The sequence below is a fragment of the Puccinia triticina genome, chromosome 11A (genome assembly GCF_026914185.1).
Source record: "Puccinia triticina chromosome 11A, complete sequence".
In the NCBI taxonomy this organism is placed as follows: Eukaryota; Fungi; Basidiomycota; class Pucciniomycetes; order Pucciniales; family Pucciniaceae; genus Puccinia; species Puccinia triticina.
This window is the reverse complement of record NC_070568.1, coordinates 3,331,909-3,464,961: the sequence shown is the minus strand read 5'-3', so window position 1 is coordinate 3,464,961 and position 133,053 is coordinate 3,331,909. Positions and strand designations below refer to the sequence as shown.

The 133,053-nt window shown below is 45.2% G+C and overlaps 8 protein-coding genes across 8 annotated transcripts; all 8 read right to left on the bottom strand.

The window, feature by feature from the left end:
* Positions 1 to 12,599: 12,599 nt before the first annotated feature.
* PtA15_11A334 (uncharacterized protein) lies at positions 12,600 to 13,241 on the bottom strand (the record flags this gene model as incomplete). Its single annotated transcript, XM_053161232.1, has 2 exons — positions 12,600 to 12,646; positions 12,728 to 13,241. 2 exons carry the CDS (start codon positions 13,239 to 13,241, stop codon positions 12,600 to 12,602), a joined length of 561 nt encoding a protein of 186 aa, XP_053025199.1.
* A 438-nt stretch (positions 13,242 to 13,679) lies between these two features.
* Positions 13,680 to 25,950, bottom strand: PtA15_11A333 (uncharacterized protein; the record flags this gene model as incomplete). Its single annotated transcript, XM_053161231.1, has 9 exons — positions 13,680 to 14,079; positions 14,153 to 14,221; positions 21,490 to 24,106; positions 24,218 to 24,309; positions 24,379 to 24,511; positions 24,570 to 24,608; positions 24,777 to 25,005; positions 25,090 to 25,300; positions 25,391 to 25,950. The coding sequence occupies 9 exons, from the start codon at positions 25,948 to 25,950 to the stop codon at positions 13,680 to 13,682; spliced, it is 4,350 nt and encodes a 1,449-aa protein (XP_053025198.1).
* Positions 25,951 to 49,840: 23,890 nt separating this feature from the next.
* On the bottom strand, positions 49,841 to 50,880 carry PtA15_11A332 (uncharacterized protein; the record flags this gene model as incomplete). Its single annotated transcript, XM_053161230.1, has 3 exons — positions 49,841 to 50,152; positions 50,321 to 50,372; positions 50,468 to 50,880. The coding sequence occupies 3 exons, from the start codon at positions 50,878 to 50,880 to the stop codon at positions 49,841 to 49,843; spliced, it is 777 nt and encodes a 258-aa protein (XP_053025197.1).
* A 156-nt stretch (positions 50,881 to 51,036) lies between these two features.
* PtA15_11A331 (uncharacterized protein) lies at positions 51,037 to 78,568 on the bottom strand (the record flags this gene model as incomplete). Its single annotated transcript, XM_053161229.1, has 6 exons — positions 51,037 to 51,591; positions 51,685 to 51,709; positions 75,600 to 75,994; positions 77,963 to 78,168; positions 78,233 to 78,448; positions 78,517 to 78,568. 6 exons carry the CDS (start codon positions 78,566 to 78,568, stop codon positions 51,037 to 51,039), a joined length of 1,449 nt encoding a protein of 482 aa, XP_053025196.1.
* A 464-nt stretch (positions 78,569 to 79,032) lies between these two features.
* PtA15_11A330 (uncharacterized protein) lies at positions 79,033 to 80,694 on the bottom strand (the record flags this gene model as incomplete). Its single annotated transcript, XM_053161228.1, has 4 exons — positions 79,033 to 79,410; positions 79,488 to 79,569; positions 79,636 to 80,120; positions 80,188 to 80,694. The coding sequence occupies 4 exons, from the start codon at positions 80,692 to 80,694 to the stop codon at positions 79,033 to 79,035; spliced, it is 1,452 nt and encodes a 483-aa protein (XP_053025195.1).
* A 343-nt stretch (positions 80,695 to 81,037) lies between these two features.
* Positions 81,038 to 83,886, bottom strand: PtA15_11A329 (uncharacterized protein; the record flags this gene model as incomplete). Its single annotated transcript, XM_053161226.1, has 6 exons — positions 81,038 to 81,322; positions 82,208 to 83,330; positions 83,411 to 83,458; positions 83,500 to 83,677; positions 83,766 to 83,786; positions 83,877 to 83,886. The coding sequence occupies 6 exons, from the start codon at positions 83,884 to 83,886 to the stop codon at positions 81,038 to 81,040; spliced, it is 1,665 nt and encodes a 554-aa protein (XP_053025194.1).
* A 35,712-nt stretch (positions 83,887 to 119,598) lies between these two features.
* PtA15_11A328 (uncharacterized protein) lies at positions 119,599 to 120,533 on the bottom strand (the record flags this gene model as incomplete). The annotated part of the gene is made up of 4 exons (XM_053161225.1): positions 119,599 to 119,634; positions 119,702 to 119,851; positions 119,907 to 120,305; positions 120,360 to 120,533. 4 exons carry the CDS (start codon positions 120,531 to 120,533, stop codon positions 119,599 to 119,601), a joined length of 759 nt encoding a protein of 252 aa, XP_053025193.1.
* Positions 120,534 to 129,229: 8,696 nt separating this feature from the next.
* PtA15_11A327 (uncharacterized protein) lies at positions 129,230 to 129,632 on the bottom strand (the record flags this gene model as incomplete). The annotated part of the gene is made up of 2 exons (XM_053161224.1): positions 129,230 to 129,419; positions 129,568 to 129,632. 2 exons carry the CDS (start codon positions 129,630 to 129,632, stop codon positions 129,230 to 129,232), a joined length of 255 nt encoding a protein of 84 aa, XP_053025192.1.
* Between the last annotated feature and the right edge of the window lie 3,421 nt (positions 129,633 to 133,053).

Here is a 133,053-nt window from a genome sequence, read left to right as displayed (position 1 = left end):
CAGACAGTGTTACAAGACGGCACCATGATCCTCCTCTTCCTAGGGGAACTCTTGGCGTAAGTCCCGACGTTAAATCTACCCTTACATGATGTGACATTAGCTGCCAATTTTTTTTTTTTTTTTGTACGGATTATTTCCAACTCATATGCGAGGCATTAGAGATGAATAATTTGTAGGAGGAAAAATTTGCCAGTCCACCCTGGAGCAGAGGGTGGACGTCCAAAAGTGAGCGGCAGAAAAAAGAGTGTTGTAGTAACTCAAAAAACTGCCTGAGATTGTTTGAGTTAAGTAATCTCATCATTATGTTGTCATGGAGCTCAACATATACTCACCACACGGGTTTCTTACCCGGTAAATAACCCCCCAGCCTCCTCCGTCACCCCAGACCCCTAGATGGGGGGGGTTCTGGCATACCGTTAGGCTTGGCCGTATGTTGGTTCACACTAGTGGGGGTAGACAGGTCTACCCCCCCGGTGTGAACATTCCCTCTCATTGGAGACTCATCAATTATAGAGATACCTCTACTGGAGACATCTTTGGTAGTAACAATGTCATTTGATTCAGCAGTTTCAGTGTCAAGCTCTTTGTTGAGGCCGTTTCCTTCCTCATATAGGGCCTCCTTAAACATGGTTACCGCAGCCTGTAGGAACCGGGCTACTGGTACATATCCATGCTCATCAAAAAGTTTGGGATAGAGGTGTGGGATATGACCATACCCATTCACCCAGTTAGTGAGGTTTTTGCTGACATATTGGAGCTCCTCAGCTGCTTTGTGAGTAGGTGCGTGTGTCTCACGAAGAAGACCACCTAAGAGTAAAACATATATTTGTTCATCAGAGATGTCCATTTGTGAAGAGTTCAACTCTTCAATGAGGTAGAGAACCGTACCACCTATGGTTCTGGTCCTTAGCTTTTCAAGAGCTGGAAATGTTAGAAGCACATGGCTCCATTCCTCCGACCCAGAATCCATGATGTCTCCTTTGCAGAGCGGGCATGTTTGCTCATGGAGTTGGTGTGGGAGTTTCTGCGCGTTAAGCGCTGTTATCCGTCGTTGTAGGGTTGGTAACCCATTCATACGCAGCAGGCATAGATATATTACCCCTTGAGTGATCTCCGGTATAATTAGGGAGGTATGAACAAAGTTTGAGGAACGTCCTAGTTCATAGTGGTCATATCGCCAGACGGATTTACATCTCTTTGATTCTCTTCTAATCTCCTTCTCTAGCAGGATAATGTGGAAAGAGTTGGTTTGTTTAAGCTGCTCCCATTGTTTGGGTGTCACTTTTTCATTGGTCCCCAGGGGTGAAGTGAGTTGCGTAGCTTGCAAGCATTGGTTATCCAATTGAGGGAGCGTTTATGTATGGTGGAGGATGGGCGCTCCAGTTCTGCCTCTTGGTTTTCCAGTTTCTTTATTCCTGTTAAGGTATTGCTTGTCCATGACCCTCCCTTACCTCCTTTATGGCGGTTTAGGACAAGGTCCTTTAGAATGGTCCCTAAGTGTGGACTTTTGTTCCAAATCCGGATCCGTTGAAGTGTGCAATGGATTGATATTGGGGTAATACCCATTTCAAGACTTATAAGCAGGGTATTTAGTGATTTACTATTTTCAGATAACCCAAAGCTCAGTTTTCCGGCCCTATCTAGAACAGATTGTATTGTTCTGGTTCTCTTTTGGCACATCCCTATCCACTCTGCTCCATAGGTCCCGGTGGCCATTATGTATGTTTGAATGGTCCGTGCCTTGCATAGAATGTGAAGGTTTTTATCATATAGCAGTGGGATGGATAGATATAGGGCCTTTTCAGCCTTGTTGGCTAGTGTTTTAGCGTGAGCCACCTCGATGGGGTAAGGCTCATTGACATCGAGTATGTTGGGGCTCATGCACCCAAGATATTTGTATGTTGGCACTGTGCAGATGGTCCCCTCAGTTAAGTGGTATGGGATGGTGGTTGTGGGTTCCAAGATATCCCATTTGTATTCTACTACACCGTATTTATCATGGCCAAGTGCAAAGTGCCATTTGGCACAGTAATTCTCAAGATTCTTACATATCTGAGTAATTTCCTGGGAGTTGTCCGCAAACATGAGGGTGTCATCTGCAAAAAGGAGACCTTTCGCAGGCTCCCTCAGTCCTGGGACCGTTATTCCCTTGGTTACCTCTTTGATGTCATTGACAAAGATGATAAAGAGGAGTGGCGAGAGCGGGCAGCCCTGCCGTGTCCCGATTTGTCTGGTGAAGGGGTCAGAGAGTTTATCATCAACTCTACATTGAATGGCAGAGTTATTGTACCCTTTCTTGATAATGGCTACAAGATCAGGGTGAATACCAATATTCAGAAGTTTAGCCCACATTCTTTCGTGGGGAACCCGGTCAAATGCCTTTTTGAAGTCAATGTAGAGAACATATGTGTTTATTTTGGCGTTACGGCGTCTTCTTATGATCTCATTGAGACTGATCACGTGAGCCATAGCTTCCTGCCCATTCCGGAAGCCTGCTTGTGCTTTGGTGAAGAAACCTTGCCTTTCCAGTTTGTCTGAAATATCCCTAGCAATAATGGTAAGTAGTAGTTTCCCCTCTGTACAAGATAGGGTAATACCTTGAGTGTTCTTTAAATAGCGCAGATCCTGTCCTGGCTTAGGCAAAGTGATGAGGATTTTCTTGTTCCATAAGGCTGGTTGGGTTTTCAGTCTAATGCATCCTTGCATGATGTTCAGTAGGTGAACAAGGGGGGGTGTTATCAGAGTGGAGGGTGGGGACCATCTGTCTAGTGCGGTTGCAGAGTAGTCCAAGGGTTTGGGATACTTTTTATCCCCAAACTGGTTTGTCGGGCAGTTTTCCCATTCCTTGGTTATTTGAAGCTGGCATTCAATTTCAAGGAATTTTTTCAGATGTACGGCTAGTACCCCGCTTTTTCCTGGGGCTGCATTTTGCTTAATTTGGCGTATAGCCATGATAAATGCATCAGCGTCCAGTCCTGACTCTGAGTCCTGGATTGTAGAGGATTCAGAGCTGACGCTATCAGAGTCACTTGTAGGCTGGTTGTCTGTACGACTTATGTGAAGTTTGTCGAATTTGATATTGCTAGCTTTAATGTGACTCCATTTGGCAGGATCCCTAGAGATTCTTGAGGGGTCTGCTGCCAGTTTTTCAGAGTAAGCAGCTCTAGCCCGTAGGATACTTTCCGGATCAGTCATCAACTTTTCCTCATTGTTGAAGCAGGGGGCATTGTCCTGCTTGGTGATGGATTTCCCTTGGGCTTGGTGTAGGAGTTTATGGAAATCTGCTCCTTCATTAGCCATGAGTAGCATATTAGTTTCCCTACTCTTGACTAGCTTGATATGTTGTGCATATTTTTTGATTGCTTTCTTGGCTTCCGCTGAGCGGGTGATGAGGATAGCTTGCAACTGTTGAACCTTTTTGTGGTTATTGGCCTTTTGCGCTTGTTGAAGTGCTTTTCTGGTCTTTCTGGACCGCACTATTTTTGCTTTAGTTGCTTTATCAAAGTTCAGTTGTCTTTGCTCTTTGGGTATCTGTAGTAACCCCAGCTCCCGTCCTGCTGTGTTTAGGGTTTCTACCCATTCTGAAGCTACCTCATTAAGGTCTTCCTCATTGTTGATATGGTCTGTCCTGAGACAGTCACATTTTTTAGATAGGGCAAGTTCAATACCATGTCCTTTGATGAACTTTCTGTTCCACACCTCCTTGGAGCTGGTGTGATTGGTTACAGGCTCATGTTTAAGAAAGACTGGCCAGTGGTCACTGACATCAGTAGTCAGATTGTCCACTTTTGCATGTTTGGCAATAAGATATGCTGCCGGGGAATTGATGTAGTGGTCTAGTGATCTACCTTCCTTATTCTTGACTTCTCTCGTACTTGATGAGCTAGGATCATTGCAGAGTTGGAGGTTTAAGCATTTAAGGGAGCCACAATTTATGATTTTATGAACAGTGTCTTCATTTTGGTTGAAGTCCCCCATAATGGTTATGAGGGGTTTACCAGATTCCCTCGTTAGTGGTAACAAGAGGGAGGAGAGCTTTTTCCATTGTAGTGCTCTGTCTTTCCTCCTTAGATTACCTGACGGGAGGTAGACTGAGAGGATATGCCAGGTTTTTGCATTTGACAGTCCAAACACTTTGACATAGATGATATGCCGGTCATTTGTTTGGACTTCATTTGCAGCCAATGAGGTGTGTACATATAGGCAGTGACCTCTGAACCCTTCCTCTTTTGGTTGGTCAAAAAGATTGTATTCTTTGACAGCTGGAGTATACTGATATACATTGCGCAGGTGTTCCTGTACTCCAGCTATAGAGACATTATTTTTGTGCAGTATCTCTTTTAAGACAGGAAATTTGGAGCTGACACCATTAATGTTCCATGTCATAAAGTGCCCTAACTGAAGGGGAGTTTCAGGTGAGGGGTTCTTAGTATGCTGTATGACTCTATCTCTGTAGGCTTTCCATAGGGAGAGCCGATATCTTGGTAGCATACTAGAGGTTATGGTTTTTATCCAAATATCTTTACTGTTAGAGAGAGTCTCTGTTAGACGTAGTCTACCGTGATAGTCTAACTGCAGGGACTTTTGTAGTCCTGCTGCCACTTCATTTTTTACCCATAAGTCAAAATGTTGTCTCCAATTAGGTTGGTAGATCTGTTTGACTTTAACCAGTCCTCGCATTGTAGGAGGATGGTGTTTGAGCGCATTGGTTAGCGCACTATATAGCTGAGGGGTAGTGAGTGATCCAGTATTTGTGAGAATATATCTGGTAAGTCCTGAGTTGTCTAGGAGACTAGGAGGTGGCACCCACTTTTTCTCAAGCTTAGGACCAATAGGGTGTTTGAGAACAGAGGCTGGGATGCTCGGTTCCAACACAGGGGCATGTTTGCTAGGGGAGCAAGGGAGCACACTGGTAGCTTGTCTTGTCACCGACAAAGCCCGGGCTGCTACCTTGGTCGGATCCTGTCTAATCACATTTCGCAGGAGCCCCCAGGATAGGCTAGAGCCCTCCCCCCGGGGAGAAGAGCCCACCCCACCGCTCTCAGATGGGCTGGCAGAGTGGGCCACGGGGCCCTTCAAAAAAATTGGTTGTACTGTCATAGGGAGGAGGTTTCAGATCATTTAAGCCAGAGATCCTTAACTGGGAGCCTTAACCCCGGCTCAGGGGACTGCTCATGAGGCAGAGCCTGCATGAGGGTGAAGTAGGCAATGTCCACCTAGTTATTTGCAACAGAGGGGAGGGATTGTTACTTTTTAAGAACTACAGTTCTTATCTGGGAATCCCTTAAGTGACAATAGGGGTCTCAGAAGTTTTGATCTTATCTTTTTGATGACAAGAGAGTTTGGTGCCTCTTGGCAAGTTCAGGAGTTGGTGTTATGGCTCTTTTGCCGTGTTTTTGAGGTGTGGGACAGAGTCAACAGATAGAGGTGTTGCTTAGTCCTCCTCTTCATTGAGGCCTTCCTCAATGAGGTTTAGGAAGGCCGCTTCATCCGGTATGGAAGCCGGGAAGAGGGGTATCTCCTGGTTCAGCGTGTATTGCTGATTTTGACCCCGGAGAGTGTCTATATACACTAGATGTAGCCCTCGCAAGATGCAAGGGGTAAATACAACAGTCAGGTATTTTTCCCTAATGTAAACAAGATATGGACGGTCCCTTGTGGGGCCGATACGCCTCGCCAGCTGATCGTAAAACGATGCTGGCAGATGATGATTGTAGGGCCCCGCCAAGGCTAGAGCCTGGTGGAGATGATGCTCATGGTACGATATCTCCAAAGGAGAGTTGGTATAAGTATTGATTGAGTGCGTATATTGTAGCATCCTCTGATGGACAAGGGCTGCTATGATCTACAATCGTTAGAGCAACATATACGGTCAGTTAAGTGCCGTTTGGTTAGAGAAGATCGGTTGGGGTTTTACATTGAAATGGTGGGACCTCCGGTGGATTAATCTCGGGTTTGATTGATCTCGTGTTCCTCTCTATAGGCTGGAAGACAGAGGATGATCAGTGTGCTCAGTCGTTTTGTTCTTTTTTTTGAATGTCAGCAGATGGTGTTGTCTCACCTCTGACACAGGCTTGTGATCTATGGACGTTGACGTCGGCGACTTCTGTGAGTTGATCTAAGGCTGTAAAAAGAAACGATCCAAAGATTCAACACGTAGTAGGTTAGTGTTGAGTTATCCAATTCTCAGACCCGGACAGCTTACTTGGGTGGACGTTATGGGTGAACGCTTGGCTTCCGAGTTGGTTGGGTGAAGGATAATGGATCTTTAGACACGTTGGGAGTGTCAGACAACGAAACGATCATTGTTAATGCGTTGTGCGGTCATGTATTACTGGTGGTTTGTACAGACCAACTTACCGTTTGCCGTTCCTGTTAGGCCAGTGACGGATTTCCGTTTGGTAGTAGATGGGAATCGGCAGTGGGTAAGCAACTAGGATCCGTTTCTAGATAAAACTGTGATTGGTCCGAGTTAGTATGACCACGGGTACCAGTCATTGGATGACTTACTCGGTGCATCCTTGGACTTCCTCATAAGCAGGGGGGTGACCGTCGGTGGCAACGGTGGGCGTGCGGCAAGGTGGGGGTGGTGTGGTCGGGTCGAGTGGAATGCAGTGGGTTGCATTGGTTTCCACTTGGACACAAGACATGTACGGGGTTAGGGTTGGGTAGCCCTAACCCAGATCGCGCATTGTGACTATCATTGCGGCTACGGCTGCGGTCAAAGGAGGTAGAACATTCTCCTCGGGTTTGGCCGCTGTGGCGCAGTCAACATATCACAGATGAGATGTTACATGGGTGATGACGCATATCTGTCAGAGGTCGCGTGCGCAGCTCGCGCAGAGTCTGCGCGGCCCCCATCCGCTGGATAATTGATATCCGTCAGTGGGTATGGGTTATAGTTTAGTCCATAACTTCCCACCCAATATTGGCATTTCGCTACTCAATCGGCCAAATGACCTCGACTTCGGTACGCCACTCGGCGTAAAGCGGTAGGAATGACAGGTAATGTAGTCTTAGATTGTTCATTACCGCTTATCGTCTTAGGTGTAGCTGATAGTTCATTATCATTGTGTTACTCATAGACACAGATAAGCGTCTTGGCCTCTTGGTGCACTGGTTACGGCCAAGTCAATCACGCAGATTCATGGTAAGGAGGCATTAGGAGCTCGATTTCATCTTGCATGGCAGTCAGGCGTTTTTCAAACGAGTGTATTTGCAAATGTGAGTGAACTCAATAGTGTGGGTGGTATTCCATGTTCCACCTAACACTAACCATAATGATAAGAGAGAAAGACAAGACGCTAAGCATTGTTGGATATTTCACTAGGTCCGCCATTGCCCCGTTGGAGGGGGACCACGTCTCAGTCGATGGGGGACAATTCTAGTCGCGGCGAGGCCGGTGAGTGAACATAGATGCTTGCAAATTGGGTTTTAATGTCCGTTTTGTTGAAGGTGTAATCCCTGTAGAAGGGAACATGGCCAGCAGTGATCTAACTGCTGAGACCCATGCTGCCAAGTATGCTCAGCTCTCTGCTGCCAATTATGCTCAGCTTCCTGCTGCAGCTGCTTATCACAGTGCAGAAAGTAATAAGAAAAGAAATGCTCCAGAGGACTGGAGCATTCCTGCAAGGAGGAGAAAAGTATAGGTACTTTTCTCTCCCATACTTTTGACAATGACTTTTCATTGAGAAAGTACGCTGAGAATCAATCTCTCAGCAGCATTTGTTTACTATAAATACTGGGCTCTCTTTGCCCCTCTTTTTCACATTCATTCTCACTCATACTCTCATTCTCACTCACACTCTCACACTTGCTCTCACTCACACACATCCACTTTTATCTTGATCTCATCATATATACAACCATAGCCCTGTCTGGTAGCCTTTGCTCAAACAGATAGAAAATAGAATTATTATTGCAAATTTCATACCACAAACTCTACAAACTCAACACATTATCAGTACCAAATTCACCATCAACAACATGTCTAACTTGTTGGCTACCCCTTACCAGTCAACCCTGCGGATTCTGTTGAACAACAGTAATTATCATGTTTGGTCCACTCTCATGGAGAGTGAACTGGACAACATAGGTTGTCTAGAGGTTACGACCAATGAGGGAAGCAACCTCTCTCTAGAAAAAGAGAAGAAGGGATATCACCTCATTGTTCGATACCTAAGCGAGGAGGTTCTAGGTTACCTCGCAAATGTAATCAAGACCGACGAAAAAGGCAAAGGCTCCGTCGCTTGGAGCTTGCTGAAAAGCAAATTTGCGGGCAATACAACACACGCGAAAAGTGTTGCTTTTGGGAATTTGAACAAGATCAAATTCGGGGACACGCCCCAGTTCGTGAACAATGTTTGCGCTGCAATCTCGCGGCTTCGGGCAACAGGCCTCAGCATGGACTCCGAGTGCCTGTCACTCACAATACTGCAGAAGCTGCCAAGGGCGTACGAGTCTCTCGTCCGCATCATATCACAAATGGAACCAATCCCGAATGAGGAAGACGTCCTCAAGCGAATTGAAAAGGATCAACTGCAATTCAACTTTCGCGAGAAGAACGCTGAAGCTCTCTTCACAAAGAAGCCTTACAAAAAGAGCAACAACAGTATTGATAGAAAGAAGCAAACCAAGTGTTACAAATGTAACAAGCTTGGCCATATCGCTAAAGACTGCTGGTCAAATGGATCAGAGAGTCACAATACTGATAAGAAATACTTTAAAAAACAAAAGAAAACTTTCATAGCTGACGCCGACGACGACTATGAAGAAGAGGTTACCAGCCTCATGGCTGAAAAAGCCAATATCAATGATCACATGGAAATTGATAAAAATCAGGCCATCAATGAAGGTTTTGAATGGACCAATTTACCATATGGCGAGGAATCCATGTAACCCCAGGCTCCGGGAGCAGACTCAGGCTATGAAGCTGATGTGAGTCAAGTTTTCAACTCCAATTATGTGAACAAAAATGTACAAGTTGTTAATTATAGCCTTGTATTAAATAAAGACAGAGGACCTAGTGGAATCTTAGTGGATTCAGGTTGTACTGACCATATGTTTAACCAGAAGAAATTCTTTAGTAATTTTATTGAATGTAATGGCAATGTAAATATTGGAGAAAAAGGCAGATCAATAAAAATTGAAGGAAAAGGCAATGTTAAACTTATTGGTATAAACAACAAAATAATTGAGCTTAAAACAGTGTACTTTGTTCCAGAATTACCATACAATTTGTTATCTTTGAGTAACTTATGGAGCCATGGAATCCAAATTGAAAATGTTGGAAAGATGTTCCACATGAAAAAGAAAGACAAAATTATATTTGATGGAGAAGTTAAATCAAGGCTATTACATGCCAATTTAAAACCAATAGAAGCTAGTGTCTATTCCTCCATCATGCATAGAAGATCAGGTCACAAGATGACAGATGAAAGCTGTGAAAGCTGCAAATTTGGCAGAATGACTAGAAACAAATTTTCAAAGTCTAGAAAAAGAACAGTTAATGTAGGAGAAGAATACTCCATAGATTTGGCAGGCCCATTTAGTCCCGCATCACTAGGGGGAGCTAAATATTTTATCAATTTAGTTGATACTGCTAGTAATTTCATATGGGTCAAACCTATAAGAAATAAAAATGATACAGCAGAAGAAGTCATGTTCTTATTAAAAAAGTGGCACAGAATGGGAATTTTAAAGGACCTTAGAAGAATTATTACTGATGGAGGAGGTGAATTCATTGGAGAAGAATTCCAAGATGTTTTGAGAGATTTTGGTATTACTCACATAAAAACAACTCCTCATACTCCTCAGAATAATGGAATAGTAGAAAGAATGAACAGGACTCTTATGGAAAGAGTTAGGACTATCATGATTGAAGCTAGTCTCCCAAAGTTCTTGTGGGCAGAAATATTGTCTACAGTAAGCTACTTACATAATGTAATTGAAACAAAGAGAGGTTGTCCATTTGAAATGTTCATGAAAGAATTACCCAATAATAAGAGGTTAAGAACCATTGGATGTTTTGTTTACTACAATATTAGACACTATGGAAAAGTGGGAAAATTAGAATCCAGAAGCAGGAAAGGAATCATGATTGGTTATGACCAGTTAAGTACATGTTATAGGATATATGATCCTGAAAACAGAAAGGTCATAAGAACCAGAGATGTAAGATTCCAAGAAGATGTTTTCCCATTAAAGAAAGTTGTTGAAGATACATGGGAAAATCCAATCTTACCAGTCAAAGAAAATGATACTGAAGTGATAGAAACAAATGGAAAATCCCAAGTTGAAGAAGCTATGAAGCCTGTAGAACCAGTCAGAAGAAGTGAAAGAATTAGAAATATGGAGGATAAATATGGCAAATGGAGAGCAAACTGTGCTTACATTGAAGTCATAGAAGAACTCATAGAAGAAGAGCAAAATGCCATGTCATTTCAAGCTTCATTTGAAATGGAGAACAGAGTTATTCCAAATAGCTACAAACAAGCAATGAAGATGTCAGACAAGCAAAAATGGAAAACTGCTATATTTGAAGAATTAGATTCATTAGAAAACAACCAAGTATTTGAAATAATAGAAAGATCTGATGTTGAAAAAGAAAAGACTTTGGTTGGAAGTAGATGGGCATTAACCCAGAAATTCAATGAACTAGGAGAACTTAAAAGATACAAAGCAAGATGTGTTGCTCAAGGTTTTAAGCAGAAAGAAGGCATTGATTACCAAGAGACATTCTCACCAACAGGTAGATTATCAACTTTAAGATATTTAATTGCTCTTGCTGTAGAAACAGGAGAAGAAATCAGGCAAGCTGATTTTGTAACAGCATACCTCAATGCTCCTTTAGAAAAGGATGAAACTGTTTATATGCACATTCCAGAAGGATTTAAAGAATGGTTAATTGAAACCAAGCCAGAAACTCTTAGAAAACAAAATATAGATAACTTCTTGAGGGGGGGTAATAATGATTACATCATGAAGCTCAAGAAGTACTATATGGTTTGAAGCAATCAGCAAGATCATGGTATAATACCATGTCCAGCTGGTTAGAAAATAAGGGATTTCAGATAAGTGAAGCAGACCCATGCCTTTTTATGAAAAATGGCACAATATTATTTGTATGGGTAGATGACATAATTGTCATAGGACCAGAGAAAGAAGAACTGTTAAAAATGATTAAAAAAGACTTTAAAATTAAAGATCTGGGCAAAGCCCAACATGTTTTGGGAATGAAGATTTCTCACAAGCCAAATGGATCAATTAGAGTTGACCAAGAGCATTATGTCAAAGGATTATTGACTAAATATAATATGGAAGATGCAAAAACTTTGGAACTCCTATGCAATCTAATATCAAGTTGGAAAAAGCAACAGAAGAAGAGATAATAGAGTTCAGTAGATCTGGACATGATTATAGAGCAGCAATAGGATGTTTAAATTACCTATCACAATGCACCAGACCAGATATTACCTATACAGTAGGAATATTATCTCAGTTCTTAGAAAAACCAGGGATGAAGCATTGGCATGCCTTCAAGAGATGCCTGAGATATTTAAAAGGAACTCAAAGCTTAGGTCTTGAATATGTTAAGAGTGAAGATTTTAATCTTGTAGGATATACTGATGCCAGTTGGGCTGAAAATGATTTGAAACAATCCACGAGTGGTTTTACCTATTTTCTGGGAAAGAATCTTATCTCATGGAGATCCAAGAAGATATCAGCAATAAGTCTATCCTCTACAGAATCGGAATATAGAGCATACTTATCCGCTGCACAAGAATCAAAATGGATCAGAAAGATGTTGGAAGATACTTATAAAGTACAGACATATGGGGTACTATTCTCAGATAATCAAGGAGCCATCAAACTAGCCAGTAATCCAGTTTTTCATTCAAGAACAAAACATATAGATGTACATTACAACTATATTAGGGAAGCTGTAAAATACAAAGAAATAGTGTTGGAATATATTCCAACAGCTGAAATGACAGCTGACATAATGACTAAAGCTTTAGATAGAGTTAAACATATAAAGTTTAGTATTAGTCTCAGTCTATCACCTCCTACAGGATTAAGGGGGGGTGTTGAAGGTGTAATCCCTGTAGAAGGGAACATGGCCAGCAGTGATCTAACTGCTGAGACCCATGCTGCCAAGTATAATCAGCTCTCTGCTGCCAATTATGCTCAGCTTCCTGCTGCAGCTGCTTATCACAGTGCAGAAATTAATAAGAAAAGAAATGCTCCAGAGGACTGGAGCATTCCTGCAAGGAGGAGAAAAGTATAGGTACTTTTCTCTCCCATACTTTTGACAATGACTTTTCATTGAGAAAGTACGCTGAGAATCAATCTCTCAGCAGCATTTGTTTACTATAAATACTGGGCTCTCTTTGCCCCTCTTTTTCACATTCATTCTCTCTCATACTTTCATTCTCACTCACACTCTCACACTTGCTCTCACTCACACACATCCACTTTTATCTTGATCTCATCATATATACAACCATAGCCCTGTCTGGTAGCCTTTGCTCAAACAGATAGAAAATAGAATTATTATTGCAAATTTCATACCACAAACTCTACAAACTCAACACGTTTCAGACGCCCGCCGCTTTCTTGCCGCCGGGTGGGGCGGGTTTTCCTCCTGTGGAGATAGAGGTAGAGTACAAGGTTAGCTAACAACGTATTGATTAACTACTTCGTGAGGTAGTGGAGGGTACCTTACGGGATGCAGTCACACGGTGTGAGCCTCTACCACGGTTGGACCCGCCGGGATGGTTTGTGCCTCGGCCGCGATTGGACCCGGCATTTGGGTGAGTTTGAAAACTGACGGTTTTCTTTTGCGGTTTTGGCTTGCGGTCTGGTCGGGGCGGACTGACCTCCATGATATCGTTTTCAGGGGTTTCAGTATGTACAGGACAACCCTTAAGGAGGGGGAGGTAGAGGCACTCCTCGTCCCCGTGTTCCTCATTGCCGCAGATCAAACAGGCTGGGAGAACTTCGATCTCGACCGGTTTACCGCATACGGCGCCGAGTAGCGTATTGGCTCGATCCGTCCAGAAGAGCGTGGCAGGCTCTCCGGAGGGAAGCTCGGTGGTGAGGTAGGAGAGTTCCCCGTTGAAGGTAAGATTACCATTAATCCTCTTGCCTCCGTGCTTTACAGATGAGCAGGCCAAGTCAACCCATCTCGGCTTGGCCAAGATCCCCCAATCAATACGAAGCGGGTACTTCTCCGCCATGGTTTCAGGGGAGTCGTTTAGGTTGATTGGCCCGCAGGCTGGCAGGTGTACTCATAACTTGAGGTGCCAGCCTCAATACATCTTTCTCTCGGCGTCATCGATTGGCATCAAGTTCCACAGGTAAGCACAACGTGCCCCCTTGGTGCCGTAAAAGACTCCCTTTGTCTGACTATTTCTCCCTGGTAACTTCTTGGCGTCTCCAGGGGTCAGATGAATCAGATACTTGTTTGGCCAGTCAACATGGTTCTTCTGGCGGTTGACCGCTGCCGGGTTGAGTGCTAGGGAGGCTAGGGCCGAGTGGAGAGTGGTATCCGGCTTGGCCACAATGGTGCAACCCTTGGCGAGTGCTTGAACACAAAATATGAAGATTTTCTGTGCCTTCTGTGACTCAATACCGTCACAGGGATTGTTACCAAAGCCGTCCCAAAACAATTGGAATCAAATCTGGAGCGGGGTCTTGCGCCAGAGCGCTGCTCTGGCCTTCAACCACGAATCGGTCGACTCTTGGAGGTGAGTAACGTCAGGTTTGACGTCTTTGGTCTCCTTCTGGGGCGGAGAGCTCTCCCTCATGTTGGAGTTTTTGTCCCGGATGATACAAGACATGACCCTTTTGGCAGGACGGGCGGTGACGGTATCCGCGTCATCCTCCTCGCCCTCGTTGTTGTTGTCTTCCTCGCCGGTTGACTCCGCCGCAGTATCTCCCGCATTTTCTTCCGCTCCCGAGTTTTTGGCCACATGGGTTGCTGTGGGGGACGGGGCTCCGGCGGTGTGTTCAATCTTGGCCACCTTTCTTTTGGAGGAGGTGGTCTTGGCGTTGACAGGGGCAAGAGGGGCCATTCTGCAGTGTAAGAGAGTGACAGTTTGGTAAGCTCAAAAGTTGATCAGTCCGGCCTCTTTGTAGAACGGCTTACTGATATGTTTTGCTTTTGTTGATGTTAGCCGACAAGGACGTGACAAACAAGGCGATGCCGCGGGGTTTCCTGTGAGTAGGGAAGCACGAAGACATCATAAGCAACCTGTTGTATCATGTGGGGGTAATGAACTAACAATGGTACTTTTGGCTTTTGTAACGTTACCGATGCGCAGATTAGTCGTTCTGGTCTTGATAAAGCTCAAGATAGCTAAATTATTAGACTTTTGGGAAGCGGGTGTGATAGCAATCTGGGGTGCCTGGGTTTTCAGGTCAGAGCAATTGGTTCCCTTATAACTGCTTCTGCGACTTTCTTAGGATAAGCCGCGGCTCGATCCTGGTGAGATTGCATTTGATACTGTTCATTGCATGCTCTAGGAAGTGCAGCACTGCTGACTGATCCGGATAGATAGATCTGCATTGTAGAGGTCAACTGTTTACGATCTTGTGGATTCGATTGGCCGTTGTGATCCTTTGTGAGGTCATACTACAGAGACGTTTGTTGCTTCTATCTTTTGTACAGTTGAGTCAATGTTTGACTAACATGCACTGCTTGTGTTGGTGAGTGTCCTGCCATAGTTTATCTTTTGAGTCAAGATGTGCGTGGAGGATCGGCTGAGCATGGGAACAAGAGATGAGTCTCTTTCAGTTTGTATATGTGAGTTCAGTATTTGTTCCCTCGAACGGTAGTTCTACTACCGATCGTTATTTTATCTCACATCAATTGATTGATGTAGTAGATATTGAAGTTTTTGTTATCCCTTCGTTCACTAGCGGGGCTTTTCTCTAGGCCCAGACAACAGTGTGTGCGAGGGCGTTATCCTTGCGGATTGCGTGCACGGTTTGAACAATATTTTTGATTGTTTGTACGGTTGGTGTTCTTAGGGCCATCCGATAGACTCCCCACCCCTTCATGGGGGTCGTTGTCAGAGGTATCATTTTTGCAATATCTGGTTTTGGCTTTGACAACCTTTTCTCCCTGCCCGTTGTGTGACAGGGAGTGGTGATCACCTGGAGCATTTAGTTTTGGAACGTTTGATCGGCTGATCGAGCGTTTCTGCTCTTAGCTCAACAGTTTTAGTGCTTGGGTTAGTAGATACCCTGCGACTGATACAGCTGGTGTTGGCAATAGAGAGTTGACCGATACATTCTCTTTTTTGTTTGCAGGGTGTTTCAGCTGTTTTTTGAGAGGTTTAGGCATGGCTTGCGCGCCTGATTTCTGATAACACGTACGTTTGTTCGGTTATCAGGAGTTCATCTCTCCGGTAATTGTCAGAGCGATCAGGTTAAGAACATCTACTGTTATTATTTTGACGTTGTATTGTTACCGGTGCGTGGACTTGTGGTTTGTGTACCACTACTGTTTATTAGGCCAAAAAAGTGAAATTGAAGTGTATCATGAGTGATACATAGTTTAAGTTACTAGTATACCAGACTTGTTGGCCATCTGGGACAACAATTGATGTATCCCAGTTCTTTTACTTGCCAACAGTATTCAGATTTGTATTTCTGCACAAATAGCTGTGTTGATTGATGGTCAAGTTTGTGAGGGAAAGTTGAAGATGTGCATGGGGATGTACATAGGGATCCTTAGGTCCTTGTTTCTATTATATAGATTTTGTTGTACTGAAAAGATAGAGTATCTTTATTGTTGAGAAAGGTTTTTACGCTTGTCTCATCCACCAGGGTTTACTGCTCCTCAGGTTCAGTAATTTCCATTATTGGAGTATATTCTGGTGTTGTGGGTCTGCCAGTCTAGTATGGTTAGATGTGTACAACATTTTGGTATGTGAGCATCCCACATTTCTGTGCAGGTGTGGGTATTAGAGAGTCTGTGAGATAAGCTGCGGGATGGTAGCTAGGTATCAGGACTTTTTTATGTTTCTCTGCTATCATGTTGTGTTCTGGGATTGTATGTACACATGTAGTATATCTATGTTAGATGGGAGTTTTGTTACAATCTCAGGTGCCGGTGAGGCATTCTCATTGGGAAACATTGGTGTCTTAACCTATGTTCACTCCGTTCCTAAGTTACCAGGCTAAACCAGATACCTCATACTTGGGATACAGTCTGGATAGGATGTGAGTAGTATGAGAGAGTATATTCTAGGTTTGTAGACCGTAGAGAAGGGTGTACAGACTCTATTAACACTGTGTATGTTTCTGCTTACATAGATCAGTGAGGTGGAGAGTATACTCTGGGTGTAGATGATAGGAGAGAGGGGTTTTTATGGCCGTATCATGGAAGTACTCATTGGTATAATGGAGTTGGGGTATGGGGGCCCAGCATCCGGTACTCATGATATCCTCCCATTGGTAGGAGAGTTAAGGGCTCTTCTGCTTCCAATTTGGGAGAGTCGCTCAATCACCCGGTTTATCTTGATGTGTTGCGTAAGAGAATTTTTTACTTTTTGCATTGCAATTTCAGATAAAGGAGATACATACAGCTTTGATCATTATACTACATTAATGGATCAGTTGTAGTGGTTTGGGAGAAAGAGAATACATCTACAGTGAGGAGTAGTTGTATAAAACAAGGTAGAAAGTGTACAGAGTTGTAAATGTAAGTTATTTTCCTTCTATATAACGGGGGTTATAATAGGAGGACTACACAAACACTAAATCCATATGGGGTGGATATGTTGTGAAGGTGTAGTGTAAAAAGAGAATAAAATGTAAAGAAAACATAGTTATGAGCCGCAGCGCGGGCTTGCACGTCAGCACATTCATGGTTTGAGAGGCTTTAGATCCAAGCACTACAAGAAAAAATGAGCAATTGGTGTCAGTTGAAATGCAATTACTTTTTTCAATACTTTGATTAGAACCTGGGTCCTTCCAAGGTCATTCAATGCATAATGCCATACTAGCTCAGCATGGCCTAGTTCTGAGCCTCACAAACATCCCCTTGCAGCACAGTGCTCAACACTGAGCCCAGGAGTACGTGCCTGGGACAAAGCACTACACAGGCACTTCATGCCCTTGGTGGCTGGTGCCAAAACCTAAACCCTTTTCAAACAGGCGGAATCCCTCCATGTGTAAGGGTGATGCCTGAGCAACTTCTAGTACCAAACTAGATGGATTACAATTCTAGCCAGGAGAGAGAAGAACTCTCTCTTACCCTGCAGCTTATGAGTGAAAGAAAAGAAAACACGAAAACAGAAGAACAAACACAATAGGGCTTACCTACCTAGTCAGGAGAGAGGAGAACTCTCTGCCGGATTAGAGAAGCATGGTGAAAAGGCTAATGCCATGAACATTTCTGTGAAACCCCGGAGTGGAGTGGGGCTTCACACCATGTATGTCTAGACACCCAGACTGGGTCAAAAGTGTCTTACCTTACTGCGGATCAACAACATTATACAACAGTGTCAACCGGGATGAATCTCCTGGTCAACAACATACAACTGTGTCAATCTGGAGGAAACTCTCCTAGTTGAAAACTTTACACTACATTCCATAGCTGGTCAACACCTGCCATCAATTGGACCCACCAGTCATTCAACCCAGTCATTGAGTGGATAGACACCCTACTTGATGACCCAACCTGGTGATTGAGTGGATAACCAATTCACACTCCACTCAACAACCCAGTCACCTGGGCATTAAGTGGATGGTACACACTCGTTCTGACCATTGAACACTGTAGCTTTTATAATCAATTCTGCTCTTTTGCAGCCTGTCATCCAGAGACAACTGAGTTTGACCCTGGCACCATGTTAAGCAATAAACACATTTAAGATGTGATCCCCGGATATATTTCAAATGCAAAATTTGGCAGCCATACATTGAATTAGCCTGGTTCACGTTGGACTTTGACTAGCAAGACTTGAATAACAATCATGTGCGTTTAAAGTCAGCTCTTGCTGAAAGTCAGAATCCCACGGCCATTTTCAAGCTTTTTAAGCTCAATTTTTTATCAATCAGCAACACTAATTTTAGTCAGGGGCATAAATGCCCCAACATGAACCAGGCTATTGAGTAGGCACCGGTTATATGTGATAAATGGACAAATTTATCACGCGCAACCCAAAGTTTGCCCCCCATCTCCACCAAAATTTGGACCCACGGGTTGCCCGTGATAAATGAGCACATTTATCACATATAATGTAGTGTCCAAATGGGGCCGTAAATTCAAATACCATAGTGCACAACTTGTCTTATACCCCCGACAGGCTTTCTACTTTTTCAATGATTTAATCCTGGAAAACAAAATCAATGTCTCTTGGACCAGCACACACAGCCACTAGCCGGCGTCTAGACAAAGATATTGGGACCAACTAAAATGGTGGGCCCAGGGACTGGGGGGCTAGTTTTTCAATTTTGGGAGGGGGAGTGTTGAAGGACTACAGGTGCAAGCAGGAGTATCCAATATCACATGTACTAACTACAACATATTATGTAATTAGTAGCTAAACCTAACTGGTGATACTAGCCTGGTTCACATTGAATTTTTAAGGCCATTTTTATCCATCTTATCATTAAATTTATCATTCTTTTCAAGTTGGTCAGATTCCTCTGAAATCACTTTTTCTGATGAGTGAAAAATTTGTTGAAATTTTATGATAAAATCAGATAAAAATAGATTTGAAGTTGCCAACGTGAACCGGGCTACTTTGTTGATTTTCATCAGGTCAGGTTTATATCTTGTACTTAGCCTCTTGGTTCCAATCTCCTTTCACTACAAACATTTATTATCTAGCATTTAAGGTGTTCAAAGTTGAAATCATAAGATTTTTGAATCATAAAACTTTTGGGTGATAATTTTTTATGTACCATTTTCAAACTATTCTGCTTTGAGTGTTTGGGTGGTACAGATTTTTTCTGCTTAAAATCTTCTGATTTTATGATGCTATGATTTTATGCAAGTCAACTTTGAACACCTTAATTGTAATCAAGGGGATAAATATCCAACCCAGTCCTCAATTGGATACACACCCACTCAATGAACAACCTGGTCATCAAGTGGATACACACTTGCTTGACAACAAGCCCTGTCTAACAAGATGCCTCAGGCAAATGGGTACTGGTTAGCTTGGCACTGACAAATCTTGGTATGGTGATTGCATAGTGTAATGGTTTACTAACCTGGTCAGTACAGTCCTGTCACTGATGAATCTTAGCTTTAATCTTGGTGAGGAAACACTACAAACATTTATTATTTTGCCCCCCAAAAAAATAAAAGTCAACATGAAAAAAAAAAACCAAAATTTCACTCAGGGGAACAAACTGAGCATGCTGAGCCAAAAAAATAAAATGTCACAAACTGAGCAAAACTCATTGGACAATGTTTTGGGATGGTTTTTTTTCACGGGCCTGGCGGGCCTGGAGCGGGCTTGAGCAGGCCTTGAGCGGGCCTGAGACGGGCCTACCCCAAAAGCACATTGGGTCAGTATTAAAGGAGTTTTGCCTTGCCCTGGGAGCTTCTGGGGCTTTTGATGGGCCCAAAATCTCAACATGGGCTTTTGGTGGTCTAGAAGTATCAACTCGGGCCACTGAATAGCCCATGGGCCTTCAAATTCCCAGAAAGCCCATCATGAGCCCCCACATAGCTAATGGGCTCTTGGTTGCCCATGAAGATCCCTATGGGCCAACAGATACTTCCATCATGGGATCCCATGGGCTTTTTGCCTCCTTTCTGGGCCACAAAAAGCCCATGGGGAGCGTTTTGGACCACCAAAAGCCCATGAGGATATCTGTTGGCCCATGGAGATCTTCATGGGCCACCAAAAGCCCATGAGGGTATCTGTTGGCCCATGGAGATCTTCATGGGCTACCAAGAGCCGATTAGCTATGTGGGGGCTCATGGTGGGCTTTCTGGGAATTCAAAGGCTCATGGGCTATTCAGTGGCCCGAGTTGATACTTCTAGACCACCAAAAGCCCATGTTGAGATTTTGGGCCCATCAAAAGCCCCAGAAGCTCCCAGGGCAAGGCAAAACTCCTTTAATACTGACCCAATGTGCTTTTGGGGTAGGCCCGTCTCAGGCCCGCTCAAGGCCTGCTCAAGCCCGCTCCAGGCCCGCCAGGCCCGTGAAAAAAAACCATCCCAAAACATTGTCCAATGAGTTTTGCTCAGTTTGTGACATTTTATTTTTTTGGCTCAGCATGCTCAGTTTGTTCCCCTGAGTGAAATTTTGGTTTTTTTTTTTTTCATGTTGACTTTTATTTTTTTGGGGGGCAAAATAATAAATGTTTGTAGTGTTTCCTCACCAAGATTAAAGCTAAGATTCATCAGTGACAGGACTGTACTGACCAGGTTAGTAAACCATTACACTATGCAATCACCATACCAAGATTTGTCAGTGCCAAGCTAACCAGTACCCATTTGCCTGAGGCATCTTGTTAGACAGGGCTTGTTGTCAAGCAAGTGTGTATCCACTTGATGACCAGGTTGTTCATTGAGTGGGTGTGTATCCAATTGAGGACTGGGTTGGATATTTATCCCCTTGATTACAATTAAGGTGTTCAAAGTTGACTTGCATAAAATCATAGCATCATAAAATCAGAAGATTTTAAGCAGAAAAAATCTGTACCACCCAAACACTCAAAGCAGAATAGTTTGAAAATGGTACATAAAAAATTATCACCCAAAAGTTTTATGATTCAAAAATCTTATGATTTCAACTTTGAACACCTTAAATGCTAGGACATTGAGTGGAATGTTATATTGGATTGCTATCACTTTGCATTACATATGGGCTATAAATACAATGGTTTGAAAAATTACTCAAATTGTGCCCAAAGGAAGAATTTTGCAACTCATGCCCAAATTGGGTGTCAAAGGAGAAGGTATGCAAAATGAGTGGTGTGAATTACACTCCAGTTTCCTCAAAAAAGAACTTTGCAAGACATTTGCTGCACACTTTACACTTCAACCATTACAGGATTTCCCATGTGGGAAATCCTGTAAAGTTGTCTGGGAAATCCTGTAATGGAACATTTATTTGAGTTTTTTTTTCTCACATGAAAAGTCATTTCTGTTTTTTTCCTTTCACTCATGATGCAAAAAAATGGCACAGGTATGGAAACATCATGTATTTGTTTCTCATGTGCAAGTTAATGAAGAAGATAGGGGTTATTTCTACTGTACAACATGGAGAGGAAACGGTGAGGAGTAAACCTACTGTACAACATGGAGAGGAAATGGCGAGAGTATAACAAGAAAAATCATTCAAACAACTGGGAAAAACCACTACCAGCTTTGCAAAAAGAAGCCATTGGGGTCAGATCTTCCGCCAATCTTCATCATTATTGGCAACGATTTGTAAGCGGACAGATCGCTCGACGGACTCAAAGGCACTGGTCGGAAAGTGCGTTTCCTTGCATAGTTGGGGTCGTACCTGCCGTCAACGGTGCATCTGCCGTGCTTCATAAAGCGGTATTTGCTGGAGAGGGCGCTGGCGTAAGATTTTGGCTTCTTGGCGGGAAGCACTGTGGCCTCTGTGGCCGGCATGTCGAGGGCAGGGAGAGAGGGGCTGATGAGCTCCTCGGCGGGAGGCACCGTGGCCTCTTCGGCGGCCAAGTTGAGGGCAGGGAGAGAGGGGCTGATGGGCTCATCGGCGGGAGGCACCGTGGCCTCTTTGGCGGCCAAGTTGAGGGTAGGGAGAGAGGGGCTGGTGGGCGCCTCGGCGGGAGGCACCGTGGCCTGTTCGGCGGCTAAGTCAATCGTGGGTAGCAAGGGGGCGGTGGACTCTTCAGTAGCGTGTTCTGTCTCCTCTTTGGCGGCCAAGTCGAGGGTGGGGAGGGAAGAGCTGGTGGGCTCCTCGGCGGGAAGCACCGTGGCCTCTTCGGCGGCCATGTCGAGGGCAGGGAGAGAGGGGCTGGTGGGCGCCTCGGCCGGAGGCACCCTGGCCTCTTTAGCGGCTAAGTCAATCGTGGGTAGCAAGGAGGCAGTGGGCTCTTCAGCAGCAACTTCTGGGGCCTCTTCGGCGGCCAGGTCGAGAATAGGGAGGGAAGAGCTGGTGAGCTCCTCAGCGGGAAGCACCGTGGCCTCTTCGGCGGCCATGTCGAGGGCAGGGAGAGAGGAGCTGGTTGGCTCCTCAGCGGGAAGCACCGTAGCCTCTGCGGCGGCCAAGTCGAGGGTAGGGGGGGAAGAGCTGGTGGGCTCCTTGGCGGGAAGCACTCTGACCTCTTCGGCAGCCATGTCGAGGGCAGGGAGAGAGGGGCTGGTTGGCTCCTTGGCGGGAAGCACTGTAGCCTCTGCGGCGGCCAAGTCAAGGGTAGGGAGGGAAGAGCTGGTGGGCTCCTCGGCGGGAAGCAATTCGACATCTGCAGCCGGCATGTTGAGGGCAGGGAGAGAGGGGCTGGTGGGCGCCTCGGCGGGAGGCACCGTGGCCTCTTCAGCAGCTAAGTCGATCGTGGGTAGTAAGGGGGCGGTGAGCTCTTCAGCAGAAACCTCTGGGGCCTCTTCGGCGGCCATGTCGAGGGCAGGGAGAGAGGGGCTGGTTGGCTCCTCGGTGGGAAGCACTCTGACCTCTTTGGCGGCCATGTCGAGAGCAGGGAGAGAGGGGCTGGTTTGCTCCTCGGCGGGAAGCACCGTAGCCTCTGCGGCGGCCAAGTCGAGGGTAGGGGGGGAAGAGCTGGTGGCCTCCTCGGCGGGAAGCACTCTGACCTCTTCGGCAGCCATGTCGAGGGCAGGGAGAGAGGGGCTGGTTGGCTCCTTGGCGGGAAGCACTGTAGCCTCTGCGGCGGCCAAGTCAAGGGTAGGGAGGGAAGAGCTGGTGGGCTCCTCGGCGTGAAGCACTCTGACCTCTTCTGCGGCCATGTCGAGGGCAGGGAGAGAGGGGCTGGTTGGCTCCTCGGCGGGAAGCACCGTAGCCTCTGCGGCGGCCAAGTCGAGGGTAGGGAGGGAAGAGCTGGTGGGCTCCTCGGCAGGAAGCACTCTGACCTCTTCGGCGGCCATGTTGAGGGCAGGGAGAGAGGGGCTGGTTGGCTCCTCGGCGGGAAGCACCACAGCCTCTGCGGCGGCCAAGTCGAGGGTAGGGAGGGAAGAGCTGGTGGGCCCCTCGGCGGGAAGCACTCTGACCTCTTTGGCGGCCATGTCGAGGGCAGGGAGAGAGGGGCTGGTTGGCTCCTCGGCAGGAAGCACCGTAGCCTCTGCGGCGGCCAAGTCGAGGGTAGGGAGGGAAGAGCTGGTGGGCTCCTTGGCGGGAAGCAATTCAACATCTGCAGCCGGCATGTTGAGGGCAGGGAGAGAGGGGCTGGTGGGCGCCTCGGCGGGAGGCACCGTGGCCTCTTCGGCGGCTAAGTCGATTGTGGGTAGCAAGGGGGCGGTGGGCTCTTCAGCAGCAACCTCTGGGGCCTCTTTGGCGGCCAAGTCGAGGGTAGGGAGGGAAGAGCTGGTGTGCTCCTCGGCGGGAAGCACCGTGGCCTCTTCGGCGGCCATGTCGAGGGCAGGGAGAGAGGGGCTGGTGGGCTCCTCGGCGGGAGGCACCGTGGCCTCTTCGGCGGCTAAGTCGATTGTGAGTAGCAAGGGGGCGGTGGGCTCTTCAGCAGCAACTTCTGGGGCCTCTTCGGCCGCCAAGTCGAGGGTGGTGAGCTCCTCGGCCGGAACTTCTGTGGCATCTTGGGCCGCCAAGTCAAGGGCAGGGAGAGAGGGGCTGGTTGGCTCCTTGGCGGGAAGCACCGAAGCCTCTGCGGCGGCCAAGTTGAGGGTAGGGAGGGAAGACCTGGTTGGCTTCTTGGCGGGAAGCACTCTGGCCTCTGCGGCCGGCATGTCGGGGGCAGGGAGAGAGGGGCTGGTGGGCTCCTTGGCGGGATGCACCGTGGCCTCTTCGGCGGCCATGCCAATCGCGGGTAGCAAGGGGGTGGTGGTGGGCTCTTCAGCAGCATGTTTTGGGGCCTCTTCGGCAGCCAAGTCAAGGGTAGGGAGGGAAGAGCTGGTGGGCTCCTCGGCGGGAAGCACTGTGGCCTCTGCGGCCGGCATGTCGAGGGCAGGGAGAGAGGGGGCGGTGGGCTCTTCAGCATCAATCACAGGCGGCACGCGAGGTTGCTCGGAGGGAAAAGAAGGGTTATATCATCTTTTGCGGCCATGGCAAGGTTCATCGGGTCGGGAAAGCGAAGTGCTACCGGGCAAAAATTGAACTGGTGACTGGTAACCTGTGAGGCTGCTTGACCAAATGTTGGGGCTGATACCTTGAGCGGGATTCTGGTTGCGCGTTCTGCAGTAGTGGAGGCGTGAAACAATTATTAACTTTGGAACTGAGAAATGAGGGGGGAAAGTACTGAACTCACCGGCCAAGGTGCTGGCACCAAAGTTGATAGGCAAGATTGCTCGATGAACAGGTAAGGGATTGGCGTCTTGCGCAGAAAGCATGGGCGGCCTGCTGGTTGGGCGTTCTGCAATAGTGGTGACGTGAAACGCTAAAGTGGAACAACAGTTAATTTGGAACCAGAGAAGTGGGGAAAGAGCTGAACTTACCGGCCGAGGTGCTGGCACCAAAGTTGGTTGGCACAATCGCTCAATGACCAGGTAAAGGATCAGCGTCTTGCGCAGAACGCAGGTAATCTGTTGGAAAAAACGGATCCGCGCACGTCTGGAATGTAGGTTCTGGAAAAGGAATCGAAAGATGGGTTATTAAGTGGTTGAGAAGATGAGGCCATGGGAATTGGGCTACAATTTACTGACCCATATGTTGAGCACTCTGAGGCCATTCAAGGGTGCTCAGCAACTGGTAAATGGCACTCTGAATAAACGGGTCATCGTCGTCTCCTTCAATGTGACTATTGAAATTGATAAGAGGGGTGTGTGGTGCTGCTTCTGAAACTTGGGATGGCTTTATTGGTGTGGGGAGCCCACTAGGTGGCGTGGATTCCAGCGTGTTTTTAGGCTCTGTCTTGGAGGACGATTCGGGAATCTTCGTTTATTGGTTTAAAGGTAAGGCTTGGGGGCCTTTCCCAGCCTTCAGGGGGCCTAGGTCTGGGGCTGCGCAAATGCCAACCCAGTTCTTGATATTGTTGGGTGCAGGGGTCGATGACTGGCGGTTGAGATTGACACCCGCGTTGGTCAAGTCAATGGAGGAGGTAAGCGGGGTCGATGGGCCGGTGTCAAAATCGCCAGACGCAATTCTCATCAGAGTTTTGCCCTCGGATTCGTCGGAGGAGTCCTGGCGGGGACCTGGTTCTGCTTCTTCTGGGTGAGCTAGGGAGCTTCTAGCCATGTCACCATGGCAATGGCTGGGAGAGTGACGGGGACTGCGAACACGACGCGGGTGGTCTGGAGGGCTTCCCGGCGGGCGTTACCGGTGTTGCGAGGACGGCGCGGGTGGGCTGGAGGGCTTCCCGGCGGGCGTTACCGGTGTTGCGAGGACGGCGCGGGTGGGCTGGAGGGCTTCCCGGCGGGCTGGCAGGGCGGGCATTACCAGTGTTGCGAGGACAGCGCGGGTGGGCTGGAGGGCTTCCCGGCGGGCTGGCAGGGCGGGCGTTACCGGTGTTGCGAGGACGGAGCGGGTGGGCTGGAGGGCCTTCCGGCGGGCTGGTAGGGCGGGCATTATCGGTGTTGCGAGGACGACGAACCCCACGCGGCTGAGCAGGAGGACTTCCAGCCGGACTGACAGGGCGGGTATGACCGGTGTTGCAAGGAAGACGCAGGTGGGCTGGAGGGCTTCCAGGCGGGCTAGCAGGGGGTGGGCTGCGAGACTGGCAAGGACGACTCCGACGGGGGCGGGTGGAAGGAGGGAGCTGGATAGCTTCGTACAACGGGACCAGCGACCCCCTCGAGCGAGTGACAATTTGATAGTCTTGGGTCGGTTGCGGCGGCGCAGAAGTAGGTGCAACCTGCTCAGGTTGGGCTGAGAAGACATGTCAGAAAAATAATGAGCAAATTGTCGGAGTGAATTAGAGAACCCACATACCAGCTGCTGCACTGATGGTTGTTTGAGCTAAACTGACTCTTGAGCCGGAGCGGCCCGTCCTTGGATTACGGGTCTGTGGGGGCGCGGTTTCGGGGGCGGGGGGACGTCTTTGCTGTCGGTGTGGAACTACTCAAGGGGGAGAATAGAGCTTGGAAGGGAAATGGATAGCAACACTAGTACTAATGTAAGCTATGCAAGGGTGCTGATGAGGCTGCCTTCCTGACTAATGCTGAGGGGATGAGAGTAACACTAAGAAAAAGAAGAAAAAGGTGTGGCTGATTTCTGCTTGATCTTAGGAGCTAGTACTATGAGCTTTAACTACTGACTACTGAGGGTAAGAGAGTTGGAGGAGTGATGAGAGTGGGGAATGCAATGGCAAGGTTTAATGGCAAGGGGTTGATGAGAATGGGCACTTATAATTTCTGTATCTAAAATTATCTATAAATTCTGCATAAGGTACAAGTGAGGGGGGAAAGACAGTTCTTATATGAAGGAAGGATGAGCACAGACAATAAGGAGTTCTGGCTATGAGAATGAAGGTTGTACAAATGAGGAAGAGTGATGTGAACATAGTAACAGTATGTAATGATGAGCAATGCTGAAAGGGGAATGCTGGTTATGGGAATAAAAGAATGTACTAATGGGGAAGAGTGATGAGAACATAGTAACTACTTGTAATGATGAGCACTACTGAAAGAGGTAAGCACAGATCCAATGATGTAATGTGTACAATAGGCATAGTACATAATGAGAAATGTATGTAAAGGGTTTAGTATGTGAGAATAAATATGTAAAAAGAATGGGATGTAATGATTCAACTAAGTTACTAATGAAATGAGTATTGTAAGTAATGAAGACTGTAAGGTTTCTGTAAGTCTTATATCCTCTATAACTATTGATCCATTGAAGATAAGGGGGTACTATGTATGAGTGACTATAGGTGAAATTTGGCGTAGAATCTGAATATGCAATAATAATGAAGTATTTGTGAAGGGTTATGGGGGAAATGGGAAATGTAATGATGAATGTATGTAAAGAAAAGCAATAAAATACTACTTATGGTTTGGAATGGAGCACCACAACACATGTCTAATTTCAAACCTCCTGGGTGTGTGATATCGTAACGCCCTTCCGTTACGGTTAACGGTAACGCTAACAAGAGAAAAACCATTACGATATTGGCACGTTACCAATAACCATACTGTAACTACCCGCCGTTGCCGGTGTGTTGCCATCAGCCCAGAGCTTGATCTCCGCCAAGCGGGACTTGGCTGTGTGCCAAGCTCTGCCCCCCGCGCAAGCTGCCCGATCAATCCTGCTGGGCACATACCCAACCTCCAGAGGCATTCGGCCAAGCGGGAGTTGGATATGTGCCCAGACGCGCTTGCAACACCATATTCCCCATGCCTCCGGTCATATAGAAGACAGTTGATTTTTTTAAACTTGTACACATACATCAGCACATAAGCTGAAGTTTATTGCTTTCTGGCCTCCTCCCACTCAAACTGTTCTTCTCGTCTTTTATTCCTTTTGTGATTTGGGCCCCGTTTGGCTGCCGCGTTATACATCATAAATGGTTGAATTTATGACGCCGCAACCCAAAGTTTGCCCCCCGTTGCCACCAAAACGTTGAAACCCCCGGGGGTTGCGCGTCATAAATTTGACCATTTATGACGTATAACGCAGCAGCCAAACGGGGCCTTGGTCTTTTATATCTCAAATTCAGCTTCCCAGATACCAAGCCTGTACTCAACTGTTGTTCCTAGCCACAAATGTTTATAAGTAATTGATCTTACCCTGATGCCCTTAAGATTAAAAATTGACATCTTTCTGTTGATTTTTGAAATGAAGTCTCTCCAATGCTCTCCCTTACATCTGTTTGTGCGTTTTTTAAACCGTGGAATGTGTAACACATTCAAACACCAAGCATATTCTCACCTCACACAATGGGTATTCATCAACAAAACCTCAGTGACCATAGTAGTCTTCCTTGCGTGCATCACTTGCGGTTTCTAGTCATTGGCGCATGGAACATATTTTCATTTTAAAACAGTTTCAATTGATTTCTACTTTAGGACATAAGTTATATGTAAGGGTTGGGAGACCCTTCACTGTTCAAAGGCAGAGAGGTACTGGGGAACAAGGCTCAAAGGCCTGAGACGTCTAGAACCAGCGTCCTTGGGGGGCTTTATTGCAATGAATAGCATGGCAGAGAGATGTCAAAGGGGTCCAGAGGTCTCTGTGTTAGTCTACATACAAGAACTTGAGGATGAGGGAAGAAGGAGAAACAAGGAAGAAGGGAAACTTACCTAGCACGGCAGAGAGATGTCAAAGGGGTCTGGAGGTCTCTGCCAAGCTAGGAGGACAGGGGAGGAGCTGTACTTATGTAGAGGTCATGTGATAGATGGGATGTCACCTTGTGAAACCTGCAAGACATGCGGGGCTCCACATTCTCCCCCCCCCCCCCCCCCCTATAAGAAGAGAGAAGGGGCAGCAGCAAAACTGTTTACGAGGAACTTGTGGGGCGATGGTGGTGGATAGAAGTAAAAGGAGGGGAGGAGGTGCAGGGTTAGATTGGGTTGCACAGGGCTGGAGTCCAGTTGTGGCTTTGGGGATACCGGGGGTGTTGGAGGAGTGGTTGAGATAGAGGATTAGGGCACTGTCTTGACAATAGCACATTTCTTCTTTTTTTTCTTCCTTTTCTTCAGGGAGGTGGTGGTGTTGGTAGTTGGATGGGTGGGCAAGGCTGTGACACAAGGTGTAGGTGGGTCTTCATCCATTTGATCCAAATCAGCCTCATGCTCTAGAAGATGGTTGAGGTATTTGATGAATACATTGTCATGGTCTAGCCGGTTTGTTGCGGAAAATCCCGGATGCTGTTTTCCTCCATTACGGCCATGCTTCCTACATTCACTATGTCTATGTGAGCAGGGTTATCCGTTGGGTGAAGCGGGGTGGATGACAGGGCGGGGAGCAACAATGGCAAGGGAGGCAACAAGTGGGGCACTGGCCAGTCATCAATGTGGGGCGCGGTGCACAGGAGGGCCAGCAATGTTGTTCCAGAGCAGGAAGAGTGAGGCGGAGAGGAAGGTTTGAGCTGGATAGTTCCAGAGCTGGGGGACACGGTTGTATGAGAAAGGCAAGGCCGGGGTTGGCTGTGCATACTCGCTTTTGGAGGAGGTGGGCAGGCCAATTGTGGCGATAGAGATGATGACGGTGGAGGGGATGGTGAGTCGCCTGAGCTGGAATGGAGCGGGCTCAGTCAAAGGCTGCTGCGGGTGGGTGAGGTTTGCAAGTGCGGAGTTGACGCCTGCTGAGGCACAAGGGTTTGGGCGGAGGGCCCTGGGGCCGGAGGAGGGAAGGTCGGCAAGGGGTGCCGCGATCCTGTTGGTTTGAAGGAGGGATAGGGCGGAGGTGGTGGTGAAGGAGGGGCTGAGCTCAGCGGCTTGGGAAAGGGCTTGGATGCGCCGGCCGGGATAGGATTTGGGGAATCAGTGCGGCCTGCTGCTGGCTTGTCACTCAGAACCAGGATGTATGGACGCCGGCGGCCATTGGACAAGGTAAAGATGCTGGGACTTGTTTGCCAGCAACTGGTGTTACTGCTGGTGATGGCTGATGGGCATGATGGAGGAGAGGGCGGGAGTGGGGTGATTGGGCAAGTCTGAGACCCCCGTTTAAGCCCCCAGACCCAACAGTTGGATTCCAGGGACTCTGCCGTTGTTGCAGATAAAAGAGGCACAAGCCCTTTCTCAATAAAGTACTGGAATGTACCAGACAAGGCCAAGGGGAGCTGGCAAGAATCAATCCTAGCCAGCAGGAGTTGCACCTTCTCCTCTAGACAGTTGATGCGCACCTCATATTCGCAAGAGGAGTGAACTTGGTTGGTGGGACTGCTGAAAAGATGGCTGGATGGATTGACAGAGAAGTTTTGTGCTTGTTGTGTGGCAAAAGGGTTCAACCAATTCACCAGAGGAGATATGTTCCCACTCCCCAGGGAGTGCCACAGCTGAATTTTATGTGAGTTTTGGTGGGATGTGAACCTGATGGGAATAGTAACTTATCCCTACATGATTACAAACTTGGTCATAAGTGAGTCAGACATGATTCGAACCTCATTCAGATGTGATTCACAACTGATGCATCAGTAAGGTTAAAAAATGAGGTTGTATTGGGTCTCAACTCAGCCATAATACAATTGGGATCTGATACAATTTGGGGGTTGAGAAATTGACTCCCATAAATTACAAAATTGACTCCCAAATGGAGTTTGCGTTGCACGGACCGCTTCAAGACATCTCCCCCGGGTCCTCATGACCATATTTTGACCCAGGGGCGTTTTGGGAGTTGGAATTGTGATTTTGCAATCCCAAACGGGAGTTGGGATTTTAATTTTACAAAAAATTCCACAAAATAGATAAATATTTATATCTCCTCACTGGAGCACCCAAACACTCCCAAAATCTTACAGCCATCTAGATACACTGTCTAGAAAATATGTTGAGATTTACAGCAGTAGAAACCATCAGGAAGGCCTTGTGGAACAGGGGTGTTAATTTGGAAGTCAATCCGCCAAATCCTCAGCTACGGTGCTCTGAACACCCCCAGATTTTTTCTTCCACATGAATACACTCTCTTTAAAGTGTGTTGAGCCCCAAGGAGGGATTACAAATCAGTAACACCTGTATCCAGGGGCTGATTTGGCGGATTTCCTACAAAGGCAATCTGCAGAATCCTTAGCCGCAGTGCTCCAAACACCCCCATATTTTTTCTGCCGTATTAATACACTCTCTAAAAAACATGTTGAGCCCCAAGGAGGTATTACACATCAGGAACGCCTTCTATAAGCTGGGGGCTAATTTGATTTCCTACTAAGGAAATGTCAGCCTGCGTGATGCCAAGGATAGTAGACTTCTAGCTACACATGGTGCAAAGCAAGATATTAGAGTGTAAAAAAATACAAGACAAAGTTACAAGGGATAATCCCAACGTAAATGTTGGGAATTATGGTGTAGAAAATATGGCAAAAAGGGCCAATTAGATTAATGTAATTGATAGAATTAATTTTAAGAGGGGCCTGATTAAATTTGGGGTTTTTAATCCCTCAAAAGTAAAAAATGGGGCCTGCAAACAGGTGTGTTTTAAATCCCAGCAAGAAATAGTAGAGAATCTCAAGAGAAGGGGCTTAAACTTACTAGTATAAGACCCAGGAGTCACTTGAGGTTCTTCAGGCATGAATTTGGGCAGTTGGAGGCGCTCAGAAAGGGTAATCTTGAAGGCAGGGTGGTCGCTGTACAGCTTCAGGGCGGAAAATTAGGGCTAAAGATCACTAAAGTAGGTTTTTACCTGGCAAATCACAGGCTGTTGAGGCTGTTGAAGGCAGGTAAAGTTCTAAAAGGTAATGTAAAGCTGGGGAATCCCCTTTTGGGCGGAGAAAGGGCCCTTTTTATAGCCTAGGCAGGCCTCCAGGGGCGCCCAGGGGACAGGGGGACACTTGTGGGCGCATTCTGAGGCAATTTGGCTGCGCAAGAAGGCGCTGTTGGTTGTGGAACCTTGGGGCTTGGATACAAGGGTTACCAAGGACCATTTACAGAGGTTCTGTGTGTTTTTACATGTGCTTTACCACGTCATAAAGGCTGGTTTGGGGGTTCTGTGACACTTATTTCCGTGGAAATGCGCCACAGAATGTACTATGTAGAACCAGCTTCTGTGCACTTGTAAAAGTGTAAGCAGTGCTTTATACATGTTCTGGAGGCGCTTATTGAATGCTCCAGTTCATTTGACCCCTTCTACTCCTTTACTACAGTTGCAATTTACATGTAGTGAGGCTTTAGGGGGAAGCTAGGGCACTTTCTAGCCTCTCCTTCCCACGCTACATGTGTTCTTCTAGTCCATATTTACGTGTAAGTGATTTATATTGAATGAAGCGGTAATTGCATCTCTATTAATAGTTAATTACATGTGTATAGTACATGTAACACATGTAATATCCCTAGTGAGGTGTATTATGGCCCATTCTTACTTACTGGCAGCCCGCTTTGGTTGACGGCTTGTTTATGCATTATGCATATATGTACAACATGTGCGCGGGCTTGAGCTCCAGGCAACAGAGCACGCGGGCTTGGATGCACCACACAACAAATAAAGCCATCTTCTAAACTGTACTCAACACCTCAGTTTTGTCACAGAAAATGGGTATAAACATATGTACTTAGGTATATAAGCATACAGGTGCATTCATATGGGACGTGGTGCACCTGTTGACTTCAAAGTTAGTTTACACAAGGAAGGGATAACATACAGGGGTACATGTAAGTGAGGTACCCTAGGTTATTTTTCTAATGCTCTGGCCTGGGATGTCGGTGAGAAACAAGCAAAGAGAGTTTGAATTTCGATCTATCAGAGAGAAAAGAAAGAAGAAAGAGATGAGAGTAGAACAATAGAGCTTACCTGGGACGTTGGTGAGAAACAAGCAAAGAGAGTGAGGAAAAGAAGGTTCACCGGCATCCCAGGGAGGAGTCTTTTAGAGTAAGACAGAAAACACAATAGAAGCATCACTACCAACAATATGCTAATAGAAAGTATACACCTAAAACATAACAATTTTACCCGTAGAGTCAGAATTTACTATAATATTTTACTTATTAATTACACAAGGCTAAGTAATTATGTATTTTTGTATATATATTAGGCCCCGTTTGGCTGCCGCGTCATACGTGATAAATGGGCTTATTTATCACGCACAACCCCCGGGGGGTCAAAGTTTTTGGTGGAGATGGGGGGCCAACTTTGGGTCATGCGTGATAAATTTGCACATTTATCACGCATGACGCGGCAGCCAAACGGGGCCTTAATTTTTTTGTGTGTTTTACAGATGTGAGAGTAATAATTTCTCTCTCATATGTAACACTGCTTTTTCTATTGTTATTTTATTATTTTATGTCACGGTGGCTCTGCCATAGTAGCCAGCAGACAGGAAAGTGCTTTATAGAAGGTGTTCCTGATGTGTAATACCTCCTTGGGGTTCAACATATTTTCAAGAGAGTGTATTCATATGGCCGAAAAAATCTGGGGGTGTTTGGAGCACTGTAGCTAAGGATTTGGTGGATTGCCTTTGTAGGAAATCCGCCAAATCAGCCCCTGTCTACACAAGGTGTCCCTGAGATGTGCTTATTCTGTGAAGCTCAAAATATGTATTCTTATAGCAGTAAAATTTTGGGGCCGTTTGGAGCACCGTAGAATGTTTGGGTGCTCCAGTGAGGAGATATAAATATTTATTTATTTTGTGGAATTTTTTGTAAAATTAAAATCCCAACTCCCGTTTGGGATTGCAGAATCACAATTCCAACTCCCAAAACGCCCCTGGGTCAAAATATGGTCATGAGGACCCGGGGGAGACGTCTTGAAGCAGTCTGCACGCCGTAAACTCCATTTGGGAGTTGATTTTGTAATTTATGGGAGTCAATTTCTCAACCCCCTACAATTTTATGTAGAACTCTTTGATTTCCTGTGGGTAAATTGAGGTAAACTGATTATAAATTGAGACATTAATCAACTACATTTGACCAGTGAATCCAGTTCAATTTGTGTGGAACACCTGATCAACTCAATCATAACTCCACAAAAATATTTCATCATCACCTGCCCTTGTGAAAAAGATTGCTGTGCTCCACTTCAAAACCCATTCCACTGTGACATACAGGAACAATGAATTTGACTTCTTCCAAGGCTGTGTTATATTGGAAAATTCTGCTCCTTGAAAAATGAAAAGAGCCATAAGACAAACAAGATGGGTATGCAAGATTAACTTAACTGCACGTTTCATTCATGTGAGGTAGCTATGCTTTTGGGGGAATGTTATATTTTGCATTTGCAAATGTGACATGAATCCAAAACAACTGTATCACACATGTTGGATGTTACATTGTAGAATTGAAAAGGCACAAACAATGATTACCAATATCTTTGCCTGTGAGATTACATAAAGATTGAATATTCAAGAAGGGCACAGGGGAGATACGTCAATGATATGTTTGAGGTCAACTTGCATGCTCTTGTCATCAAGTAGCCATTTGCAACACCCTAACACAAACCTCACAGCTCAGGAGCCCAAATGTTAGCGCCAAACAAACTCAGGCTAGATTTTTGGATATCATCTTGGCCAGTAATACCCCCAGTGGATCATTGCTAGAACATTTCAAAAGGAACATACACCAGGAAAAAAAAGTAGTCACTTGATGGCAAGTGACATAACACAGCTTTGTTTTCAGCTCCAACACTGCTCCAATGCTGCTCCTCTCCACCAGCACATCTAGGGCTCACATTACAGGTGTCAGGATCAAAGCACTCCATGTGACAAAACCAGATGATGCTTGGCTTTGTCCCTGGCCCAGCTGATGTTCAGCTTTTACCCTGGCTCAGCTGATGCTCAGTTTTTTACCTGGCCCAGCTGATGCTCAGCTTTAGCACCGGCCACCTGATGAACATCTTTGGCCCTGGCACAGCTGATGCTCAGCGTTGGCCGTGGCTCAGCTCATGCTCAGCTTTGGCCCTAGCCTAGCTGATTTTCAGCTCTGGTCCTTTCCAAGCTGGTTCTCATCTTTTTCTCTGGCCTGGCTCAGCTGATACTCAGCAAGCTAAGCATCAGCTGGCCAGCTGGCCCAGTCCCGGGTCAAAGCTGAGCATCAGCTGGGACAGGACTAGGAAAAGGCTGAGCAAGGACTGCTACAAAGCTGAGCATTAGCTGCACCAGGACTAGTACAAAGCTGAGCATCAACTGGGCAAGGACTAGTCAAAAGGCTTTATTCCAATTCTGAGAATGAGCTGCGTGAAAAAAGCTGAGTATGAGCTGGGCAAAAAAGCTGAGAATGAGCTGGGTACCAAAGCTGAGTATCAGCTGGAAAGAACTGAGGATCAGTTGGGCTCATCAAAAACTGAACAGGACCTCCTTGGTAAATTTTGGAAGTTGAGGAGGTGGTTGGGAGATTGGGGTAGATAGTGGATAAATATTGGATAGATGGTGGGTAGCTGGCTGGAGCTGGTGTGATGTCACTTGTCATCAACTGACTGTTTTATTTTCCTGGTGATATTGTCCCCAGTATCTTTCTCAGTTCCCATTTGAACAACACAAAAAAAAAACAAATTACCCATCCCTTTTGCAAAAATGTAAGCACTTGCTATGGAGTGCTTTGCTAGACGGGGTCTTGGGACAAGGGCAAGAACAATTTCTAGAACCTCTGATTCTGTTATTGCAAGGAGTCTGGGGGGGCTAGCTCAGGAGAGATGGCATACCAGTCTCTGTCAGTATCTACAAAATGTGAGAGAGGGGAGAAGAGGAGGAAAGGGAATGTGAACGGACTCACCTAGCTCAGGAGAGATGACATACCAGTCTCTGCTGAGCTAGGAGGGGCGGGGGAGTGGCTGGACTAAGTACGGGTCCATTTGGGACTCTGTGATCCTTCTTGTGACACCCCCAAGGAGGCGGGGTTACATTCTCCCCCCCCCTATAAAAAAAACTAGAGGAAGAAGCTGGAGAAGACTTTAGGTTGGAAGGGGAAAAACTTGGGAGATTCACGGAAAAGCGAGATAAATTTTGGGAAGAGTGAGAAAAGTCTGTGGCCCGGGGGTGTGGTGAAGAGTGGGGGAGGAATGAGGAGGGGTATGCAATGGCGGTCAGTTTTGGTCGAGGGGGTGTAGAGTTGTACAGGCCAGGGGAGACAGAACACAAGAAGAAACAGGGAGAAGGACAGTAAAGAGGGATGGGAAGGGGTGAAGGAGCCAGAGGGGCCGGCGGTGCCTTGGCCAGATCACAGGGTGGCGGCCGCGGGGTATTGCAGTTTATTGGTGGCGGCCGAGTCAGTACGTGCAATATCAAGGAGGGAAATCTTGCTATGGAGAGAAAGAGAACACATTGGAATGGAGTACTTAACATGTCAGTGAGTGATTGCGGAGCAATTGTTCTGGACACTGCTGATAATGGAAGAGTAAAAAGGAGCAGGTGGTATGCATGTTAGCCATACTTTTGCAAGAAAAAAAAAGATTTGTCATTCAATTTCACAGCGGCTTCAAGTACTCAATATTTATCAAGAGCAAGAGAGTTTTTACTGTAGCAAAGACTACATAACAACAATAATCAAGAGAGTTTATACACCAGGAAAAAAAAGTAGTCAGTTGATGACAACTGACATAACACAGCTCTGGTTTCAGCTCCAAAGCTACTCCATCTGCTAGTTCAGGGCTGGCTGGCACACAGCTCAGTGCCCATTTTGGCACAGCTGAAGCCTCTAGCTTGCATTTTTCACAAGCTGCTCCTCAGCTTTGTCCCAGGCACAGCTGCTACTCAGCCTGGGCCCAGGCCCAGCTGCCCCTCAGTCTTGGCACAGGACAAGCCACGGCTCAGCCTTTGCCTGAGCAAGAATGGGTGTTGATAAGCGCACACCCGTCCCCCGGGGGCACGCCCTTGCCCACGCCCTGCAAAAGGGCATGTGGCGCTGGTTGGGTGTAACACACCCTTGAAGGATGTCTCCCGCGCGCGGGAACAATCCTTCAAGGGGGGATTATGCGGACCGGTCAGGTGGACCGCACGCCCTTTCTCAAGGGCGTGCGAGTCGAAGGGCATGCACGCCCCCACATGGGTGTTCACGGGCGTGCACCATGGCTTGTCGGGAGCCCCTCGGCGGGCAGGTGCAAGTATACCTGCTCGCCGAGAGCCCCTCGGCGGGCAGGTGCAAGTATACCTGCTCGCTGAGAGCCCCTTGGCGGGCAGGTACAGATCCCACCTCGCCGGAGCCTCTCGGAGAGCAGGTATACATGCACCTGCTTGCCGAGAGCCTTGCCTACTTGCCAAGAAGGACAACTCTTGGCGAGCAGGTGCATGTATACCTGCTCACCAAGAGCCCCTCGGTGGGTAGGTGCATTTATACCTGCTCGCCGAGAGAAATCCTCGGCGAGCAGTCATACAGATCCCACCTCGCCGAGAGCCTCTCGGCGAGCAGGTATACATACACCTGCCCGCCGAGCCTGCTCACCGAGAGCCCCTCGGCGGGCAGGTGCATTTATACCTCCTCGGCGAGCAGGCATACATATCCCACCTCGCCAAGAGAAATCCTTGGCGAGCAGGTATAAATCTCTCGGCAAGCAGGCATACATATCCCCGCTCGCCGAGAGCCTTGCCTGCTCGCCGAGAAGGATAACTCTTGGCGAGCAGGTATACAAACACCTGCCCGCCGAGCCTGCTCGCCAAGAGCTCCTCGGCAGGCAGGTTCAAGTATACCTGCTTGCCGAGAGGCTCTTGGCAAGGTGGGATCTGTATGCCTGCTCGCCGAGGATTTCTCTTGGCAAACAGGTATAAATGCACCTGCCCGCCGAGGGGCTCTCGGTGAGCAGGCTTGGTGGGCAGGTGTATGTATACCTGCTCGCCGAGAGGCTCTTGGCGAGGTGGGATCTGTATGCCTGCTTGCCGAGGATTTCTCTTGGCGAGCAGGTATACATGCACCTGCCCGCCGAGGGGCTCTCGGTGAGCAGGCTTGGCGGGCAGGTGTTTGTATACCTGCTTGCCGAGAGTTATCCTTCTCGGCGAGCAGGGATACATACACCTACCCGCCGAGGGGCTCTCGGCAAGCAGGTATGTGTACTTGCACCTGCCCACCGAGGGGCTCTTGGCGAGCAGGCACGGTGCACGCTTGTGCACGCCTATGTGGGGGCAAGCACGCCCTCGCACGCCCTTGATAAAGGCCCAAAGGGTGTGCGGTCCCACACGCCCTTTTCGAAGGGTGTGGGCGTGGGCGTGCCCCCGGGGGACGGGTGTGCATTTATCAATGCCCGTTCTTGCTCAAGCAAAGGCTGAGCAGCAGCTGGGCCTGGGCCAAGGCTGAGCAGCAGCTGGGCCTGGGCCAAGGCTGAGCAGCAGCTGGGCCTGGGCCAAGGCTGAGCAGCAGCTGGGCCTGGGACAAAGCTGAGGATCAGCTTGTGAAAATTGCACTAGAGGCTGGATAGCCAGCTGGAGCAGGTGTCATGTCAGTTGTCATCTAGTGACTACTGATTTTTCCTGGTGATATGTCAAGAAGAACAAATCTCAGATAACAGAAGCGGAGTTTTAATATAGCGGTTGTTGTTGCGCTTGGAGAGCAACTTTTATTCTTATAGGGAGACAACGATAGAAAAAATTTCTAGGACAAGGGCTCAATTAGGGTTATTGCTCTTGCAAGCGGTACAGCGTCAGTGCACTGACGAAAAGATTGCTTGGAGGCAGTATCTGGCTGTACAAGGGGTGGAAGAATTGATTATGAATGGGGTCATAACTTTGCCAGTCCCAGATATTGTTGACAAGTCAACCTGTTTAGGAGAAGTACCAAATTAAACAGTTAAGATGCAGGGATTGAGTGCAATTGAGAGATGGTGTCAGAAGTGACAAACTTAATTTGTTACGTTCATAGATTTCAACTCTTTCTTCACACCATTTGGTTGGGTTGAGCAATTCAAATTCCCTTTTCTGGGGGGGGGGGCAGGCATCAGTCAAGCAAATTCTGTATTTGAAGCTTGGCCGCTGAAGTCTGAGATCCCTCCAGTTGAATTGCCTTTTTGTCATGAACAGTCAGTTAGAACGTAAATAGAAATTTGAAACTGGCAGCTGCCCCCATTAGAGTGTTGTTCCACCCCGCAGGTGGGACAGTGCGGGCAAGTGAGAGACTGATTGGGAGATTTTCCCATTCCCCAGCAACGACCTTCGTAGAAGAATTTTTCCAAAAGGCTGTCATAGCAGACCCAATTAGAACTTTAGGTACATGTACGGTGAAGTCGCCACTTTGGTACCCACAGTCATCTCCCGCCACGCCTTAAAACATTACATTCGACACTTTAACTTTAGTCCCAGCTTTGCCAGGAGCGTTGGGAATAGTAAGGCCTTTGAGAAAAGGCATCTCAGAGGAAGATGGAAGGGGGCATATAGCTGGGGTGTGGGCTAAGAATTGAAGGAAGCAGTAGCTAGACGCTTCAAGCTTGTCTTTTTTGCAGGGGATAAGACCCCATAGGAAGAAGAGTAGAGGACCGGACAGATTAGTGAAAACCACTTTTATGTCAGACAAATATACAGGTAAGTGCAGAGCTTTGTTTCAGGAGACATGCGCAATCCACTCATTTGGCCACTTGGTATGGTTGTGTTGGCGTCGCAGAGTTCTGGGTTTGATTCCCCTGGCTACTAGGGTGTCAACTAAGGCCCTGTCACTTCCTACAAGAGTTTTTGCATAGACGGTCCAATTGCCCAAACCGTTATAACTTGAATGTTGGCATCACTGGGTACATTTAAAGGGATAAATCAGTAATGTTCCTCTAGATCCCCCAAAAGGGAGGGGGGTTGAAGCAGATAGGATTATGGAAGACTTACACCTGTGCCTCTTTTGCATAGAGAGGGTTATTAGCAGACCAAGATTGTTCTGCTCTGAAACGGACAGCGGGTGTGACTCATTTTTGCAATTCTGTACAGGCCGCCATCTAGTTTGTACAGAGTCGAGCTCTGTTACCGGTCTTTGGCTTGTATTCCACTTTGGCTGAGAGATCATACATATTCATGTCTTCCCCATCTCCTTGGTGGGTGAACTGTTGCTTGGTCAAAGGTTGTTCCTCATCTGACTTGTCTGATTCATTAGCGGCAGGGGGCTAGGGAGCTTCAACAGGCGGTGCAATTGGAGTAGAGATCTTGGCCAACTTGTCTCCAGACTTACAGTGTTTGGTACCTCCTTTTTTAGGCTTCAGCACACTTGGAGTAGCAGTGTTTGAGGAGGTCCCATTAGATACCTGACTGAGAGAGTTATCAGCCATAATGGTTGGCGTAGAAGTGCTTTTTAAATAAAGAACGTCATTGATGAGTTAGCGTTCATCAGATGTCACATACTAGTACATATAGATACAGATGCTTAGCCTACCATAGAACGTTTACTGAATATTTGGTCCAGGGGGAGGAGGGTGATTCACTCTGATAGGCAGGGGAATCATAGGAAACCCTGGATATGTTAACAGTTTAGGCAGAGAGATCATGTAGATAGCATTGAGGAAAACCAGATTGGTATTCTTAGTAGCCAAATGAATGCAGAGTAGACAAACAAAGATGTATTGCAGCTTGAGACAATAAAACATTCTTCTGAATCACGGGACCTTGAATATTGGCTAGAGTTGCCTCCTGACCACAGTCCGGGCGACTCAATACACTTGTTGTCTATAAAGCTGGATTCAAAGGTGCTTTGGTCTGAGTGATTGTCTGAACTGAAGTGCAGGAATATAAAGCATAGAGGGTTGCTCAGTGTTGTGGTATGTATTGTTGAAGATATATACAAGGAGTAAAGGCTCACTTGCCAATAGTTCCTCTTGGTGCAGCGCTATTGTCAGAGATAGCCTCCCTTTTGGAATCTGTATCACCAACGGTGAAATACCCATATCTCATATTGAAATATAAAATATATTAGTGTCAAAATGCAATTGGACACTGTATATACAGTGAAAGACCTACTGATTAGTATCTGGGAGTTGCAAGATGCTAGGGCTTGAGGGCTCACCCCCAGGAAGAAGGGTACTATCTGGACTGAGTCGGCAAGAGGATTAAGACAAAATTTCAACTAATTCACCAGGCTCAGGGCCAGGTAGAGTGCCAAGGATGGTACGCCAATTAGAACCAACATTAGACAGATATGTAAAGAAGGCAGGGTATGGGGAATCTTTTGGACAAAGAGAGGGGGAACTCAACCCGCTTCATGATCCGCCAGGACCTGACTAAAGACTATGGGCAAATTGTATGTCAGATAGTGTCCTTTATAGCTGTAGGTGAGCTCAAAATGACGCTCACATGGCTACTCCATCAGGAGCCGTTTATTGATAAGTGACACTGAGATTCTGAACTAAGATTAGACCAATTGTTAGCTACACCTTGTTGCCCCAATAAGAAGAAGGTTTAGAATAGGAACCTACTTGCATACTTAATGGGTGTGAGAGGGTAGAAGAGCTTGACCCAGAGTGTGCATAGCAGTTGTTGATACTAGGTTCCATCCAGTTTTCTTGGAAGACTTGGAGACAGGCTATAATGTGGGACAAAGGACCTGCAGGATATCTTTTGAGGGGGTACAAGGAACACAAAGCAGGGTTTTTGTTAGTCAACCATCTGAGTATGAGTGACAAAAAGGTGGTCAGTCGTGCAGAAATTTGGTATGAGTAGCGTGATCAGGGATGACACATAAGCAACAAACCAATAATATGATGTCACCTCTGTAGTGAGAGGTGAAGGACCCCCAACGGGTAGGCGCCAACGATTGAGTGGGGTAGTTGGGCAGGCTGGATGGGTATGATGCAACTTGATAGTCAGCAAGCATACATGAACAGAGCAAACAAGATAATCAAGTTTAGAAATTGAACAAACATTTGGAGAGATGGTGCAGTTCATGTTCCTGTAAGGTGAGCTATTAAGTTGATCCTCATCTCTGACGCAGTAGTATGTCCTCATGGAGGATGATATGTCAGCTGGCGTAGGCAAGCTGAGGGATTTGGATGGAGCAGGTCTACAGCACGGGTGGAGAGTGGTATTAGAATGCCCGTGGAAGGTGATACTCATTAGGGTTACTGCGGGTGCAGTAACCTGAGCAGTGCCCATTCTGTTCATAGTTGATGGATAACGTGTATGATCCATCTGGTGGTGGAACCTTGTGGAAGGTGATGGAACAAGCAAATGGTGATACTTGTTAGGGTTACATACTGCAGGCGCAGTAACCTGAGCAGTACTCATTATGCCGGTAGACGTAGGATGACACGCGGCAATGACGTGTAACATTCATCTTGTATCCAATATGCTTCAAAGAGGATGTCCAATATATCCTGGATGTGGAACATCAGCACACCAATTCTTGAACTCAACCTCAACCCCTCAAAAAGGCAAGACTTCCAGTAGTACTCGGATTACCTTGCATGATTAGATGGGTCAGTCAAAACTCCCCAAATAAGTATGTATTTCTGCTTCAAATCAAGACATCGATTTGCAGTACAATTATGTCTGACACAGATTCCATATTGTTTGTAGAATACCAGCCAGTACCGTTTGGATGCTTTCGAATCACTACGCATGCCGGTTTTTACAGTTAGGTATGAGTAAGATTGAAGTTAGAGGCATTCATAGGTTAACTCATCATTTGAAGTCTACAGTAGATATTCCAACATGGAGTACACGGTTACCAAAGCCTTATATAGCCAAGATAACCAAATGTAAGCATGGTTTACTTCAACAATGGAGAGAACAAGAGATAGCTTGTTACTTATTGAGAAGTGGAGGTCTAGCTTGCTCCTGCAGATCTCTTCCAATGACATCCCACAGTCTATTGGATCTCAGGCCTGTCTGTAAACGTTTTTTGACCCATTGAGGATCATGCAAGGAGTACATGCTGACAATAATGTCTTTGGGAAAGGTTAGTGATCCAAAGAGCTGGTCCATCTCATAGATGTATGCCTGTAAGGTTAGTTCAGAGCATGTTGTTTAGTCATTTAGACAACAGATCTATTGATTGGGTGACCGTGTGCCGGTTTCCGGTTTTGTAGCAACTAGAGTATCATCTCAGGTTGCCTATATGTTAGCAGCCTTTCTTGTGGCTGGGAGCAATTGTACAAGAGATAGAAGGTCACAAGGATGTTTTGTGGTATGTCAGAGTCATGCTCAAAACTGAGACCCTTTTCTACCACCTTGCTGCTATCTCATGGGGGTGAGATGTGCTAAGGGTAGTTGGTTTTTTTACAGATTAATGTAAGCTCCTACAATTGGTATCATAGGAGTTTGAGATTTGGGTCATCACGCCCTGACTTGTCAGGAAACTAAAGATAGTGTATCTTTGGTTTGCTGTTGGTAAGCGGGTTGATTTGTAGCGCAAATCTTGTGCTGTACGGTTTGTAGGGTAAAAATCCTATTCAGTAATTGTTGCATTTTTTGGCAGCAGAGAGGGCTGACCAATTTTTGTTATGTAGACCTAGCAACATCCCATTGGTTGAGCGCACGATTTAGCCAAAAACTGCATTAAGCGGAATTGGTAACTCGGTGGTGATGACTGTGAGTACTTAGATGTTGAAGAACAGTTTGACCTGGGAATCCATACATCATTTGTAGGGTGTTAATAGCTGAGTACTATTGGGTCTTAGATTTGTTGTTCTCAATCCTCCTTAGGTGCGCTCGCCCAAGCTACTTTTGGGATGGAAAGCAGTTCCTATATGAGGAGAGTGGACGGCATGACCTAATGGGTAGGGCTTAAGTGAGAATCATTTACTCAACAATCTAATGATTTAGAAAAGGTTAGTCCTTTATGGACCCAAATACCTCATTGAGGTAGTGGCAAACTAATCAATGGTTGTCATTGATCACATTTTATCCAATATAGGCTACCACTGAGACAATGGTCCCATCTGGTTAGGTAGCGGTGTAGAGTGTTCAGTAGTGACAGACCATCTCTTATTGTTAACCGTGTAACCCACTTAATAGTACCTTTTCTTTATATACATACAGCATTGAGGTGAGTATATCAAGAGTGTCTGCTTTACGTTAAGCCTATTTGTGTTGTGATGTTTGCAATCTTTAGCCTGGGCGTGTATATTTACATCCTAAGGTATGGAAGCTAAAGATGGGTGTGTGTTCCCTACGGCAGTCATGGCAGACAGCCATATGTGAGTCCTTGTTTTTCTTGGGTCAACACTGAGGTGGGGCAAGACCATCACAGCTAGGTTCTTGCAGTAGATAGAGTAGCACTCCAATTTCTTGGAGTGCACACTAATACACGCCAGAAATGGTGTGCATGTGGTATTTCTTTGGTGTGCATAAAGGCTGACCCAAGATTTTCAGTTATCTGTAACTTAGTTACAGATAACTGAAAATCTGTTGTGTAATCAATGATTAGAAGAAAATTACTCAAGAAACATGGGATTGTTTTTGTTGAGATTCAAGATAATAGTGTTACAAAGCCCTGATCTTTAAATTTTGCTGATATCTTGAACCTTTGTGTGCAAAATTCAAATTTACAAACCAAAAATGCGGAATTTTAATAACCTATCTGCCCACCGCTGCCTTTTGGCCTGGCCCTAATGTTACCCATCCTGGGTGTGAAGACCTTAGATGTCTTCCAGCCGGGGGGGTTTGATCCTTCCAAAGTGTCACAGGCATCATGTGTTGTGACTGAGGACAGAGACTGCAAGCCTGTAGAGTACAGTTGAGCCTCTAATTTGGGTACCACCTGTTTCAGGAAGGAGGCAATGAAGGTATACCCATGGGCATTAAATAATGGAGGATACACATGTGGAATTTGTTCATACCCATTCACCCAGTTACTTAATTCAGGAGTACCATAGCGTGATTCCAGAAAACGTGCTTCAATGCCAGGTAGGCGTGTTGCGCTCTCAGGATAGAGATTACAGACAAGCCCACCTAAAAGCAAGATGTATATGTGGCAACCATTGAGAGGAGCAGCAGTGTTTTCTTGCAAGAAAGCAATTGTAGGGTGTAGGGTAGAGTGTCTTAGCTGCTTAAAGGCAGAGCAATGAAGGACCACATGCTCTCATTCCTCCTCAGAAGATTGGAAGGAGGAGGAGCAGCAAGGACAAAGATTGGGGTGAAGTGAATGTGCAATATATTGTGCATCAAGCCCCTGGGCCCTGCGCCTGACTTTGGGTAGGGCATCCATCCTTAATAGGTTAAGATAACGTACTCCCTTGATTCATGATTGCACATTGAGGGAGGTGTGGGTGAGATTGGAGGTTTGCCCAAAGCTAAATTGATTGTACCGCCTCACTGCATTACATCATTTTTGTTCTTGGAGAAATTCTTTGTGTAGCAACAGAGAGGTGACTTTTTGCAGCCATTGTTGTTGCTCTTTCTATTTCTCCGTAACCCGCTCCGCATCCCCCACATTGAGTGGGGACCCTTATCCCATAGTTGGATTGATTCCTTGGTGCAGTGGATAGAGACAGGAGTAATCCCAAGCTCAATACACATCAAAAGACCATCAAGAGATTTTTTGTGTTCAGTTTAGCCAAAAGAAATACACATGGCCTGATCAACCACCTGTTGGATTGATTGTGTGTGTTGCTGACACATAGCAATCCACTCGGCCCCGTATGTGCCAGCCGCCATAATGTACAACTGTATAGCATGCACTTTGCACAGGGAGTGGATAGCTTTGTCATATAGAAAGGGCAAAGTAGAGAATTTTGCTATCTGAGCTTTGACAGCCAGTGCCTAAGAATGATCTAATTCCATAGGATATGACTCCTCAGGGACAAGTTTGTTAGGAATCAGGCACCCAAGATATTTGTACATATCAACCGTGCTTATGATATCCCCATCAATAAGGTATTCTCTTGGGATAGTTGGACCAGGAGTCCCAACCGGTCAATATTCAACTATCCCACATTTGGTGTGTCCAAGAGCAAAGTGACATTTTGCACAGAAGGCAGATAGTTTGGCAAGGATCTCAGAGACCTCCTGGGGGGAATCTGCAAAGATGAGGGTGTCATCCGCAAACTAGAAGACCCTGCACTAGACTTACAAGACCTGGGATTTTGACCCCTGTGGTGGTCTCATTAAGAATTTCATTGACAGAAACAATGAAGAGGAGGGGGGATAGGGGACAACCTTGATGTGTCCCAATAATTTGCGTAAAGGGGCGAGGTAAGTCATTGCCCATGCAACATTGGATACATGTATGCCTTCTTTACAAGAGCAATCAGTGAGGGAGGAACACCTACTAGGTGTAAGCAGGTCCAAAGCCCTTCATGGGGAACTCTGTCAAAGGCTTTTTTGGAGTCAACATAAAGAGCATATGTTGATATGCCTGCACTGGAGCGGCAACGGATGATCTCTGTGAGAGCTACAACATGTGAGATGGCCTCTTGACCATGTGTGTTGTAACAATAGTGAGGAGTAGCTTGCCCTCAGTACAGGACAGATTGATTCCTCTGGTATTCTTTAGGTACCGGGAGTCCAGACCTGGTTAAGGGAGAGTGATAAGGATCTCCTCATTCCATTTAGAGGGCTGGGTTTCTAGTTTGAAACAGGCCTTCATTATATTATATAGGTGCCGAAGTGGAGGGGTGATCAGATCTTTAGGTGAGGACCATCTATCTAGGGCCACAGTAGAGTAGTCTAATGGCAGTGGGTAAGAGTTAGAGCCAAAGTGTAATCTGGGACAATTCTCCCAATCTAGGGTTATTTGTTGTTGACATTCTACCTCAAGAAATTTTTTGAGGTGCACAGCCAACAGGCTGCTCTTACCTGCAGCAGAACAGCGTTGCATTTGTCTGATAGCACAGATGAATGCCGGAACATCTAGTGGGGCTTCTTGGTGAGAAGAGTACCCATCCTTGTCAGTTGAGAGCTGTTTAATAGGCATTTGAGTAATACAGAGCTCAGGGTAACGTTTTGATAGCCAGTTTGGCTTTCAAACTAGCAGCCACAAGCCGTTTTTCTAGATGCCTCAGGAGGGGGTGGGGGACCTTGTTAAGGTGAGCAGCCCTTCATTTTTGGAGGGCTAGCTGGGATTGCCGTATCAAGCAACAAGTAGGGGGGTTGAAGCATAGAGTAGTGTGCTCTCTAGGAACAGCTAACATGCCCAACTCAATTCCTTCAGCATACAATATTTCCACCCATTGCTCTGCACAATTATTGATTTGTTCTTAAGTCGCAATAGAGTCCGTTTGTAGTAGATACCATCTGTCTGATAGAGCTAACTCAATCCCCTGTCCAGCAATGCTTTGCGGTCCCATCGCCGGGTCTTACTGGGGGTGGATGTAGTTGATACATCCATTCTTGCAATAATTGGCCAGTGATCACTGATATCATAGGAGGAGGAGTGAAGGGATTTTGACACAAGACCGCAGCACAAAGAACACACAAAGATGAGCCTTTGGGCTCGAGAGGGGACAATGAGGGGGAGAAAGCTCACTGGATCGGCTCGGATAAGAGGCGCGGACAGATAGAAGGAAGAACCAATGAGTTGATTGCTATGTGCTAGGCTATGTATATATAGACTAAGTACAATGTATCAGCTTGTGGGTGTGAGTGAAAATGAATATTCATAGAAGGGAATGGAAACAGATGGAACTCGGGGAGAGATTGGTGACATTCGGACAATCAAAGGCAGAGTGCGTGCACAAGAGCGTCAAACATAAAATGGAAAACTAATCAGGCATGTACAGGCTGGGATTGATGTCACAAGGCTGTCAAGACAAGCTAGTATGACCACAACTTATGGGACAGCACAGGTGGAGACAAGCATAAGACAAGATGGAATGTTGTACAAGGACTGTTGAGAGGAGAAGAGGGAGAAGAGGCGGAAGGAAGTGATGAAAATCCAACAAGGAGTCAACATGTACAGTGCTGAGGAAGACATCAGCTGCTTGGAAGGCAACAAAGTGGTCATCATATCTACCAGGTTTTCCTCAAACAGTTCTTGTGCTGTTAGTTCTGGCTTGGTGCACAGATGGAGGGTTGGCACTTCCCAAGAGGAGTGACGCAAAGCTAGGCGGACTTTGTCACAGTCTTGATTGAAATCACCTGGTAAGGTAATTAAGGCTGCGGGGTCTGCATTCAGAATTGTATGACATGTTGTTCGTAAGGTTTTCCAAACGGCATTGGTCTTTTACCCTTGAGTTGCCAGAGGGCAGGTAGAGAGCTAAGAAATGCCATGCTTTCTCTCTACTGAGACCAAACAACTTTAACATGGATGACGTGTTGATTATTGGTCATGATTTCATGTTACACAAGTGAATTATGAATAAAGAGACAATGGCCTCTGAATCCAGGGCTCTTAGGCCGTTCAAATAAATTAAATTGCGGGACATGAGGCACAGGCTACCAGTCTGTACGTAGATGTTCCTGGATGGCAGAAACTGCCACGTTTTGCTGTTGCATTAAGTCCTTTAAACAGTTTAGTTTAGAATTAATGCCATTAATGTTCCATGTTATAAGAAAGTTGTTGAGGGCAATTGGGGGTTTCACCGGAAAGGAGCGGCAGATCAGAGCCCTGTCTTGATAGCTTTTCCATTTGGTGAGTCAATATCTTGGCAACATGCTTTGGACTAGGCGCTGATCCCATGGGACGTCAGACTTCCAAATATTTTTGGCCAACCGTGCACACCCACAATAGTCCAAGCCTAGTGCTTGTTAGAGACCAGCAGAGTTTCCATCTTTCACCCAGAGGTCAAATCTGACACGTCTGTTTGATTGGAAGATTCTTTTAGCTGCCAAGATTTCCTTCAGAGATTGGGGGTGGTGTTTAAGAGAGTTCTTAAGAGCCTGATATAACTGAGGAGTGGTCAAAGACCCAGTGTTGGTTAAGATAAAGTGTTGTACCTTATCAAGCCTTTCAGGTTTGGTGTGTGACCTAAATTCACGCCTTTGAGTAGCCATTGTAAACGTAGCCCCTCCTGTGAACTGGTAATGGCCAGTTGTGGTTGGAGAAGCGGTAGATGCAGTACAGGAGGACATCAGCCCTGGTGTAGATTCATGTAATGCATGGGAACAAGGCTGCGCACTGGTAGCTTGTCTTGTCACTGACAAAGCCCGGGCAGCAACCTTGCACAGATCCTGTCTCATCACATTTTGCAGGAGCACCCAGGATAGGCAAGAGCCCTCCCCACTGCTCTCGGATGGGCTATCAGAGTGGACCATGGGGCCCTTCAAATGTTTTGGTTGTATTGTTGTGGGGGGAGGTTTTGGATCATTTACGCCAGAGATCCGTAACTGGTAGCCCACAAGCCTGGCTCTGGGAGGGGTTTTGCTTGTCCATGGCAGACAAGCAGAATAGTGCCAACTATTCTCCAGATTATGTGCAGAATGGGAAGAGAACTGGCACTGGGGTATTGACAGAGCATTCAGATATTAATAGGGGACAATATCCGAAGGCTTTCTTTTAAGGGAACCAATGTGACAGGTCCTTACTGTTGGAGGGAGGGTAGCAACAAGGAGGGAACTCATGTTGCATACCAGCTTGAAATGAAGCTTGCTGTTTTTGTATTTGGTGAATAAATGCAGAGGCTAGTCTTATGCAAGTCAGCAGTATGAGCAATAGTTGCATTACTTGGCAGAGTCAGATAGCAGGCAATAATGAGAGCACAGATAAAACAGAGAAAGGCTTGCTTATTAGAGTATTGGCTGACTTAGGCGGCCAAATCAAGCAATTTTATATCAGGCAACAAGTGGAGTAAGACAGTAGAGACGGAGAGGGGTAGGGAGAGCAACAAGTTTCATAGATTGTCTTGTGCAATCAGGTGTTCTCTACAAAAAAAGGGATACAGCAGTCACAAAAAACTGACTTGGCGGGAAGAAGGACCCGCAAATTGATCCAAGCCACCCATTGGAAAAGGGGCTGGGTTCGTAATTATCCCAGATATCTAGTTAGCCTAACAAGTTGGTTCGAGTCAATATAACAGAACATTGGGATATGTTAGTGAGGGGCACGGGCGTAAAGGAGATACAGTCAGAGGGGGACATGACAAACCGCTCTTGTTCTTCTTGTTGAATGTCTTTGGCTCCTTCTTGACTGTGCTTTGGTGATTGGCTTGGTTGGGCTGGCCTCTCTCTTCCCCGGAGGGGCAGGGAGTAATTGAGCAAACTCAGTGGTTGGATCTTGACCATCAAAGATAGTAGTGCTTGCACCTTTACCCTTACGGTGGCGTTCAGAAAGAAGTTCAATGGCAATTAGGAATTGGCAAGTACCACTATTGGAGTGTTGCTCAACGCTGCAGGTGAGGCAGGTGGGAGCAAATTCGAGGTGTATTTGGAGGGATTCCCACTCGGCCACAAAAACCTTTGTGGTTGGGTTCCTCCAAAAAGAGGCCATCAAAGAGCTGCCAGGGAGTTTGGAACCTGTACAACAAAGTTACCGCTGTGATATCCCCAATTGTCCTCCAGCACTCCTTGGAGAAGCACATTGGAGACTTGAACCTTGGTCATTTTCTCTCTGGGTGCGTTTGGAATGGTCAGACCCTTTAAGAGGGGCATGACGGTGGAAGAGGGAAGGGGACCAATAACGGGGGTATGAGCAATAAAGCGGAGAAAGTGATAGTTTGATGCTTCAAGCTCCTCCTTCCCACAGGGCATGAGGCCCCAGAGGAAGCAGAATAGGGGGCTGGTAGGGTTAGTGAAAACCGCCTTCACATCAGAGGAGTATACTGGAAGTCAAAGAGCTTCTTTGCATGTGAGTTGGATGATCCACTTGTTGGGCCACTCAGTGTGGTTGAGCTGGTGTTGGAGTGTGCTGGGTTGGATGTTACAAGCAAGGAGCACGCCGACAAGTGCTTATTTGCTTCCAGCTATCACCTTAGCAGAAGGTCCAATGGCCCTCACCGTCAGGATTTGAATGTTTGCGTCCCTAATCAACAGAGGAGTTCAGATGATCAGTTCAGGCAACCTTTATCAGTGAAGTTTAGATGGATACTGCAAATAAGATATTGTGGGAGGACTAACATTTGAAACTCCTGTTGGTAAAGAGTGCTGTTTTTGGCCCAAGAACGTTTGTCGCGGAATTGGACCGCTGGCGTAATGCATTTATGAATCTCTGCATGAGTATTCAACCAGATCGCTTTGAGTTTGGTCTTGTTTCCCCCCCTGGGTTTGAATTCAACGCTGGCCAGCATGTTGTCGCTGTTGCCCCAATGAGTGAACTGTTTTTTAGCAGTGGGTTCATCCTCATCAGATTCTTCAGAGGTTTCTGGAGCAGCGGGTTCAGGGGCAGGAGCAGAAACCAAGTTTGGGGTTGAGATTTTACCAAGCTTGTCACCAGACTTTCTGAGCTTGACACCTTTATTAGCCTTGGGGACTTTTGCCGTGGCGGTAGTCGAGGAGCTGTTGCGGGAGGTGTCTGTGGGATCACCAGCCATGGTATTGCTTGATGTAGAGTGGATTTTGTCTTGTGAGACCAAGGATGCAGAAGAGGGCGGAGTGATTGCAGAGGCAATTTTCCTCTTGGGGGTTGTTGTGCTGTTGCTGGCGGACTTGCTGTCTGCCTTGCTTTCTGAGGTGGCAGCCTCTGAGTCTCAAGACGTGGATTTGGATCCCGTTTCAGCAACACAATCACCTTTGCTGTTGATGAAGCTAGACTTGTATGAGCTGGAGCTATGGGAGACATTCAACAGGTAGGTAAAATGGAAGTTGGCATGTGTAAGAATGTCCTCATGGCGGCGGAAGAGAGGGGGCATAAGTGTGATGGTACATACATTCCACCACAGCCCAATTTGGTCTGAATTCTGTCTGAGAGTTGCTCTGCTTTGGATTCCATATCTCCTTTTCATAGTGGATAGAGAGAAGGACAGGTCAACGTCAGGCCAAATGGATACAATAACTAGGGGGGAAAGTACCCACGAGTTGGTGTTTAGATCCGAGGGGGTACTGGTGGCAAACAGTGCACCACCAGAAAGGAACTTGCTGTCCAGGCTAAGAGGGGAGGATTGAGTAGAGGGGATCTCTACAACCTCACCTGGTGTGAAACCGGGCAGCACGCCCTGTAGCGCAGGAGGGCGGGAACCAACAGTCCAGAGGTATTCAAAGAAAGCTGGATTTGGAGAGGAATCACAAATAAAGAGCAAAGGAATCTTTCCAGTGGCCCAGTCGGAGTAGAAATGACAATAGGCTGGGGAAACAAAGAGGCGGTTCTGTTATATACAATCCAGAGTGCCAGGTCTTACTTTCTTGGGACATTGGGGCGATGTGCTTTCAGATAGTGTTTGGGATTAGAATCTGGTCGGATAACACTATATAAGAATTAGCCCGTGCCCCAATGAACAACAAATTCAGTTAGAGGTTCACCCCATATGAACAGAAAAAGGGTGGAGCCTACCATATCTTTCAGGGCTTGCTGCAAATCCGTAGAGTAGACAGAGGGAGACTGCAAACGGTGGGGCCCAGCGTGATAAGCTAAGAAGAGGTAGACCAAGCGGGCTAGGGTTATTGTTTGAGTCTGGGCTGACTACTGGTACATGTGGAGGGGTAGGTGTGAAGGAAAGCTGTCTGATAGACTGTAGTGGTCATCACATTAATCCAAAAATTCCTGATGTACATACCTTTTCCAAGTAGGTAATTGGAGGTAGTGGGATATCGCTGGTGGGGGGGAGGCTGGTGAGAGAGGGCCAGCTACCGGCTACCCCCATCAATAGGGTTCTTTGGGTGAGAGCCAGAGAAAGGTCAGGTATTGCAATGACTCATTGAATGAGTCATGAGAGCGGATGGTTGACCGAGGTGACGGAGGACGCTTGCTCAGCGCAGGCGTATCCACACTGAGAGAAGTCGCACAGAATGTGCTGAAAGGTGGGTGATGTCAGTCATAGGAGCTGATGTGGCCCGCAGCATCCGCAGGGGGCGGAATATGCTTATAGCCCAATATATCCAATCCCAATTGGGCCCGGGGCATGGGTATGCAGAGTATGTTAGGGTAGAGTTTACAAGGGGAGGGGGCAAACCTTGCCTCCCTCAACCAACTCTGAACCAACTTCTCAATATTATTTTTTGCATCCCTCTCTCCTCAAGTGTGACATTTCTTTTCATACTTGATAGAGGGGATATTTACGGTTAACTAATCCAATATGTTCATCTTATGATTAGATAAATTGATTGATTATGCTATTGACTAAGCGCCTTGGAGGCAATAGTAGAGGGCACTGGAGGGTTGACCCTAACTTACGGTACGTGTTGAGGGGTCCTGCCAAGTACGGCATAACTGATGAACTCTTTTTTCTCATCACAGAGCAACAATATCTGGTGTAGAGTTTGAAAGGGACACCTCTCGTCTCTCCCTGCCAACTCTGATTCCTCACCTTGCTGATAGTTCAATCATACTTCTTAATTTAGGTATTCCATCCATCTCCCATAGTTATTAGAATGTAAGATCATAGATAGCTGACCTAGTACACAAAATCTGTGATCGGACAGACCAATTGTCCACTGACTAGGCGCATACAAGGCGTTAGTAGAGGCTATGGAGGGTAAGCCCTAACGTGTTGTATGTCTTAAGTAGACACACTGCGATACGAATAGCTGATCCATATTGTTGCTTATCAGAGCTTGGAGCCGTTCAAAATTATTGATGCAGAGCGCAGTGGATACCCATAATGGAGTAGATGCTCAATCTGAAGGTATTTGTCATTGTTTGACTGCATCCAATTGACTGATGGAAAGTCAATAGGCCATAGCAAGGTTGTACATAGGATTGATGTGCAAGTTTGCTCTTCCTGTTTGTGTATAGATTGATCAACTGTGCAATTCATGGAGCGCATCAAAGGTGTCAATCAAGGATATGGAGGGTGAGCCTCATCTTAGATTATGTACTAAGGGCTTATGTTAAGTTTTGGTATAGCTGATTGGTTTACATCTTGATGCTGTTAGGGTTAAGGTATTGATCAGAAGCTATAGGTTCTGTCCCAGTTGCAGCCATTGTTTTCATCGCCATTGATGTTGTTCAGGTAGGGCAGAATCTTGGAAAACATGTTTGAGGCCGTAATCTTACAGGGTGTGTAAGTTATATAGGCATGTATATTACTCGCTATGAGGGTGTAGCCGTGCTAAGCCTTAAATGTTTGACACTTTCAGGTTGGGTTACTAACTTGACATTACATAGTTCTTTATGCACTAGGGTTAAAAACTCAGATGCAAGCAGGTCCAAGTTTTTTATCTCTACGCCCTGTCATGGGGTTGGGCTGATAGCGTATTTGGAAGAAAGGTTGGTAGATATGCAAGTACAGAGTCTCTGATGGCTCACATCTTTAAGATATAAGGCAAAGCTTCCTAGGCGCCAGCGAGGCAATTGTAAAGGTGACAACCTGTTGCCGGTCAAATGAGTGAAATCAGATGAGGGAAGATTCAGCTCATCACTAGCATGGAGCGGGCCTGGTAGTCCTTGAGAGAAATGAGAGAAGCAAGATGCAGTAGTGTCAAGCCTCTCAAACACTGCAAATATATTTGGCTGTGTTGAAGTCATCCCAGTTTAACTGTGATGCACTCAACCGGGGTACCTTGGATTTATATTTCATCAGTTGAGATCACCCAAGTTTAAATTGGTTGAGTGCATCCCAGTTTAACTGGGATAAACTCAACCCAGCCAATTATGCTGGCAGTGAAAGTGTTGTACATATATCTGCCAGAGCAGGTTTGGAAATGTAATTGAGATTACAATTTCAAGAGCTATGTAGATAAAATCCCTCAGTCCTAGCTTCCAGCTGTGCAAGCGCCATTTGGTGACTTGTTGGAAAGGTACAGGTCAAGCAGGCTGGTGGCGCAGCGGAAAGTGGGAGGAGGTGTGAGAAAAGTCTTTTTGTCTGAGCCCAACCAAAGGGTATGGGGACCATTGTAGTTTTTCTAGAAAAACTCTTTTCTACCAGTGAGTAGACAATATCATTTGTGAATATAATAACATTGCTAGAGATCCTTGAACACAATGAGGGATCACAATTGACACAATATTGTCATTGCCTCCAATCCCATAGAATATGGGAAGAGATAACAAGTTAGTTTAGGATAGGGTTATCCAGAGAAATTGTAAGAATAGAAAGAAGAGAAGGGAAGCAATGGCTGTAGAGAAGAGAAAGAAGTTGGAAAAACAAGTACATCAAGAGGAAATACATGTACAGTGGGTAGACCATTGTATCCACCACACGTTCTTGGACTCTAGAATCTCCCTTCACCAACTTCAAGTCATTCCTTCCAGTGAGATGGTTCAGAATTGGCTTAGAAAGATGAATATGATAAAATAAAAATGAAAAAACAAAGTTGTGATTTTTTAAAAAAGTTGAAAAAACACAAGTTTTTCTTGCAAGTGTGATTCTTTTTTTCAGAGAAAGTTGAATAGGCAAAAAGCAAGAGTGGAACATGAAAAGAATGATAATAAATGAAAAAAATGTGACCCAAAAAATTTTTGGCTTGGTGGGTGGACAATCTGCAGTCAAAATGGGGAAATTACAGTGCCAGAATGCCAGGTATGCTGATGAATGACTCACTGCGCACATCTTTTAAACCACATAGAATCAATTTGTTTCAATTTTTTTACTTAAAATCATTCATTTCAGATCGCATACTATCATTCCTCAATCTTCAAATTTTTTTGAGAAAATTATTGCATTTTTTGGTTTTTTGGTTTAATTTTTTTAAATTACACAACTTTGATTTTTGTGTTTATTTTTTCACATTTGTGTTTTGAAGGATTTTTAACACCATCTCACCAATACTAGTGACTTGAAGTTGGTTGGTTGAGTTTCTATGGTCCAAAAATGGTGTGGCGGATACAATTGTCTACCCACTGTACAACTGTGGATTATTTTTGAAATATCTTACAATAAGAAAATACAGTGAGAGGCTATCAAGGAGAATACCTGGGGGCATACACCTTATTGACAGGTGATGATCACTGAGTTGTGCATGATTATTTCAAGATGAACCTGAGGATAATTGTACCACTTGGTAGAAATTGGAGTACCAATTCATATGGTGTCACGCGTGTTCATTTGTTTACCCATGGTAGGAAGCAACATTGCAACCTAAGGGTGTTCTAGGGATGCCATGGAGAGGCAGAACACACGTGCAGAGATTCTTTTGTTCTTCTTACAGGGGCCAAGACCATATCTCAACCTTTGTTATACTAAGCAAGGAGGACTGGTCCTGGAAAGTCCCTAGTGAGGACCTGGCTTTTGAACGCTTCCTTGGAAGGTGTTATTAATGACACTTTCCTCAGCACCACACCGTATCCAGCAGTAGAGGTGTCTGTCATAAGAGAGCATAACATCCAAACAACTGTCTTAGAGGTGGCATACATTGAGATATCCATTCAGCACAGAGGTTACCCCTAGGATGTATTCTTCAAAAGAAGGTGTCTCCGTCAGGTTGGCCTGCAATTCTATCCTTCTTTCTCTATTCCTATACAGCTCAACCTTGAGTCTCCTATGGCTAGGGCTTACCCCTGGAAGGCTTGGTAGGTTTTACCGTCAGGCTTTAGTCCAGGAGGTAGAAATTTAAGGGCTCCTATACAGATCAACCTTGAAGAAAGATATTACAAAAGAGCAGTCCAGTGTGATGATGGCATCTTCAATCATACACCAGTCTCTCATAAAGTGTCATGGAGAGAGTTGCTTTGAGCTAACAGTCATGATCATGAGAATTGGTCAGCATGCCAATTTTTTTTTTTTGTACAGATTATTTCTAACTCATCTGTGAGGCATTGGAGATGAATAATTTGTAAGAGGAAAAAGTTGCCAGTCCACCCTGCAGGAGTGAGTGGACATCCAAAAGTGAGCAACAGAAAAAAGAGTGTTGTAATAACTCAAAAAACTGCCTGAGATTGTTTGAGTTAAGTAATCTCATCATTATGTTGACATGGTGCTCAACATATACTCACCACACGGGTTTCTTACCCAATAAATAACCCCCCAGCCTCTGTCACCCCAAACCCCTAGATGAGGGGGGGGGGGTTCTGGCATACTGTTGGGCTTGGCCGTATGTTGGTTCATACCAGTGGGGGTAGACGGATCTACCCCCCTGGTCTGAACATTCCCTCTGATTGGAGACTCATCAATTATAGAGATACCTCCACTGGAGACAATCACCTATATGAGGAGTCAGAAGAGAGGCCCCAATGGTAGGATTGGAAAGTGTGAAGGTACAGCTCTTCAAGACCTTTCAGTTGGTCTGGTGATAGAGTAAGGGAATTCATTTTCACAGAGCATGTGTAGGTAGGGTTGGTCTTCCAACTTACTGATTTCCCCTGCCTTGAGGCAATAAAACTCCTCCGGGATTCTGTCCCAATAAGTCCCTGCCTCCATCAGGGTTTTGCGTACGCTGCGCAGATACTGTTTGTCTAGACCTGATTCAATTGAGGGATCAGCATTTCAATGGCCCGGTGTTGGTAGGGCTCCTTGTGGAATAGAGATGCATACTTAACATTTGGTGCACATTTCAGCGTCAAGTCTTCCGCGTGGTCATTGACCTCACGTTTTGCTGTGGGGGGTCTGGTGGCCAATCAAACAAGAGGTGCAGTTTTATTGTGTTCAGCGGTGCAATCCCTATCTGTGCCAGTTCATCACTCAGGATAGGCAGGTGTTAATGGTTGGACATTGAAGGGAAGCTGTGGGTGTATAGATACAAGCAACTTACCTCTTTGGTAATGTGGGTAACAGAGGTGGGCTGCTAGGCAACTGTCATCCAAATTCCTCACCCTGGTACTGTTAATGGCACTGTTAAAAGTGCCTCTGGTACTGTTAATAGTGCCTCCTGTACTGTTATCAGTGCCTCCGGCACTGTTAATAGTGCCTCCGGTACTGTTAATAGTGCCTCCGGCACTGTGAATAGAGCCTCTGGTACTGTTAATAGTGCCTCTGGCACTGTGAAGTTGTTCCCATACTCACCTTATTGGGGATTGCAGGCATTGTCTGATGGGTGCAGGGCGGGTGAGATATGGCTTCTGACAATAGTTGGTATGATTGATTACCTGTTTGGTCAAGCAGAGAGTGGTTTTGGAGAGAAATTGTTAGACTGTACTGTCCAGGGAGCTGTAGCTTGACCGGTTCACTCACCTAGTGATGGTCCACAGTGGTCATTGGTAGGTTTGAAGGTGGTGTGGGGTATGGAGTCTGGAGGGAAGATCCTGGAAGTGTCCAGGGTTTTCCTTAGGTGAGGTTAGGTTTCATCACTTGGGTTTTTGGGAGTCTGATGGACTGCAGGTTTGTTTCTGGCTTGCAGGTTAGGTCAGCTGCAAGATGGTGACAACATTGCTTAGGTTAGGTCTCAGGTGCAAGTGGATGTGCGGGGGTAGTTGCGCCGCAGCCAGAGTTGACCAATTGAGGGGTATCCCTTGATGATACTGCAAGGGTTAGGTCTCTGGCATGAGTGTATGCGCAGGGGTGGTTTGCACCACAGTTGAATTCAATCTACCAGGGAGTCTTCCCAGTCCGGGTGTGGATACCTGGGGTTTTTTATTGCCAAGACCAGGGATGGATTACAGTCAGGCACTAACCCTGATATCCATTCCCTTCCCACTTGAACTTAATTTTGATCCAGTTGACTCACAAAACAATATGCGGTTCAACAATAAAGGCTGTTATTGCACTGTACATTTTTTTGCTTTATTGGTTCAGTGCTCTAACATGGTTAAAGGTGTTTTGTAGGTTCAGTTCTTGCTTTCTTCTACAGCTCGATATGTACTTATGGGCCTCAGGGAGTTGGTTCAACAGTTCAACATTGGCTGGCATAAGGTTTGCAGGAGTGAGTAAGGCTCTGGGATTCTCACTTGTAGGACTTAATTGTAAGTATTACGCACTCAGGTATGATGTTTGTTATTGACAGCAGACAAACATAGCAGCAAAATGAGAACAGGACAATCATGAGCAGCACAATGAGAGAAACATTGGTAGAGCAAACAGCAAGATCAGAAGGAACCAGGTAAGTCTCCAGCATATCTCCAGATTAACTATGTACAAGAAAGTAGAAAAGCTGATTAAGGTTTCTTTTGTAAGCCCCAGATCTCTCTTGCCGTTCAGATGGTCTCTGCAGATGAGATGGATGTGGTTGAAGCCATCCGGAGTGGGTGACTCCGGATAGATGTGGTGGAACTTTGCCTTAATGCTCACAGGAGGCACCACCCGGGAAGCTTTGGGCTCTGTCCGCTATGGAGGGATATGGTAAGCTTTTCTGATCCAGTGGAGATGTAGAATAGATAGATATCAGCTTACTAGGATTCAAGGTCATACCCTGGCTATTAGTAGCTGCTCCTCTGCCACTCATCAACATCCCACATCCACCGCCTTGCCCTTGAGTTAAGCCTCCATTGCGGGAGGTGGAGGGATGTTTGCTATGGTAAGCTGGTGGGTCAGTGGAGATTTGAGTTTTCTTCTTGACCTGTTGTTTGGGGCTGAACTCCATGATTGGATTGTCTAGGACTTTGATCATGACCGTGCTACCGGTGAGAAGATTGGCAAAGATGCAATCTTTGGTGGGGTGCTTCTTACAACCACATGTGTCACAGGCCAGTGTGACTCAAGGTTGGTATTGAAGCAAAGGACTTGACCAAGGAGCACAGGCAACTCCTTGTTCTAGAACCAGCTGGCGGCAATACCGTGGGGATTTCTGAGACAGCATGAGTAAAGTTGCCATTGAAGACGCTGTTACTGTTGACCGTTTCACTGTGATGTTTGACACTTGAACAGGCAATATTGGCAAGTCAAGGGTTTTTGATAGTGCCCTGGTTGATTAGCAGGGCATACTTCTCAGCTACCTGGGCTGGGGTGTTGATGCGGCTGATTGGGCCGCTAAGAGGTACGTGTGCTTTGAGTTGGAGAAACCAACCATGTTGGTGGGAGATTTTGATTTGACTGATGGGCTTGGCATTCCAGGTGTAGGCACACTTGGCTCCCTTTGTTCCGTAGAAGAAACCACAACTACAATCATCAAAGCTTGGGAGCTTGAGGGCGTTGTCTGGGGAGAGGTGGGTGATGTACTTGTTGGCAAATTTGCGGTGATTTTTGCACCGTTGCACTGTTGCCGGTTTGATTCGGAGACTTTCAAATACAGAGTGGAGGGAGTGGTCTTGCTTACTGAGAATTGCTTTGAACTTTGCAAGCCCCCAAATCAAGATGAGGATGACATTGTATTTCTATTGGGATTCAAGGTCAGCACGTTTGTTCTCCCCATAGAGGTCACAATTTGCTTGAAAGCGTATGTGAGGCAAGAATTGCCCCGTTTCCTGCCCAGGTGAACTCAGCAGGGTTATTGGCCAAGTTGAACGTTGAGGTGAGTGGATCCAGCACATCTGACATGTTGGAATCTTCAGAGGAGAATGTCGGCCATTGCTTGTTTAGCCGGTCAATTAGCCGTGGATCCCTCCTCTTGATTCTCATCCTGGCTCATTTTTGACCTGGGTAACACTTCCACCGTCCCATCTGTGTTCTTGCGTTTTGTGGCGCTAGTGGGAGGAGGCATGGAGGCAGCTTCAAGCGGGGTAGACATATCTGCTAATGTATCAGGTTAGTTTACGCGCATGTGGGGGATGCACTGGGAGAAGAAAAACTAACTTGGTATAGGCGCTATTTCAGGTTATGTTCCATTCAAATTCTCTGCCGGTTGTTGTACGGTATCTGCGTGGGCAGTGTACAATAATAGGTGAGGGACCTGGTGTTTTTAGATCAGCCAATAATATTTACCAGTTTCTGAAACTTTGGTTAGTTTCAGGAGATTGGTAGGTCACAGGTGATACAATGAGAATGGCAGACAGGCTTTTATGGGCCGCGCTGAGAATTGTTGTAGATGTGTCTGGGGCATGTTTTCAAGCTGCCTCAACCCTTTGGCTTTATACCCATTTTGGGTTCCTCACGGTAACCGCTGGGGTCTCCATTCCTAGTGCAAGTACGGTATGTGTATGAGCAACCTCCTCAAGGAAATACGAGTGTATTCTTGTGTGGGCATGATGCAAGGCTAGCTGTACTGTCATTGGGTTCTTTCTTGCAGCGTACAACGTGGGTGTTTGGCTTTTAAGCAGAAGATTCTGGTGTAGACGTCTCAGAGGTTTTGTATAGGTTTGTTTTGTTGATTTGTGCTTTGTTCAATTAGGGAGCATTTCAACTGATGCATGCAAGGTTAGATTCATGTAAAGCAGGTGTTTGATAGTTAGCACATTGCTGTACTTATTTGGTGTGTTGACATTTCTCAGCATTGGTGATTTTTAGGGTATAATGGAGGGGACATTATCAGGGTAGATAATTGTGCTTTTGAAGACAATATCTCCAGATGTGCTGGAATTAGGTACAGTCAGGTTTGATTGTGGTAGCTGGTATATTCTGTTTTCATATGACAGTTTGTGTTTGTTATACTTCTGGAGGTATTTCAAAAGAAATGGTACTTTTTCATTTCTCATCTGAATACAACATCTATATGTGTAAACCACTTATTGAAGGGTTTTACCCTTTATTTGGTCTACGTGGCGTAAAATTGTTTGGCTTTTTGCATTCATACCTGTTTTCTGTTATCTCAGGTGTTTTATGTCCAACTTTTTGCCTTATTTGGAGACGGGTGTGTGAGGTAGAGAGTTGGTACCTAGGGAGGATTGCAGAGTGGGGACACAGGATATGCAGGATTCAGTTCTTGGTGTGTGCTAGAATTTCCAAGAGAAGAGGTTATTGTTGTGCACACAAGGGTGTGATATTTGAGAACAATTGTTTAGCATTAGAGGGGAGTAAACCTTAGCAGCGCCTTTTCAACATAAGGGAAACAGAGTAAGTGTGGGTGATGGTCCTTCAGTTAGTGTAACTGACTAGACTTTGTTGTAGGGATGGCAAGGTATGGCCTGTTCAGTGCTAATGATTTTGGGCGCACTCCCATGGATTCAGAGGTCCAGTAACATATACTCATTCAACTTCAAGGATTTTTCTGAGGTGTACTGCTAGGACACTACTTTTTCCTGGTTCAGCATTCCTTTTGATTTGGCGTAAAGCCATAATGAATGCATCTGTGTCCCTTTCTGTTTTAGAATCCAGAGTTGCAGAGGACCCAGAGATGTGAAAAAGTTTGGCAATAACTTGGTTGTTTTTTTGGCTGATATGGGGTTTGTTGAATTTGACTGTGTTAGCTTTGACATGACTCCATATAGCAGGATCCTGGGAAATGTTGGAGGAGTCTGCAGCTAGTTTCTTGGAGTAGGAGGCTCCAGCCTTCAAGATACCTTTTGGATCAGTCATCAACTGTTCCGCATTATTGAAGCAGGGTGCATTGTCCTGTTTAGTGATGGTTTTTCCCTGGGCTTGTTGTAGGACTTTGTGGATGTCTGCTTCTTCATTAGTCATGAGTAGCATACTTATTTCCCTACTTTTTACCAGTTTGATATGCTTGGCATATTTTTTGATAGCATGTTTAGCCTCTGCCAAGTGGGTGATGAGTATGGCTTGCAGCTGTTGAACTTTTTTCTGGTCATTAGGTCTTGGCACTTTCTGAAGGGCCTTTCTGGTCCTCCTTGATCGAGCAATTTGGGCCTTAGTTGCTTTGTCAAAGTTTAGCTGTCTTTTTTATTTGGGTATTCATAGTAACCCCAGCTCCTCTCCTGCTGTATTTAAGGTCTCTAACCATCTTGAAGCCACCTCATTGAGGTCTTCTTCACTGTCAATATGTTCCATTTTCAGACAATTCCTTTCTTTAAATAGGGCAAGTTCAATTCCATGTCCCTTGATGAACTTTTTGTTCCACACCTCCTTGGAACTGGTGTGATTGGCGACAGGTTCATGCTTGAGAGAGACTGGCCAGTGGTCACTGATGTCAGTGGTCAGTTTGTCCACTTTAGCATGTCTGGCAAAAAGACATGCTTTGGGGGAATTGATATTGTGGTCTAGGTATCAACCCTCCTTATTCTTAACCTCCCTTGTGCTTGATGAGTTGGGGTCATTGGATATGCCAGGGTTTTGCATTAGATAGTCCAAATACCTTGATATAGATGATATGCCGGTCATCTGTTTGGACTTCATATGCAGCAAGTGAGGTGTGGATATATAAGCACTGACCTCTAAACCCTTCCTCTTTCAGCCGGTCAAAGAGATTGTACTCCTTGATAGCTGGAGTGTATTGGTATATGATGTGCAGGTGTTCTTGCACTCCAGCTACAGAGACATTATTTTTGTGTAATAGGGGGTTTCAAAGTAGACCCGCGCGTGCATGCAGGTCACTTTGCATAACCCGGTTTTGCGGGGAGACTGCAAGTCGACGTTCAACATTTGAGTTGAACGCCGGCTTGCCTTGCCTTGCAAGTGGCATGCGTGGGTCTACTTTGAATCCCGCTAATATCTCTTTTAGGATAGGAAATTGCTGATTCTATTTATGTTCCATGTCATGAATTTCCCTAACTGAAGGGGATTTTTAGTTGAGGGGCTTGTTGTATGTTGTACAACCCTATCTCTGTGAGCCTTCCATAAGGAGAGCCGATATCTTGGTAGCATACTGGCTGTTATAGTTTGTCCCCAAGTCTCTTTTTTGTTAGAGAGAGTTTCTGTTAGATATAGTCTACCGTGTTAGCCTACCTGTAGGGACTTTTGTGGTCCCGCTGCCACTCCAATTTTTAACCATATTTCAAAGTTTAACCCCTGTAGTGTAGGGAGAGTGGTGCTTGAGTGAACTAGATGCAGCTGAGGGGTAGTGAGTGAACCAGTATTTGTGAGAATAATTCAGGTGATTCCTATCTTATCTAGAAGGCTGGGTGGTGGTACCCACTTGTTTTCAGACTTTTTATGGTTTGGTCTGATATTATGTTTGAGAGCAGAGGCTGGTCTGCTTGGTCCTGACACAGGGGCGTGTTTGCTAGGGGAGCAAGGGAGCACACTGGTAGCTTGTCTTGTCACCAACAAAGCCCGGGCTGCTACCTTGGTTGTATCCTGTCTAATCACATTTTGTAGGAGCCCCCAGGATAGGCTAGAGTCCTCCCCCTGAGGAGGATAGCCCACCTCACCACGCTCAGGTTGGTTGACAGAGTGGACCACAGGGCCTGTCAAGAATTTTTTCTTGTTGTGTTGTCATGGGGGAGGTTTTAGATCATTTGGTCCAGAGATCCTTGACTGGGAGCCTTTTTGCTGATTCAGGGGACTGCCCATGTAGCCGGGCCGTCATCAGGGTGAAGTTGTCAATGTCCACTGTGTCATATGCAACAGAGGGGAGGGATTGGTACTTGGAAAATCAGTATTTATACTGGGAGACTCATAGGTGACAATATGAGTCTCTGAGATTGCACAAAAATGCATGTTAGCATTGTTGGAATTTTGATGAATTCCTCTTACTTTCACCTCTGAAACTAGTTTCATATCATTCTCAGCATTGCCAGAATCTTTGTTAGTACAGAATTCATCACACCATGTAGTCTAGAACCGTGAGTAGTAGATAACATTTTGTCATATGTGTATCAAGCATTGTTTCTGAGATAGTATACTTGAAACTTGTTCTGTGTTCACCTATTTTTATTTTTTCTTCCAACCACATATTGTAAGTTTATTTCAAAAAACGCAGCATACAACAAGCAATTCAAAAATCATTGGTCGCACCTCTTCTCTTTTTTCCGTGCCAGCCTGAATCACATTTGGTGAGCTTTTTGCCCTCACTGTCCTCTTTCTTGAGCCACTAGGCTCATCTTTTGTGTTGACTTTGTGAGGCCTAAGATTTCAATTTCAACAAACCCTAGCTTGATGGCAGCTCAAGCGGGGTGGCTTGGATTGATGTGTGTGTATGATTTATCTGTATTACAGGGTTGAGTATTTGATACATGAAATCAATCCTCCTCTTCTAGGAGGCCCTCCTCAATGAGGCTCAGGAAATCCTCTTCATCCGGGATGGATGCTGGGCAGAGAGGTAGCTCCGGGTTCAGCGTGTAGTGTTGACCTTGGAGTTTGTCTAAATACAAGCAATGAAGATCCTGTAGGATATAGGCTGTAAAGACAACGGTAGGGATTTTCTCCCTAATTTTGATGATGTACGGTCGGTCTTGTGCAGGACCTATATATATATATGTACGGCAAGCTTTTTGTAGAAGGCAGCTGTCAGGTGGTGATTGTATGGCCCTGCCAGAGCTAGAGTTCAGCGTAGGCAATGCTCATGGTATGACCTCCTTATAGAAGAGTTGGTAGACGTACGTGTTGCACGCTCAAATGGTATACCATGGGAGTGTGCAACACGTGGCATCTCCCTGTTATGCCTGTGTTGTGTCTGTGCTGGTCAAGATAGCATTGTGACACACAGTTGGTTGGTTTAATGATGTTCAAGAATAACAAATTGACTGGGAGGAGACATTTACCTGGTTTATTAATGTTCTCCGGGGTCCTCTATGTTAAAGTACCAATTGTCTAGACAGGAAGGCTAGGTTCCGGTGATAATGAATGGGCATACTCAGCTAACTCTCATCAATCCTCATTATGAACAAGCTCACCCTGTTAGCCTGTATGCAGGTTTTTTACTATTTGGTGGATGGGTAAGGAGGTGGTCTCCAGGTGTTGTTCTACAGAATCAACGCAAATCCACTATGTTCAGCGTAGTCCGTTCTTCATAGGGCTAAACTGCAGTTTTGGTAGCGGGTATGACTTACTTACTGCTTGTCTTTGTTTTGTTGCTTGGTAGGAGCTAATGAATAAGTGTTCAATTTAATTGAGCAACAAGATCAGACCTGCAAGGACTTCATCATCAACAGAGGTTTGTTGTTGATGACGTGCATGGAAAATAACATACAAGTTTGGTGTACGGGGCCCTAGTTGCGTACCTCAGGAAGGGTTGATTGCTGGGCGGTGTTGAGGGATTGAAGTGAGTTGTACCCATGGTAGATCCTCAAACATTAGACCACACCAAGTTTGGCATTGGAAGTGACTCACCAAACTCATTCCAGGAACTCCTTGATTGCAAGATGGGGGGTCCTTTGCCAGTATCAGGCAATTGGTGTGGTGGTCAGATTGAGTGGATTGCACAGGCTGCGGGAGACTCCAGTTGGGCACAGTATGCGTGCGGGGTCAGGGTAGGGTAGCCCTAACCCTAGCCGCAAGCTGTGTTCATCATAAGACTGCAGCTGCAATCAAAGGAGGTGGAACATTCCTTCTTGATCTGTTGGCTGTGGCGTGTCGCACTGTCACAGAGGACATGCCCCGCGGGCGCTTGCATGTATGTCTCAGAAGGCACGCACGCAGCCCGCGTGGAGATTCTGCGGCTGATGTTTCACGGATATTTCTGTATTAGGAGTATGGGGTATGGCATATGCAAACCCCTTACTTTCCCACTTGACCTCACATTTCCGCTTTATTGCCTTCCGCATATATGAATCAAGGCTCTTGAGTGGTTTCCATTCTAATAATGTTGATTACAGTGAGTTTCTTTATCAGTTTGATGATTGTGAAGAGTTATAGAGAAGATGGACTTTATACCCTTACCTTTTACAATGGAGGGTTCAATCTGTTCATTCTCAATTTCACTTATCAGCACCTTTGAACAAAGTTGATAGGCACAATAGGAGGTTACGGGAGACTTGACTCTTGCTCAAACCGAAGTGCTCATGACTCTTAGGTATGTTTTCTATGAAGACTGTGGGTACATAAGCAGTTTGATTCTCAATTGCTAAGTAGGACATTCAGTCTCAGTATAGTATCTATCTACACATTGCAAACAGGGCACAAGATGGAAAAGAGGAAACAATGGAGACAAGAGTTTGGAGTCAGCTATTAGGGGAGAAGGATTCAATAAAGGAAAAATTGTTATCAACTGATGTTGGGGGTGGGACGTATTATGCTGCAAAGTGAGTAGCAGCAATGAATTTATGCCTTTGATTGTGCTTGTCCTTCTGTGCGGAGGGGAGGTGAAATGATTTCAGCTGGCTATTAGCTGGATTGGAGGGGGCTGCTGGTCAGCAATGGTTGGTAGAGGCATTGCTCTTTGTTGTGATCTTTGTCTCCGCAGATTGAACAGGCCAGCAGGACCTTCACAACAACTGGTTTACCACACACCTTGGAGTACTTTGGACTTCCCAAGCCAGAAGGTGTTGGCAGACTCCCCTTGAGGGAGTTTGGTTACACGGTAGTATAACTTGCCGTTGAAGGTGAGCACACCATTGATGCACTTTCTATTGTGCTTGATGGCTGGGATCCAACGGGGCTCAACATTTGACCCTTGGTTGAGGGCAGAGGGTACTTTTTGGCAGTTGCTTTGGGAATGTCATCCGTTTTGATCCCATCTTAGGCTTGTAAGGAGAACTTGGCAAGGCTTGAGAGACAGCAAGTCTTGATCAATCAAGATTCTTTATTAGGGATCCCCTCCAAAACAGCAGCATTCCAAGGATGCTTGGCTGCAATTACAAAGAGCAGGGAGTTCAAATGAACTTGTCCATTATTTCAACTTTTGCTATATCATTGGAGAGATTGATTTGCGGTAAATAAAAGTTATATATAGAATTTAGATATCTACTTGAAGATGGGAGAAATTATTTGGAGGCTCTAATCCCTCCTTCTTCTCACAAATGTAGGGAATAGTAACAAGATTCTGAGAAAGAACATTGGAAGGATTCAGCAAATCCAGTGGCTTGTAAAATCAAATGCTAGATAGGAAGCAATTAATCTAATAGAGGGTACTTCTTTTTTTCTTGGGAATCTTGTTATACTCCAGATTGGATCAGCTGGTATATGCACTGGATCCTTGTCATCCTATGCTGTACATAATTGATTGTTTGTAACAATGAAATTCCTGTGAAATTTTGAGTATGAACTGGACTCAGGAATATTGAACAAATTCCACATAGAAGAAATGTGGTTAAGTGACCTAGATCTATCTTTTTGAGAGCTTTGCTCTTGAGCTCCATATTATTAAAGCTTTGGTCATGCTCTGAATTTTCTCTTGGAAATCGCAAATACAAGATACCTTGCTATCTTCATTTGTATAGGTAAGGCTTTGCTTTATCAGATGTGCCCAGGTATTTACTCTTTGAGTACCGGGTTCAATTATTGAGTCAGAAATCTAGCCTGTGGATTGGGGAGGTCCTTTGGTCTCCTGAGTGGCTGCAGGATTTGTGGATCCAGTACCACATCAAGCTGAACCTTATAGAAACTGGAATCTGCACAATATAAATTTGAGTTAGTATATTCAAAGAGAATTTTTTTGGAAATAGATCAGTAATTAGCTACCTTTTGATAAGAGTTCTGTAGTCCACCTGGATACTGTTGTGTGTTTGTTGCAACTTAGACTGCGAGTATGGAATGATTCGGAAATCCTTGGCAGGCTTTCTGCATTCAAGGTTTTGAACCTTTGAATTAGTTCCTTGAGTGAGTCACTTGCTTCTTTCCAATCTTCCAGCTTTGGCTGTTGATTATTCTCCCAGGTATTCAAAGCGAGTGAAAGGTTTGCATGTGGGTTGGGCATGAGTATGCCATTTGGCAGAGGAATAACCAAAAATCCTTTCTCTGCATTGGGATTAGGAGTTGGCTCTTGTAAGATCACCCTTTTGAAGTGCGGCTGAAGGAAAGTAAAGGAGATGTAAAGTAAACAAAATGCAAGTCAATTTCTGCTTGAAAAGATTCAAAAAAAGGGCTTACTCCTTCCTCCTTAATCTTTCAGGTGTTGCACGCAGTATTGAGTATAGATGCCTTGTTCCCCTGAGGAGAAAAGAAGTACTCTACATCTCAATGGAAATACTGTGACAAAAGGAGGGAGGCTTAGAATCAAGCAGCAATTGTATTTATTGCTCTAGCCGGAGTAGCATTTTCCTTCTTTCTTTTCCTGGAATAAATAAGGGAAAAGTACAAAAACTAGTGAAGTGCAGTAGTACATCAAGTCATATCGTAATAAGAATGGAATGACTCAGAAAATGCAGGAGACTTACAATTCATTTTCCTGACCATTTCCTTCTACTACTGGAGTCTTACTTATTCCCACCCATTTGGCAGTGGTCCTGGAAAGAAGAATGAGTGGAAAGTAGAAAGAAGGAGTTAGATGATTGTAGATGGAGAAATTGGAGATCAAAGGAAAGAAGTGAACTTTTCCATTGTAATTTTTGGTTCTGACTTTTGGAAAGGCATCCAGATGGACTTGAAAAAAGGAGGAGATTTATTTTCCATCCTCCTCCATGGAGAGTCAACATTGTTTGATTGGATTGGTCTGGAGCCGGGGATGGAACTTGGGAGGACAAGCAGCCAAGCAAAAATCTCTGATGGTGTCTCACACTTGACACATCATGGTTCATGCAGCCCCGTGGAATTGACCACTCTTCTGATCCCATTGGATCCACATCTCCATTCCATCAGACTGACACCCACCTCATTGAACCAAGACCCTGGTCCTGCTCACTGCTTCAATAAAATCTTCAGTCTCCACTGCTTGGAGACATCACTTTGAGTAATAAAAGTGATAAAAAACCATTATAAAGCACGGAATAAACAGATCAAAACCCAAATAAATAAACAAAACTTAAAATCACAAATCAATCCAATTGTTATCCAATCCTAATTTGATAATTACAGTGTTATTTGCATGTGTTGATGACTTTATGCCACATTAAATACAATTCAAAATGGGATATCCAATCAAGAAAATTACTTCCATTCCTCTTTGTCTGTTTCTCTCAAATGGCAGAATTACCAGGTGAGAGTTATTTTCCTATTTTGTTGGTGCTGTTTCTCATTTCTCTCATTGGATTGGCAGACTTCACAAGATTAGTAGATGCACATGGCACCACCAGGTACCAATGCAATTACTGCTGCAGTCACCTGATGACTGAATTGGATTGTCACTTGAACTCAGCTACCCACCAGAAAGCTGTCAGAAAGTTTATGGAATATAATAGCCAGGTTAATATCAAGCCCCAGTGCCGCCAGTGGAACAGCATGCACCATTAGATATGGATCTGGACCACACCTGGCCAGAGCAAGATACCTTTGACACTGAAATGCAAACCCCAGTGGTAGAAAATTATGTTAATGTTATGGGGTATCAAATATGAGAAATCCACAATTAAAAACCAGTCAATTAGCCAAAATCTCACCAGTGGTTCCCAAAATGGAGTAGAAGAAGGAACAGCATGTTTTAAAAATGGTGGGTTTTTTCAAACCCATCAATTACATAATGGTGGATTTTGTCATATTTGATACCCCCTGTTATCAATGATATTGATCAAGTTTGGTTTGCCTCAAAATCATCAGGTGTTCATCCACCCCCCACTGCATGAAGCATGTGTCAACTCTCAGTGGCAAAGAAGGAGGATAAATCATTGGTGGGTTATGTGAAGGGTTTTTTTACGTTTGACCACAGGGGGAAATGTGGTAGTAAGGACAGGGTTATCCTGCTCTCCTGACACCTTGCCTTAGCAGCCAGATTCAGTCATGCCCTGCCATCCAGGTGGGGACTCCTTTGGCGTAAGGGTGTGCATCCTCATCCTTGGCCCCATGCCCAAGATCTAGACTGCACTGCACAGGAGGATTTGAAAGTGGAAATGAAGAAGAATACAAAAGCTGAGGGGCATCAGCTTTTCAATCCCATTTACCTATGTTGTATTTTTACAAACCATCTTTTAAATTTTGTTCTATTGTGTAGATGGGGAAGGGGACAGATCATACAACCAGCTTTGATAGAGTTGGTTCTATCCTTCCAGCTTTCATTAATAAGGGTTGATTGGTGTATCAAAATTGATGCATACTGTTCAAGTCAAACTTAATGCTGGACAAATTAGGAGCCAATGTTGGGGGCAAATTCCCTGTTGGGCATGTTTTGATGAGTAGCCTGATTGAGCTATTTGATTTTAGATTATATTAATCAATATTGTGAATCATTTACAAATTCTACAGGCATTGCAGGTGAATAATATCTTTGTCATTCATTCCAAATGCCAAGCGTTTTTCACACCCCAAAGGAAGTGTATGTCCAATTGTCACTGGCTGACAATCATATATTGGATCTACCAATAATTTTAGACAGGATACCCACTCATTCCGTCAATTTTTCATGAAGACCTCCAAGAAGGAATTCCAATTCAGCTCACTTGGATGCAAGGCCCAGAGAGTGCCAGATTCATTCTAACTGCACCAGCCTGATTACTCCCAATAAAGCCAACCACTGCTGGCTAGCCGCCAATTTGACATCAGTTGACTCTTTTCAGCCCATTATGGATTGAAGGAATCAGCAGAAATAGCAAGGATATCTTCACTCACATTGCGCATCACTTTTTGTTACATACCACTGCCAAATTAAATGCTAGCCACACAATACAATCAACTGTCAGTTGTGGCAACAACATGAGCTATGATGTAGTGAGGGACAGGTATCCTGGAGATTTCTTCCTGGCTATCTTGCCTTGTGATTAGTTCTTGGAGGTATCATTGGATCCCAAAATCCACAAGAATCAGGAACCAAAAGAACTATTTTTCAATCAACAAACAAAGGTCAGGTACCTGTGAGCTGACCACAATAGACTGCAATCTCACACTGATTGAGCAAACTAAATTTCCATGTGCTGAGTACTGTCAAGATGTTTCACAAAAACAGGATCCCTTGATTGAATTTTCCCAAGCTGGTTAAAATTAGGCAATCATCTGGGTTGTTATCAGTTTCTGGGCTTGTGTGCAAAGAATGCACTTAAAGCAAGATCACCTCCTGAGCCAAAGCCCCCAAAGATCTTGTCCAAAGTCAAGATTGTCAATAACCATGGCCTCTCAAAACAATCATGTCACTACATCATTGCCCCATCACCAGTCCAAGTAACGTTCTAATCTCTACTAGAGGCTACTAATAAACCTAAGATTGATTAATTGCAAATGCAGACCAGATAACTGAAAATACAAGCGGTAGAGAATATAAAAGGAAACCAAAACAAAGACAAGAAGAGAATAAGAGCATACCCAATAGATGATGTTTTATCTGACAGACAAATAAAAAAAGAAGGGAGCACAGAAAGACGCAATGGACACAGGACTGCAGAGACAAAATTAGTATATTGAGATATAGGAGGTCCGAGGGGAGTGATGGGTTCACTTTTCAACAAGTTGAGAACAACAATTGAAGGCCAAAATGGATGAGCTAGTTTGTTTGATGAGTTCAAGGGAGCAGGTTTTGAGGGCTAGTTTGATGAGCATTGAGGAGTAGATAGGAAGGGAACAATTTCTATTGGCGGAACGAGGTGAGTTGGAGACTTGATGGTTCACAAGAGGAAAGGCAAGCCAACTAGCAATCTGGCAACATTTTGAGGGTTGGATGAGTAAGATCTGAATTGAGGATACCAATACTTGCTCCACGTCTTCCAGGCTTCACAGAGAATTTATGTACACACTGTGATGACGCATGCACTGCAAGAAAGACTCTAGAAACTGCTTGCAGTTGAGATGTAGCAAGCTTGAATCAAGCCTCAGTTCAAGTTGCAGTCAAGCACCTAAATTCTGTGCTGGTACACCTTGAGTGTGTACCTTGCTCAGCATTCCAATGCTGAACATACTGTAAGGCTCATGCAGTAGGCTGAGGCAAATGTTCAACCTTGAAAATGAGCATTCCCCTGAGCACCCTTTCATTTCCCTTTAGTAAACACTCCATGTGTCATCAAATCTAGCCAGAATAACATAAAAAGGGTGTGTACACATGAAAAGGATATGTACATATGAAAGGAATATGTAAGCATGAAAGGGGAATGTGAGAAAGCGTATTAACACATGAAAGGGATATTTAAAAATGATGAAAGTGGTATGATGTATGCATGAAAGGGATTTTTATGCATGAAAGGGGTATGTGAAGCAAGGGGTATTTGCACATGAAAGGTATATGTAAACATCAAAGGAGTATGTAAGCCTGAATGATAAAGGGATATTGAAAGAGATGTGAAAAACTCAAAGGGGACATGTAAACATGGAAGGGTCATGAACACATGATGAAAGGGGTATGTACACATTGTGAAAGTGATACATGCACATGAAAAAGGGATACACACACATGAAAGGGGTATGTGCACATAAAGGGGCATGAACACATTATGAAAGAGGTGAATGCATGCAAAAAGGATATGTGCACACAAAAAAGGGATATGTGCACATGAAAGGGGTATGTGCACATGACAGGGGGATTTTCACATGAAAGGGGAATTCACACAGGTATCAAATCAGTATTTTGGAGCCTGTACTCAGTTTTTTGGAACTCACACTCACTCTTGCATGAATTATGCAATGTGCATGTAATCAACCAGTGCTTGATTCTTGCATGAGGCACAGCTTGCCTTGAGCTCTTGCATCTCAACTGCAAGCAGTTTCTAGAGTTTTTCTTGCAGTGGTGATTTCATGTGTCATTCATTTCACATATTTCATTTATGGGGTTTGGTTTCTCACCAACCCAATTATGTACATACTTTTGGCCCATAAATAGTGATGCCTACAAAATGCATTTCCCCTTGGGAGAGTTTTCCACCTCATCTTGCCATTTCCCAATATCCTAGCTTTTCACACACAGCACGCAGGACATCAAATTTCAACAGCTACTGGGCCAATAATCACTACTTGTGTAAAGTACTTCAAAGAGCAAAAATCTCCACCAAAAAATGTAGTTTGACTGCAGTTTGGCTATATAATAACACCACAAAAAATCACTTTGCTCAACAGATCTCCCATCTCTATTGCTGGGCCAGAACCAAACACCTCCTGTCTGTTCTATTCCCGTATGTGTTGTGTACCCCATTGGAGGAAGACTATGCAAACCAGGCAATCAAGCAAATTGTAAAAGAAAATCCAGGCACAGCTGGCAAAGCTATCAATATGCTGTTTAAAGATTGAAGTCAATCTTGAACATATCACACACCCCAACTTTGATTGCGCATGAGTCCCAACTCTAATTCCAACTGCAATACATCAACACAAACTTCTTAGGCTCCAAAGTCAAGTAGAACTTCAAAGAAGAAGGCACAAAAGCAAAAAGAAAGGCTGTACAGAAGCAAATGAAAACAATAAGTAATCCAGATCACCAATTGAAAATATACTGGAAGAGGATGATCCATTTCTTGGGCATTGATTGGACCTTGCCAATGAATCCCTAAATGCCGGTCCATTCCTCAAAATCAATCAGTCCCTCAATGCCAATCAATCACTTGATACCAACCAAACCAAAGGTCCAAATTATAATCAGCTACAAGATGATTCAATCCTCTGTGATCAATCTCTTGCTGGTGAGACAGAAGATTCCTTTCCTAACACCAGGGGGAGAACTTGATGCACTTTTCAGATGTCAGGTGGATGTGTATTAGGGGATGATTGATAAATTATTCAGAAGTCAATGGGAAGTCTGTCATAATTTATAAGGAAGTATAACAGGACCTCATGTAATGCTGTATAGAATTTTTCCATTCTTGAAGGATAACTACAAGCTATAATGAAATGATAGTTACTCAATGCCCTATTATTAATCATTTATGGTGAATTTATTTTGATCAATTTCTCTATGTGCAAGGGGTTTCACACAACATAAAGGTAGCTGGGGTTTTAATTGCTTTCTTACCAGTTTTTACTTGTCATGGAGCTGTGAAGGCTCCTCCGGTGATCTGTCACCCCAATGTACGCACATACACAAAGTGACATTTGCAAAATGGAAAACAGCTGACATGCATGTGCATGGAGACATTGGAAAACAAAAAAGCACAAAAACAACTCACAAGCTTATATTGTGTTAAGAAGCCAGTTTATCTAGCTGAAATCTGGCACCACAAATCTCCAAGCTTGACTTTACTCATACTTTCACCATATTCTTATCCTTTCTTGGCTCAATTCCAGATGAAACCTGCCTTTTTTAGGGAAATATGCCAATTCAGATGGGCCTTTTGAATCATCACATGTTGTTGATCTTAAAGAGGCCCAGGATGCAATTTGTAACAAACTTTTAACGGCACACATGAAGAAAAAAGGAGCATGTGAATAATGTGAATTTGAACGCAAGAAATCATCCCAATCAAAAAACAGTTCAACTCAATCATCATTTGATTGTGGCCTTTGTGTCTGAGTGGTTTCAGCTGTGTTCCAATTGAATTGCAGTTGGCTTATGCATGACTTCTGGATGGTTTATGGATGAATCCAGCATCAGTTTCAAAACATTTGTGGATGAGTTCCAGCATTCTTATATTACTTCTTATACTACTTTCACCAAAAGCATCCAACACAGTTACAGAAAAGCACTCTGGAGAGTGCATTGGAATCTCCCCTGGTGTAAAAAACATCCTTGGCACAAAATGACGAGCCCATAGGTAAAGGTTTTGTCAAGGTTTCAATTCAAGGTTATTCCTCCAATCTAATGTTCTCCCAGAAGGAGAAAGTAATGCACTTGTCTAGTACAGGTATTGTTATTATTAGCCAAAAAAATGATCCTGATTCTTTGTTCCTTTTCAAGGTTTTTTTTCTCTGAGTTCTTGTTTCTATGTTTGCTCCTGCCTGCTTATCTCTTTTTTTTCTCTCCTGTGACAGAAATACATCACTTGCATGACGTGTAGAGATTTTTGCCTCCCCTCAAATTTTCAGGGTCTGACAGTTGTGTGGAGGGTTTCCCATGACAACTCTTGCAACTCATAATAAGTTGTTATCCAAAAGCTTCAAAAATTATATGAAATGAGGCTGATTTAATTCATGTTTTTCAAATCATATCTATTGGGCCCCATAACACTTAAACCATTACAGGATTTCCCATGTGGGAAATCCTGTAAAGTTGTCCGGGAAATCCTGTAATGGACCATTTGTTTGAGATTTTTTTTCCTCTCAAAAAATATTTTTTTCACTTGCAGTACAAGAAAGGGGGCACTTGGGATGACAGCTTGTATTTATCTCACATGAAGGAGCATGAGAAAAATACAAGGACCGAGAGAATAGTACAATATGTATATAGAAAAAAATCCAGAAAATCAATGAAAATCATTCCTCAGCAATCCAGGCACAGCACTGCCATGGTTTCTTGATTGATGGCTGGGCCTAATTCAAATGCTTTATACATCATCCATGCACATTGACACAGTACTTCATCAATGTGAATGACATGGCTATGTAAGGGTTCAACCCTTCAAAGAGAAATGTCAAAGGGATAATCCTTGAGGTGTTTGAATGGATCACCAATGCTTGAGACAGGCACCAACGGGTGCACAACAAACCAAGTATTGCTGGAGGTAGCTGCGAGACCAGGCGGTTTCCGAGAATGCTTGAAGATTTGACGGATGACAGCGTATTTGGCTTTTGAATTTGGTTTCAATGCTATGACAGAGTTGTTCTTGTTGGTTTTGAGGTTGGAAAACGTAATATCTTCCCGGTTGACGCTAGGAAAAAGTTCAACCCAAGAGTTGATCGGAGCAAACTTGTGTGAATCGGACGGTCTCTGTTTTTGCCATTGGTCAGATGGTAACCACTCGCGATCGGCAAGAGGAAATAGATCGTTCAAGCGTCGAACTAATTGCTGAAAGAGTTCGGAGGCAAGCAGCTGTCGGCGGTGACTTGATTTGTTCTTGGGAATAAATGGGATGGGATCGTAGAGTGTACGAAGTTGGGAGATCTGTGATTGTAAGGGAGGGGGGAAGTTGTCGCCATCAGGTTAGCAACTCGGCCGAAATTAGTCTGATAACTGACTTCAATTTGGCCTGGTTAAACACACATTGCAAAAGATTAGCGCTGATCTTAAGGAGACTTGTCGGCTTTGGTTGAGAAGAAACTGACCTAGCCAATTATTTGCTGAGCTTTTTATGACTTGTGCCATCAACCGTTCCATCGAGAACGACCACCATGCACGGCATGGTCCAAACCTTTCCAGACAATCAGTGAGATGAAACGCCATATGATGGTTTGGGGCGAGTGGGGTGTGCGGGAATAGTAGGAGGCAGCCCTCGATATAGCTTCGGATGTGATGGCAATATTTCACAATGTAAACCGATTTCTTTGATCGTTTCAACGCTAATGTTACAAGGGAAACTAAGTGCCCAAGGTTGTGCAATAGAGAAAGTGAGGTCTGATCATTTCTGTTCCAAAATGGCGGCATGATGAGCGGTAGTTGAACAGTGAAAAGGTTTTGCCACTCGTCAGCCTTCAAGCGGCCAAAGGATGCCTTGCCGAGAACCGGGATAGCTCTCTTGATCCATGTTGGAATGTGCACCCGTTTAAGACAAGAATTAATGTACGATAAGGCTTCGCTATCAATGGTGGCCTGCGCATCAGGTGGTGGAACCCACCGACCACCCCATTCCTCATCAGAGACATTTGGCACAAAGTCATCCTGTGGAGAGTCGTTTCCGTTACCAAAAAGAATTCCTAAAAGCGGCACTTTGTCATTGGCTGGGTCAGGGGGTTGATCTCGTGAGCAAGCAGAATGCCGGGCAATTGAATCATCAATCTCAGTAGCTGAAATGCCATCAGTTTCTTTTCCGTCTTCTTTGCCAGCCATTAACCAAAATCTTTGACAATGCCATTTGAGGAGCCCGAGTAATAAGTTGTGCATGGAGTCGACTACATGATACTCCAGGATGTTCCAGTATGGAAGATCTAGTAAAGCCGAATAACGTACACCTTCGGCGGAAAGAATTTTCAGCTGGGCCGCAATGCTGGTGGCCTCACAAGATTTATTTGCCCAGTATCTGTGTTGATCTAGGAAGCGTGGAGGCCACGTTTCGGGGTTGATGTTTGTGATATCCGACTTCTTGAGGAGGCAAGATGAGCACATTTGGGTTGCTGTGGGGCTGGCGAATCCAAGGGACCGTCTCAGGGCGGGTAAATCGGCAAAAAAAGGAAGAAGCGCAGCAGAAATATTGCGTCTGTTGGAGTGGCGGAACGTCTTTGAAAGGTGAACCCCAGGTTTCCACAAGCTGTTCAATTGTTCAACAAGAGGCCGGAGAATCCAATTCGTCTGCTGAAGCGATGGCTCTTTTGGGCCAGGAGCAATACCAACAATGAAGATATTTTGAGGTCGGTAACGAAGCGAGACTGGAAGACTGAGACAAATCATGATCATAAAGGTGATGGAAATATGTTTCCCGGCTTGACAACATCCGTGCGGGTTGATGGCATCCATAAACAAACCAAAAGTGACGTTGCCGGCATTGGCTGTGAACTGCTCCCCATCATGATGAAGAAACTCTTGCCACACCCGAGAATCATGAATGTCAAATTGTTCCATGGAATCATTGTATGCTGATTGAGACTTGAAAGCAGTTTCTTCTAATGCGTCCTCGATACCTTCCTGGCTAAAAAGGCGACCAAGCCAATCATTCAGGTTCTGAAAGGCAAAGCGTCGAATAGGTGTGCGGCGGGGGTGTGTTTGATTAAATAGCCTTGCGCCGCATACAAGTGGATCATTTTTGGGATTACCGTCCTTTTCCGGAAGGTGGCAATGTAGGCATGTAGTCGGTGCGGTTGATATGTCTGGATACATTGCAAAACATGAGGGACAGCAAACAAAAAAAATGAGATCCGGGTCGATGGCCAGCTGCGCTATGACTGTTCGGGTGTCCGTTGGTAAAGTTTTTAGGGCAACTTTGTCTGCGTAAGAAAGGGCTTGGGCTGAAGAGTTTGCTTGCAATCCCCCAGAAGCGACGAGTTCGATTATGTTGTGGTCCAGTTTTAGCATGCAAGAAGATGTGTGGAGCGAGGTCATTTCCATCACGTAGAACAAGGCGGTTTTGAGCGTTACGAGCGTAATCACAGGAGGGTCGTACACCAAGGAAATGTGGTAGAACCGAGCTGTTGAAAAGAAGAATTAATTAGTGCAACAATAAGACTTATTTGAGCTAACTGCAGCACTTACAACAATCGATGTGGGTGGGTGGATCTACGGTTAAATTAGCAAAGGAAGCCAGGAGTTCGGAATCGAATGATGCAGCCGGAGCTGGCGGATCAACGATTGAGCCTTCAGCAGGTAAAATTGGATCGAGCAATGTAGGTGGTCCTGGAAGCTGGTTGCGTGGCATGGTCCCGGTTGGTACGGCAAAGTCACGGCTCACGTCAAAGCTAGGAAGACTCACTGTTGAGCATAATTATAAGCAAACAAGTTCGATATTGATAAGAGTAAGCAGATTTACGAATACTTACTGTTATCAGATGCAGCTTGAGCCATGTAGGTCAGTCGTTCAGTGGCAAACATGTGCCTCTGTCGAGTGGCTACATCAACTTCCATACCAGCTTGGACCACACCCGCTTGACGTACTTATGTTGTGAGCATGAGCCACAGGTGCAAATGGCTTTGGGCATATTGGTTTCGTAGTCTAAGTAGCTGAAAGAAAAGTTGGGGCTAGCGGAAAAAGCAATTGGGAAGGACTAATTGAATTTTTATTGTGTAAAATACAAGAGGAAGAAGTAATTCAGGAAATTTACAGGGTGAAAGGGTAGATGACCGGGGGAAAGTAAGAGCAATGGTACGATACGTGTACAGCCAAGGAGAAAGGGGAATATGTACGTAAATAGATGTATGCATCCGAAGTAAGTCATCGTTGGATGATCCTCTTCGGGCCACACACAGCAAGACCTTCATAGACCTTCAGAAATCACATGCCCACCAGCAAATCCGCGTAGTGGGTGAGGGAAGGTACGAGGGGACAGTTCCAGGTGCTAGTCTCGTAGGATGGGAGTGTTTTTAGCCAGTCCATGTCGTAGGCCCCATAGGGGAGGCCTTTTTTGATGAGGCAGTGAGCTTTCCTTTGCATTTTCAGAGCGTCTGCGTACGCGCGCGGGCGGTGCGTTTGATTTGGTGCTAGAGCTTGCAATTCGTCGGGCCCTAAGTCTATCAAGCTGCATCATGATAGTCTGAACGCGCTCGTGGCGCCAGGGCGTCTTGAGGACCACACATGGCTTTGCCTGTCTAGCGCCGCGCCTATTCGTGGATGGGGGGGGGTCCGCTTCTTCATCAGTTTCATCATCACTGGTGCACGCCTGTACAATGCCCATAAGAGGTGCCAGTACCGGGTTCATCATGACCTCGGAAATTCGCTACGAGATGAGCTTGTCGGATGGAAGAATGTCAGTTGATTGCTCATCAGTTTGTTGACACAAATGCATCAACTTACTGTGCTACGCCGGCCATTGCGTCTTCTCAGTTTGTCCCGTCGGGCCCGCTCAATTTCGGACATATTGTTCCTCTCACGAAATCTGCATCAATTGATTGTATGTACAGTTAACACAATGGGTGCAAGAATTAAACGAGAGACCACTCACTCCCTACGTATGGAATTGTTGACGTGATTGTGCATCATTTGGGTAGCCAAGCTCTCATTGCATGACTCACGCGTAACGCCATTGTATTCGCCAGCATCCACCAACTTCATGAAGGTTTTTACCGCAAGTCGCCACAAGAATGCGTTACAGACGGAACTGATTGGCTCTTGTAGGTCTGGTCTGAATGACCTGACACCAACGCGGCGCATCATGCGCCATATTATTCTGAGGGCTTCAGGCGAAGCCTTTGGGTGTCCTGGCCCATCCGGGTATGGAAAGCTTGGATCAAATTCCAAGTCCATGTCTGAATCGGTTTCAACGTTGTCATGATCATCATGATCATTGGGATCATCGGGTTCATCGATTTCATCAAGATCAACAGCTAAAACCCAGTTCCTGCGCTCGTCTAGGCTAGCAGGAGGTGGGAAGTGACCCTCCTGTGCACACTTTCCAAAGAGGGTCGCAACATGTGTTCTAATTGCATCCTGTTACCGAAGAGAAGACAATCAATCAGCAAGGTACTTGCCCCCTTCAGTGACAGCCAAAACTCACTGGGATGGGCCCTCCTTGTGGGGTTCTTGGTGGTCGTCTTGCAACTGGGGTTTCATATTTGGATAATGCTTCCGTTCCGAGCTGGCGACAAGATTTAGCCCAAGCAGACGTTTCTTGAGGAGTGCTGCCCGACTTTAACGAAAATGCGCCAGGAGTCTGGATAGATGCGCTGATGGTGTTGACGCCCTGAGCAATGGAAGACATCGACATAAGGACTGACTGAGCGATTTCGTGGGAGCTTTGGGCAAATGCCATAAATGCTGAGATCATTGCTTTGTTAGTGAAAGTAGTTTGTGCCGAAGTGGTAGCTGGATCATCCACGCTCATCTTGTCCATGGCCTGATGTACATTGGAGGCCCAATTCCCAACCCTCTGCCGAGGAAGAGGAGTCTCGAAGTGGTTGATCGAGCGTGGTCCAGCGCAGATGGAATTGGGTTTGCCCTCTACATGTGAGCCTGATGACTGCACATCCTCATCTGGAGAGCGAAAAGGTGGTGTGTCGGTCATTGCGATATCTGCGGTAGGGGCATGGCCGTTTGGTTGATGCACTTGGTCGCGTCCTCAAGAGAGGCCGAGTAAATCTAGCCCCCCGGCCTCGTGAATGGGATGGAGATTTCTTGGGGGGAATGAAATTCCCAATTGTCCAGCATTCCCGGGACGCAGGCCCGTATTAGGCATAGATGTATCCGGTCTTCTCAAATTGAGGTTTACTGGAAGATTGCTGGCTAGAGTGGGAACATGAGGGATATGACCTCTTTGTGATATTGACTTTTGATGAGCAGCCAGAGCAGTGTATGCTTCACAGTAGTCAGCTTTTTTGAATTGCCATTTCCACTTGACGCCAAACTTATCAAGCACATTCTTGATTTCCGGTATGGTCAGCTTTGTGGGATTGGTCCAGGTTTGCTCCGGCGATGATTGGATTGGTGGAGGTAATGGTTGAGTACGCGAAGCAAGTGAGGGGTTGGGAGATGGCAGAGGTGGCGGCGGGGATTGGGGCAGCGGCGGTGGCGGCGGGGATGGAGATGGCGAAGGTGGCGGCGGGGATGGAGATGGTGGCGGTGGCGGCGGGGATGGAGACGGTGGCGGTGGCGGCGGGGATGGAGACGGTGGCGGTGGTGGGGCCGGATGTGAGCTAAAGAAGTCAATGAGTGCATCTTCTTCACCAGATGAAGTGATAATAGTACTCCTTCCCCGTGACCGACGGGTCCCTGGTTGGTGACCAGGAGCCCTGGGTGGAACTGGACTATTCATATGCATAGACATCGGCGGTGGAGGCGGGGATTGGGGCAGCGGCGGTGGCGGAAGGGATGGAGATGGCAAAGGTGGCGGCGGGGATGGAGACAGTCATCAGATGAAGTGATAATAGTACTCCTTCCCCGTGACCGACGGGTCTCTGGTTGGTGACCAGGAGCCCTGGGTGGAACTGGACTATTCATATGCATAGACATCGGCGGTGGAGGCGGGGATTGGGGCAGCGGCGGTGGCGGCGGGGATGGAGATGGCGAAGGTGGCGGCGGGGATGGAGATGGCGAAGGTGGCGGCGGGGATGGAGATGGAAAAGCTGGCGGCGAGGATTGGGGAAGCAGCGGCGGCCTGTATTGGGCTGGTGGGGCAGGGTTTGAGATCTTTTGTTTGACGTTGGTGGCTCCAGTTCAAGGGGCGTCTTCGTGCTCGCGGATTCCTACTGAAGAGCCTTGGTCGTGTTGATGAGTGGGTAAGCTTGGCCGGTGAGTATTTGATTGCTCAAGAAGGATTTTAACAGAATCAATCGGCCGTTGTATTGAGTCGCTGAGAAGTTGATGATTTGGTAGGTCAGGCAGATGTGTTTCATTGTCCTTTGCTGCACTTGCCCGAGTCTGCTTCCTCACTAACCAGGCCGGCCGTATACGTAGTGGTAGATGAAAGGATTTCCGGCGTTTATTTGGAAATGTTTGATCATCCTACAAGGGGGAAATGGGAATGAATTGGCTGCATTAGCAACAAAGACACCTCAAAGGACAAATCAAATGGATCTTACCCGGCTGGGCTTAAACGGTCTTTTGCAAGGGATAAGGCTGGTGGTCTGATGGGGAACTAATGGTAACACGACCGAGGTTGATAACACGTTTGGATCCCGGTTTCCTTCAGCTTGGCAATCTGCGGGAGTGTCTGCAACATCCAGATGATCTTGAGGTAATGACGGCGCAGCGGGGGATGGTATCTCATCTTCAGGCCGCTTTGTTACCGGTCGGCGATCTGAACAAGGGTCGGCTTTGGTAGTATCCGCGGCATCCGAAGGATGTTGAGGTGATGGCGGCAGAGCGGGGGTTGGAATAACCTCACGAGGCCGGTTTGTTTCAGCCCGGTGATCTGAAAGAGCTTCCGCTTTGCTAGCTTCCGTGCCATCCGGAGGAGGTTGAGGTGATGGAGGCGCAGCAATTGGGTTTTCCTCTTCGGCCCAGTCTGTTTGAGCTCGGTGATCTGAGGCCGTGTCTGAGGCATCTGTAGGATGTTGAGGTGATGGTGGCGCGGCCGGTGGGCTCACCTGTTGAGGCCGGTTTGTTTCAGCCTGGTGATATGAATGAGCTTCCGTGCCATCCACAGGAGGTTGAGGTGATGGAGGCGCAGCGGGGAGCGGGTTGGCCTCTTTGGCCCGGTCTGATTGGGGTTGGCGATCTGAGGCATCCAGAGGATTTTGAGGTGATGGTGGCGCGGCAGGTGGGCTCACCTCTTGAAGCCGGTTTGTTTCAGCTCGGTGGTCGGAATGAGCATCTGCTTTGCTAGCTTCCGCTGTCGGGGCATCCGTTGGAGATGGCGGCGCAGCGAGGTTTGGGATCGGCTCTTGGGCCCGGTTTATTTCCGGTCGGCGGTGTGCGGACTCGGTGTCCGCGACATCCAGATCATGATGTTCAGGTGGCGGCGGAGTGGCGGCTGGGATCACCTCTTGAAGCTGATTAGACTGCGGTCGATTGGCGTCCAAGTTTCCAGCAGTATCGGTGCCTCCAGGCTGCTGCGCGCCAGCCCCGCTGGCCGACGTGTTCAAGTTCTGTTGTTCTAGCTTGAGTTTGTCGTAAAGCGGTACTAGTACCGCCGGCCCATCCTTATCGGCAAAGGGTATGTTGTGCTCTTTGAGAATTTCCTGAAGTTTTTTGATGTTGTGTCTGCCGGCAGCTATACAAGGCCGGATGAGAAGCAGTGCATTAGAAATAGATAAAAACCTAGTCATCAAAAAATGTCGTACGCGGCCACTTCGGGTCGGCCACCAGCTTCCTCGCCCGCTTTTGTCAAACTGGGGGAGCATGCTGAGAGGTCAACAATGGTGAGTCTGACCTTTTCCTTTTGTGGGCAGGTTCTGCAGTGCCGCTATCGTTTCCAGCTTGGCGCTCCCAAAGTTTTTTGTGATGGTTGTAGATATCAATGAGTTCCAGTTCTGGAGTGTTCCTGTCGAATTTAATCTGATTCTGTTGTAGGTGAGATTTCAGCTTTGGAAGTCTCAACAAGCTGGCATCTATAAATCAAGGGTTACAAAATTTTCAATCCAGTCAGTCGCCCCTGCCTCCAATGGACATCAAGTGATAACACGTAGCAAAGCTTACCGGGCCATGGTCCTGATTTAGCTATCACAAAACCAACGGTTCAGTGCAATATTTGCTATTTAGTTGCTATAAGACACCAGAAGCGGCAAGATAAACACAAGTGCTACTTACCTTCAGCCATCGCCTGCTCGTACTAGCACATGAACTTTGAAGGCAGTGTGAGGGATGCTCAGATGTTAACCTTGTGGTTCTCAAGTCTGCGACGGCGCTACCTTCAGCAACGCCAACTCCAGTTGTTCATGAGAACTTAGAAGGCGGTGCAGCGTGCCAGCAAACATCTCCACGCTTGTTGGGCCCCGAGCTTAACTAGACTGTAGTGTGACCTAATATAATGTACTTGATTTGTATAAGGTATTTGCAAAGAAAGGCCAACTGTCACAGCTGGTTGGACCGGCCACCAGCTCACACATACGGTAGGTACTGGGTACACGGTATATCTTTTCATCAAGCTGCCGGCCATGCTGGCCACCAACTTATAACGGATTGAATGTAAATAGGTAAGAACTCAGCTGTTTGACTTTTGATCTGTAGGCCTAATATAAATGTATTTGCAATGATCTTATTAAGAATGTGTACATTAGTCAAGGGCTAGACAAGCCAAGGAGCAGTCGGCTAGACAAGCCGGCAAGCCAGCTTGAGTCTTTTTTGCACACCCTGGTCACCGGCAATGAGTGCCATCAGTTCTCCAGTTATGTATGTATATATACGGCTTGAGTCCGCAATGCTGGCCCGCCAGCCCATACCACGACTCAGTTTATCCACCGCAAAGCTATAGCCTAACTCGATATCTTCTACCGCTGTGATCAACTCATCTTCGAATATCAAAACCAAAAAAACCCTTCCACCTTCCTCTTTTATATCTGTAAACAAATAAGTCTAACACATGCCTACTTCTGAAATTCTCTGATTCCCTCATCTTCAACCATACTTAAAACCCAAAAAAAGCCTTCCTTTTCTGTGCCCCTGATCTACCTATTTTCGAATTCAAATATCCACAAAACCCAAAAAAAGCCTTCCTTTTCTGCGCCTCTTATCTACCCATCTTCGAATTCGGATATCCACAAAACCCAAAAAAGTTGTTTCATCTTATCAGCGCAATCAGAAAATCCCTCAAAAAATATCTTCTCTCACCGACTCAACTCCATTGACATATATACATAGATCATGGCTACTCTTGATATTGACCCAGCATTTGTGAATCTCACCAGGGCGGAATTAAAAGACATCCTCTACAATCTCAACCATACTATTGTGCTTGCCAGCAATATCAAATGGAGTGCCTTGGCGGTCTTGGCAACCCAATGCACCAGAGAAGCTCGAGAGACGAATGAAGCAGCGCTCGTGACGCCAGGTATACTTTTCCACTTTCATTTATTCACCTTGATGACCCGAATTACTCATCAACTCAATTTTTCCTTGGTGGATTTGTAGCCCGATGTGGTGCTCCATTCCAAACCATAAGTAGTATTTTATTGCTTTTCTTTACATACATTCATCATTACATTTCCCATTTCCCCCATAACCCTTCACAAATACTTCATTATTATTGCATATTCAGATTCTACGCCAAATTTCACCTATAGTCACTCATACATAGTACCCCCTTATCTTCAATGGATCAATAGTTATAGAGGATATAAGACTTACAGAAACCTTACAGTCTTCATTACTTACAATACTCATTTCATTAGTAACTTAGTTGAATCATTACATCCCATTCTTTTTACATATTTATTCTCACATACTAAACCCTTTACATACATTTCTCATTATGTACTATGCCTATTGTACACATTACATCATTGGATCTGTGCTTACCTCTTTCAGTAGTGCTCATCATTACAAGTAGTTACTATGTTCTCATCACTCTTCCCCATTAGTACATTCTTTTATTCCCATAACCAGCATTCCCCTTTCAGCATTGCTCATCATTACATACTGTTACTATGTTCACATCACTCTTCCTCATTTGTACAACCTTCATTCTCATAGCCAGAACTCCTTATTGTCTGTGCTCATCCTTCCTTCATATAAGAACTGTCTTTCCCCCCTCACTTGTACCTTATGCAGAATTTATAGATAATTTTAGATACAGAAATTATAAGTGCCCATTCTCATCAACCCCTTGCCATTAAACCTTGCCATTGCATTCCCCACTCTCATCACTCCTCCAACTCTCTTACCCTCAGTAGTCAGTAGTTAAAGCTCATAGTACTAGCTCCTAAGATCAAGCAGAAATCAGCCACACCTTTTTCTTCTTTTTCTTAGTGTTACTCTCATCCCCTCAGCATTAGTCAGGAAGGCAGCCTCATCAGCACCCTTGCATAGCTTACATTAGTACTAGTGTTGCTATCCATTTCCCTTCCAAGCTCTATTCTCCCCCTTGAGTAGTTCCACAAGTGGTGTCCCAACAGTGGCCTTTCTATACTTCAGATATCTTCAGCTCTAGTAACACTCTTACCATCAGCTACATACTACTTCACCTACACTCCTCATACTCCTTTCTTTACAAATCAACTCCCTGCTTTTAGAATCAACTTCAACCAACAGTAACACTATCAGCATCTCCACTATCAACCTTCAACACCCTTCAGATTTAGAGTCAACTTATCTGCTTCAATCATGTCTGCCCAAGGATCTCCCAACACCAATGTTGCTCCCAGTCTTTACCCTCCAGTGGATCCATCCAGTAATGCTGCAGTTCAGGACTCCACCACTTCCAACACTGGTCAGACTCAGGTTCCTCCCAATGGTCCAGGTTATCAACCTTCTTCCAATGCCCAGATCCCCAGGGTTCTTCTACTCCACAAGTCAACTCCAGTTCTTACAGACCTCCACCTGGACCTCAGACTTCCAGTATCCCTAGATACACAGGATATAGAGATACCAATCAGCTTTCAGAAGATTCAGAAGATTTAAATGCACCACCACCCCACTTTCCCAGGTTCCAGCGCCAAAGGGATGACTCAACACACTCTACCAGGTCCAACACTCACTTTTTAAATAGGGAACCAGCTATGCCTAGGTATGAGGATCCTGTCAGCAGAGGAGTAAAGATCAAACCCATGGACAAAGAGCTCTTCTTTGATGGAACCAACATGCCTGTGGAGAAGTTCATTAGAAGGTATGAAAGTGCTGGAAGAGATGATGGTGCTAACTCTAAGGAACTGGCTGGACAAATCATTGCTTTTATCAAAGGGTTGGACCTTAAGGATGAAGTGGAAGACATGTCAGGCCATGAAAACTTGGATTGGGAAACCCTGAAGAAACAGCTACTCACCAGGTTTGGAACTTCTCAGCCATTGGTCAGATATACCAGGGAGGATCTCAGGAAACTAGTCTACAAATCTGCCCAGGATGGAGGAATCAGCACCTTGGAAACCTTCAACACATTCAGAAACAAGTTTGAAACCATCACTCACTACTTGGTAAGAATGGGGTACAGTACCAGCCTGGAGGAATTCAGACACCTTCTTTTGGAAACTCTTCACAAGGATCTGGATCAAAGAGTTACTAGGAGCTTGATGAGGGACAATCAAATGCTAGCCTCAAAGGATGGAGGTGATATCTTGCCAGACACTGAAACTCTTCTTACCTACATTCACCAGGAAGTTTACTCAAGATCAGTGGTCAACAGAAGGACTGAATGGAGGGCAGAAGAGAAATTCACTTTGGACAACTCACCTAGGACCTCCAAACCCACACCTGCTACTCAGGGAACTGCTCCTACTGCTTCTATTTCTCTGGACAAACAAGTGGAACTCCTTACCAAACAACTTGCATCCCTCACTGCTGGCAAAGGACTACCTCCCCACATGGACAAACCTGCTAGGACCTGGCCATTCAAATGCTATTATTGTCATCAGGAAACCCATGGAACCAACAGCTGCTCTCAACTTGCCCAGGACATGTCTAGTGGTGCTGTTATCAAGGATGGAAGAGATTACAGACTTCCAGACAAATCAGTTATTCCCTGGATTCCAAGCAGACCAATCAGAACCCCAGTGGAAGAGTACTCTAAAACTAAGCTCACATCTTCTTTTGGCCAACTAGAGGAGGACCCAGCCTATTATCAAACCCATAGTTATGAAGCAGACCTTGGAAAGAGGACTAGAAACAACTCTAAGGATCAGGATGAAGAGGAATCAGCCAAGGCAGACAAAAGGATCAGGAAGGGGAAACAGGACCTAATGGACATGGATACAGAGGACTTACTTCACATGAAACAGCCCCCTACTCCTAGTTCTTCCAAATCCCCTACTTCAAAAGGCTCCCCTCAGGTCAGATTCCAGGATAAGGACAAGGATTCAACCACTGCACCTAAGGACAAACCAGTTAAGAAAACCTATTTGGAAAAGCCTTTGGCCAAGGAGTACCCAGGAATTGAAGGGGTGGTGGCTAGTAGGATGTTGACTGCAGGAAAGATGGAGTTGGCCTTTGGAGAAATCTTTGCTATATCACCAGGAGTTACTGACTGTATCAGGAAGAAGATAACCAACAGAAGGGTCCCATTGGATGGTGTCAAATCAGCAAACTTCACAGACATGGAGGATGGAGAAGAACCAGCACAGGAGCAACCCACTACTCACTACTCCTGCCCCCTTGGATACATCACCATCACTATTGGAGGAGAGAAACATCAAGCACTCTTGGATACTGGCTCTATGGTCAACATTATTCCTGAAACTCTTGCACATAAACTTGGATTGGTACTCACTGCTAAATCTATGAAGCTCAAAGGAATTGGAGGCCACCTTACTGATATACCTGGAATTGCTGAAGATGTGGAGGTAACCATTGGGAAAGTAGTCAGGACAGTTCATTTCTGGGTAGCCACAGGACCAGTTCAGATGATTATTGGAAAGCCTTTCTTGATGGATGTCTCAGCCAACATCAACTACAATGGAGCCAGAGGAGAAGCACTTTCAATCATGGATTCAGCTGGTCAGACTTTTTTGGTTCCAATCATACTAGCTCCCCAGTAATCAGAAGTGGGAAACCAGCATACCTTCCAATTCTGGACTGGTAAATTTTTTAGATTGAGACCAGGTTTTCAGTTCCCTTCCCTTACAACTGCAACCCTGGAAAACAACCAAAAGCAACAAACTGTAGTCACTCATTCAGCAAAGTATAAATCAACTCTAAAAAAAATAAAACCAGTAAACCAACCAATGCCATTATCTCTCAATCCCCCATTGTCAAGGCCACCACTCTCAAGAGATCCTTACCTCACTCCTTTAAGCCCTTTTCCTCCACCATTCACTCCTACCTCCAAGATTACTCAAGAAAGGCTGGACCTCATCAATTTTGGACCTCCTGGATGGCTTTCTCCTCAAGAATATCTCCTGCTGGTATGGGTAATTGTGATTAGACAAGGTGCTTTGGCTTTTGTAGAAACAGAAAGAGGCCTTTTTAAACACACCTATGGACAGCCTTATATCAGTCCAGTCATTCCCCATGAACCTTGGCAACAGAAACCAATTCCAATCCCTGCACCCATCAAAGACCAGGTTATAGAATTGGTAAGAGAAAGACTCAGCACTGGCCTCTATGAACAATCCTTTTCCAGTTATTCCAGCCCTATATTTTGTGTAAAGAAGCAGGATGGTAAGCTCAGAATTGTACATGACCTTCAGAAACTCAACAAAGTCACCATTAAGGACGCTGGACTACCACCAAAGACAGAGGAACTCATTGAATCATTCACTGGAAGGGCTTGCTATGGACTAGGTGATATTATGGGAGGATATGATGAAAGAGAATTAGCTCCAGAATCCAGACCTTTGACCACCTTTGAAACACCCCTTGGAAGATTTCAACTTACCAGATTACCCCAAGGAGCCACCAATTCAGTTGCAGTTTACCAGGCCCAAATGATGTGGATACTCCAGGATGAATTACCTCAACATATGGGAATCTTTGTGGATGATGGAGGTATAAAGGGACCAACCTCTGACTACAATGAAGAAACTCTAAAGGACAACCCCCAGATCAGAAGATTTATCTATGAATATGCCATTACTCTGGAAAGGATTCTTTTCAGGATTGAAGAAGCTGGACTCACCATCTCTGGGAAGAAATTTGCTTGCTGTGTACCTGCTCTGGATCTGGTTGGCCATGTGGTTTGTAAGGAAGGCAGAAGGATATCCATCAAGAAGCTCAACAAAATTGAAACCTGGCCAACTCCCACCACTCCTTCAGATGTCAGAGGATTCCTAGGTATCTGTGTATATGTTAGAATGTTCATTAAAAATTACTCAACCATTACTGCTCCACTCAGAAGACTCACCAGGAAGGACTCCTCTTGGGATTGGACTGAAGATTGCCAGGATGCCTTTGAGGACCTTAAAAGGATTGTTGGAACTGATATCACCCTAAAGAAATTGGACTATGGACCTGATGCTGGCTTAATCAAACTCTCAGTGGACTCCAGTGTTATTGCTGCAGGTGCTGTTCTTACTCAACAGGATTCTGATGGATTGGATAGGCCTGTGTTATATGAGTCAGTAGTCTTTTCACCCAGGGAATCAAAGTACTCACAATCCAAATTAGAACTCTGTGGTGTTGCCAAGATCCTCAAGAAACTTCAAACCAAACTGTGGGGTCAACATTTTCAACTCAGAGTGGATGCCCAGTGCCTTATTGGAATGATCAACAACCCTTCACTTCCCAATGCCCCTATGAACAGATGGATTGGATTTATTCAGTTATTCTCCTATGACCTTGTTCACACTCCTGGAAAAACTTTCACCTTACCTGATGGACTTTCAAGAAGACCCCCTGATTCTGATGAAGATGATTGTCCTAGCTTTGATGAAGATGAAACCTGGATCAAACCTCACCCTGGATTTGGAACTAAACATTCTTCTTTTGGCCTGCTTCTGGGGACATCAGCTCAGTTGGGGGAGGGGGTAAGTAACTTGCAGCAAGGAATTTGGAAGCATCTCCAGGAATACCTTTCAACCATGAACAAACCTCCAGGATGCAGCAGCCTGGAATTCAAGCAAATTTTGCACAAATCAGCCAACTTTTTCCTTTCCAATGGAGTCTTGCACAGGATCAACAAACCATTCTCCCAGATAGTAGTCACCTCTCCTTCAGCTCAGAAATCCATCCTCAATTCCCTTCATGAATCCTTAGGCCACAGAGGTATTGCTGAAACCTACAGAAGAATTAAACTCAGATTTTGGTGGCCAGGTCTCAAGAGAGGTGTTACCAAGTGGGTCCAGTCTTGTGAATCTTGCCAGAAGAGGAGTTCAAAATTGCCAATGGAACCCAAGAAACCTACAGGAGCAGCAACCATCTTTGGAAGAGTCAGTTTGGATACAGTTCACATCAAAGCTGGCAAATGGAAGTACCTGGTAATTGCAAGAGATGACCTTTCTGGATGGGTAGAGGCAGTTGGACTAGAAAAGATTCAGGCAAAGAAAATCTCTCAGTGGTTCTTGGACAACTGGATCTACAGATATGGAGCGCCTTGGTCAGTCACAGTGGATGGAGGCTCTGAATTTGGACAACAATTTCAAAAATCCCTTCTGGAATCTGGAATCAAAATCAAAGTCACCACCCCTTATTATCCTGAAGCAAATGGTATGGTAGAAAGAGGACATCAGGCAATTAAGGATACCTTGGTCAAGCTCTGTGGAAAAGAAGGCAAGAAGTGGAGGAATTATTTACCTTTAGTTTTATTTGCAGACAGAATTTCCACCAAGAGATCAACTGGTTACTCACCTTATGAGCTAGTTCTTGGACAGCCCCCCATCTTACCCATTGATTTAGAATTGGAAACCTTCTTTGGAGTGGATTGGTCAAAGGTAGAATCAACTCAGGATCTTTTATTGGCTAGGACTCAGCAGCTTGAAAACAGGGATACCATCTTGCAGCAAGCACACCAGCAGCTCATGGATTCCAGGAAAAACTCTGTGGATTATTGGAACAAAAAGAAAACATCAAGGCAGCCACTAAAGAAAGGTCAATTAGTAGTAGTGTATAACAAATCTCTGGACTCTCAATTTGGCAAGCTCTTTGAAAATAAATGGAATGGTCCTTACAGAATCAAAGCTCAAAACCCAGGAGGATCTTACATCTTGGAAGAATTGGATGGCACAGAATTGGCCAGAAGGTTTGCTGCAACTCATGTCAAGGAATACCACTCCAGGTGAAAACAATAAATAAGGAATAATCAATTCATTTCTCTTCTCTTTTCTCTTTCTCATCTTCTTACACAATAACATAAAAACAAAATAAAATCAAATCTATAAACAAATCAGAAATAAAATCAATAAAAATCATTTTCAAACACTCTCAAATAAAATAACTAATTATAAAATCAAAAGCTCACCTCTTCTTCTTTTATCACTACATCACCCTCTTCCATTTCACTTTCCTCCTTCTCCTTCTCCTTCTCTTTTCCCTTCTCCTTATCTAAAAAAAAAATAATAAAATCAAAAGACATAAAAAGAAAATTAAAGCATAACATTAGTAAAAGTCTTCAATAAAGAATAAAAAAAAAAAAAAAAATAGAATATATTAGAACTTACCCTCAGCTCTTATCCTCTCCATTTCTGCTTCTACTCTCCAACCATCTTCCTCCTCTTCCACTTGGTCCCTCATCCTTAATAATTCCAGGGCATTCCTCTCCTCAGTTTCCTCTATCATGGCATCTATTATGGAATGAGTATCCATCTAAAAATCAAAATAGAAACAGGGAAAAATATCAGTATTATAATCAATCTTCTTTCTTTTCAAATTCTTATTCATATACATACGGAATCCATTCGACATACATGTGTAAAAGCGTCGTAGAACCGGCTATACAATTTAAGGCGTGCGTTTCGTGCGGCAACCGGGTCGTCGAGGTCCTCACGAGCGAAGGCAAGGAGTCCTTGTTGGATATAGTGGCGCAAGGCATCGACTTCTTCAGGTTTAAAAGAATCTCTCATACCGGCGTTGTACGCGTGAATGTTGTCAACAAACGAGTGCGCTCTGCAAATAGAAAAGGGTATTTCGTAGGAAGGTCTAATGACGGCCTCTTCGTCGAGCTGCGAAGATGATATGGACGTATTGGACGAAGAATCTATTGAGTTTTCAATGATACCTTTCGGCGATGAGGGCGTGGAAGTGGCGCTGGAGGCAAACATTACGGATATCGAATGCGATAACGGAACTTTTCCGTTGGCCGACGACCTGGGGCCTTATAGATACTCATTCTTCTTCATTTTATGACGTCATGGACGCCTTCACCTTTCAAAGACGTTTGGCGCGGATTCTCTTTCATTCTTTTAATTTTTGACTCTGGTGTTCGACCCAGTTTAATCTACCCTTTCCCGATATCTCCTGGCGCGTAAATACCGCGATCATTTCATCTAAACACCCTTTTCAGACGCAGGAGTTCATTTGGGCAGTCCCTCGGCGGTACCTTCGGTTTATTTCATTATGTAGCCCTTGGATTTCAACTTCTTTGCGGTGGAAACCGCGGAAATTGTAATAAAACTTTGGAGTGTTTCAATAACGATTCGGCCGACCTCAAAATACATATTACACCTTTCCAGTTTCACCTTTCCAATCCTGGCTTTCGTCTGAATTTGGTTTTAGCCGATTCTATCGAGCGGTTTTGGAATTGTAAGCGCTCAAAGTTTTTTAGGATTTACGCGGCCTCATTTACGGCTTTCATTTAGCGTCCACGGCGGCCCATCGGCCGAATTAATCTTTAATATTGCTTGATTGTCCATTCATCTCCTCCTTCTTGCCTTTTGAATGAGCCCGGAATCAGAACTTTTCATCGACGGAAATCCAAGTTATACCGAAAACATATTACCTTATATTTACGCGGTGTTACTACTATGCGCGCCCGCGGATTTCGCTTGGATCTTTAATTGGCCCTACACAACCGAAAATCAACCCTTAAAAATAATCAGTATATACCATTTTAATCTGGAGAATTAGCTCTTTCGAATGAGCTTGGTTTCAAGAAAATTCATCGAGCCGTTCCAAAGATACGGGTCGACCATTTCCTTTTCTTTTTGTTGACGTTCCGCACGCGCGTTTCCCGCTTGGAGCCCCCGCTCAGACAACAGGACCCCTCTTTCAACATTACACACAATGAACACATGTTCTATTCCCCGTCTGGACAAAATGAAGAAATCCAATCATCCAGGCAATTCATGGAATTCCTCCATCATCATCATCATCCTAAATCATTCTTTCTGAAAAATAATCATTCATTCATCCATCAATAATTCACTCCTCCATGAAAGGAATCTAAGCACCCATCATTATTCCCGGGCATCAGTCATTCATCTTGAACCCCAACTCAATTGACTCCTCCATGAAGAAATCCAATAATCCAGTCATTCATTCAATTCCTCCATCATCATCATCATCCTAAATCATTCTTTCTGGAAAATCATCATTCATTAATTCCTGAACATCAATCATTCCTCAATCATCATCTTCACCCTGTATTCTAGGTATTCTTCAGCCAACAAACCAACCTTTCATTCATTCACCATTATAATCAATTTCTTCCAACACATTGCAGCTCAGAAGCCACCCAACTTGAGCAAGAATATTCTTTGGACAGCTTGTCAGCCTCCCTGGACTTCAAATTCTCTTCACAGAACTCTACATTATATACTCAGATACTCAGAAATTCAGCCATTCAACCCCAAATCATTCACAACCTTCAGAAACTACAATTATCAACCCCATCATTCATCATCAATCATTGCATTCTTCCATTTGGCCTCAGTTAGGCAGGAAAATTATTGTATTCTTCAGAGTGGAAATTAGTCTAATATGTGTCTGTCTCAAGGATATTGCCTTCAGCAGAGTTACATCTTCTTAAACATTCACCCCTCATTGATAATTGGACCTTCTTTTGGATACTGGACTCTTTGGATTGGATACTGGACTATGGCTACTCTGGATACATAGGACTATTGGACTTTGGATTGGACTTGGATACCTTGGACTCAGATATACTGGACTTGGATTATACTTGGATTCTATTGGCTTTGGACACTGGACTATGGATTTGGATTACTACTCAGGACTTTGGATTTCACCTTTTGGAGGAAGAACACTGGACTTTGGAACTTTGGACTCTTGGACTCAACATTCTTCAACTCTTTCTGGATCACTCTTCTCTTTGGTGCATTGCCTGCGGACAGACAATAAGTTGGGGGAGGATGTGGTGCTCCATTCCAAACCATAAGTAGTATTTTATTGCTTTTCTTTACATACATTCATCATTACATTTCCCATTTCCCCCATAACCCTTCACAAATACTTCATTATTATTGCATATTCAAATTCTACGCCAAATTTCACCTATAGTCACTCATACATAGTACCCCCTTATCTTCAATGGATCAATAGTTATAGAGGATATAAGACTTACAGAAACCTTACAGTCTTCATTACTTACAATACTCATTTCATTAGTAACTTAGTTGAATCATTACATCCCATTCTTTTTACATATTTATTCTCACATACTAAACCCTTTACATACATTTCTCATTATGTACTATGCCTATTGTACACATTACATCATTGGATCTGTGCTTACCTCTTTCAGTAGTGCTCATCATTACAAGTAGTTACTATGTTCTCATCACTCTTCCCCATTAGTACATTCTTTTATTCCCATAACCAGCATTCCCCTTTCAGCATTGCTCATCATTACATACTGTTACTATGTTCACATCACTCTTCCTCATTTGTACAACCTTCATTCTCATAGCCAGAACTCCTTATTGTCTGTGCTCATCCTTCCTTCATATAAGAACTGTCTTTCCCCCCTCACTTGTACCTTATGCAGAATTTATAGATAATTTTAGATACAGAAATTATAAGTGCCCATTCTCATCAACCCCTTGCCATTAAACCTTGCCATTGCATTCCCCACTCTCATCACTCCTCCAACTCTCTTACCCTCAGTAGTCAGTAGTTAAAGCTCATAGTACTAGCTCCTAAGATCAAGCAGAAATCAGCCACACCTTTTTCTTCTTTTTCTTAGTGTTACTCTCATCCCCTCAGCATTAGTCAGGAAGGCAGCCTCATCAGCACCCTTGCATAGCTTACATTAGTACTAGTGTTGCTATCCATTTCCCTTCCAAGCTCTATTCTCCCCCTTGAGTAGTTCCACAGCGTTACGATATCTGCCCGCACAGAGGGGCAGATATTGGACTGAATATGATCCAGAGGGGGCCAATTGCCCCTCTTTATCTTGTTAACCACCGGTTAACGCGTTACGCTACTAGTAACGCAAGTAACGCATCAAAAAAATCAGGCCCGTTACGATATGGGCCCGGGGTTACAACTGGTTGTTACTATTAGCGCTAACGCCTGAGCGCAGTAACGGCAAGCGTTACGCTACGCGGATAACGGCGGTTATTGTAGCGTATCGTAACTACCCACCACTGACGCCGGTCATGAGACGCCAGCCCTTGTCTCTGCCTGGAAAGGCAAGAACAACGTGCCCTCGAGGAGGGGAAACGTTCTCCCTTCTCAACATCACACATCGGACATCAACAAGGGAGCTTTGCCTTCTCAATGGTTGGTCTGTAGGCTGGTCATTGGGGAGGAAAGACTCCCTTTGCGGTGGGCAATACTTGTATTGATCATCAAGAAGGGAGTCTTCCCTTCTTGATGACCGGTTTGTAGACCGACCATTGAGGGGGGAAACTTCTCTCCTTGATGGCTGGCACAGCATTTGGTGTGCGTGGCACCCTCGCTTGAAATCAGCCCAGGGCTTTGTGCCAAACCCCGCCCACTTTGCAATACGCCAAGCGGGGTTTGGGAGTGTGCCAGGTGGGCTTGAGGATTGGCCAAGCGGGCTTTAGCGTTGGCCACGCGCGCTTGGCCTTTTTTCAGCCAAACTTTGGTGAGTGCCCAGACGGGCTTGCAACACCATAAGGAAAGGTGAAGTGGGCTGGAATTCTGCCAATGACTGAGAAAATCAAGAGTAATGGCCTGAGCAATCTCATGTTGAGTTGGGGTCTTTTCCATGTGGGAGATTCTGTTTGGCAGGCGGAAGACAGGGGGAAATATCTTAACAATGTATGCTAAGAGGTTTTTCCAGATGGGTTCTTTGGGCGTGTGAGTTGAACTTGATTTTTGTTTAATTACTGAGATTACCTGGGTGAATTCCATGCAATCAGAGACAACGGTGTGGCGGTGGTTCTTGGATGCTAGAAAAAGACCGCAAACACCACTGAGGAGGAAAAATATCAAGGGCTGGTAGTTTTGACAATGCTGGTAGGACTGTAGTTTGCGGGTTGATTCATCTCAAAGCTGAATCAATTCTGATGATTCTCACTTCAAGGATAATTCAATTTCCCAAAAAAAATACTCAAAGTTTGAGGTTGGGAAAATCATTGAAAAAAAATCACTCTGTACTGAAAAAAAATGCAAACTGAGCGTGCTCAGCCAAAAAAATGAAAATGTGTCAGACTGAGTAAAAAACAATGGGGCACATTTTTGGGGTGATTTGTTGGACAGGCCTGCACAAGGCCCGCATGGGCCCCTAACAGGCCCGTTGGGCCCATTGAAAAAGTAGTATTTGTTTGGAATTCTGATGCTCTGCTAAAATGTGAAGTGGGTCAAACTGAATAAAAAACATGGGGGTACATTTTTGGGGAGATTTTTTGGGAGGGCCTGAATGAGGCCCACATGGCCCCCACAAAGCCCACTGGGCCCATTGAAAGAGTAGCTTTTGTCAAGAATGCCTATGCTTAGCTAAGAAACAAAAATGTGTCAACCTGAGTAAAAAACATGGGCCACACTTTTCAGGAGGGCTTATTGACAGACCTGCATCAGGCCCGTCAGGGCCCACCCAAAGCTGGTTTGGCCAACCCAGGAGTAGTCTTGGTTAAGAATGCCCATATGATGTTTTGAACAGCGCCAATTGACCACTAATCAACAGAAGATATTGAAGGGCTACCAACATCTGTATGACATTTGTGCACTCACAGAATGTATGTCCAGGCCCTTTCCTTTTACTTTGAACCCTGTTGGCCCGTTGTGGTAACCCTGTTCCCACTCATATCACCATTCTCATATCATACATATCCTTCACATATCCATCATTATTATTCCAGATTCAGATTCTACACCTCATTTTACCCCTAGTCACTCACTCATACCACCCTGAAATTCCCTTTGGATCAGAAGTTATTAGCATATACAGTTTCATTGATATTTTCCTGCTTCTTACATTTCATCTACATTACATATTCCAGTCATCATCACCATAGCTACATATATTAAACATTTCATAGTGCTCATCATTACATCACTTCATCATTACATTTCATAGTGCTCATCATTACTTCACTTCATCATTACATTTCATAGTGCTCATCATTACTTCACTTCATCATTACATTTCATAGTGCTCATCATTACTTCACTTCATCATTACATTTCATAGTGCTCATCATTACTTCACTTCATCATTACATTACATAGTGCTCATCATTACTTCACTTCATCATTACATTTCATCATTGCTCATCTTAAGACCTTGTCACATTGTGCTCATCATGATTTCCCCTTGTTGTATTTCCTCACATATATACTCCCCTCTAGATGTTGTATCTCCACATGCACTTTCTACCCCACACACCTTGTATGACCTTTTCACCACACCATTAGATACACCTTCATCAGTACACATTTTCACCACACCATTAGATAACATTGCCATTCACACATCTTATACACTTTCATACATACCAGAAATATATCCCCCTGCATATATCATTCACAGTTACACATCACCTTTCATCTTTGCCCCCGCTACTCCTCCTCTCCTCCTCATATCCTACAGGTACAAGTAGTCAGCTCATAGTATTAGTCAGTCTAAGATTATAGTAGAAAAGCCACACCTTTCTTTTTTTTCTTAGTGTTACACTCATGCCCAGCAGTATTAGTCAGGAAGGCAGCTCTTATATCAGCATCCTTGGCATAGCTTACATTAGTACTAGTGTAGTTATACATTTCCCTTCCCAGCTCTATTCTCCCATTTGAGTAGTTCCACACTGTACGGGCCTGATTCAGGCCCCTCCAAAAAGCCTCCCCAACAATGTGCCCCTAGGGTTTTTACTCAGTCTGACACATTTTATTTCTTAGCTGAGCATATGCTTTCTTAACCAAGGCTACTCTTTCAATGGGCCCAGTGGGCTTTGTGGGGGCCATGTGGGCCTCATTCAGGCCCGCCCAAAAAATCTCCCCAAAAATGTACCCCCATGTTTTTTATTCAGTTTGACCCATTTCACATTTTAGCAGAGCATCAGAATTCCAAACAAATACTACTTTTTCAATGGGCCCAACGGGCCTGTTAGGGGCCCATGCGGGCCTTGTGCAGGCCCGTCCAACAAATCACCCCAAAAATGTGCCCCATTGTTTTTTACTCAGTCTGACACATTTTTATTTTTTTGGCTGAGCACGCTCAGTTTGCATTTTTTTTCAGTACATAGTGATTTTTTTTCAATGATTTTCCCAACCTCAAACTTTGAGTATTTTTTTTGGGAAATTTAATTATCCTTGAAGTGTCTTGGGTCGTCTGAGTGAGAGTATCAGATGATTTATGGGAGGCACCACAGTTCTGCTTATTGGTTTTCTTCTGCACCTCTGTCTGTGGGGGCTCGCTGAGGGCATGAGTTTGGAAGATGACATGTGCTGAGATAACATCAAGAATGAGATTTAAGAAATCATGGAGAACATCAAAAGAATGAGATCACTGGGGGGCTGGAGCATCTGAGGTAGGATTTTCTTTGACAGACTCAAAGCTGGAGGGGCGGTTTTTGATGGCCTCGATGTATTGAAGTACTTGCACACCTTGAATGATTTGATTGTTGCTCTGCTGGGTTATGGAGACGGGTGGCTTGTACAGACTATTGGCCATGATCTCAACAGAAGCGGCAACAAGCTTTGCCCACAGAGTTAACTCAGCTGACCTAAAGTCTACCTTTTTCTACTTTTTACATATGAATTACTTCATATCTTTTTCATCTTAAGAGATATCCTTGTTCTGAATTCTCCTCATGCAATTTTAACCCTAGTTACAACTTACCAATTCTTTGTAACTCTACTCCTTCTATGAGTTCTTGAGTTGTGGCGCGCATGCACAGTTGTGATGTGTCAGCGCTACCAGGCGCGCCAAACCACATGTACACATGTAATTACATAAGCAAACTGTGAAAATTTTTGAAGTCAGGATCCCCCTTGCCTGAGGAGGATCTACAGACTTCAGACAACCAGAACCACGCCATAGATAACCCAGGATCACCACCAAAAAGAAGATACCACACTCCCAGTACACTTACTGTCACAGGCGCCTAGGTTATTGACAGTAAGTATACTTTTTCACTGAACCTTGATTATCCAGAGTACTACTCTGTGTCTCTTGATTGCTTCTTTTTATTTCTCTTCACATCAACTCCTCTCAAGATCAAGGTTACTCTGTTAATCCTAGACTTAGTCTATAAATCAGAGCAGATTAGTTTTACTATTCTGTGTCCCCCCACCGTCTCCTTGGTGCGCACAGAGGCTGTAGCCCCTGTTGGTCTGGCACAGCTGTCCTTACCACTTTTCCAGGTGGTTCAAGTTGACTTTGAGGATCCTCTTACAAAGAGTAGATAGACCCCCTCCTGATCTCTTTCTCCTTCTCTCTCTCTTTCTCTCTTATTCTATTTGTAGTTCTTTATCACAAGAAATACAACCAGTGTCCCCCCATTTCTCTTGTGTCCTGTAGTCACTTTAGAGGCTCAGGCTCACAGTCTTGGTAGGGTGCGCAAGTCAATAAAAGAACCGGACTAGAGTTGATTTGGGATGGGGTGTCTTTGCAGCAGTAGAGATGTAGGATTGCGGTGGGATGGATTTGTCCTTGTTTCCAAATGTGGCAAGCAAGGGGAAATCAATGATGTCGGGACAGTACCACTGTTCATTGGTTGATCGTGACAAGAAGCTGTCTGCTAGATACATGGGAGAAACAACCTAACAGTTAGTTACGGTGTGTTTGGAGACAGGAATGTAGAAAAAAGAAAATAACACTTACCCAGGGAGCTGATTGTTTTAATCCAAGATGCATATGAGCATGCCATGCATTGGAATTGGAATTCAGGGTTTGAAGGAGTTGAAGCGTGCATGGACTGTACACAAAATTGCACCAGAGACGTGAGGGAAGCCCAGGTGGTTTGGTACCTTTGCCAAGATGGTTTGGATCCCTTGAAATCTTGGTGAATATGAACAACTTCAATTCACACATCAACAGACTTGAGGATTGTCAGCAGACAAGCAACGACCTGAGCAGCGGGATTGGAGGGGTTTGGGTTGGATGGGCCACTTGGGGTTGGATTTGCTTGACCAGAAGGGGTTTCTGGGATACTTTGGGAAGGTTGCAGAGCTTGGTTGGTTGGGGATGGTTGAGGGGCCGTTGTTGTTCCGTGTGCAGGTGGCTCCACCGGAGAGGCTAGATTAGTGTTGGAGACCCTAGCTTTGGAATTTTTGGTCTCAGTGGCAGCTGATGGAGAGGATTCGGGTGGGATATGATGTTCTGGATTTTCAACTACTGAAGTTCCAACTTGAGAGTCGGCAAGGAGAGTTGGTGAAGCCTGCACAGGATTATCAGGGGTGTCCGGAGAGTGGTGCAGTTCCAAATCTCTGATGGTGGAAAGAGGTGCCTGTGCATCCATTGAAGTTTCAATGTTTGGATTCTTGGTAGGGGCATGTTTTGGGATTGTAAGCTGAGATGTGTCTGATTTGTTTGAAAGAGCTGCTGGTTTGGAATGGTTACTGTTTTTTGGAGTCTTGGTATTCTTTTCCAACAAGTCGGCTGGCCAACCAGAGGCACCTATTTTGGCTTGTTTCTTGGGGGGCTTGCTTGAAGTTGCTCCAGTGGATGTTCAAGGTGATGTGGAGCTTGGTTTGATTGATTCAATTTTGATGGCTTCATCGTCCGGAATCTTGCCTGTTGCCTCCCAGGCTTTGAGAAAGCTTCAGTCAAAATACAAGGCAACATCCAGATGGGGAGGGCAATCTGGGAAAACTTGAACTCACTGCGTTTTGTGCTGGTAATGGAATTAGAAAGGACATCAACTAGGTGTTTCCAACTGCGGGGGATCTTTAGATTTCTCAGCCCTTTGGCTGCTTGCTCAGCAGCTTGGATTTTTTTTCAAAATTCCTCCACTGTAATTTGCTGGATTTCATTATTGAGGATTGGTTCCGTAGGATTCAATGGAAGAAGGCCACCGGGATCACTTTTGCTGATCCCAAACTCCTCAAAAGTTTGTGCTGGTAACATCTTGGCTGGAAAGTTTGCTTCAAGTGCCTGCTGACCTAGAGGGATATGGATAAAGTGAGAAACAGCCTGGGGGGTGATCATGAGGATAAGTCTATTGACTTACTTGGTGGTGGAGTAGGAGCATCTGATGGGAGGGGTGGTTGCAGACATGTTGATTCCTGAGGAAGCTGAGGGGCAATACTGGACTCTGGCTCTGCCATGTTAATATGAATTGAGAGCAGTAGTTATTTTGCCAATGGTTTTTGAGGATGTGGGGGGGTCACAAAAAGAAATGATGTGATGATGGGGGAGGAATGAGGTGAAAGTGCAGAGGAGGAGGAGCCACTTATATATTGAGGATTTCATTCCAGAATGATCCCCTTGTGTGAAAATTTTTCACTCAGCCTTTGTCCACCCACAATCCACCTTTGTGATTAGATTTGCTGACGGATCTATTTGGTATAACCAATAAAAGAATTGGAACAACTAAGAGTTGTATTTCCAATTAGTTCCTATACATCTAGCTACAATACTGGTGCAGACAAAGTTTTCTAAGGGAAGGAAAGTTACCTAAGAGAGGGTCGAAGTCCGTCTCTTGGTTGATGATAATGTATAGGGAATAGATGGGACTGCTTCAATGCAACTGGGTTTTTCGCGAGTTAAGCGGAGACTCGAAAGGTCCTGGACAACTGTGCAATGCATCAGTATCTATCTCAACTCTTAGAGTTAGATATTACGCTTACATTCAATCTGTTCGGACAATGCCTTAACGTTTGACGATGCGCTTGGATAGGCAGCTAATCATGCTGGAGTCTGTATTCAGACATTTCAACGATTCAGTCCTGCAACTATCTTATGGGGATCTACAGATATAAGAGACTCACCTTCTTTTGGAGCCGAGGTGATCCTTTCTCTGAGGCTGGAGCCGTTTGGGCCTTGGCAATGGTTGGTATCAATCGTGCTGCCATTGTACTACATAGTCAGCCCTCGATCCGTCACATCTGCTGAAACAGTTTGCAATACTTACCTGTTTGGCAGTTTGCGTGGCGTGGTCTGTTGAGGCTCTGCGTCTGCTGACGTGGCTGGAAGGGAGCGGAGAAGTTAGCTCGAAGCTTCTTCATCTGCCTGGATCATATGCATATGCATAGACTGAGGAGGAGCGGTCACTGACCTGTCTCCCTGAGAGGGTTAGGTTTAGAGCCAAGCCCCTTTTGCCTTTTTGGCCCGGGCGCTGGACTCAAATCCTCACAACCAAAACCAGACTAAGCATGGTTTTAACTTAGCCAATAGAGTCCTCAGGCTGTAATGTGTAAAGTTTGTGATGTGTGAATTCATGGTTTTGGTAGGAGACCTTTTGCAGTCAACAATCATGCGCAGGATGAAGTGATCAGCACAGCTGTAATCTGGGAATAAATTCATTAGACTGTTACTCAGATTATCCATGGAACTGCCCAGATCTGGAGCAATGATCTTAATAACAGGATGATAGGCAACTGGCAGAGAAATTTGGATAAGTCAGGCACTGCAAAAAAAACTGTGTCAACTGTGAGCAGTTGACATGCGGCAACTCTGAGGAAGCTTGTGGTGTTACACCAGCCTTACTCAAGGTTTGACTCAACCAAAGCTTCAATGCACAGTCACTGTGCACCTTGCACAGTGACTGTGCCAACAAAGGCACTTCTGCATTCATGTGGAGTTACAATGGCAGCTTGGCTTGCGTATCCTGCATGTCAACTGCAAGCAGTTGACCAAGTTATTTTTGCAGTGAGGTGAGGTTGCATGCACAAGTGAACTTCAAGGCTTTCTGAAGTTGGTGCAAACTCATGTACGCGCGTGCATTAGAGTGGATATCAGACTCACTTACGGTCCCGCAGTTGTACCAAATTGACTGAGTATATACCAGGTTATCTCAAATCATGATAGCTTCTGGCAAGATGAGCCCCCCCCTATGTACGCGCATACATGGCGCGTACATGAGAGGGACATATCAACATTAATCAATGCCGTATATTTTTCATGTGTAACTGACAAACAGCTGACCCCATGGATTCAAAATACTTTGTCACCATGTAATCTTGAAAACAATACAGCAGCTGGAGCACCCCTCAATGATAAGCGTTTCAACAGGCAAATTGATATGGAAATGGGTGAGATGATAAAATAAAGCTAATCAACATTCATCCTCACTCCGCCAGCCATGGCCGAACCTTCTCCGGGACCTTAACTTGGACCAAAACTTCCAGATTCATCTTCTAACCTCCATTTGTTGTTGTTACAAGTTGGGAGTTGAGAAGCAGATTGTGGACCAGTGGATGTGGCGGTGGTAAAACAGTATGTTTGGAGATTCTTGGTAATCTCTGGCAGACCCATTTTTTCAACCTTGGAGATGGTTTGTTGCTCAAAAGGACTCAGGAGTTGCCACCAAGCATTGGCATAGCAATCATGCGGCAAATCTTGTGGGACCCCCTTGACGCCTTTGAAATTCTTGATTTGAGTTTTGGAGCGGCCATAGATCTTCTGATTAGTGGCAACAGTCTTGTGGTGATCTGCCTGTGCCTGTACCGTTTTTCAAGACAGTGAACAACGGAGGTGAGATGGCTGCTACGCCAATTTGGGGAAACGGTTAACGGTAACGTGTTCTGATTGCCATCTTCAATATTGGAGCCACAGTCCTTGTTTTCAACAACATGCACCAGTAGGATATTCTCTTTTAGGACTTGACCAAGCATTTTGCACCTGTTCTCTTGTATCTTTAACACACAGAAATATATATATAGGGTCTTGGAAAAACGACTCCCAACTTTTGGGAAAACAACTCCCATACGTTGGCGCGACTGTTTTTGGACCAGCGCTTGACGTTGACCTAGACCCTTTTTTTGGGTACAGGTTTTTTGGGAGTTGTCGACCCAAAATAATTTTTTTTTGGGAGTCGTTGTGCTAATTTTTTGTATTATTTTTTATTATTTTTAATATGTATAACTTTTTTTGTTCCACGTGCTAGAGACATAAAAATTTGAGAGAACAGAGATTTATGCATAAATTGTACCCCCTGAATTTCTTAGCAATAGTGTGTCATCAGAACATGAGATATAAGGGGTGCGTGTTGGGCTTAGTAGGAAAATGACCGCCAGCCATATAAGTTTTTTGTTACACACCCAAAAAGTCCAAAACTTTCAGGAATCTTTAAATAATGCATATAGTTTGTGCTATCAAATTATTAGCAATAGTTTTCCATTGTAGAATGACATATAAGGGGTGCGCGTAGGGCTTAGTAGGAAAATGACCGCCAACCATATAACTTTTTTTTACACACCCAAACAGTCCAAAACTTTCAGGAATCTTTCCATGATGCATATATTTTGTGCTATAAAATTATTAGCAATAGTGTTCCATTGTACAATGATGTATAAGGGGTGCGCGGAGGGCTTAGTAGGAAAATGACCACCAAATATCTTTTTTGTTACAGACCCAAACAGTCTAAAAATTTCAGGAAACTTTCAATGTAGCATATTATGCCTGCTAAGAAATTCTTAGCCATGGGGTGCAATCAAAATAAGAGATATAAGGTGAGTGCGGATAAAGCCCGCCGCGCACACCCCATATCTCCTATTTCTATCACATCAAGTTGCTAAGAATCTCATATCACAAATAATATGCTACATGAAAGATTTCCTGAAATTTTTAGACTGTTTGGGTCTGTAACAAAAAAGATATGAGGTTTGTGGTCAGTTTCCTACTAAGCCCTCCGCGCACCCCTTATACATCATTGTACAATGGAAAACTATTGCTAATAATTTTATAGCACAAAATATATGCATCATGGAAAGATTCCTGAAAGTTTTGGACTGTTTGGGTGTGTAAAAAAAAAGTTATATGGTTGGCGGTCATTTTCCTACTAAGCCCTATGCGCACCCCTTATATGTCATTCTACAATGGAAAACTATTGCTAATAATTTGATAGCACAAACTATATGCATTATTTTAAGATTCCTGAAAGTTTTGGACTTTTTGGGTGTGTAACAAAAAACTTATATGGCTGGCGGTCATTTTCCTACTAAGCCCAACACGCACCCCTTATATCTCATGTTCTGATGACACACTATTGCTAAGAAATTCAGGGGGTACAATTTATGCATAAATCTCTGTGCTCTCAAATTTTTATGTCACTAGTACGTGGAATAAAAAAGTTATACATATCAAAAATAATAAAAAATAATACAAAAAATTAGCACAACGACTCCCAAAAAAAAATTATTTTGGGTCAACGACTCCCAAAAAACCCGTACCCAAAAAAAGGGTCTAGTTCGACGTCAAGCGCTGGTCGAAAAATAGTTGCGCCGACGTATGGGAGTTGTTTTCCCAAAAGTTGGGAGTCGTTTTTCCAAGACCCTATATATATACATATTTTGTCAGAATGAGTTACAGATAGGAAGGAGAAGGAGAAAGGATATACAGACTTTCTTCCTCCATTGTTGGTATTGTGCCCTCATGGCTTTTTGATCCTTCAATTTCTTGTAATCCTCACCGCTTATGTTTCTAGACTCGCGAATTTTGCGGCATTTAGTATGGAACCGTCGTTGGATTATTGCTTGGGCCTGTGAAGCCTGCTGATCAGTTAAGGGCATTGATTGACGGATCCACTCAATAGATTTGGTTGCCAAAAACTCGACCACAGTGGAGTTCCAAGGCAAATCAGCACCAAGATGGGTATCCCAGTCAAAAGTGAGTCTTGAGATACTGACCAACACAAGAGTCCCCTCTACATTGGCCTTGGTTTGAGAGCTGATGGCTAGGCCCTTATTTTGGCCTTTTGAGACAGCAGGAGTAAAGGGTGGCAACTTGATATTCTTCCATATTTCTTTCTCTGCCTGAGAGACAAAGTATTCTATCTCTGCTGGAGTCTTAGCCTTCAACGTGAGGCGTAATCAATTGAGTTACTTCTTGACTTCAGCCATTCTTCTTTCCACCCAGTATTGGGCCTTGATTTCTTCAGCGTTTGAAGCAGCTGGATAATTGTGAGGCTGAGTTGGATGACCAAGAAAAAACTTGACAAAGGTTTGGATACTCCAAGAGAGCTTATCACAATGTTTGGCCAGAGCCTGTTTTCCCACAATTCCTCTTATCCGTTTTTCTGCTTGATTATGGTCCTCATCAACCTCCGCCTCCTCCCTTGCACGCTCGGCATTTTCAACCACAAAATTTGGTTTTAGTCAAGACTTTTCAAGCAAAGCTGATGGCTGGTTCAGTTGTGTTGAAGGAATTGCTCCTACAGATTCAAAACATCTCTCAGCAAGAAAATACATACAGGAAAAAGTATCTACTCACCATCAGGACCGGTTTCCATTGCAAAACTTTTTCCCACTGATTGGGCTTTTGGAAGAAATCCATCTACGACCGCCAAAATCCAACTTTCATCTGGATCCACAGAAGAAGATGTATCTTCCTGGTTTCCATTCCCAGATAAGCTCTGTTCATCTTGTGCTGAAGGCATGGGGACTGATTGGATTCAAGAAGCTTAGTAGATTTTATGGGGAAAAAGCAGATGATAGACGGGTTGCAGTATACAATGTGAAGGTGTTGTGTAAGCCCCCTCCTCTTTTGGGCTTACAAGATGTCATTGGATGACACAAGCCTGTCACAATATTTTATATAGCCCAGTCATGTTTCATCCCTGGATCAGCAGAGAACTGATCCCTCTTCTCTCTGAGCCAGGTAAGCTCTTTCCTTCTTCTCTTGTCTTTCTCTTTCATGCTTATCACAGAGAGAATTGATCCCTCTTCTCTCTGAGCCAGTCCCAGCAATCAAATCCCCAGAGTTTGGTCCTAGAACTCCTCCTCTGCGCCTCTTTCACCCGCTCCAGTGAAGGGACTCAACCCTTACATTTTTTTTCTCTAAAACTCAAACTCCCCCCCCCTTTTTTCCCGTTCCGTTACACAAAATCATTTGTCCGTCCGTCTGTTCAAATCCATTCCTCTCTGTTCTGTTTGGCAAACCCTCTGTTCTGTTTGAAAACCATCCGCTCCATCCAAAAACGGCCTGTTCCGCCCAACCCAAACGCTTGAAAATTTTTATCATATTCTTGTGGATTTCCAACCCCCTTACACACGGGATGCACCAAGAAGAGTGGCAAGGAACCTCCAACCAATTGACTGGCGGCCACAAGGCCCGCATCACATATTTGGAAGGGCTCATACAACTGCTGTTAGCTTGAACAGGGCCCACCAAGCACCTCTCCTCTGCGTATCAATTAGGACGTGTCACTGCTGCTCCTCGAACCAGATCATTCCGGTACTCACTCAATCAAGGCCTTGAGCCGGTTGTTTCTGAGGAGAAAGTGTGGCTTCTGAGATCTCCAGCTTGCCACCTGGTCCCCATCTTGGCAACCTCCACACAATCACCCATCCAACCGCGGCCACCAGTCACTACGCCCTGCAACCCTTCCTCCCGCTCCACCCACACCCAACCATCACTTCTAACTTTGGGCCGCTGCCCATCTTCCTTGGCTTCTTCCAACGCCAGGTCCAGTTACTTCTCTGCGTTCACCGGGCCAACACCAAGTGGACCCTGCTCTGAAAAAAGCACCACTAACCCGGCCAGCAAAAAACACAGCCATGACTGTTGCACCCGCCCTCAAACCTTAATTTCCTTGGCCCTCCTCATCCATCAATCCTCCTCAAACTCACCTTGCCACCAGCTTCAAACACCACACTCCATACAATCTGCAAGACCCCCTTCGCCAGCCTCTCCTCCCCCAACCCGCTCAGCTCAATCAATCAGCTCGGCGCCTTTGATCGCCCCCTCGGCTCTGACCTCCCCCTCAACAACCCCTTTCAAATTTCCTCTCTTTTCACAACCTCCAATTGACCCTGGAGGCCGCCGGACGCCCCCTAAAAAGCCACCTGTTGCCAGCTTGTCACCAACAACACTTTCTGCGCTCTTGCCCTTGCACCGGCCTTGCCTCCCTCATGCAACCGCGCTCCCCTGCAACTCTGGAACTACCCAGCCCAAACCTTCCTCTCCTCCACCCACACCAAGATCAAGGACACCCTCAACCATGCCACCTTCTTCCACTTCATTGTCCTCACCGACGCCCTCTTTGCCATCTCCCATCCTTCCCCCTTCTGCATCCACCAGGCCAACACTAAACGCACCTTGCCCCCAAAAAAAAACCACTTTCACTGCCTGCAAACAACCCACCTGCCCTTGGACTTCATCCTCATCCTTACCTCGCTCCGCGCCAGCCTCTCCCCCTCACTCCCCCTCCTCCGCCTCACGCAACTCGCTTCCTTCTCCTTCAGCTTTGGCAACTGCCAGCGCACGTTTGGACACACCCTCACCTTTTTTCAAAGCGCTCAGTGCCTTATGTACCCGTCACACTAGCTCAATCCTATACTTGTTTACCATTTGCTCTTGGGCTTGCACAATCTAAACCCTGCCCCCGGGCTGTCCCGATTGTCAAGACCACGTCATTCTCCTGCTCCCAGGATGAAGAATATCACACATTACTACAACAAGCACTGGATGAATTTAATGATGAACAGGAACATATGGCACATGACTCCTATTTCCAATTACTCCCCTTGTCTCCCTTCTTAAATTTTTTCACTTTACTCTTTTTTATAGGAGGGGAGACTGTAAGCCCCCTCCTCTTTTGGGCTTACAAGATGTCATTGGATGACAAAAGCCTGTCACAGTATTTTATATAGCCCAGTCATCTTTCATCCCTGGCTCAGCAGAGAACTGATCCCTCTTCTCTCTGAGCCAGGTGAGCTCTTGCCTTCTTCTCTTGTCTTTCTCTTTCATGCTTCTCACAGAGAGAACTGATCCCTCTTCTCTCTGAGCCAGTCCTAGCAATCAAATCCCCCAGAGTTTGGTCCTAGAACTCCTCCTCCGCGCCTGTTCCGCCGCTCCAGTGAAGGGACTCAACCCTTACATGTTGTTGTTGGTGAAATCAAGCAAAAGAGGTGGTTGAGGATATGGAATAGTTTAAGGAAAACGTGAAATCATGTTGGATGGAGTTATAAGCAGAACACAAATTTGGGTGAATTGCCGGGCGATTCAGGCAGGCTCCACTTTGTTTCTCAAATGGAGGAAAATACAGTTATACGGATGTTGCAATTCAAAAAAAGGGAGCATGTGGCTAACAAATAAATAATGATCCCCTTTGTTGTATGCCTAAAAATTGTTGCATAGGCCTTCCCATCCCTTCATGTGTAAATAAAGCCCAAATAAAACATCAGGAAGACATACACCAGCACATTTTAATGGTAGTTGTTAAGACTTACAGCTGTCCCCAATCCCACAGCACTCATTGTTTGTATTTCAAAACCAAATGCTGAGATCAGATTTAGAAGAATTGCAACATGTCCAATGACCCTTTCACTGTCAATTACCTCAGTCAGGTCGTGATCAGATTTCACTAAGCGGCAGTTGAGATCTGGGTAATCCTAGTATGGATCTTCCTCCCGTCCTACTTCCTTGAATTGTTTCACAATCAACCAAGTTTTCCCAGGTGTTTGTTCTGATTGGAACATTTTCTCCACTTCACCAAATTTCTGGTCCTTCCCTAGGTAGAACTCAACCAAGGAATTTGCTGGATGCCAATCTTTAGTTGTGAATGTCTTTCTGTTGAGTTTGATGTATTCAACAAGATCAACTGTTGAGTTAAGTGGCGGTACACCTGCATTTTGACCAAGCTTTCCCCTTGAACCTTTGACAGCTCTGTTTATGAAGGTTAGGGCAAAAACCCGTCAAAATTGAGGGTTTTGGGCCCTAGCACTATAACTGTGCTGATGTAAACACTAGTAATGTAAATTACTAAACTTGTTACGTGGCAAATATGGCCACTACAAGGGTTTCAAACACTCTTTAAAAGAGGAGGGTTTATTATGTAATTAATAATATATAATTATTAATTACAGGGAATAAATTTGGCGTAAAAAGTAGGTGGTAAGCGCTTAAACTGATTGGCTGCTTGACGGAGGCGGAGGTCTTACGGCAACTAATTATAAGGATAAAGCTTGAGATATGCTAATAAGAGATTTTTGATATTTAAAAGGTTTAATCCAGTGGATTTTGCGTGCTGGGGATGGTTTAAAGGGAAAAGGGGCTACAGTAGTGGCAGAGGAGAATATTCACGGCAAACTTACGACTTACGGTTTATGGGCGGTCAATGGTCTGGGGGATCTTTTCCTGAGGGCCAAATAGGCCTCTATTTATAGAGGGGGCTTCAGTGGGCGCAACCACTGAGTCCTTTTCTCCCTATGGGAGTATCCTGAGGTGTAGCCGTGAACAAGGCTTGGCTGTGGGCAAATTATTTGTATTATAATAGACTAATTTCCCTGACTCTGTCACATGACATGTTTATAACCAATTGTCATGTGAAAGAGCTTCAGTAGAAGTCTACATAATACTTTCACGGGGTATTTTTACACGAGTAATATTACTCTTTAATGTACAACAGTTTATTTTTATGTACTACGTTTATTTTACTAATTTTTTGTATGTCAGCTGGCTACTATGGCAGAGCCACCGTGACATAAAACTATACAAATAAAATATGAAAAGTAGTTTTACATATGAAAGAGACATTATTACTCTTACATATGTAAAACTACGCAAAAACATTAAATACATATATGAATAATTAATTACTTAGCTTTGTGGAATTAATAAGTAAAATATTATGGAAGATTCTGATTCTACGGGTAAAAAAACCTAGGGTACCTCACTTACACGTACCCTTAATTATTATCCCTTCCTTGTGTAAACTAACTTCAAAGCTTAAGTAAGTGCATCACACCCATGGGAATGCACTTGCATGCTTATATACCTAAGTTCATGTGTATACACCCAGTTTTAGTGACGTAACTGAGGTGTTGTGTATAGTTTGGAAGATGGCTTTATTTGTTGCGTGGCACACCTAAGCCCGCGTGCTCTGTTGCCTAGAGCTCAAGCCCGCGCCCATAGTGTACAGATATGCATAATGCATAAACTAGCCCGCAACCAAAGTGCTCAGGCTACCAGTAAGTAAGAATGGGCCAGTATACGCCCCAATAGCAATATTACATGTGTTCTATGTCTTGTACACATTTAATTAATCACCAAACAAGATGTAATTACCACGTCATTCAATATAAAAACATTCTAGATTGAAAAGGGCTCTTGCAGCGTGCACAGGAGACACCAGAAAGTGCCCCAGCTTCTCCCAAGCCTCACTACATGTAAATTACAACTGTAGTAAATATGTAGAAGGGGTCAAATGAACTGGAGCACTTGATAAGCGCCTCCAGAACATGTATAAAGCACTGCTTGCACGTGTACAAGTGCACAGAAGCCAGTTCTAGTACATTCTGTGGCACATTTCCACGGAAATGAGCGTCACAGGATCCCCAAACCAGCCCCCATGACGTGTAAGGCATGTTTAAAATCACCCAGAACCTCTGTAAATGGTCCTTGGAAACCCTTGTATCCAAGACCCACAGCGCCTTCTAGCGCAACCAAATTGCCTCAGAATGCGCCCACAAGTGTCCCCCTGTCCCCTGGGTGCCCCTGGAGGCCTGCCTAGGCTCTAAAAAGGGCCCTTTCTCCACCCAAAAGGAGACTCCCCAGCTTTAAATTACCTATTAGAATTTTACCCGCCTTCAACAGCCTCATTAGCCTGTGATTTGCCAGGTAAAATACCTACTTTTGTGATTTTTAGCCCTAATTTCCGCCCTGAAGCTGTCCAGTAATCACCCTGCCCTCAAGATTACCTACTCTGAGCGCCTTCAACTGCCCAAATTCACGCCTGAAGAACCTCAAGTGACTCTAGGGTCTTATACTAGTAAGTTTAAGCCCCTTCTCTTGAGATTCTCCGCCATTTTTTTCTGGGATTTGAAACACCCCTGTTTACAGGCCCCAGTTCTTCATTCTAGAGGGATTAAACACCCCTGATTTATCAGGCCCCTCTTAAAATTAATTATGTCAATTTTATTACGTCTAATTGGCCCAAATTGCCCTATTTTTACGCCATAATTCCCAACATTTACGTTGGAATTAGCCCTTATACCTTTGTCTTAGAGTTTTAAAACTCTAATTTCTTGCTTTGCACCACGTGTAGCTAGAAGTATAATATCCTTGGCATCACGTAGGCTGACATTGTATGGAATACTATTTTTGGGCGCTTTCTGGGGCCAATTCTTATTTATACAATTAGTACATGAAGGAATAGGAATAAGGGGTTACTTTGAGTGGGTGACCCCCCTTAGTTTATGATGAAGAATCTGATTCTACAATAATAATTCACTAATTATTATTATTTACAAAGTTATTGCAGTCTTTTGGATACATGATGTATCTCTAAGGCTGACACTTGTCCCCTCTGAAAAAGGTTCAATTCTCAAATAATTTAATCTTTGTGTTTAGAGTTCTTTAATCTTCTTAGATATTTATCTGCATCTTTAATTTCCTTTTCTGGTAGCCATTCATTTTCATGAATTGGGTTCCTGTATCTTACAAAATATAATTTATCTTTCTCTCCTCTGATCTTTTTGTCTTTCAAGATCTTATGAATTTTCTTCTCCTCTTACTCTTCAAGTGGAGGTACTTCTGCTTCAGTTATTTCCTTGCGTAAAGGTAATAGTTCAGCATCTGATTCATTGTAGTGCTTAAGTAAGCTTACTGGGAATGTAGGGTGTTTCTTTTCTAGTTCTCCACATAGTTCCACTTCTACTGCATTTGGTCCACGTAATGCTTTGACTACAAATGGTCCTAAAAATGCATTCCTAATTCTCTTAGGTCCTTTAATATCACTAAAGTTTGTGGTTGATATTAATACTAAATCTCCTATTTTGAAGCTGGGTACTTTATGCTTTTTGTCCCATTTTTCTTTGCTGTATTCAAATGCATTGTCCATGCTTTGTTGGGCGTGTTTTCTGGCTTTGTCCAGAATATTTCTAAAGCTTGCTGCTGTGGGGTGTATTTCTACCAAGTCCTTTCTCAGGCTGTCTTGTGGTAGTCTGGGTTCCATCCTTTCTCTAGAATAGCTGGTGTTTTCCCTGTTGATGCATGGGTTGATGTCCTGTAGGCTAGCTCTAGGGCTGGTAATAGTGTGACCCAGTCATGAGTAAATCCATCAGAATCTTTAAACTCTAATCCATATGCACAGAATCTTCTCAGCATGTCTTCTAAAGTCTGAATCATTTTCCCTGCTAGCCCATCTGTTTGCGGATGGTATGCTGTTGAGAAAGATTGTTTGGTGTCAAATAAGCGGTACAATCCTCTCCATATATCTGATGTAAACTTTGGATCTCTGTCACTGATGATGTTTTTGAATAGTCCTGTCCATGAAATCACTTGTTGCCAAATCATTATGGCCGTGTCCACAGCTGTATCATCTTTGTGACATGGTAGAAATATAGGTGTTTTACTAAATCTGTCCACTATGACTAGGCATGCATTATAATTTTTCTTTCCTCCAGGTGGTAATCCTGTAACCCAGTCCATGTTAACTGTTTCCCATGGTCTAGTAGGTTCTTCTATTTTTATCATGTGCCCAAACCTTTTGCCTGTTGCTTTGTTTGCTCTTTGACATCTTTCACATGTGGTGCAGTATGTTTCTACATCTTGTTGCCATGTTGGCCACCATGCCAGATTCCTTACCACCAGGAAAATCAAATTGTCACCCAACGTAGGGTGACATCAGGACAGCTCCTGCGGGCTCTACAAACTGCATCCAGCACGGATGTTTTCAGAGAACAAAGATTATGGATTTGTGACAAACACTCAGCAAATCCTCAACCCTCTTGTCTCAGCACTCATCTGTGCGCAGCTCAGGGCGTGAGCTCAGCAAGCTCAGGCCTTGCAGAAGATCGGCCCCCTATTCTTCCCCATCCCTCATACCTTTGGCTCTATGCCAGCCCGCCGGCTGCCCTGGGGTCTCCCCGAATTTACACAAGTTTGCCTGCCGGGCAGGAGCGCGAAGCGCCTCGCAAGACGTGCAACCGGGGCTTGACCAACGCATGCCGAAAAAATTGGACCCCCGCTTTTTTTCGGCGTGCAGCGCCCTCACGCCCCTTGTCTGGCAAGCGCGTGGGATACACGCCCATTGATGGGCGCGTATTGGCGTGGCCAGCCGAGGAGGGGCCTGGATGGGTGTGGATCCTCCACGCCCTTATATGTACTATGTACATAGTACATACCCGTGCCCTCCCAGTCGCAGAGGGCAGGGCTCCCGGAGTCCTGCCCTCTTTGACCGGGCGGCCATCGCCGAGTAGGCATATGTGCACCTGCTTGCCGCCTCTTGCCAAGCAGGTATATGTATACTAGCTCGCCAAGAGGGATCCCTCTCGGCAAGCAGGTAACATATACCAGTTCGCCAAGAGGGATCCCTCTTGGCAAGCAGGTAACATATACCAGCTTGCCGCCCCTCAAAGAGCTGGTATATGTATACCAGCTCGCCGCCCCTCAAAAAGCTGGTATATGTATACCAGCTCGCCGCTCGCCACCGCTCTATGCCAGCCCGCCAAGAGGTATCCCTCTTGGCGAGCTTGTTAGTGTATGACCAGCTCAACAAGAGGGATGCCTCTTGGCATCGGTGAGCTGGTATTTGTATGCGAGCTCGCCAAGAGGCATCCCTCTCGGGGAGCTGGTACATATGCAAATGTATGCCAGCCTGCCAAGAGGTCTTGACGAGCTGGCATACATATATGTCCCAGCTCGCAGAGAGGCATTCCTCTCGGCAAGCTGGTTAGTTTTTGACCAGGCCGCCAAGAGGAATCCCTCTCGGCAAGCTGGTATACATATGTACATTTTCCAGCCCGCCGAGAGGGACACCTCTCGGCATAGTAATACATGTATGTGAGGGTGTGGAGGATCCACGCCCCTCCTTGGCTGGCCACGCCAATACACGCCCATCGATGGGCGTGTATCCCACGCCCTTGCCAAAAAAAGGGCGTGAGGGCGCTGCACGCCAAAAAAAAAGCGGGCGTGCCCCGCAACCCGCCCTTTTTTGACGGGCGTGGGCGTACCCGATTTTTTCGGCGTGCTATGTAGGGCGTGCTTTTCTCAAGCCCCGGTCACACGTCTTGTAAGCGCTTTGCGCTCATGCCCGGCAGGCGGGGCGACCCCAGGGCAGCCGGCGGGCTGGCAAAGAGCCAGAGGTCTGAGGGATGAGGAAGAATGGGGGGCCGATCTTCTGCAAGGCCTGAGCTTGCTGAGCTCACGCCCTGCAGATGAGCAAGCTTTGTTGAGGCTGGCCGCCGAGTGAATAGGCACTCATGAGCACGTAAGTGCATACCAGATTTTGAGAACAGCGGGCTGATGCAGCTCCGAAGCTGCACCCATAGTTGCACAATGTCACCCAACGTCGAGTGACAATTTTTTTTTCCTGGTGTACTCTGTCTTCTGTTCTGTCTGAGGATAGATGGCCAGATGATGTACCGTCATGGCATTCATGTAGTAGTGTATTGATCAATACTGTGTTGATTACAGTTAGTACACATGTGTGTTTGGATCTGTGGTAGATGATTCCGTCAAATAGGTGAAATCTTCCTTCTTGATATGATTTCTTCCATGCTGTGTCCAATGCTGCAATCAGGTCATCATCCTTTGAATCTGTTTTGGATAATATTTGTACTAATAATGTACAGTTCTTGTCTTGTTTGTAACCATTTCTGATTTCTTCAAAGAATTCATCCCCTAGTTCAGTAATGCTAATTCCCATAATTGGTAATTCTTCTGGGTCCTCAGGTGCCCAGGCTGGATTATCTGGTGTACTTGGTAGAGACCACCTAGAGATTCCATCTGCATTTTTATGCAATCTCCCTTCTTTATGAATGATTGTCATATTGCCTCTGTATACTTGAATGGATATCTGCCATCTAAGCATATGTCTGTTAGAGGTCTTCATATTTCTGAGTGATTTTATTGCAATACAGTCTGTGATGACATCAAACATGCTTCCGTCTAGATAGTAGTGAAGTTTCTCTAGGGCCCAGACCAAACATAGGTATTCTAGTTGACTTGCTCCATAGCATGCTTCAGTTTTCTTGAGTTGTCTGGATATGAAACAAATGGGAGCTTCTACTGGTTTATCATTGATGATTTGTAATTGATGGAGGGATGCTCCTAGTCCTTCCATTGAGGCATCAACATATAACACAAAAGGTTTCTTGAAATCTGGCATTAATAATAGAGGTGCTCTAGTCAGATGTTCTTTTATCTTATTAAATGCCATGTGTCTTTCTGTGGTCATTTCAAAGGCAGTATCATTGGAAGCTATCTCATACAAGCTTCTGGCCATAGCTGCATAGCCTTCTAGGTGTTGTCTGTAGTAGCTTGCAAACCCAAGAAAGATTTGCATTTCTTTTTTGTTTGTTGGTGCTGGCTCCTGTAGTACTGCTGCTACTTTATTCTGGTCTATGCATAATGCTAGTCCTGAAACTACATGTCCTAGTGCTTTAATTTCTGCAAATCCAAATGCACATTTCTTTAATGAGATTTTCATGTTGACATTAATTATCTTTGTCAGAACTAGTTCTATTCTACTCATATGGTCTCCCCATGTCTCAGAGCATATAATTATGTCATCTATGTATATAATTAGCCATCCCAGTCCAAGTTCTTCACAGAAGATGGTATTCATCATTCTTTGGAAATGTGATGGGGCATTTTTAATTTCAAAAGGCATTCTGAGGTATTCATAAACACCTTTATGTGTTATAATCCTCAGGTATTTTCTTGCACGTTCTGTTACTACATTCTGATGGAATCCATCTAAAGCATCCATAATTGTAATGTATTTTGCTTTGGCTAGGTTTGTCAGTGTCTCCTGTATCCTTGGTATAGGATATCTATCTGGGACTGTATAGGTGTTCAATGCACGGAAGTCTCCTACCATGTGTGATTTGCTGTTGTGGTAGGTTATGATTACTGGTGTGGTTATTTCCACTTCTTCATTGTGCCCTACTTTTCTAAGGACATTGAGCCTTACTAACTCATCCAGGGGTTTTGCAAGCTCTTCTCTTGCTCTGGGGCTTGCTGGGTAAGCTTGTCTCCTTAGCAAAGGTGGGTAGGGGCGCTCAATGTTTAATGTGATGTCCACTTTGTGGCCTATGACTGCCCCTAGTGGTTCCTTATCTGATTAAAATGCAGTCTTGTTCCTATACAGCATGTTGTGTCACTGTAATAGTTGGTTTACACTCAGTTTATCATTAAAGTTAGCTTCTGCTAGTTGTTCTCTTCCAAATCTCTCTTTTTCTTCATGCTGTATTTCTACTTGCTCCACAGGTAAAGGCTCTTTGGATTTGAATAGGAATTTTTTCTTTTTATTGTCATTCCCAATAGTAAAGTATCTTTCTCTGCTATTGGTTATGTCAAAGCCATAGATATTTAAGTAATCATTTCCTAGTATGAAGTGTTTACTTGCTGCATCCTCTTTCACAATGAATTCCACTGTCATTCTGACTGATCCTGTTGGGTGAGGGATTATTATGGGGCATTCAAATACTCCTATTGGCTTCATGGTACTGCTGGCACTGTTTATTCTTACTTTCCCAAGTGGTAGAAGGATGTCTTTGTAGTCTGGGCATAATTTTCTCAAGTATGTCTCAGGTACTACTGAGCAATATGCACCACTGTCAAGTAACATTTCTGCCTCTCTCCCATTAAACAGTATATGTGTAATGTTGGTTTTACCAGCTGTATAGCCTTTAACTCTTGTAGGTTTGGTTTTCATTAGTCTGGCTTCCTGGATATTTCCTATAGGTTGTGCAGGATGCCATGCTTGTGGTAAATTATGCTCTGTTTCTGCGTCTGCCACTTCTATGTCTATGTTGATCATATTACAAGACCCTGATGAAACTGATGACCCATCATCATGTGTTTCTTCTGTGTCTGATTGAGTCTTTTCTTCAGCTGTTTCTTCTTCCTCTATTTCAACATTATTAATGCTTTTCTTTGGGTGAGGGAAGTTTGGTGAAGTGTGTCCCATCTTACTGCAGTTGTAGTGTTGAAATTACTCAGGTGAAAAGAATTGTGTGTTGTGGGATTTGAACCCACGACCTTCTACATTCATGAGAGCTGCTCTTATACCACTGAGCTAAACACACAGTTGGTCTTACTGGTGATATTTGGATATTAGATCATATAGCTTGGCCCCTCAAATGGAGCTTGAAGCATATATTCCAACATGTAGCACTTCTTATCCTTCTGATAACTCTGGTCTTTTGAAGTGGATGGTTTTTTCTCCTCTGTTTTCTCAGTTTTATCTCCTTGACTAGCGTACAAGGCGGCTTCGCCGCCGCACCTCAAGGGGCCACACACCCCCACGTCCATCCACACCCAAGGACACTCCCACCTTCCCCTGCTCCGAAGGCCCCCGGCACGGCTACGACTCACCACAAGAACAGCACACACACGAGTGACCTCATTTATCCGGCTCACAGAAGCGATAGATTTAACATTCCATAAGTTGCAAACAACCCAGAGGGGCAGATTACAATGTCAATCTATCCATTTACGCTGGCACCAACGGTGATCTTGATCAGCAAAAGCGCGCAAAAATTAGTACCCGCGCCTAACATCTCCATGAGATAACACCTTCAAAGTTCGGAAAAGCCAATGGGTCAGATAAACCACAACATCGCCGTGATGGAAGGAGACAAACCTCAACGCGCAGCTGTTTCCCCTCCGATAAACTGCTGCCCAAATAACCGCGGAAGAAAACCTGAGCCCCCGGCGTGAAATTCTGTAGCAATTCCGAAGGCATGTCATTCGGCTTGACGAAAAGTTGGATTTCCAACCCCATGCTAGACTCCTGCAGCAAAATCATTAGCAAGCTGCTACAATCAAAGCTTGTGAAGTGGACGTACCTCGCACAAAACTTCAACAGTCACTTCGTGGTGACCCACCACGTTCAGGTTGTAATCCCAGATGTCAGAAACCCCTTTGACAGAGCCCTGCCCACTGATTATCAAACGGTTGACGTGATAGGGGCAAACCACAGGGTATCGCTTCCGGGCTAACAGTGGGTTGATGTCAAAAAATACGCAACCGGAAAAGTCCATTTTGACATTGCCGCGAACAACATATGCCTCGCTGACAGTCAAGTTGCCGCCCATTTCACCTAAGCAGGGGGCTATCAATCCAACTTGTAGCTGCTGTTTTCGAGACAGCGCGTGTGGTTCGCCATTGAGCGCTGCAATGAAGGTTGGACGGAGATTCACCGTATAATTATTGCAGTTCAAGTCATTGGCCGCAAAAATATTCACCTGAAAAATTTATCCGTCAGCATCTCATCAACAAAACAAACTCGAGAGCCTTACCATGTGCCTTATGATAACGGCGCCTTCAAATTTCAGAAAATCAGGCCGAATACTCGCTTGGACAAATAGGAGGTTCTCCGGGAGAGGCCAAACGGGATACATGTTGCTTTTGACGAAGACCGCTTGGAAGTTGGAACTGAATGGATTGATAACGTGAAGTGGGGTGACAGTCATAATACCAGGATGGTATCAGGGTCAATTTATACTGAATCACAGATTCTAAGCCCAAGGAATTGACTGAACTGGTTGGAACATCCAACGACCCGGTTCAGGCTGGAGAATTTCCAGGTTCAGGCTGCACCAGGCAACAATACGATCACATCCCAACATACCAATACCCGGCCACTTCTCCTCGACCAACAACCAACTGCCTGACGAAACCGTCATTCAACTGGACTCAGAGTTAGTAGTCCGACTGGGTTAGGAGTTTCTTTTCTCCTTTAAGAGCGAGCTGCCGGATGGCTTTGCTATCCGCATGACTGTAGCCGTCAGTCACAAAATCTGCTATGATACTAATTGCATCACCAAACGCCTCACAGGATTGATTGCTTTACCTCCTGGTCGTCTTCCCGTGAAACCTTAAATTGCCTACTGCACATGATCCACAGGCAATCCAAGCCCGTCGCGACAGCATCAGCTTGCGGAATTCAACGTTGACTATTTTTTTTGTGTAACGGTTCCAATTTTATCATGATGATCAAATTCACTCCACTAAAGAAATAGTTGTAAGGCAAATGGCAAACATGAAATCAACTGTAATCTTAGTGGAATTTCACCATTTGTAGGTGCGCTTATTGCAGCGAATCATTATCACACTGAATGATTCCACAACCGTTCACACAAGAGTCCACAACAGAACCGCTTGTCGACTTGCATCCATTCACAATTTATATTGAGGGAAAAGGAAACGGCAAGGACCGCAAGATGAGTGCTAGAGTACACCTGTATTGATTACTCTAGTCAATATATATTTTCATCCGAATCCCGTCATGATCATCATCTCCCTGTCAGACATTGCAAAGAACCCACTAACCACGTCAAGTACGTTGCTTTTTAGTCCCGGCGCCGCCTGGCGCCCACAATAGCAGCAAGACAGTTCATCAAAGTCAGACACGCTTGGTTCACCCATATTCACAATAAACAACTTACCTCGGCTTGACCGGTTTTTTGCCGCTTTAGCTTGAATATTGACTTGTGGGCGACGTTGATGAAGCCTTCCCGCCCCACCGGCCTAGCAACAAGAAGGTCGTCAACATTGGAAACCCTGGAGAGTGCAACATACAGCTGGCCGTGTGCAAACACGTCCGTTTCCAAATAAACACCAACACGGCGCAAGGTTTGACCTTGGCTTTTGTTGACCGACATCGCAAATGCTGGCCGGATTGGAAATTGGTAGCGATAAAAGGATTGACCCGACCTTGAGCTTCCCTTATTGTGTAACTTGATCCGGGGAAGTGTAACCCCTTCCCCTTGGTGCGAACCGGACATAAGGATTCCCGCGAGGAAGTTATTGCTTATCTCTGTGATTATTACCCTTGAGCCGTTACACAAACCGCTGTTGATCCGGAGGTTTCTCGTGATCACAACTGGCATACCAGTCTTCACTCGAATCTCGTGCTCAGGCAATCCGGCTGGAGACAGTTTATTTAGAATTTCTTCTGGAAGGCTGTTAAATCCGTTGGGGTCCGGCAAATCGATTGAGCGGAGGATAACCTCATCCCCTGGCAAATTCCTAAGTATTGTTTTGTTGAGCCCCTTCACATCCCGGTTGAGGGGTGCAATAATACACCGCTCGTTGAAATAGACAAGCTGAGACTCCAATGATGCTGTGTTGATAGTTGCCAGGGCGCCGTAAACGAAATCTATCAGGCCAGCGGTACCTAGTTGACCTTTATCACAATAAATGGTTGGAATGTATTTCAGTTTGACGATCGCAAAGTCGTCCTTCTGGTGCTTCCCTTCCCCCAAATTCAGTAGTGCTTTAACAAAAAGTTCATTCTGAGACGCAGAACTCCCGGAAAGTGCAGACGCTAGTCGCATATTCTGGACCAGTCGTAGTTCATGAACTGACTTCCACAAGATCGAAGATTTGATGGTCGCCTTGTGACATTTAGGGAACTCGTCAAACTTGACAACCGGCAAGATCTGGCAAAAATCACCCGCGAACACAACCGTTTTTCCCCCAAAAGGTTGCGATGATTTGCACAAAGCCCGCAACGTCCGGTCTACCGCTTCAATGCAATACTTGTGGATGGTGACCACTTCGTCCCAAATGATGAATTTGGAGCTGATGAGAGCTTTGCCCAAGATAGTATCAGGTTGAAGATCTATTTCTGTGTCCTTTGTAACGTCGAGTGGTAGCTTGAAGGCCGAATGGGCCGTTTGACCACCCCTCAACAGAAGAGCCGCGACACCCGACGACGCAACAATTGTCCTTCCAATTCCTTCACATTTGCAGTAATATATCAGGGTATTTAATAGGAACGTTTTGCCGGTTCCTCCGGGGCCGTTGAGATAGAATAACCGCCCTTTATTTGCCCGAATTGAAGATCTAACCTGATAGTAAACAGATAGCTGCTCCAAGTTGAGCGTCTTCTCGTTAGTGAGTAGAGACAATCTTGCATTGAATTCGTCGGGTTTTTGAGCTCGCTCCGCTTTCATTTCAGCCAAAATTGATTCATCTTCCTTTTCTACTTTCAGGCCGCATGCTGCTAGGTTGCTACTCATGCTTTCCATTATCCCTTCCAACCAAAACAAGCTTAACACGCGGCGCTCCTCAGGCCTAAGTTGCCTGCTATCTCTTTTCGCCATATCCAGCCGCACTGAGTCGTCCATAAACTCTTCGAAGTGATCTTCAAAAAGTTTTGCTGGATCAGACGGCGGAGAGTGGACACAAATAATGGCAAACATTTGTGTTAACTGATATCCGGAACGAACCCGTGCCGCTTCCGTTAGGGCGCTGTCGTAAAGGATATCATCGACAAGCAAACCCAAATCATTGCACGCTTGTCAATAGGTTTTTCGCTTGCAACCTGCCACTGTCCTCAGAGATCTGAAGGACGTCGCGCCTTTCACGTGCAGCAGCAGGATGCGCAAGTAGAACTTTTCTCCAGCCAGGTATGAGACTGCGTGGATTCTACCCACGGCGTCAGTTTTCGACTTGCGCGGGATCCACTCCCGCTTTGCTTTATCCCACCAGAAATAGGTGGGAATGTCGGCGTACAGGAGCGACCTTGCGGGGCGGTTATCAGCCCCCATCGCATTATCTCAATTCAGTTTCATGTATCCAGTGAGGGTCGTCTGAGTTGCTCTCCCCGAGTTGATTTGACCTTCGGCTCCGTCACTCGACTTAAAGTAGACTAACTGTTTGTTCTGATCGTGAATCCCGAGACGTGTTACTGCCGGCGAGCGGTCTGACAAAGAGAACTTGAACAACCTCCAACAAGCTGGAAGCATGCGAATCAGTGCCTTTATTCACCCTAGTAAAACGCTAACTGCTCACCTTCCGGAGGACTGATATACCTCGCGTCGACAAAAGCTTTAGTTTCATCTTCTATTTCAACGGCCATGTACGCCCTGTTGTGGCCTTTTGTGATATACTTGTACAAGTACTTTATAGCCGTTGTGTTAACGGGTAATTCAACGTTGATATGACACTCGAACATCAAAGTGAGGAACTTGTTATAAGGTACAACAGAGCCACTATCGAAAGTATTCGAATACTTTGTAATTCTGTGGCCATCCTTTCGCCGCTTGTAGGCTGGATACGCGCCATCGAGAGTCACCGTCCGAGGGGTAAAAGGCTTAGGAAAGCCAAGTTTGCAACAGTTACCTACCCAACATCCTCGTCCTTTGCAGGGCCCGTGTAACATGAACTGAGATATGAGGGCGTGCAGATCTGGTTCTTCATCAGGATCAGGTACTTCGGCGGTCACAAGAAGGTCGACGTCTTCAGGCGTCACAGGTCTGTCTTTTTTGTCAAGAGTCAACATGAGGTGAAGGTGCGGCAAACCCCTCTTCTGGAATTCAATTGTGTAGATGAAGGCAAGGACCCGACCCAAACGCCGGTTAGTTACAAGCTCGGTAATGAGTGCTTTGACTTTCATATTAAACACCCGAGCGACGATTGTGGGATGATCAAAAGCCTTGTCATCCTTGGGGATGCAAGCTAATATTTCCGGCCAAGCTGGATTAGCAGTCATCGTGATGAAGAGCGAGGGGGGCCCGAGTTTGTTGCAAATGCTCATTGCGTCGTAGTAGAGTTCAGTCATATTTTGCGGGCCACCTATGAAAGTAGACGGCAAAATCACTCGTCGTCCGGTAGCTGTTTGGTTATTTTCGAGTGACTCGACGAGCTTCTTGTACTGTGCTGCTTTCATCCGTTCCTGGTTTGACGAGATGTACTGCAGCCGCTGCCGCTCAACACATACGTACATATCGACGATGAGCTCTTGAAGCAGAGATCGGCCAGCGAGTATAGGTGAGAATCGCCCAACGCGTTGGAATAAGAGGTAGGCGTACCACTCGAGTGAACCAACTTTCCTGCCCTTGACTGAAACACAAGTCAACTTCGAGAGGATGTTGGACAGAGAAGAACACTCACCCCTCTTTGTCCAAGCTTGGTAAAGGCTGTCCCACTGCTGTTCACCCCGCGGAAAGAAAAGTGGGTACCAAAGAGGAAAGTACGACGAATGCATATTGGATATCATTTGCAGGATTCCGTTTTTTCGATGCAAGAGAATCTGCCTTTCCTTAATGATGTCGCCCTCGCCTTCAACAACCACAGCAATCTCATCAACTGTAGGTTTGTTATACCGTTTTGGATCGCTTCCTGGCAGTGGCACGCCTTGCAATTTGAATGTCCTTGCAGTGTTTTCAGACAAGACTTCCCTCGCCGATTTGAAGAACTTGGCGTATGGGTTAATTCGATAGAGTACTTGTAGGATTGTGGCGACTGTTTTTGGCATCATTTCGGCGCCCTTTCCGGTAATACCAGCTTTACCCTGAGCTTTGGCAATCCGCAACTCGGCCTCATTCGTTCCCCCATCGCCCACAACATATATCTGCGCATAACCGGGGTTGTTGACTTCAATGGGTTCTATGCTTGAAATAAGGTGAGCAAGTCCTCCATGCATTCTGAATACAGTAACGCCTTTGGGGCCCTGAACCAAATGATCGACTTTTGCTCGCAGCAAAGTGAATGAAACCGCATTATTGTACATCCGAATCAAACGCTGGAAATTTCTGGCAGCTGCACAAGATGTCAGTTGTTGGCTGTTTCAAGTGGAATTAGGAAGGCTTACTCGGATGACTCTTTTCCAATAGTTTCCGTAGCTCAGAAGGATAATGCTTCGCAGTCTCGTCAAACGCGGGAATCGTCACTTTGTCTTTTTGGCAACAAGATGAGAAAGAAATTGAAGATTTTGGTTGATCGGCTACAGACGCTTCCTCTGTCCAGTGAAGAGCGCCACACAAGACACAAGCGCGGTCGCATCTGCCGGGGGTATGGGGAAGTGTGAATTCGATAGCTGCTTTCAGGGCTCTTTCACAATTTTTGGCCGCGGAACGAACTGCTTTTTGGGGAATCCCAACCATGACCAAAGTTCATATGTATACGTCGCTGATAATCTGAGCTCTACTTGAATAGTTGCTCAAGTTCAGAGTTTTTCGGGGAGTTAGCAGACGAGTTCCACTCGGCGTCTATGTTCTAGGAAAGCCTAAGCAGAATATAATGACCGAAAGATATAGCAAGTTAGTGTTCATCAATGATCGTGCTCAATTAAAAACTGATTCTCACACTGAACTAACTTGCCCTGCTAATCCGGCGTGGTGAAGTTAACCGGGAAGGAAGGTTGATACTTGAGTTTTTGCTGCCTAACCCAAGTGACTCGTGATGGCCAAACGATGGAATCGTATAGTGATGCGTAAGACTTCAGATAGAGGATCGAAAACAGCTGGTCAATAACAATTAAATGTTTGGGATCACTTGAGTGTTCCGCCTTGTGATCTTACAGGACTCACGCCGAGCCACTGGTGAAGGACTTTGACGTAGTGTAGAAACTCAGGGGCCTCACGTCTCAAGCACATGAGGGCTCATGCAGAAATTTAGTATAATTCGATGTGCCCTCGTTAGACCGGTAAGGTGTCAACGCACCAGCGCATAACCCAATTGCTTTGTGGCGAGGGCTATGTGTTAAGGCCATTACGAGCCTCACATTTTAACGGCTTACATTTCAAAATGAGTTATGACCGGTAACCTTGTTTTGTTGAAAGCGTACTTGAAGCCCATAATAAAGATTGACGGTCCGATCAATATATAAACGCGTAACAATTGAAACTAATGACTATAATTTCCAGACACTTGCACGTTGGCCGGTGATTCGGCAGAGAAATCATGCTGCAATGCTGACAACAGAATGTATAAAGCGCTTTGTCACCCACCTCATCCTTGTATTGCTTCAAGATTAGCCACCGCATCGACACTCGTGACAACAATCAAGGTCCGTGACCCCCGTCACCCGCATTCACTCTGCTTCATCGTCGCACTTCGACCAACATCCTGCTTGCAATTTTGACCGGGATTATAAGTGAGGAACCGCTCCCTCTCGCCGAAGAGGTGCCACGTTATTTTCGAGATCGTCGTTGAGAATAACTCATAACCGACCATCAGATATATTGGTTCGAACTCAAGCGTAAGATGATCTGAAATATTGTTGCTCTATCAGGACGGTGAGAGCTAACCTTGTATTGTTTACAATCAGGTGATGACGAACAGAATAGCCATTCCTGAGCAAATTTCAATCCAATCGTTAAGGTTAAATCTCTTCGAAAGCGTCGCTGTCAACGGTGTCTATACAAACCTTCAAGAATTACGTTATTGTTCTCGGCGGATTGCAGCCCTATACATGGCGGAACGGGCCCTCTTCACGTCAAACGTAAAAACACTCAGAAAAATAAATCACTTCGTACTCAAGCACCACCCGGGACCCAAAACAACTCTTCACGCGATAGAGCTCGCAGCTATCCCCGGTTTTGTCATTGAGGCTACCCGCCCGTTATCGTCTATTCGGCCCATGGCAAGACCCCAAATTCACATTAATGTTAAGGCGGGAACTCCGGTCAGGTTAACAAAAGATATGTGCTTAGTTGGCCGGGACAGCCTCCGTATAAGCTTTGCTCGTGGGTCTCGATTTGTCATCCGATCAATTCAGAATGATCACCTCAAAGTAGTATCCATTATCAACGGCAGCGTTCACCACGAGGTGGACGTTAAAAGAATCATGACCTTCTGTGTGGATTGTTGACAGCCCAACAATGCCTTCCTTCGATATCAATTCCCGCTGGTCTTAGCTTATGCGAGCCATTCTGATTGGCTTCTCAGTGAGCAACTACCAATAAAAATGACAGTTGATGCGTAGGGTGCGTTGTGAAGTCTTTGACATCGGGGTTCATCATATGCTCATTCATTCTTTAATTAAACTTCATCCAGACGGACAGTTGGACAGGTGTCCCATCTCCCAGAGCTGTCGTCAATTGGTCTATTGGTGAAGGCTTTTGCGTAAATTAGACCACAAGCAGTCAACCAGTAGCATAAATCAATGTATTTCTTATTTTCATTGCATATTGCGAGACCAAGCATAGGTGAAAGCGAGCTTATTGGTAAACAGCGTTGATCATGAGTCAACATACAGTGTTATGTTACACTCAAGAATTGGGTTGGAAAGTGCCCGTCGTCCATCAAAGGATAATCGGCTAACCGTGGTGGAAAATGTTGGTAAAATGACTGCCAATGGCTTATCTGTTCGCTTGGCGCCTTCGGAGTGCCGACGCGCAGGAAGTGCCGAGGCATAATTGTTCATAAGTTGAACGGTTCAATCGAATGCCATTAGATTGGTTTTGAATTGAGCGTAATGGTTTATGAGAGATGTTTGCGTGCCTGGACGGTCATGCGTAACTTTCGACACTTCTGCTGGCAGATGGGCATATGTTCTGCTTGGGTGATGGCCAGCTGGCCGATATGCCCAGTACATTGGTACATTCACCCACAACACCAAACTGATGATTACATTTCACCTGAGATGAAGGCGCGAGTAATGTTTTACCCACGCGCCGCAGGTAAAAGGTGCTATATTTCAGGTCTTATCAATGAGTTGAACAATAGTATTGGAGGGCGAGGAATAGGCCCTAAAGCATCGGGCTATTAATTAATGACTTTTACATGTATGTTACATTCAACGACAACACCAACCTGGTGATACACCTTCGGCTGAGATGAAGGCGCGAGTAATGTATTACCGGCGCCCTGCAGGTAAGAAGTTTGATTTTCAGGTCTTATTGACGGGTGGAACGAAAGTCTTGGTGGGCGAAGAAAAGGCCCTAAAGCAGCGGAATATTCTTTATTGATTATTTGAGGTTGAAGTTTCCCAGCCCATGTTGATGGTAAACTTGCAACAGCTCCCGCGAACCCATGTACGCGGGATTTTTAGGCAAGCGGTAGGACAGCAAAGACTCTACAGGCCGGACATATGCACGAGATGTGTGTCTAGCAAACTGTTGGCATTAATTGTTGTGTTCGATTGCGAGAAAACGGTCAACATTCAAATAGTCGTTTCAATCGTATGCACAAGGTAAGCGTGATCCTAATAACAAGTATCTACATGAACGCGCGAGGGAATATGCAGCATAACGCGTGTGGAAAATAGGTTACAGTGGAGAAGGAAAGGAGAGACATTTGCGGGCCGGGCGGTTGATTCCACCCAATGATACACAGAATAGTCTCATGGTCCCTGGGGGGTTGGGACGAATATATCTGGTATAGCGGAGGTATCGCAATGGTTGACAGAAGGTGGAGTACAGATTATGGCAAAATCCTACATGTATTTAAGTTGACACGCAGCATCTTTGATGATCGCTTTTTGGGGGCGGCCGCGGCTTTTCTTGGCAGGGGGAGGTGCTTTGTCAGGGGAATGATCAGATTCACTGGGTTCGCTTTCTGAGCCAGTCTCCTCTTTGGTGTCTTCTTCTCTCGATTCTTTGGCTTTGTGCTTCCCTTTAGCTTTGCTGGAACATGGGGTAGGGGAGGAGAAGCTCTCCTTTTTGTTGGGTAACTTGGGGGTTGGGGTTGACCCTGAAGCTTTGTTGGGGGAAAACTTGACACTGAAAGCATAGGGTCAGTGCAGATCTCGATGAATTAGCAGAAATGACTTACATGTTCCTGGCCTCGCCTGGGCGTTTGGTCACGCTCGTGGACGCGGCGAGAGGTTGTTTGCCCATGTGATGGCCGCTGGTAACGCTCACGTCGATGACCTATGGGGCACATTCTTGTTAATAACTTTACAACGAACTTGAGGTAGAAGAGAGAGGTGGCCGACCTGGACGATGGCCATATGGGTGTCCATCTCGAATCCAACCAGGGAGCCGCTGATTTCGACCTCGCGTCCGACGACGTAGAACACGTGAGTTTTGATGTAGTTCTTGGAGCTTGGGATGATTTATTTAACGGAAAAGGATTTGTGGCATCTCTCCTGCGGGGCGGGAAAGTCAATTTCATCAACTTCGAGCGGTGGCGAATAAAGGGCGTACTTTGGACAACCAGTCGTTATGCGAGACGGTGACTTCAAGGTGTGTCCCACCCTCACTATTCACGGTTGTGACTTCGTTACGGTGGGTTACCATACCAAGTCCCACCACGTTGGCCTTGTTGGTCATGTCGATGTTAGAATCAGCGGTTGAGCAGATCTTTGTCATGGATGACTGATTGTATATCACAATCGGCGTGGTGCCGTCATTCGGGGCGATGAGTTTGCCAGCGAGTTGGTAGATCGTCGCAGGTTCGAGCACATTGCTGAGAGCCGTATTGGTGGTGAGGGTCACTTCGAAGTCTTGAGGGTTCGAGTTGTCGATACCGGAGCAAGAAAAAAAACTCTCTGTATTAACGTTGCCGTACTGGTTGGCGCGTACGGCTTCTGGTACAGACTGATCAAGACATTAGTACTATGAAGTGAGCCACTGAGATCGTGCGACTTACGTGGTTCAAGGGTTCGAACAGGCTGACCAGGTGGACGGGATGATTGGGTGCTCGGGTGGTGGCCATGGTTGAGGAGAAGGTGTAGAATTCTGCGGTGGATCGTGTAGATCGTTGCGTGTGGGAGAGCGAGTTTGGTGTTTGGGGCGGGTCGGGGGGGGGGGGGGGAGCTTTAGGAGGGATGGAGTGTAGTGTTGTGTAGCGGTTGTGGTTCGACGGTGGTGAATCTGATGGGGAATGCTGGTGGTATTTGGATGGAGTGAAGAAAGGAATTTCTAGTGGGTAGTTTGGGCGTATTTATAGTGTGGTGGTTCCGGAGGCGGTTCGGGTAGTAGCAGGCTTTGGGGTTCCTGCGCATCAAATAGAAAAAGCGGTTCAGACTGCAGATGTACAACGAATGTGTCTAGGCTAGTCGGTTAGGTTGATGGCTTGGCCTGGCCCGGTCGAGTGGATGATGCCTGGGCGGCCTGACGGTGTTGGCGTGATATTTGGCGTTGGTCTGATTTGCCATGCCCTGCAGGGCAGCTGGGCGGCAACCGAGCTCGGGGGTATCAATCTCAAATCAAGAGGTGGAAGGTCTGGTGCAGCCAACGTAAACCACTGTCACACCGTCAGCTGAATTGTCTGGAAATTAAGTTGATGGTTGCGGCAGCTAGACGCTGTTGGGGGATTATCCCTGCAGGCTGGCTGGGCGGCGACCAAGCCCTTCAGTATTCAGCTCGATTTGGGGGTAGGAGGGTCTGCTGCAGGCAACGGGAGCCACTACACCACCGTCATCTGGTTTGCCTGAACAAAGAGTTGTTGGTTGCAACAGCTACGGCGGGTGGTGGGGGATTATCAAGGGGTGCTAGAGTGTGTTGCTTGGAATCTCTACGGTTTCCAGGGCGAGGACGGGGTGAGTGGGGAGGCTGTTGCCGCGCCGACCAGCCAAATGAAATCTATGTGAATTTACCCAGTCGGACTGGGCGGCATCAATGCGAGATGTATAAATAGTACCTATGGCTGCTTGGGGTAAATCTCTAGGCCACCCCCGTTGCACTTGCGCGGGTTGGTGGCCTCACAGATTTGACTTTTGCCCCACGCATTTGCGCCAGGCTGAGTGGGTTAACACCGGTCTCTTTTCACCTGTGGAATGTCACAGGTTGGGAGTTTGTTAAATCTACTGCATATCTTGTAAATTAGTCTGTAAATTTGTATTGTACAGTAAACTATTGTAAAAATTGGTTATTGTGGAAATTTGTTGGTTTATTTTTTTAATTTGCTGATCTGCAGGGGAAACCCTTGAATTTTTTTTTGGTGAATCTGTGGTTTTAATAAACTTAGATATCTAGGCTTATATCTTCTGCCAATGCGTGTACGTGTAGTTATGTCTTCTAATGTGTTAACTATATCTTCTGTACTTGCATTGTAGGGTAGTCTACTTTTAAGGCATGCTCTAGATCTCCTCCACATTTTTTGAGGATTCCCAGGTGGACTTCATTGTCTGTTAAATTAGGCCATATGGCTTTCAATCTATCTTTCTGAGATATTACCCATTTGAGTGGATTGTCTTTTTCAATATCAAACGTGCTCTCATCAAATTTGTTCTCAATCTTAAAGCGCCATGCTGGGCTTCCCCATTTGCTGTTAATCTGTTCTTTCCACCATTCCCAAGTTTGTTTTCCATGGGTTGAGCGTAAGTCTGTGAACCAGCGCTTGGCACAACCTTTAAAGTGGCTGTTAATTTTTCCAGTAATTGAGGAATCACTCAGTTCAAAATCTTCTTGGTACAAATCAATTGTTTTGATAAAGTCCAAGTGATCATATTCTCCTTCACCTCTTATTGATGGCCAATCTTTAATTCTGGGTACATCTTTAGAGTTGTCTTTCATAGTTTGAATACTTGGGTTATGTCAGCCTTAGAGCCAGTTCAGCTGGCCTAAAGTCTGCCTTTTTCTACTCCATTATATCTAAATTACTTTATATCTTTTTTACCTTAAGGTATAACCTTGATTTGACTTCAGATGCTGTTTTCTCATGTAATCTTAACCCTAGTTACAACTTAACACTTTCCAATAACTCTACTCCTTCATAGAGTTCTTGAGTTGTGGCGCACATGCGCAGCAGTGACGTGTAAGCGCTACCAGGCGCTCCAAACCACATGTACATGTGTGATTATGTCATCCAACTTTGAAATTTTTTGAAGTCAGGATCCCCCATGCAGCTGGAGGATCCACAGACTTCAGCACACCAGAACCACACCCCAGATAACCCCAGGATCACCACCAAAGAGTTTACAACACTCCCAGTATACCTACCGTCACAGGCGCCTAAGATATTGACAGTAAGTAACCTTTTTCACTGAACCTTGTTTATCTCAGAGGTACAACTCTGTGTCTTGCTTGATCTGCTCTATTCTGCTGGCCTTTGCCTCTTCTTGATCACAGGGCTGTCCCTCCATATCTGCTGGCCTTTGCCTCTACTTGATCACAGGGCTGTCCCTTCATATCTGCATTCTTTTTCTGTGGTTTTTGCAAGAAACAAACCACATAGGTTTCCCTTTAAAGAACCTTGACTATCCAGAAGGAAGCTAAAAAATTGTGGCTGGATTAAACTTATCCAATCCAGGATCCCTCCACGTTTCTTTGGTGAGAGGAGGCTGTAGCACTCTCTAGCACAGCTTGGCAGCAC